The 144,179-nt window shown below is 42.5% G+C and overlaps 2 protein-coding genes and 1 pseudogene across 4 annotated transcripts in view; all 3 read left to right on the top strand.

Annotated features, from left to right (window-relative positions):
• Positions 1-16,167, top strand: part of LOC120058368 (interleukin-1 receptor type 1-like) — a 36,104-nt gene extending 19,937 nt beyond the window's left edge. For 2 of the 3 annotated variants that reach the window (XM_039006984.1, XM_039006983.1), the window contains exons 4-11: positions 1,384-1,567; positions 2,809-2,992; positions 3,248-3,310; positions 4,079-4,211; positions 6,412-6,563; positions 7,934-8,077; positions 14,959-15,126; positions 15,370-16,167. In XM_039006984.1, coding sequence (XP_038862912.1) covers positions 1,384-1,567; positions 2,809-2,992; positions 3,248-3,310; positions 4,079-4,211; positions 6,412-6,563; positions 7,934-8,077; positions 14,959-15,126; positions 15,370-15,866 — 1,525 coding nt within the window. In that variant the 3' untranslated portion in view covers positions 15,867-16,167. The remainder of the gene's footprint in view (positions 1-1,383; positions 1,568-2,808; positions 2,993-3,247; positions 3,311-4,078; positions 4,212-6,411; positions 6,564-7,933; positions 8,078-14,958; positions 15,127-15,369) is intronic. The other variant, XM_039006985.1, reaches the window with a different exon arrangement.
• A 4,126-nt stretch (positions 16,168-20,293) lies between these two features.
• LOC120057936 (interleukin-1 receptor type 1-like) lies at positions 20,294-71,729 on the top strand. Its single transcript, XM_039006413.1, has 10 exons — positions 20,294-20,549; positions 59,198-59,417; positions 59,685-59,853; positions 66,952-67,129; positions 67,378-67,440; positions 67,535-67,670; positions 67,836-67,975; positions 68,177-68,320; positions 70,282-70,440; positions 70,530-71,729. Exons 1-10 carry the CDS (start codon positions 20,483-20,485, stop codon positions 70,967-70,969), a joined length of 1,716 nt encoding a protein of 571 aa, XP_038862341.1. The 5' UTR covers positions 20,294-20,482; the 3' UTR covers positions 70,970-71,729.
• A 21,391-nt stretch (positions 71,730-93,120) lies between these two features.
• Positions 93,121-138,839, top strand: LOC120058054 (annotated as a pseudogene).
• The last annotated feature ends 5,340 nt before the right edge of the window (positions 138,840-144,179 follow it).

Below are 144,179 nucleotides of genomic sequence, written 5' to 3'. Positions count from 1 at the left end.
CGATGGGGTTGAGGTCAGGGCACTGTGCAGGCCAGTCAAGTTCTTCCACACCGATCTCGACAAACCATTTCTGTATGGACCTTGCTTTGTGCACGGGGGCATTGTCATGCTGAAACAGAAAAGGGCCTTCCTAAAACTGTTGCCACAAAGTTGGAAGCACAGAATCATCTAGAATGTCATTGTATCCTGTAGCGTTAAGAACTCCCTTCACTGGAACTAAGGGGCCTAGCCCGAACCATGAAAAACAGCCCCAGACCATTATTTCTCCTCCACCAAACTTTACCGTTGGCACTACATTGGGGCATGTAGCGTTATCCTGGCATCTGCCAAACCCAGATTCGTCCGTCTGACTGCCAGATGGTGAAGAGTGATTCATCACTTCAGAGAATGCGTTTCCACTGCTCCAGAGTCCGATGGCGGCAAGTTTTACACCACTCCAGCGACGCTTGGCATTGCATATAGTGAATTTAGGCTGCATTTCATGAAGCTCCCGACTATCACGACTCAGGATATGACCCAGAGGCAGACACAGGAGGCAGATTGTTATAATAAATATTCTGAGAACCAAACTAAGGGGCAGGCAAAGGGCAGGCAGAGGTTCGTAATCCAAGGCAGAGTCAATCAAGGACAAAACGGCAGGCAGGCTCAGGACAGGCAGAAAAGTCAGAACCGGGAAGACTAGAAAACAAGAACTTGAGAAACGGAAAACACGCTGCTAAGACCTGACAAAACAACACGAACAGACAAACAGAAACCACATGTATAAATACACAGGGGATAATGGGGAAGAATAGGAGACTCCTGGTGCGGCGTGGAGACAGGCACAAGACAGGTGAAACAGATCAGGGTGTGACACCGACAAACAGTTATTGTGCTGACATTGCTTCCAGAGGCAGTTTGGAAATCGGTAGTGAGTGTTGCAACCGAAGACAGACGATTTACGAGCTTCAGCACTCCGCGGTACCGTTCTGTGAGCTTGTCTGGCCGACTAATTCGCGGCTGAGCCGTTGTTGCTCCTAGACATTTCCACAAACTGACTTGTTGGAATCTTATGATGGTGCCACATTGAAAGTCACTGAGCTCTTTAGTAAGGCTATTTTACTGCCAATGTTTGTCTGTGGAAATTGCATGGCTGTGTGCTCGATTTTATACACCTGTCAACAATGGGTGTGGCGGAAATAGCCGAATCCACTAATTTGAAGGGGTGTCCACATACTTTTGTGTGTGTGTGTGTGTGTGTGTGTGTGTGTGTGTGTGTGTGTGTGTGTGTGTGTGTGTGTGTGTGTGTGTGTGTGTGTGTGTGTGTGTGTGTGTGTGTGTGTGTGTGGTACAGTACCCAGTAGTACAGTGCTGTAAATATTGCCTGCTATCTTGGATGAACAGAACTCCCTCCCAGTGCTACAAGCAGGCTACCTTACTGATTGTGAACCAGAACAACCCAGAAGAATGCGGTCGACCACAGAATGAGGTTGAACAGGTCCTGACCAATACAGCCAGCGCTTTCCTGTCCTGCCCATTGAGTGACCAGATCAGGAAAGTGGACAATTACTCCATCCAGTGGTACAAGGTGAGTCCTATATGGTAAACAGATGGGAGGGAGAATGTTGAGGGGAACCAGGAGGCCTGACAGTGATGGAAAGTTTGTCTCTTTGTATTCTTCATTTATCTTTAAAGCTATAGGAATGTAGGGTGACTACATGTGAGAGAATGTTCCATCAAATATACACTTTTTACATTGTTCTAACGCATTTACATCAAATTATTCTCATAGAAGGCTTACTGTAGGTCTTCTTGGGTAAGACATTATCTTAACTGTAATATTGTATATTTAGTATTACTAGGGTAATTCTTGAATTTTGACCAAAAAATTCTAAAGTTCAAAAAATGTTAAATGTTTAAATGTATTTTGGTACATCTTCCCATTCTAAATCAACTAATATGGCAGCGTGATGACTTAAAATGTTTTATCATTATGATAACTTTGTGCCACCAGTAGGACTAGTAACACCAATGATAGTAAAACCAATTACAAATGTTTGGTTATTGAGGATTTTCTGAAATGGAGGCCACAGATGCTCAAATCTAAGGTCATTAACCCTTTAAAAAAATAATTTCAAATTTGATATGATTAATAATTTTGCTCACAATTAAATTTCCCTTCATTGAAGTTGAGTAACAACAATTACACATTGTATTTAGACACAGTTTTCCTATGCAATCCTCAAATGTATCACATACTAAAAGGGTGTGATTAGCTAATAATTTTCTTTAATATAGACCCTTCCCCAAATAACAGCCACTGGAGGGAATGCTCAAGGTCCTTTATGTACTGTATATCATTGTAATGAGTGATTTTCAAGGCGTTAACTCCAATGACATAAAACTTAGGGACACACATTATACTATATAAAAAAGGCGTTTTAATATACTTTTATTGATCTATACAATATATGAAAAACCTTTATTCACTTTCTAGAATTCAAAATAATAGATATCTCTAAATCCCCAAAATATATCACTAGAAACCACTACTGGGACGAGACAATTTGCTTACCCTAAGTACTTTAAACAATGCATAAACAACGTTTTTGCAGTATAAATGACTTGCATTATGGTTTATTATTGATGAACAGTTCAATAAACAAAAACATGTATGATGTGGTGTAACTAACTATTTGTCATTTTAAAGTGTTTTTCATGGTTGCAAATGCAAGGGATGCAAATGCCACCGTATTTTCAAGAAAGACCCATGAGCCGTATTCCATTTCCATTACCTTTCAGTGTGCATTTCTACTTGAAATCTTTCAGGGATGCGAACGCATTGTGGAAGATGACCCATTGTGGGACAGGTTTACCTATGTCAGTGATGGCCAGAGACTCTTAGTAGCTCAAGTTAGCCCTGAAGACCATGGGTTCTACACTTGCACCATGACCTTTGACCTGGAAGGGCTCAGCGGCAGGATTTCAGAGACCTTTGTGGGTACGGTGAAAAGTGAGTACTGTTGGCACAGCTCATAGAAGTTGCACCTAACCACAGATCTGGGATCAGATTATTACCATATACCCACAATCCTTAACCTAGCCATTACATAGATATCTGACCCTGTATACGGGGTTATGGGCAACTTCATGATTTCATACAGGCTGCTTTGCTCAGAGCTTAGAAGTGGTTGTTTTCTATAGGGTCAGGTGACTGCATATTTTTGTGTCTGTTTATAATGTTTATGAATCATTGTCATAATTTCAGAGGACTATTGCCTTGTCCCCAAAGTGGTTGAACCTGCTAATAAGATAATCAAAGCAGATTTGGGTAAGACACTATGGAACATGTACTGTGTGTGTGTGTGTGTGTGTGTGTGTGTGTGTGTGTGTGTGTGTGTGTGTGTGTGTGTGTGCATGTGCATGTGCATGCTCCTACTATATCTGTATGACTTCTATATCAGAATCACCTTTATTTGACAAGTACATTAACATATACTCCGAATTTTACTTGATGATGCGGTGCTGCTAGTGATAGACAACATTTAGAGACAGAATACAGACAAGAGTTTACACAAAGAGTTGCAATTGAGTTGCACCTCCAACATTTTGCCCTCAGAACAGCCTCAATTCGTAGGGGCATGGACTCTAAAAGTTGTCGCAAGTGTTCCACAGGGATGCTGGCCCATGTTAACTCCAATGATTCGCACAGTTGTGTCAAGTTGGTTGGATGTCCTTTGGGTGGTGGACCATTCTTGATACACACGATCCCCCTGATCAAAGGCACTTAAATCTTTTGTCTTGCCCATTCACCCTCTGAATGGCACACATACACAATCAATGTCTCAATTGTCTCAGGGCTTGAAAATAGTTATTTAACCTGTCTCCTCCCCTTCATCTACACTGATTGAAGTGGATTTAACAGGAGATATCAATAAGGATCATAGCTTTCACTTGGATTCACCTGGTCAGGCTATGTCATGGAAGGAGCAGGTGTTCTTAATATTTTGTACACTCAGTCTATATACAACTAGTTGGGTCCTTTGTACACATTATTTAATGTATGAACTTTACAAAGAATTCAATGTTTGCCCCCTAGGCTCTTCCTTCAGTAAGATGTGTCGGGTGTTTGTGCTGAGTGTGGGGGGACAATGCGCGGATTTGATTTGGACAGCTAGAGATGACTTTATTCCCGAAAATGTCTCAGAGCGCGTCTTTCAGGAATCACAAAGGTAGGTTGAGACAGCAGCATCACAACACATACTGTAATACTTCTATATACCTGTATTCTGTGTCATCCAGATGGATGTTCTACTGTATAGTATAAAAACTGTTGGTATCGTATCAAGGATATACCATTAAGATCAAGATGGGATCCATATCCCTGAATACAAACAGTCTAAAGCTAGATTTCCATTCAATTAGTGACATATAATCATGCAAATATAAAAAAATCTGCATAAAAACAATATGCACAGAAAAAACACTTTTGCGGTTAAGTTCCCATGTACCAAATAAAAAAAATATATGAAATGGGTTTCCATCGCATTTTCAACTCTACCGATGGTTTTATCAAAAAAACTGTTGCGATATATAGCTAACTTTTCCAATCTGGTTTTGGCACATACTCTCTAGACAACAGTTTGCTGATAAAGTAGACAGGTTATATGATGAGATATAAATAATAGCAAAATCATTTTATTTGATAATTGGCAGCCAAGCAAATTATGATAATGCCCCTTTAGTGTAAGAGCTGTTTGAAAAGACCACCTGAAATTTCAGCCTGTTTTGGTGGTATGGAGTTTTCGCCTGCCTGGTGACAACACCAGGCGGTAAATTAGTTAATAGACCAATAAGAGAGTGAGTTCTCGGCTACCAAGTGGCACAGCGGTCTAAGGCACTGCATCGCAGTGCTTGAGGCGTCACTACAGACCCGGGTTAGATCCCAGGCTGTGTCGCAGCCGGCCATGACCGGGAGACCCATGAGGCGGCGCACAATTGGCCCAGCGTCGCCTGGGTTTGGCAGGCTGGGATGTCCTTGACCCATCGCACTCTAGCGACTACTTGTAGCGGGCCGGGCGCATGCGCTATGATTTGCTCAGCTGAACTCGGATTGCTAATTATTTTATTTATTTTACCAAGGGAGGCCAAATGCATCAATCAATCGAATGCTACGGCGGCAACATGTTATACTCTTTTGGTCCAGACAGCATCAGATACATGGGCTACACATACTGAGACAGAGGAGCGCGTTTCCCTCGCTTGGATGATTTATCCGGTGAGATTCAGCCACTTGCAAATTTAACAGAAAATTATAAAAACACAGACGAAGACGAATAATTGATAATTCGATTTTTTTTATTGGTCAAATATTTGGGGAAACATGGTTTTCCTTGGCATCCATGAATACACACCACTGCTTTCCATGTTTTTATCAGGATAAGGTAAGACCTAGATGCAGACCGTGTCGAAGTAACAATGTTTATTACAGCAACAGAGGCAAAGGTACAGGGGGGCAGGCAGGCTCAGTGTCAGGGGCAGGGAGAGAGTTGTCAGGCGGGCGGGTTCAGGGTCAGGACAGGCAAGGGTCAAAAACTATGAGGGCGAGAAAAAGAGAGGCTGGGGAAAAAACAGGAGCTGACAGGACAAACGCTGGTAAGCTTGACAAACAAGACGAACTGGCAACAGACAGAGAATACAGGTATAAATACACAGGGGATAATGGGGAAGATGTGCGACACCTGGAGGGGGGTGGAGACAATTACAAAGACAGGTGAAACAGATCAGGGTGTGACAGCTTTTCCACATTGTGGTGGTAGGCCTACAACATAACATATACTCGTGTGATTCCAAGTTTACTTCCATATGATTGTTATTATATAAATATTAGCGCATAATCTGTTTCCACCGGCCTTTCTTGCATAATTAATTTGACAGACAAAACGATCCCACCATGTCAAACGAACCAATTGTCTGTCAACATTTATGAAATTGAGCCGACTTTGATTTCTTGTTTCCATCAGCCCTGTTGTAAACTTTTTTTATGCGTCATGAAATGGTTGGATGGAAACCGGGTTTATATTTTTTACATTTTAGTCATTTAGCAGACGCTCTTATCCAGAGCGACTTACAGTAGAGTGCATACATTTACATACTGAGACAAGGATATCCCTACCGGCCAAACCCTCCCTAACCCGGACGACGCTATGCCAATTGTGCGTCGCCCCACGGACCTCCCGGTTGCGGCCGGCTGCGACAGAGCCTGGGCGTGAACCCAGAGACTCTGGTGGCGCAGCTAGCACTGCGATGCAGTGCCCTAGACCACTGCGCCACCCGGGTGGTTTATGTCAATTCAATTGCGGACATGGATGGATTATTTGTTCACGGGTGGAAACGTTTTACATCTTCTCTCCCTCTCTCCCCCCCAACCAGCGAGTGGAGAGAAGAAGAGAAGAAGGGTGTGTGGATTGAGCGTCAGTTGAATTTCTTGGAGGTGGAAGAGGAAGACTTTTACATTGACTACACGTGTCAGACCTGGAGCGACAGAGGCTTTTATTCAGCCTCCTTCACACTCCAGCCAACAGGTTAGACCAGTGATCACCAGCCTTTTGTGTCAAGATCACTTTCTGAGTCAAAATGCAATCTAAGATCTACCGCTCAGATTTTTTTGGAACATGACGTAAAAAAACTTAAGCGTATGCAACATTAACCTATTAAAAACAGTGCTGTAGCAATGAGGTTTGTGCAGTAGGCTATAGGCCCAATACATTATCTCTGCATATTGGCTTTGCTTGAATTGCCTGCCAATGTATTGTTTTAAAATTAGATTTCAAATTTTAGGTAGGCTATATGATCACACAGGTAATAGATTAGTTGTTATATTATTTGAGGCACAGCTGAATGAGCATACATTTAAATCATTTACTTTTTATTTTACTAGGCTGATGGTGCTTGCATCTGATGGTCAGTCTCAGTGGAGGGAGAACAGCAGACTCCGCCACTGACACTGACTAAAAGGGGACACCGTCTTCCAGCAGATAGTGACATTCGAATCTCACCGCATTATTTCTGCCTCATACACAAATTCATGTTGTTCCTATGAACAGAGAAAGTGAAATATTCCTCTATTAAAAAATACCCTAATAATAACAACGCAAGCCTATCTATATACTTTCCTACTCATTCATTACAGCTGCAGTGCTGGTTGTAGCACTAGTGGAAGTAGGAAGAACGCTCATTTTATGGCTTATGAAAGTGTTGACCAGTGGAGGCTTCTGAGGGGAGGACGGCTTATAATAATGGCTACAACGGTGTAAATGGAAAGGCATCAAACACATGGAAACCATGTGTTTGGTGTATTTGATACCGTTCCACTAATTCCGCCCCCCCTATACCACGAGCCTGTCCTCCCCAAGTAAGGTGCCACAAACCTCCTGTGGTGTTGACAGTGCTGATTATGAACTTAAACATAAACTCACTCATAAAACTTATGAACGAGCGCCGAATGTCCACTTAAAAATCATTCCTTCCAGTGTTTGGAATGCAGCCAGAGTTTTTCTGGGTACATGAAATGGGAATACTTTGCTCACCCGGTGTGCAGGGCCGCTGAATCGTGTGCACCTACGGCCAACAGCGCAAGACCAATAAATACAAACAGGAACGGAAGGCTTTTCGTTGTTTTATTTTTATAAAAATGTTTGGCGATTGACTAGGAATGCCTAGGAGATGGTTGGTGACCACTGACAATACTGCCTGGAAGACAACATAAAGGTGTTCAAAAAGAGAAGAGTCACATATTCTCCTGTCCCTTTACCCTTGTTTTGATAGTGTAATATATTACATAACTTTGCAACCTCACCACACAAAAAAAAATGTTTTAGAATTAAAACCAGTCAGCTTGACTTTGGTTTTATAATAAATAATAAATGCTATCTTCTTGACTTTTTCTGCACAGATCCAAACTACCTGCTCCCTATTGGGGTACTACTGACGAGTCTGGTATTGATGTTTACTGTTAGTGTTGTTATTTACCATCGCTTCAAGATTGACATAGTGCTGTCGTTCAGGAGGATGTTCCCGTTTCTCTACACAAACACAGGTATGTAATGAGAGACGCTTTACCGCACATACAGTACCAGTCAAAAGTTTGGACACACCTACTCATTCAAGGGTTTTCTTTATTTTCACAATTTTATACATTGTAGAATAATAGTGAAGACATCAAATGTATGAAATAACACATATGGAATCATGAAATAACCAAAAAAGTGTTAAACAAATTCTTCAAAGTAGCCACCCTTTGCCTTGATGACAGCTTTGCACACTCTTGGCATTCTCTCAACCAGCATCACCTGGAATGCTTTTCTTAGTCTTGAAGGAGTTCACACATATGCTGAGCACTTGTAGGCTGCTTTTCCTTGACTCTGCGGTTCAACTCATCCCAAACCATCTCAATTGGGTTGCGGTCGGAGGATTGTTATCACGTTTATTCCCGCTCACCCTCTCCGGCGCTCGATGTCTCCAGTTGTCTCATTATGCAAACCTGCCAACATAGTTATGCGCACCTGCGCCTCATGACACTCACCTGGACTCCATTACCTTCCTGATTACCTTCCCTATATCTGTCACTCCCCTTGGTTCTTTCTTCAGGTGTTATTGGTTATGTTCCTGTGTTATGTCTGTACGCTACTCGTGTTAATTGTTTTGTTCCATGTTTCATTTATTATATTCACTCCCTGTACTTGCTTCCCGACTCCTAGCGTACTCGTTACAATTGTGGAGGCCAGGTCATATGATGCAGCACTCCGTCACTTTCCTCCTTGATCAAATAGCCCTTACATAGCCTGGAGGTGTGTTGGGTCATTGTCCTGTTGAAAAACAAATTATAGTCCCACTAAGTGCAAACCAGATGGGATGGCGTATCATTGCAGAATGCTGTGGTAGACATGCTGGTTAAGTGTGCCTTGGATTTGAAATAAATCACAGACAGTGTCACCAGCAAAGCACCATCACACCTCCTCCTCCATGCTTCACAGTGGGAACCACACATGCGGAGATCATCCGTTCACCTACTCTGCGTCTCAGAAAGACACAGCGGTTGGAACCAAAAATCTCAAATTTGGACCCATCAGACCAAAATACAGATTTCCACCAGTCTAATGTCCATTGCTTGTGTTTCTTGGCCCAAGCAAGTGTCTTCTTATTATTGGTGTCCTATAGTAGTGGTTTCTTTGCCGCAATTCGACCATGAAGGCCTCATTCATGCAGGCTCCTCTGAACAGTTGATGTTGAGATGTGTCTGTTACTTGAACTCTGTGACGCATTTATTTGGGCTGCAATTTCTGAGGCTGGTAACTCTAATGAACTTATCCTCTGCAGCAGATGGGTCTTCCTTTCCTGTGGCGGTCCTCATGAGAGCCAGTTTCATCACAGTGCTTGATGGTTTTGCGAATGACCTTGAAGAAACTTCAAAAGTTCTTGAAATGTTCTGAATTGACTGACCTTCATGTCTTAAAGTAATGATGGACTGTCGTTTCTCTTTGATTATTTGAGCTGTTCTTGCCGTAATATGGACTTAGCCCTATTTGCTAAAATACCATCTTCTGTATACCACCCCTACCTTGTCACAACACAACTGATTAGCTCAAATGCATTAAGAAGGAAAGAAATTTGACAAATGAACTTTGAACAAGGCACACCTGTTAATTGAAATGCATTCCAGGTGACTACCTCATGAAGCTGGTTGAGAGAATGCAAAGAGTGTGCAAAGCTGTCATCAAGGCAAAGGGTGGCTACTCTGAAGAATCTCAAATATATTTTGATTTGTTTAACACTTTTTTGTTTGTTGGTTACTACATGATTCCATATGTGTTATTTCATAGTTTTGATGGCTTCACTATTATTCTACAATGTAGAAAATAGTAAAAATAAAGAAACCCTTGATTGAGTAGGTGTGTCCAAATTTTTGACTGGTACTGTATATTGCAAACGCCCACTCATGGAAACATTCACAAAAACATGCCTGAGTGCACTCACGCAGGCATAAATGCACACACACACACACACACATCTGCAGACTGATTGCGTACTGCAGTGGTTACCAAGTCACTGCCCTAGCAATAGTTGATTTAAGTTTCAACACATCTTTTATTCCTTTGTTCTCCTTTAGAATCAGGGTTCCGTAGTTTGCCACGCGTCTTCATTCATAACTAAATTAAACTTTCAAGAACAATGCAATGCCTTTTGTACCTCAGTGTGTTATGTGTAAAGTATAATATGAAATGTTGTTAGTGGTGTAGCCTCCAACCAGTGCTAGGACCCCCCCCCCCCCCCCCTAGCTTCCCAAACTACCTCCCCATATTGACATTTGCTCCGCAGTAGAGTGGGCATGTTCAAGCTGTCAATCATGGCTCAGGTAACCATAATATGGGAAGCTCATCTAAATAATAATGCATATCCTTCTAATTAATCATAAATTCGAATTATTTTTTAAAGGGCCTTGTGGCTCCTACATTACCGGATCCTAATTGTGGCTGCCATTAACAAAACAATTTTAATTTAACTGAAATCTTCAAGGAGCCATAACTTATCTTCATATTCAAAACTGAATTTCTTCCTAATTTCATACGGTACACTTCAAAATGTATTTAATACATCATTCTGTATGAGGGTGTACTTTTCTGTATATTTAATTATCTGCTGCTTCCTGAAGCAGACCTAGTTTGGTGATGGGTCGTTCCAAGACAGATGTTTTGGACCAAAAAGGACTACGCTCTGAATATGACCTTTTGAGTCTTGAATAGGTTTAATGACTCTTCCCATCATCCAAGTGTTCCTGGGTGTTGTGCTGTCCACGATAAGCACGAAATCATCTGTTCTGAGAATCCTTTTCTTGAGGTTCCACTTTTACCCCTCTTGCGTCAAAGGAAGGTACTCTTTTATCCATCTAATCCAGAACAGATCTGTCTCCATCTCCGTCTGGAATATGTGTCCTCCTCCCTGAATAGTCCAGGACGCATGATGGTTTTACTTTAAACTGCAGTAAGTGATTAGGTGTGAGAGCTTCAAGGTCATTGGGATTGTCAAATACAGCAGTGATTGGGCGATTTGGGCAAGATGGCTTCCACTTCACATAAAGCTGTTTGCAAGCCGCCTTCATCCAATGGCTGCTGTCTCAGGGCCAATGTTAGTATAGACCTCACCTGATGGATCAGTCGCTCCCACACACCTCCGTGGTTGGATCCAGGGGGTGAAATTAATACCCGCTTTATTCCATCAGGCAGCAAGTTATTTTGAATCTTTCCACGATTCAATCACTTCAGAGCCCACACCATTTTTTGCTCAGAGCCAATATAATTTGCGCCATTATCTGACCTAATTTCCTTCACTTGACACCTCCTGCAGATAAATCTGCAAATGGCTCTAATACATTAAAATCTCTTAAATGTAATGGTAAAATGTAGATTTCTGCCTAAATAGACATACCCAAAAGTAACTGCTATTCATGTGTAATTACATGGTTCTGACATGCAAAAACATGGTATATTTGGAAAGAAGACATCTGGGAGATTATGAGGAAATGATCAGAAGATAGATAGCAGTCACATAGTTCAGAATACACAAGATCAAGCACACACAAAATAACTTTTTTTTAAAAGTAATTTTTCATTTACAAGCTATAAGTGAATTATTGATGACCAGAGCTGAAAACACATCAGATGGCTTCCACAACATGTGAACAATATCAGAATAAAAATGGGATTGATAAACCTAACAAGTAGAAATGGGAAGATGTTTTAGTAAGTTGTGTCAGGTGTGGTCACGGGAGGTTTCCAAGTGTCCCCAAGTGTCACTTCTAGGTGGATGGTGCGGCTGGTTAGACGTGAATATAACACCATATATTTTGATGTTGGAGCGGCCACGCTTCACCTCTATCGGTTCAAAGTAGTCAGTGCCTACATATGTAATTGGTGGCAGGTCAGGTGATACACGGCTCTTGGGGAGGTCAGCCGTCTTCTGTTCTCCCACTCTGGCTGTCTGTCGTCGAAAGAAGATGCATGCTTTTAAGATCTTCCCTATAGCAGAGTTAGCATGCACTATCCAATACCTCTGTCTTATCTTGGAGAGCATATGATTCCGTCCACTTTGTCCGATCTGCTTGTATATGTTTCTCAAGATGAGTGTGGAGAGGTGGCTGCATTTACCATCAAATGACTGGTTGTTTGAAATCCTCTGGCATTGCCATCCTTCCTCACCCTTCCTCCAACTCTCAGTAGTTCCATCCTGCAGAATAGGATCCAGTCTGAAGATGGTGCTATTTCTTTTGACATGCCCATCTTCCTCCAGATCAGCAATCTCCTGAGGGAAAGATTGCCACTGGCTGCATCTTACAATGGATTTCTCAGCCTGTGCCATGTCCTCAACAGACAAGCTTTGAGCACCCAAGAAAGCTCTGAACTTCTTCATATGCTTTTCTACAGCCTTTTAATCTTTACTTTCTGTCAGTTATTTTTCTGTTCTGACACAGTTGCTGCAGAACAGGTCTTACTTTCAGTAGCCATGTTACAGCTCTTTTTAAACATCTCCACTCTGAGAAGTGTTATAGCAGTTGGATCCTGGAGTTCCTTGGCTGTTACATGATTCACAGTGATCTTCTTGACCTCTGGGTCATCTAATGACGTCTCTTTGATTTCCCCTTGCAGTTTTGTCTCCAACTTGATTTCAAGCTCATCTCTCAGCATTGAATCCATTCTCACAGCCAGAACAGCAGCCTCCAACTCCAACCTGGGGATGGTGTCACGATCGTCTTTAGGTGAAAGAGAGGACCAAGGCGCAGCGTGATATAAATACATCTTCTATTTATTTGAAGATGAAACGAACACGAACACTAATACAAACTAGACAAAACAACAAACGACCGTGAAGCTAACAAACGAAAGTGCAGACACATGGCTATGGCTCTGGCTGCTCCTGACTGACGGACGGCTCTAGCGGCTCCTGACTGACGGACGGCTCTGAAGGCTCAGGACAGACGGGCGGCTTTGAAGGCTCAGGACAGACGGGCGGCTTTGAAGGCTCAGGACAGACGGGCAGCTCAGACGGTGCTGGGCAGACGGGCAGCGCAGGCGGCGCTGGGCAGACGGACAGCTCAGACGGCGTTGGGCAGACGGGCAGTGCAGGCGACGCTGGGCAGACGGACAGCGCAGACGGCGCTGGGCAGACTCTGGCCGGCTGAGGCGCACAGTAGGCCTGGTGCGTGGTGCCGGAACTGGTGGTACCGGGCTAAGGACACGCACCTCAAGGCTAGAGCGGGGAGCAGCAACAGGACGCACAGGGCTCTAGAGACGCACAGGAGGCTTGGTGCGTGGTGCCGGAACTGGTGGTACCGGGCTGGAGACACGCACCATAGTGCGCCGTCTGCGCTTGAAGTTGTGGATGAAGCCTTTGAGAATCTTCTAGAGTTTTTTGACACACTGTCATAGGCATCTATTTCAGGGGGATGTTCAGTGACCAGAGAATTTGCATCACCAACCCATTTATCCATAAATTCATCAAACCTTATCATTTTGGGTCGAACCAATCCATTTGATCCCCACCTTTTTCATCATCGTATAATAGAGCTTGAATAGATTTATGAAGATGTATGAATTCATTCAGAAACCCATCAGCAAAAAAAGTCACTTGGTCAACATTTTCTTTATTAACCATGAGCGCATTTATTTAATTCCGTTAATATTCTAAGCTTTGCCCTACAATAGCCAATAAGCTTAGTCAGTTTTTGCTCAGCAGCCATGGGCTCTGACATTTTTATCCATGTCGTCTTCGGTTGTCATCCATCATTTACGCAAAAACCCATTTCAATCACGATAATTTCCAATCCAAACTTTCCATTCCATGAGTGCGTATTGAGCAGACTTACGACAAACACGTTTCAACGATTTTCCTAATATTTACAATCCCCACCATTAGCAACAATCAACAGCAATTGTAAACATTCCTTTATTCCATGTAGTTATTGTATCCTTACACGCACAATTAATCTATTTATCGATAGCTTTTACTCTGTTCATTCATAAATCCCGCATCTGCATTTCATTATTTAATGCGCTCCATGTGCTTTGTTTCCCAATAGTCAGTCACTGGCATTTGAAATCCATAGAGATACAGTTTCCAACTTGTAGTAGCTTCCAAGTCTAAATTTGCCACTTCCCTAGCAATAGTTGATTTAAGTTTACACATCTTTTATTCCTTTGTTCTCCTTTAGAATCAGGGTTCCGTAGTTTGCCACGCGTCTTCATTCATAACTAAATTAAACTTTCAAGAACAATGCAATGCCTTTTGTACCTCAGTGTGTTATGTGTAAAGTATAATATGAAATGTTGTTAGTGGTGTAGCCTCCAACCAGTGCTAGGACCCCCCCCCTAGCTTCCCAAACTACCTCCCCATATTGACTTTTGCTTCCCAGTAGAATGGGCGGGTTCAAGCTGTCATTCATGGCTCAGGTAAATAAGTAACCATCTAAAAAATAATGCATATCCTTCAAATGAATCATAAATTATAATTCTTCTGTAAAGGGCCTTTTGGCTCCGACATATACTGTGCATTCACACAATGGAAACAACTTGCACTAACATAAACGTACATTCCGACACCAGATTACATAAAGTATATCTCACCACAACCTCCCAGGCCCACACACACGCACGTTGCATTGCTTGTTTCACACTCCCCACCTGACCACAAGTCAAATCAGCAGCAAGTGTAGCGAGGTACTGTAGCACATCCCACAGCGATGCCAGCACATCATTTCCATGACTCAGAGGAAAGAGAGATGCAGTTTTCTACGAGGCAATGAATAGGCCATGTAACTATGGTGTCAGACATAACCAAGCCTCCTCCGTTTGGCAGTTCTGTGGAGGCTTTTGTTCTAACCCAGCACTAACACACCTGTTGTTTTTGACCCTCTTCTGCATGCGGCAGAGTCTGATGGAAAGCTGTATGATGCATATGTGGCGTATCCCCATCTGTCTGGGAGCGTGGCCAGTGGGGAGGTGGAAATGTTTGCCCTCCACACGTTGCCCCAGGTTCTCGAGGGGAGGTGTGGCTACAGGCTCTTTATTCTGGGCAGGGATAGCCTACCAGGGGAAGGTAAGACATCTGCATATGTGATTGACTGGGTTCGAACCTGGGGCTCCTGGGCCTAACAGGACTGTGTTAGTCCGCTGAGCTAAAGCCTTGGCGTTAGTACACATGTAGTATGATGATTAAATATGTGGAACCTTTCTGAAATCATAAAGAACTTCTGAAACCATCTTAATCATAAAACAGTGTTTTAATACCCATTGTCCCTCTTGCCCCTCCCTCTTCTCCTCCCTCGCCCACACCCTCTAGCCGTAGTAGATGCTGTGGAGGAGAGCATGTGGGCCAGCCGGCGTCTCCTCCTGGTCTACACTGGCTCTACGTTCTGCAGTGGAGGTCAGAGTGACAGCAGCAGCAGCGATGTCCTGGAGGCCTGGAAGAGCTTTGAGAGGCAGATGGCTATGCACCGTGCACTGCTGGAGGGTTCCCTTAAGGTGGTTCTGGTGGAGCTGGAAGAGATCACCCCCACACAGCTCGCTTTCTTCCCCGAGTCGGTGCGCCACCTCCGGGAGAGACAGGGCGCTGTCTGCTGGTGGAAGAGTAGCAGGACTAGGAGGACCAGAGGGTTGAGATGTGGGAGGTGGGGGGAAGAGGAGGTGAAGGAGAAGAGAGGGGAGCTGGCTTCGCCCTCTTTCTCCTCACCCTCTCTCTCCTCATCCTCACACTTCTGGAAGGAACTGAGGTATTATATGCCTGTGAGGGGCAAGAGGACAAAGTGTCCAGAGAAGAACAGTCTGTTGAACATCTGATGGGATAGATGGGCTGTTGGGAGAGGACAGTGTTGTCATGTTATGGATGGATGTTCAAATGACCAACGTGAGGAGGAAATCTGTTGAATGAAAGATCTTCTGATACCATGGAGAGTATAAAATAACACTTGGTAGTGACCATGTTGGCAGAGCCAGTCACACACGCATGCACGTATGCTCACGCACACACGCGCACCCGGACACACATTATGGAACACTGCTACCATGTTGTACATACACATCAAATCTGTGTGAGAGCTTTAATAAAGATTTCACACTACATTCTATATTATTTATTTGATGGCTTTGTTTCTATTTTAAAAATCCTCCCACCAAAATGTTCCTTTATTTATTAAGGATTGTTGAAAGAATGGTTTCTCAGATTGATGTTAATCATCCATTGAGCTATAAGTGTAATATTTATGAATGCAGTTAATAATGCATAAGTAGGCCTAAGTATTTATGAATAACTTACTGACATTTACTATTATAGCATTAATGTTTTATAAATGGTGTGCCGACTATTAACAAATACTTTATTAAAGCAAATTATTGTAGCGTTCCCTGTAAATTACCAGAAAACTTTACAGAAAGGGTGTGGCGTTTGCAGAAGCTGGTTGTAATCTGTGACTGCTAACCTGCTTTACTGTAATCCAATGTGATCATAAAATAGGCTAGATCATTTTTAAAAAAAATATCTAAAAGACTTAAACATCTAATATATATATAATTTTAAGTAGCCTATTTTAATTAATGTCAAGTGGAGTTAAAGTGAATATTAAAAATAATCAAATGGTTAATTATAGTAGTTCAATTAAACAATGTTAATAAGTTGAGACATCTTGTCTTCAAAGATCATGATCAGTGAAAATATTGCTCACATTTAGTCCTATATTGCTTAAAAATTAATTATTAGTGTGATATGTACTGTAGGAGTAGTAGTAGGCGAATAGGCCTACCAAAACTTTGACAAGTGTTTTCACAAGTAGACTTATGGGAAGTAACATTTAGCCACTTTAGATGGGAATGGCTTTTCTTCAATAGGTCTACATACACGTCACCTTCCAATTTCTTTCTAGGCCAAGTTTAGCAGCCTTGTCTGATGTACTTTTTACTATGTTATCTATAGTCTATCTGGGGCACCCAAATTAGTATGATATGTTACGTTTGGTATAGTTACATGAGACCAAACTTAAGGCAAAAATGCGTATCACGAGAATGTCTAGTTGCATGTTCGGATCTCATCACGGACAATTTTTGCTAATAACAACTTTGCAACTAATTTCTACTTTGCAACTATTTAGCATGTTAGCTAACCTTTCCCCTAACTCTAAGCCTAATCTGAACCCTTTTAGCTAACCCAGAGTTTTCCAAACTCGGCCCTCAAGACCCCAAGGGGTGCACGTTTGGTTTATACCCTAGCACTACACAGCTGATAAAAATAATCAACTAATCATAAAGCTTTGATTATTTGAATCAGCTGTGTAGTGCTAGGGGAATAAAATAAACATGCACCCCTTGGGGTCCCCAGGACCGAGTTTGGGAAAAGCTGAGCTAACTCTAACCCTAACCCCTAGCCTAGCTAATGTTAGCATTAGCCACCTAGCTAACATTAGCAACAACAAATTGGAATTCGTGACATGTTTTACAATTCGTAAAATATTGTACGTTTTGCAAAATTGTAACATATCGAAGTATTGCAATTTGTAACATATCATGCAAAATGGATGATGGACATCTTCAAAGTAATACATACAGTAACATATGAAATATAACATATACTAAATGGAGCATCTCGGATTTACGATTGAAGTCGGAAGTTTACATACACTTAGGTTGGAGTCATTCAAATTCGTTTTTCAACCACTCCACACATTTCTTGTTAACAAACTATAGTTTTAGCAAGTCGGTTAGGACATCTACTTTGTGCATGACAAGTCATTTTTCCAACAATTGTTTACAGACACATTATTTCTCTTATAATTCACTGTATCACAATTCCAGTGGGTCAGAAGTTTACATACACTAAGTTGACTGTGCCTTGAAACAGCTTGGAAAATTTCAGAAAATAATCTCATGGCTTTAGAAGCTTCTGATAGACTAATTGACATAATTTGAGTCAATTGGAGGTGTACCTGTGGATGTATTTCAAGGCCTACTGTAACGGCAGCCTTCCTCCTCTTCGTCTGAAGACTGAAGACTGTGAACACTTACAACGATACAAAATAACAAATGTGGCAAACCGATACAGCCCTATCTGGTGCAGAGAAAACACAGAGACAGGAAACAACCACCCACAAACCCCCACACAAAAAAAGCCACCTATATATGATTCCCAATCAGAGACAACACAAAACATCTGCCTCTGATTGAGAACCATATTAGGCCAAACATAGAAACAGACAAACTAGACACACAACATAGAATGCCCACCCAGCTCACGTCCTGACCAACACTAAAACAAGCAAAACACACAAGAACTATGGTCAGAACGTGACACCTACCTTCAAACTCAGTGGCTCTTTGCTTGACATCATGGGAAAATCAAAAGAAATCAGCCAAGACCCCAGAATTTTTTTTGTAGACTTCCACAAGTCTTGTTCATCCTTGAGAGCAATTTCCAATCGCCTGAAGGTACCACGTTCAACTGTACAAACAATAGTACGCAAGTATAAACACCATGGGACCATGCAGCCGTCATACAGCTCAGGAAGGAGACGCGTTCTGTCTCCTAGAGATGAATGTACTTTGGTGCGAAAAGTGCAAATCAATCCCAGAACAACAGCAAAGGACCTTGTGAAGATGCTGGAGGAAACAGGTACAAAAGTATCTATATCCACAGTAAAACGAGTCCTATATCGACATAACCTGAAAGGCCGCTCAGCGAGGAAGAAGCCACTGCTCCAAAACCGCCATAAAAAAGCCAGACTATGGTTTGCAACTGCACATGGGGACAAAGATCGTAATTTTTGGAGAAATGTCCTCTGGTCTGATGAAACAAAAATAGAACTGTTTGGCCATAATGACCATCGTTATGTTTAGAGGAAAAACGGTGAGGCTTGCAAGCCGAAGAACCCCATCCCAACCATGAAGCACAGGGTGGCAGCATCATGTTGTGGGGGTGCTTTGCTGTAGGAGGGACTGATGCACGTCACAAAATAAATTACATCATGAGGAAGAAAAATTATGTGGATATATTGAAGCAACATCTCAAGACATCAGTCAGGAAGTTAAAGCTTGGTCGCCATTGGGTCTTCCAAATGGACAATGACCCCAAGCATACTTCCAAAGTTGTGGCAAAATGGCTTAAGGACAACAATGTCAAGGTATTGGAGTGGCCATCACAAAGCCCTGACCTCAATCCTATAGAAAATTTGTAGGCAGAACTGAAAAAGCGTGTGTGAGCAAGGAGGCCTACAAACCTGACTCAGTTACACCAGCTCTGTCAGGAGGAATGGGCCACAATTCACCCAACTTATTGTGGGAAGCTTGTGGAAGGCTACCCGAAATGTTTGACCCAAATTAAACAATTTAAAGGCAGTGCTACCAAATACTAATTGAGTGTATGTAAACTTCTGACCCACTGGGAATGTGATGAAAGAAATAAAATCTGAAATAAATCATTTTCTCTACTATTATTCTGACATTTCACATTCTTAAAATGAAGTGTAACTGACCTAAGACAGGGAATTTTTACTTGGATTAAATGTCAGGATTTGTGAAAAACTGAGTTTAAATGTATTTGGCTAAGGTGTATGTAAACTTCCGACTTCAACTGTAAGTACAGAATAATACGAAATAATGTGACACCAGGTTGAGTTTAGATAGGCCTACAATACTAACCTGACAAAATGAGTGGTGGAAGTAGAAAGTAGAATAGTCTACCTGCATCTAGCTGAGTCGGCGGCTTGTAGTGGAACCAGGCATACGACGCGCGCCCCGAGACGTAAAGTAGGCTAACGTTAGTCATATAGGTTAAAAGTTTCGGGAAGGGGATTTCCGCCAAACCATTACTCTTATAGACCAAATGAGGAGACGGTGTTTATTCCACTGACGCCAAATAAAGCACAAAGCATCAAACTACATTGCTAAGGTAAGTTTGACTGCCAAATGTACAAACAATTATTATTTAATATAGAATGTATTAACTTAATTATGGTGTCTAAATAACAACATAGATAAATGTGTGGTTAGTTATAAAGACTCACTGACATACAGAGGCGCACTGAGAGAGTAGCGCTCTAATGGAACAATGCGTATAGCCTAATGAAAGCATTTTTTTTTGCAAGTTAACAGTAGGCTTACAATTCCCCCTAACTGAAGTGTGGGTTCAGTTCAGTGCTGACTGGGGCTGTATATTCCTTGGGTTTTCATTGGCGTGTTTTTAAACGCAATTTGTCTTGCGGCGCCATAATCTGTTTCATTTCCCTATACAGCTGGGAAGTCATCGAGGAGTTGGTTTAAAAGACAGGATATTTCTCAAGAGCCAGCGGTGTTTTCGCTTTGTGTTTGCGAACGACTGCTAATAGGCTATTTCATAGAGTTTAAGAGATTCATTTTAAAGTCGTGTTAAATGTGATGCGAGGTCTATTTCTCTGTCTCAGATTCGGAATATCATGATGGGGGAGTTCTACATTTGCTTTCTCAATATGACTCTGTTGCTCCACCTCTCCCATTGCCAAGGTAAGTCAGGATGAAAGCGGGTACAGGGAAATAGAATAGGCTAAAATTCGTAGAACTGAACAGCAGCGCTCAGCAGCCACTCAACAGAATTACGTGAGGTGTGTCATTTGTGTTATTCAGTTGGAATAACAGGTTGGTTTGAGTGAGGGTGCATTCACATGAAACAAAAAAACAGCAAAACAGCTGTTTTGAATAACAATCCCCTATAAAAAAAAATACTACAGTTTACTATAGGATACTATAGAATTCTGTAGTAATCTAAAGTAAACTGTAGTGCAGTGTAGAAACCTATACACACTAGTATCTCTCGACCGTGTAGTGCTTACTATAGACTTGTGGTATACTGTAGAATACTATACTACACACTATACTATCCCTCGGTAATGTGTAGTACTTAATTTTTTATTTTGTTGTATACTGTACGATACTATACTCCACACTGTAGTATCCCTCAATTGTGTAGTGCCTACTATAGAATGTTGTCATATACTGGAGAATACTATACTACTCACTAGTATCCCCCTTCGATCGTGTAGTGCTTACTATAATATTTTTTAGTATACTGTAGAATACTATACTACCCACTGTAGTATCCCTTGATCATGTAGTGCTTACTTTAGAATGTTGTAGTATACTGTTTAGAATACTGTACTGCACGCTGTAGTATCCCTCGATCACATAGTGCTTACTTTATAATTTTTTACTGTAGCTTCTAGCTTTGTCGATGCCGTTTTGATTTGAACGTGCTGTCCCTGGGGAGCTCATGCTGGGATTTCTTCAGAGGTTCCCCTTCGATCAATTTTGTAGATTACTGTAGAATACTATACTCCACACTGTAGTATCCCTTGATTTATTTATTTTATTTTACTATTTAAAAACACCATACAACCACATACAGTATTTGGAAACAATTCATTTATACATTTGTCGAGAATAATACAAAAAAGTTTATAATGTATTTCCAATGTGTTGCTAGTTCAAACATTACACATTTACAGCTAACCCTCATGAAAAAATACTATACTATGGTACTATGGTCTTAAATACTGTAGTATTACCATATTAATATACTGTAGTGTTTACTGTAGTATTTTTGCGACCATGCCTGTAGTATACTTTAGTATCAATGTAGTGTTTTTGCAGACATTACTGTAGTATACAATAGTATTCACTGTAGTGTTTACTATAGTGTTTTGTGGACTTGACTATAGTATACTGCATTATTTACTGTAGATGACTGTAGTATACTGTAGTATTTACTGTAGTATTTTTGCGGACATGACTAGTATATTGTAGTAACAACTGCCGACTAGGTTTTTTTCTCTTTTGGGGGGTGGATTAGCTTTAATATTGCAGATGGATTGTGGCTTCCATCTGTAACGGCGTTCCTCCTCCTCTTCATCCGAAGAGGAGGAGCAGGGATTAAACCAAAATGCAGCGTCTTGATATGACATGATTTATTTAAGTAAAGACGAAAACACGAACTTCACTTGAAACTAAACAAAACAACAAACGGAGTAGACGAACCTGAACATAAGAACTTACATAACACGAAGAACTCACGAACAGGAAAATGACTACACAAAACGACGAACGAACGAAACAGTCCCGTATGGTGCAAACAAACACAGACACAGGAGACAACCAACCACAACCAACAAAGTGAAAACACCTACCTTAATATGATTCTCAATCAGAGGAGATGAAAACCACCTGCCTCTAATTGAGAACCATATCAGGTACCCAAAACCAACATAGAAACAGAAAACATAGACTGCCCACCCAAATTCACGTCCTGACCAACTAACACATACAAAAACTAACAGAAAACAGGTCAGGAACGTGACATAACCCCCCCCTTAAGGTGCGAACTCCGGGCGCACCAGCACAAAGTTTAGGGGAGGGTCTGGGTGGGCATCTGACCACGGTGGTGGCTCAGGCTCTGGGCGAGGTCCCCACCCCACCATAGTCAATCCCAGCTTACGTTTCCCCCTACGACTGACCACCCTCCTATTCCACCCACTTAATTTTTTGGGTAACATCGAGACAAGGGACAGCACCGGGATAGAGAGATAGCTCAAAACAAAGAGGTAGGTCAGGATAGAGAGGTAGCTCAGGATAGAGGGGCAACTCCGGACTGAAGGGCAGCTCCGGACAGAGAGACAGCTCTGGACTGAGGGGCAGTTCTGGATTACTGGCAGCTCTGGGCTGGCTGACGGCTCTGGACGCTCATGGCTGGCTGACGGCTCTCGACGCTCATGGCTGGCTGACGGCTCTGGACGCTCATGGCTAGCTGGCGGCTCTGGCAGATCCTGTCTGGTTGGCGGCTCTGGCAGATCCTGTCTGGTTGGCGGCTCTGGCAGATCCTGTCTGGTTGGCGGCTCTGGCAGATCCTGTCTGGTTGGCGGCTCTGGCAGATCCTGTCTGGTTGGCGGCTCTGGCAGAACCTGTCTGGTGAATGGCTCTAGCGGCTCCTGACTGACTAACGGCTCTGACGACTCGGGACAGACGGGCGGCTGTAATGGCTCGGGACAGACGGATGGCTCAGACGGCACTGGGCAGACGGATGGCTCAGATAGCGCTGGGGAGACGGATGGCTCAGATGGCGCTGGGGAGACGGATGGCTCAGATGGCGCTGGGGAGACGGATGGCTCAGATGGCGCTGGGGAGACGGATGGCTCAGATGGCGCTGAGGAGACGGATGGCTCTGGCCGGATGAGGCGCACTGTAGGCCTGGTGCGTGGTGCCGGAACTGGAGGCACTGGGCTGGAGACACGCACCATAGGGAGAGTGCGTGGAGGAGGAACAGGGCTCTGGAAACGCACTGGAAGCCTGGTGCGTGGAGTAGGCACTGGTGGTACTGGGCTGGGGCGGGGAGGTGGCGCCGGAAATACCGGACCGTGCAGGCGTACTGGCTCCCTTGAGCACTGAGCCTGTCCAACCTTACCTGGTTGAATGCTCCCCGTCGCCCGACCAGTGCGGGGAGGTGGAATAACCCGCACCGGGCTATGTAGACGAACCGGGGACTACATGCGTAAGGCTGGTACCATGTAAGCCGGCCCGAGGAGACATACTGGAGGCCAGATATGTAGGGCCGGCTTCATGACATCCGGCTCAACGCTCAATCTAGCCCTACCAGTGCGGGGAGGTGGAATAACCCGCACCGGGCTATGCACACGTACAGGAGACACCGTGCGCTCTACTGCGTAACACGGTGTCTGCCCGTACTCCCGCTCTCCACGGTTAGCCTGGGAAGTGGGCGCAGGTCTCCTACCTGCCCTTAGCCCACTACCTCTTAGCCCCCCCCCAAGACATTTTTGGGGTTTCTTCTCGGGCTTCCTTGCTAGCCGCGTACCTTCATATCTCCGGTCTTGAGCTTGATTCTCCGGCTTCCAGCCTTGCTTCCTTGCTGCCTCCTCATATCGCCGCCTCTCTGCTTTCGCTGCCTCCAGCTCAGCTTTGGGGCGGCGATATTCTCCTGGTTGAGCCCAAGGTCCTTTTCCATCCAGCTCGTCCTCCCAAGTCCAGTAGTCCTGTGTATTCCACTGCTCGAACATCTGCTGCTTGGTTCTGATTTGGTGGGTGGTTCTGTAACGGCGTTCCTCCTCCTCTTCATCCGAAGAGGAGGAGCAGGGATTAAACCAAAATGCAGCGTCTTGATATGACATGATTTATTTAAGTAAAGACGAAAACACGAACTTCACTTGAAACTAAACAAAACAACAAACGGAGTAGACGAACCTGAACATAAGAACTTACATAACACGAAGAACTCACGAACAGGAAAATGACTACACAAAACGACGAACGAACGAAACAGTCCCGTATGGTGCAAACAAACACAGACACAGGAGACAACCAACCACAACCAACAAAGTGAAAACACCTACCTTAATATGATTCTCAATCAGAGGAGATGAAAACCACCTGCCTCTAATTGAGAACCATATCAGGTACCCAAAACCAACATAGAAACAGAAAACATAGACTGCCCACCCAAACTCACGTCCTGACCAACTAACACATACAAAAACTAACAGAAAACAGGTCAGGAACGTGACACCATCAATGTAATTGTCTGCATCATTTGTAAATCCTGTAACTGTAACGGCTTTCTTCCTGGGATGAATGAGAGGACCAAAATGCAGCGCAGTTAGTGTTCAACATGTTTAATTAGCAGATAAACGGTGAACATTAACCAATAGCAAAATAACAAAACGTGAAAGCCGAAACAGACCTATCTGGTGCAGAACACAAACACAGAGACAGGAAACAATCACCCACAAACAAACAGTGAGAACAACCTACCTTAATATGGCTCTCAATCAGAGGAAACGACACACACCTGCCTCTAATTGAGAACCATACCAGGCAAACCATTAACCCAACATAGAAAACACATAACATAGACTACCCACCCCAACTCACGCCCTGACCAATTAAACACATACAAAACAACAGAAAACAGGTCAGGAACGTGACAGTAACAATCTTCTTCATCTGAGGAACAGGAAAGATCGGACCAAAACCCAGCATGGTAAGTGTCCATGTTAATTTATTATAACTGAACACGAAAATACAAAATAACAAAGTGAATGTAAGAAACGAAAATCGAAACAGTCCTGAAAGGTGCAAACACAAAACAGGAAACAACTACCCACAAACACCAGGTGAAAAAAAAGCTACCTAAGTATGGTTCTCAATCAGAGACAACGATAGACAGCTGCCTCTGATTGGGAACCATACCAGGCCAAACACATGGAAAAGAAAACATTGGAAAAAAACATAGAATGCCCATCCCAACTCACGCCCTGACCAAACCAAAATAGAGACATAAAAAAGGAACTAAGGTCAGGGCGTGACAAATCCTGCATATATATATATATATTTTTTTTTTACCAGTTAAAAGTTTGGACAAACCTATTCAAGGGTTTGCCAAGAGTGTGCAAAGCTGTCATCAAGGCAAAGGGTGGCTACTTTGAAGAATCTCAAATATAACATGTATTTTGATTTGTTTAACATTTTTGTTGGTTACTATGTGATTCCATACGTGTTATTTCATAGTTTTGATGTCTTCACTATTATTCTACAATGTAGAAAATGGTAAAAATAAAGAAAAACCCTTGAATGAGTAGGTGTGTCAACTTTTGACTGGTACTGTATATAATATATATATATATTTTCCTTTATTATTTTCCCCTAAACCTACCACCCCTACCCTAATTGGAGTAAACTACAACACTTAGGGTTCTACTTCCAGTTTATACATACTATATACATTTTACAGACACAATATATTTTACAATTGTTATCTTCTTCTTTTTTTGGCCCCATCCTTCAGCTACCCTCATTGCCATCTATCTCTGAAAACCATATAGTTTTGATTTATTTTTTACATATATTTTTCAACTGTGCTGTTTCACAAAAGTTCTGAATCTATATACATTTTACGGACGCAGTATATTTTACATGAGTTATCTTGTTATTTTTAGTCCCTCCCATCTATCTCTGAACACCATCCCGTTCTATTTGCCATATATTTTTCAACTGTGCTGTGATGTTTCACAAAAGTTCAGAACCTTTCTATTCTCATAGTTTCTACAGATTGTAAATTAAAGAAACATTTTTGCTAAGAGTATCATTATATTATTGATGGATTGACTATGACTTTTGTTGCCCTCCCAATTCACATTCATTATATAAATATGCCCTGTTAATTTTCTCTGACTTGGCGTTCCAAATAAAATTGAATATTCTTTGCTCATATAATTTAAAAAACAAGTCGCAAATAAGTCTACTGGGATATGAGTAAAGCGTTAATCAGGGGGATTTTTCCTTTCCATGATAGTAAGATCTTATCTATTTTTGCTAACCTTCTATTAAAACGTATTTTAGTGAGATCATTTATTTATTTCGGGATATGAATACTGAGTATGTCCACTTCACCGTCAGACCATTTTATTGTTGAACTACACGGTAATGTAAAAGGTGTATTTTTTTAGTGATCCAATACGTAATATTGTACACTTTGGTTGTAATCCAGAGAGGTTAGAAAAAGTATTTACATCCTCTATGAGGCTGTGGAGGGATCCAAATTGTGGATTTAAAAGAAAACATGAATCAGCATACAATGACACCTTTGTTTTTAAGACCTGGATTTCTAGCTCCTAGATATTATTGTTGGACCTGATTTGAATAGCTAACATTTCGAATTTGGTTAGCTAAAATGGCACAACTACCACTAACTAACTGACTACGCCAGTTACTGTTTAATGAGGGGAACACCTCAACCAGAACGAGACACACGGGTTTGTGACAGGCAGCATATTGAGTTGGGTCAACAGTCCGAAGCAATGCAACGGACCATCAACACCTTAGCAAAAATGTAAACGATAGCTTCTCGACCCATTAAAGTGAAACGGTACAGAGGCAGATATAAAGAACAAGCTAAATTTAAACCTTGGAGGATTATGTTTCCATGTTTATTTAATAACATACATTAACCAGAGTACACCAGAAGTTCTTTTTAGATCGGTTACGTCCACTAGATAGCTTTCTGAAATAGCTCTTTCACTGAGATGTTTTATTTAACCTTTATTTAACTAGGCAAGTCTGTTAGAACAAATTCTTATTTACAATGACGGCCTACCAAAAGGCAAAGGGCCTCCTGCGGGGACGGGGGCTGGGATAAATACAATATATATAGGACAAAACACACATCACGACAAGCGAGACAACACAACATAAAGAGAGACCTAAGACGACAACATAGCATAGCAGAAAAACATGACAACACAGCATTGGTAGCAACACCACATGACAACAACATGCGAGCAACACAACATGGCAGCAGCACAAAATGGTAGCAGCGCAAAACATGGTATAAACATTATTGGGTACAGACAACAGCACAAAGGCAAGAAGGTAGTAAACATGATTGGGTACAGACAACAGCACAAAGGCAAGAAGGTAGAGACAACAATACATCATGCGAAGCAGACACAACTGTCAGTAAGTGTCCATGATTGAGTCTTTCAATGAAGCGATGGAGATAAAACTGTCCAGTTTGAGTGGTTTTTTGCAGCTCGTTCCAGTCACTACCCGCAGCGAACTAGGGATGTGTGTGCTTTGGGGACCTTGAACAGAATGTGACTGGCAGAACGAGTGTTGTATGTGGAGGATGAGGGCTGCAGTAGATATCTCAGATAGGGGGAAGTGAGGCTTAAGAGGGTTTTATAAAGAAGCATCAACCAGTGGGTCTTGCGACGGGTATACAGAGATGACCAGTTTACAGAGGAGTATAGAATCCAGTGATGTGTCCAATAAGGAGCATTGGAGGCAAATCTGATGGCCGAATGGTAAAGAACATCTAGCCGCTGGAGAGCACCCTCACCTGCCAATCTATAATTTACATCTTCGTAATCTAGCATGGGTAGGATAGTTATCTGAACCAGGCTTAGTTTGGCAGCTGGGGTGAAAGTGGAGCTATTACGATAGAGGAAACCAAGGCTGTGTTCGAATACCCGTACTAACATACTGTACACTACATACTTACTGAGTATATACTACATACTATATACTATTAGTTCATTTTAGTATACTGTAAACGAACGGTATTGTTTCAGTTGAGTGTACTGGAGCTTTGCCTATCGGAAGTTGATGCTGTTGCTATGCAACCTCTTGCTAGCTTGTTAGCATAACAAATTACTAGCTAAACATTTAATGATTTCGGGTGTGTGCGTAAATTCAATCTGGAGTGCCAGAGTGCGTTGTGCGCCCAGAGCGTTGTCAGATTGTCCATTTGTAAATTCGGAGCGTTTTCCTCTCGGAGTGCTCAGAGCGCACACTGGACGCTCTGGCCGAGGAGTAGGGTTGATCCGAGCGTTTGACGGCAGTCAAGCACCCAAGCTAAATGGCTAACGTTGGCTAGCTACTTCCAGACAAAAATGAGAGAACACCTCACTCTGACCATTTTACTCTCCCGAGCAGAGCTGGTTAGGTTGTTTTCATGTTATCCAGAGTGTTGGTGACTGTAACTGTGCTGCTGGCAACAATTTAATTACACTTTTTTTTTGCAGATGTTTACTGAGACTGGCCATGAGCGTTAGTAAATTCTTCAGTTATCCTGTGCGAGAGTGCTCTGAATTCGGAATGATAGCCATTGATTCGCACGACTATACCACTTAGCTAAGAATTATGTAAATAATCAAGTCAATAAACGTTGGGTAGTTAGTTAGATAGCAGATAGTTAATATTCTGCCTGGCAAGTTCGATGTATTAGTAGCCAACTAACGTTAGATAACTAGCTAACATACTGGTACATACTGCTGTAATGCTATGCGGTTCGTAAGGATAGCGTAGCTACTGTAACAAATTGTCAGCCAACATAACGTGTAACTTATTTGAAAAGGCATTACATTTTTTTGCATTTGTCATAATTAGTTAAAGCAATGAATTTGTATCCACTCTCGTCGGACTTCGGCTGCCATTTACTTAAAAACTGAAAAATAATGAAGCCACGCCCATTTTCTGAAGTATTGCATTATGGGCCCTAAAAGCACAGAAATAGTGTCCACTGCATGTATACTTCGCATTTTGGCGAATTTAGTTCATCATCCAGGAACTTTTGACATACTAATTATATCCATACTATGACCAATAAGCATACTATATACTCAATTCACGTCACAAATAGTATGGTTAGTGCTGTTAGTATGGGTATTTGAAACACAGCTCAATTCTAGATTTAAACTTAGCCTGTAGCTTTGATATGTGCTGAGAGAAGGACAGTGTACCATCTAGCCATACTCTCAAGTACTTGTATGAGGTGACTACCTCAAGCTCCAAACCCTCAGAGGTAGTAATCACATCGGTGGGGTTAACATGGTTGAGTTGACAAAAACAGATAAGATATAGGTCAACGTCATTGACTGTGGTCTACCATACGGGTGTCATCCTCAAGTGGGTGTCATGGATAATATACAGTTGGCTGGGCTTTCCGTCCATCGGAAAGACAGAACAGCTGCCTCCGGTAAGACGAGGGGTGGTTGTCTGTGTCTATTTGTCAATAACAGCTGGTGCGCGAAATCTAATATTAAGGAAGTCTCAAGGTTTTGCTCGCCTGAGGTAGAGTATCTCATGTAGACCACACCATTTACCAAGAGATTTTTCATCTATATTTTTCGTAGCTGTCTATTTACCACCACATACCAATGCTGGCACTAAGACCACACTCAACAAGCTGTATACGGCCATAAGCAAACAAGAAAATGCTAATTCAGAGGCGGCGCTCCTAGTGGCCGGGAACTTTAATGCAATCAAACTTAAATCCGTTTTACCTCATTTCTACCAGCATGTCACATGTGCATCCAGAAGATAAAAACTCTAGACCACCTTTACTCCACACACAGAGACACGTACAAAGCTCTCCCTCACCCTACATTTAGCAAATCTGACTATAATTCTATCCTCCTGATTTCTGCATACAAGCAAAAACTAAAGCAGGATGTACCAGTGACTCGCCCAATACAGAAGTGGTCCGATGCCGCAGATGGTAAGCTACAGGACCTTTTTGCGAGCACAGACTGGAATATGTTTTGAGATTAATCTGATGGCATTGAGGAGTACACCACATCAGTCACCGGCTTCATCAATAAGTGCATCGATGACGTCCCCCACCACAGTGACTGTACGTACATACCCAACCAGAAGCCATGGATTACAAGCAACATACGCACGGAGCTAAAGGGTAGAGCTGCCTCTTTCAAGAAGCGGGACTCTAACTCGGGCGCTTATAAGAAATCCCGCTATGCCCTCCAACGAAATAAAACAGGCAAAGCGTCAATACAGGACTAAGATTGAACCCTACTACACCAGCTCCGACGCTCGTCAGATGTGGCAGGGCTTGCAAACTATTACAGACTACAAAGGGAAGCCCATCCGCAAGCTGCCCAGTGACACGAGCTTACCAGACAAGCTAAATTACTTCTATGCACGCTTCGAGGCATGCAACACTGAAGCACGCATGAGAGCACCACCTGTTCCGGACGACTGTGTGATCACGCTCTCTGTAGCCGAAGTGAGCCAATATTCCCAAGGCCGCAGAGCCAGACAGATTCCAGGATGTGTACTCTGAGCATGCACTGACCAACTGGCAAGTGTCTTCACTGATTGTAATACCTACATGTTTCAAGCAGACCACTATAGTCCCTGTGCCCAAGAACACCAAGGTAACCTGCCTAAATTACTACCGACCCGTAGAAATCACATCTGTAGCCATGAAGTGCTTTGAAAGGCTGGTCATAGCTCACATCAACACCATCATCCCAGAAACCATAGACCCATTCCAATTTGCATACCGCACCAACAGATCCACAGATGACGCAATCTCTATTGCACTCCACACTAGGGGTACTTAATTTTGAGTATTGTGTACTTAAAGTATGTTACCCATCCTGACAATCTAATCCTTAGCTTCTGAAAGTGCAATTCAAGTGAGAAAATAAACACAGTAATACATCACAGAGTACATATCTGTAATATCTGCATAAGTACAAGGTCGTCGATAGTTGTAACACAGGATTTGGCTATATAAAGTTAAGTAACTTCAAAGTTACCGATGAGCAATTTCTATATAATTACTTACTACTCATTACCAAGTGAAAATACCTAAAAACAAAGATGAGCTTCTCCTTCAGTCAACTTTATTGCAACATGTAAAAAGACCTTACATTTCTTACAAAATTACAAGGATTTCTGTTAGATTAATAATTTGATTCATTAGATGAAACGAAGATATAGGCCTACTCAATAACATAAAAAATAACTATTCTAGTGGTTGTGTGTAGTAGTCTAGTTAGCTAATTTAGAAAAACAGGATTGTCTTTTTCTTCCCTATTTAACATTACAAGTAACAATGGAAATCGACAACTCTAGGTCTTCATCTGTTTCTTTGTTGTAAGCATTTACCCATCCTGGACTCTGAGACCTTGTGGGAATCTGTGGTAGAGAAGAAGAAGAAGAAGAATGTAGCTATGACAAACAGAGGGGTTGGGAAACACTGTGGCACTGTTCAACTGACATGGCCAATGAGGAAGGAACTTACCCAACCACTTTGAGGCACAGTCAGCCTAGATATTGTATGGAAAAAAACAATACTATATGGTGCAATAAAACATTAGCAAATCAGTTTAGCTGTAGCAGCTAATGACATTGACACAGTCATGATACTGGTGGTAGAGTTGATAGCAGAGCTGTATGTCTCATCCACCCCCTTCAGGATGTCTTTCTCCATGTGGTGCTTGGCCAGGAGCCCATCAACGGCAGCTTTCATGGTGGGCATTGTCTATTGGTGGTCAGCATGGGGAGATGATGTCAGAGGCAGAGGTGTGCTTGGCAGATCTGAAAGAGAGGCACAAAGTTATTTAAATTAGAGTTTATTTCACTTGACAATTCAATATAATTCAAACTTCATGCTGATGATCTGTACAACATGAGACACATAGCAATACAGTATAAATATATTAAAACATATGGAATATAATATAGATACAGATAATGCGCATGTGGTGGTTTAAAATAATATTTTTACTACTACTAGCTAGCGTGCTCTATTCCTGCATTTCCTGAAACTGTCTGATAAAACTTGCTAGTTGTTATTGTTCTATAGGCTTTCCTCCTCCTCGCTGGTCTGCAGATGCTTGACTACTTGATTATTTTGTTGTGGCTTTAACATTTCATGGACATTGCGTTAGAACAGTGGTTCCCAAACTTTTTATAGTCCTGTACCCCTTCCAACATTCAACCTCCAGCTGCGTACCCCCTCTAGCACCAGGGTCAGTGCACTCTCAAATGTTGTTTTTTGCCATCATTGTAAGCCTGCCACACACACACACTACACGATACATTTATTAAACATAAGAATGAGTGTGAGTTTGTCACTTCCCATGTGCCGGGTTGTGACAAAGAGCTCTTATAGGACCAGGGCACAAATAATAATCCATAATTTTGCTCTTTATTTAGTCTTCTTACATATAAAACTTCATTTGTTCATCATAAATTGTGAATAACTCACCACAGGTTAATGAGAAGAGTGTGCTTGAAAGGATGCACATAACTCTGCAATGTTGGGTTGTATTGGAGAGAGTCTCAGTCTTAAATAATTTTCCACACAGTGTCTGTGCCTGTATTTAGTTTTTATGCTAGTGAGGGCCGAGAATCGTCTCTCACATAGGTACGTGGTTGCAAAGGGCATCAGTGTTTTTGCAACCACGTAAACGTCCAAGTCAGGATACTCTGAGCGCAGCCCAATCCAGAAATCTGGCAGTGGCTTCCGATTTCGATGAGGCTCTCTTGTTTAGATATCGGTAAGTGGACTGGAGGCAGGGCATGAAAGGGATAACAAATCCATTAGTTTGTGTCATCCGTTTCGGGAAAGTACCTGCTTAATTGCGCACCCAACTCACTCAGGTGCTTCACTATATCACATTTGACATTGTCCGTAAGCTTGAGTTAATTTGCACACAAAAATCATACAATGATGAAAAGACCTGTGTGTTGTCCTTGTTAATGCAGACAGAGAAGAGCTCCAACTTCTTAATCATAGCGTCAATTTTGTCCCGCACATTGAATATAGTTGTGGAGAGTCCCTGTAATCCTAGATTCAGATCATTCAGGCGAGAAAAACATCACCCAGATAGGCCAGTCGTGTGAGAAAGTCATCATCATGCAAGCGGTCAGACAAGTGAAAATTATGGTCAGTAAAGAATACTTTAAGCTCATCTCTCAATTTAAAAAGAAATTGTCAATACTTTGCCCCTTGATAACCAGCACCAACTGTATGTTGTAAAAGTGTAACATGGTCGCTGCCCATATCATTGCATAGTGCAGAAAATACATGAAAGTTCAGGGCTCTTGCTTTAACAAAGTTAACCATTTTCGCTGTAGTGTCCAAAACGTATTTCAAGCTGTCAGGCATTCCTTTGGCAGCAAGAGCCTCTTGGTGGATGCTGCAGTGCACCCAAGTGGCGTCGGGAGCAACTGCTTGCACTCGCGTTACCATTCCACTATGTCTCCCTGTCATGGCTTTTGTGCCATCAGTACAGATACCAACACATCTTGACCCCCAAAGTCCATTTGATGTCACAAAGCTGTCCAGTACTTTAAAAATACCCTCTCCTGTTTCAGAAGAGGATGTCTTCCTCAATTGACCCCCCATAAACGTAATGGACATATACCAGGAGCTTTGCCAGGACCGCCACGTCTATTGACTCATCCAGCTATAACGCATAGAATTCACTGGCTTGTATGCAAAGCAGTAATTGTTTCAAAACATCTCCTGGCATGTCACTGATGCGTTTTGAAACAGTGTTGTTTGATGAAGGCATTGTCTGTATAGTTTTTTGGGCCTTTTCCCCCAGTATTGTCCCAGCCATATCCGCGGCAGCAGGAAGAATTCAGTCCTCCACAAAAGTATGGGGCTTGCCTGTCCTAGCCACTTGGTAGCTCTCCATATAAGACTATTCTAGCCCCTTCTTATTAATGGTATCTGTTTCTTTTATACATGTCTTACTACTCAAAAGTTGTCTTAAATCTCATTCAAAAACCTCCTGTGGCTTATTTTTCAAATTGGCATGTTTTGTTTCTAAATGTCTGCGCAAGAGTGAATGTTTCATCGAGTTGTTAGATGGTACTTTTGCACATATAATGCACTGTGGCTGAGGAAAGGCACTCTTCCCAATATAAGTGAACCCAAAATCAATGTAGTTCTCATCATATTTGCGCCTCTTCGATGATCCAACGTCCTTGTCTGTTGTTCGGTGCTTTCCCGGGTAAGGGGGCAGTAGCTCTTCTGCTGCATCAGATTCACAACTGTCAGTGTCCATGCTAGCTGGACTAACAACAAATGTAGAATTACTGATGCTAGCATTGGTTGTGCTCGTGGAAGCAGAACAACTTGTGTCGTCGACTGGTGCAGGTGTAGTACTTCTGGTAGTAGCAGTACTACCAGTAGAGCTGGTATGTATCTCTATGGATGCAGGCCTTACTTTTTTTGACCAATTATCAATTTTCGAGCAAACAGAAAGAGCAGAAGCTACGTTTGGCTACATATGGACCGTTAGTGGAATTCCCGCGAGAGAGTAACGGTTAATGTGATTGGATGTTAATTATTTGACTAGGCTACCTGTATTTGACATTGTGTTGTTATTTCGCTGAACACTGGATGGTTTAATTTTATTTTTGTCAGTGAAACGAGGCTACTCAGGCGAGAAAAAAACCTTTGAAAATGTGGAAAAAAAAGGTGAATCACATATTTATTTGGTGTACCCCCGACGGCATTGCGAGTGCACCCCAGTTTGGGAATACCTGCAATAAAACAACAACAACTAGCTAGCTTTATCATATACACATTTTGAGAAAAATAAGCTAATTTAGCAAGCCAATACATTGTTTATCTTTACATTAGTTCAACATTGAAATCTAGCTGAGAAAACTGACCTCTTTATCTCTGAAGCAGTTTGTGCTCACCTTGTCAGGGCACTGCAACAGCAAGATAGAAGCAGCTGCAAATCTGATCTTCTTCCCTGCAGTCTTGTCTAAATTCTACAGGGAGCTAGCCTGTTATACTCAATACATTAGCTAGCCAACTTGAACAAAGAGATCTCAGCTCGCTAACTAGCAAAGACAACCAACTACACAACAAATATACACAGCACAAACAATTATTTTCTAAACTAATGTTAGTCTCAACCAAATGACAAGTACATAGACTTATTGCTCTGTTACACAGGCTAATGGTAGCTAGTTAACCAGCTTAGTAGTGGTAAAACAAGTGTTTTCACAGCATTTTTATCAAATCTTCTCACCAACGCCTTGCTGTAACAAATTTAAACCATATTTAGCGACATCTCCTCCCTCCCCAGAGTTAGCGAAGCATCGAGGCGGGCCGGAAGTCAAACGGAAATGAAACCCCTGGTAGGAAGTGGAATGGAATGTGGGAGGTGCTAGAATGCATTAACTCTATGTAAAGTATTTGTTTTTTAATGTGAGCTAGTTTTTGCCATTTGGCGTGGGTAATCAGACTACAGAGCCCTTTATTTCAGAGGTGTGTCAAAGAGGTGGTCGGTTTTAAATTGGCTAACACTTATCACATGGTTTGAGCAGGCTAAAATATGCAGGCTGAAAAATTGTGCCCCAAACTGCATGATAACAGTGCCTAAAAGTAGTTGATTCATCACTACAGTCATTTTATCTGGAGTATTTGGCTGCTCTAACAAGGCAAGAAAGACAACGGGAAAAATATGTTTACAGATTCCCCACAATCATGAAACACCATTGGTAATACCAATGAGATAAGACTCAACAACTGTCAGAAAAGCAAAGAAACCTTTTTTGCCTGTCAAGACCAGAACCCAGACTGCTGTCAGTACAGGGTGTGCTACGATAATTTTATCACTGGTAAGTCAAGTCTGATCGATTTCGAGTTTAGTTTAGCAGTTATGCTAACCAGGTGTTAACAACAACACTACAGTAATTTAGCCAGCTAGATGGCTTGTAAGTCTAGTTATTAGCATGTTGTGTAAATTTCAAGTTTTGGGGGAGCTATTTATAACAAAGGATTGCATGCCTATCATCGCATTCACAGACTAATGTAAGCATACTTTTCCTAATGTGATCAGTAGATTGGATAGTGAAAATTTTGGCTATTCATAAGCCCGTAGTGGCATAGCTTTTGTCAAATTAATGTCAAAAGTTTTTAAAAAAAATGCATTTTAGCTAACCCTAACTCTTTTCCTAACCTTAACCTAATTCTCCTGACCTTCTACGTAAATGATCCTAATCTGCTATGAATTGTTACATATTAAGTTCATTTGACAAAAGCTGGATCCCTTCTAGACATGACAATGAAAAGGGGAGACACAAATTGTACGATATGCCGTCCATATAGCCTGGAGGACATTGTTGTCCAAAAAACTTGCGGTTATCATATATTCATATAACAACCCAAACTTTATTCTTAAGAGGGAGAATGTATGGACATCGGACAAAGGCCTCTGTCAGAGTCGTGTGTATAGGTGGCAGGGAAGTCAGGCGCAGGAGAGTCAAATGGAGTGTAATGGAGTCTTTTTAATAGAAGTCCACTAAACATACTCCAAACACTAAATGTACTTAAAAAACAAAAGTGGGTACGAGGACCCGTCGCTCACCAATACAGACATATATACAACATTGACATAAAAACAATCTCTGACAAAGACATGAGGGGAAACAGAGGGTTAAATACACAACAGGTAATGAATGGGATTGAAACCAGGTGTGTAGGAAGACAAGACAAAACCAATGGAAAATGAAAAATGGATCAATGATGGCTAGAAGACCGGTGACGTCGACCGCCGAACACCGCCCGAACAAGGAGAGGCAACAACTTCGGCAGAAGTCGTGACAGCCTCAATGGGATAGGACAACCTGCTGTGTTGACTATTGGTTGTTCCAGCCCTTCAATATATTTAATCTTTATGATACTGAAACACCTGAATAAATTAAACACAGCCAAACACTTAAGTGCCCTGGTGGTATAGGTGACCTGAAGAAGTGAGATTCTAACATCAGGAGTGCTTTTCATTTGTTGTACTACTGTAGGGTCACCAGCTGACCTCTATCAAGACACCCATGTTGACTGGATTCGCACTGTGAAGATGAGCAATGCGCAGCAGTATCAGTTTCTACTTCTACTACTTTGTCCTTTTCCAAATATGAAAGGAGACATCCCTCAGTTAGACAAGACAGTTGTCATATAAAAAGGTAAAAATCTGTCGTTCTTCCCCTGAACAAGGCAGTTAACCTGTCTGGCTCTGGGGTTCCGCTAGCGGAACTCCTCCCACATTCCACTGAAAAGGCAGAGCGCGAAATTCAAAATATATATTTTTGAGAAATATTTAACTTTCACACATTAACAAGTCCAGTACAGCAAATGAAAGATACACATCTTGTGAATCCAGTCAACATGTCCGATTTTTAAAATGTTTTACAGCGAAAACACCACATATATTTATGTTAGCTCACCACCAAATACAAAAAAGGACAGACATTTTTCACAGCACAGGTAGCATGCACAAAGCCAACCTAACTAACCAAGAACCAACCAAACTAACCAAGAAACAACTTCATCAGATGACAGTCTTATAACATGTTATACAATAAATCTATGTTTTGTTCGACAAATGTGCATATTTGAGGTATAAATCAGTTTTACATTGCAGCTACCATCACAGCTACCGTCAGAAATAGAACCGAAGCAGCCAGAGTAATTACAGACACCAACGTCAAATACCTAAATACTCATCATAAAACATTTCTGAAAAATCGATGGTGTACAGCAAATTAAAGACAAACATCTTGTGAATCCAGCCAATATTTCCGATTTTTAAGTGTTTTACAGCGAAAACACAATATAGCATTATATTAGCTTACTACAATAGCCTACCACACTACCGCATTCATTCATCAAGGCACGTTAGCGATAGCAATAGGCACGTTAGCGATAGGGAATAAACCAGCAAAAGATATTAATTTTCACTAACCTTCATAAACCTTCATCAGATGACAGTCCTATAACATCAGGTTATACATACACTTATGTTTTGTTCGAAAATGTGCATATTTAGAGCTGAAATCAGTGGTTATACATTGTGCTAACGTAGCATCTTTTTCCCAGAATGTGCGGATATTTTTATGACACTCCAACTATTCTGACCAAATAACTATTCATAAACGTTACTAGAAAATACATGTTGTATAGGAAATGATAGATACACTAGTTCTTAATGCAATCGCCGTGTTAGAATTCTAAAAATAACTTCATTACGACATCCAGCTTAGGTATAGCGAGAGAGTACCCAAAATCTGGGCGCAAACGACTAGTACAACATGTTCGACAGATATATGAAATAGCATCATAAAATGGGTCCTACTTTTGATGATCTTTCATCAGAATGTTGTACAAGGGGTCCTTTGTCGGGAACAATCGTTGTTTGGATTTAGAATGTCCTCTTCTCCAGTCAATTAGCATGGAAAGCTAGCAAAGTAGCGCGAAGTTCTCCTTCCTGAACAAAGGCACACAACGCAACACGCCTAACGTCCCGAATAAATTTCAATAATCTAATAAAACTATATTGAAAAAACATACTTTACGATGATATTGTCACATGTATAAAATCAAAGCCGGAGATATTAAAAAACCAGATCCCTTCCCGCGCTCTCCAGAAAACAGGAAACTGGTGACACGTCATGCCGAGAGCTTTTATTCGACCCCAGATCAAGTTATACACTTCATTTCTTCTCTCACTGCCTGTCGACATCTAGTGGAAGACGTATGAAGTGCATCTATACTAATAAATATCAAGGACATTAATAGGCAGGCCCTAGAACAGAGCATCGATTTCAGATTTTCCACTTCCTGTCAGGAAGTTTGCTGCAAAATGAGTTCTGTTTTACTCACAGATATAATTCAAACGGTTTTAGAAACTAGAGAGTGTTTTCTATCCAATAGTAATAATAATATGCATATTGTACGAGCAAGAATTGAGTACGAGGCCGTTTAAATTTTAAAAACATTACAATACATTCACAGATTTCAAAACAGACTGTGTGCCTCCAGGCCCCTACTCTACCACTACCACATATCTACAGTACTAAATCCATATATATGTGCGTGCGTGCGTGCGAGCGTGCGTGCATGTGTCTGTGCCAATGTTTGTGTTGCTTCACAGTCCCCGCTGTTCCATAAGGTGTTTTATTTATCTGTTTTTAAATCTAATTTTACTGCTTGCGTCAGTTACTTGATGTGGAATAGAGTTATATGTAGCCATGGCTCTATGTAGTACTGTGTGCCTCCCATAGTCTGTTCTGGACTTGGGGACTGTGAAGAGACCTCTTGTGGCATGTCTTGTGGGGTATGTATGGGTGTCCGAGCTGTGTGCCAGTATGCATGGTTATTCGAGTTGTGTGCCAGTAGTTTAGACAGACAGCTCGGTGTATTCAACATGTCAATACCTCTCATAAATAAAAGTAGTGATGAAGCCAATCTCTCCTCCACTTTCAGCCAGGAAAGATTGACATGCATATTATTAATATTAGCTATCTGTGTACATCCAAGGGCCAGCCGTGCTGCCCTGTTCTGAGCCAATTGCAATTTGCCCAAGTCCTTTTTTGTGGCACCTTACCACACGACTGAACTGTAGTCAAGGTGCGACAAAACTAGGGCCTGTAGGACCTGCCTTGTTGAGAGCATCGCTTTATTATATTTATTATACAGACTTCTCCCCATCTTAGCTACCACTGCATCAATATGTTTTGACCAAGACAGTTTACAATCTCCAAGCAGTTTAGTCATCTCAACTTTATCAATTTCCACATTATTTATTACAAGATTTAGTTGAGGTTTAGGGTTTAGTGAGTGTTTTGTTCCAAATACAATGCTTTTAGTTTTAGAAATATTTAGGGCTAACTTATTCCTTGCCACCCACTCTGACACTAACTGCAGCTGTTTGTTGAGTGTTGGAGTCATTTCAGTCGCTGTAGTAGCTGACGTGTATAGTGTTGAGTCATCCGCATACATAGACACTCTGGCTTTACTCAAAGTCAGTGGCATGTCGTTTGTAAAAATTCAAAAAAGCAAGGGGCCTAAACAGCTACCCTGGGGAATTCTTAATTCTAACTGTATTATATTTGAGAGGCTTCCATTAAAGAACACCCTCTGTGTTCTGTTAGACAAGTAACTCTTTATCCACATTATAGCAGGGGGCGTAAAGCCATAGCACATACGTTTTTCCAGCGGCAGACTATGATCGATAATGTCAAAAGCTGTACTCAAGTCTAACAAGACAGCCCCCACAATCATTTTATCATAAATTTCTCTCAGCCCAATCATCAGTCATTTGTGTAAGTGCTGTGCTTGTTGAATGTCCTTCCCTATAAGCATGCTGAAATTCTGTTGTCAATTTGTTTACTGTGAAATAGCATTGTATGTTGTCAAACACCATTTTTTCCAGAAGTTTACTAAGGGTAGGTAACAGGCTGATTGGTGAGCTACTTGAGCCAGTAAAGGGGGCTTTACTATTCTTGTGTAGCGGAATGACTTTAGCTTCCCTCCAGGCCTGAGGGCACACGCTCTCTAGTAGGCTTCAATTGCAGATGTGGCAAATAGGAGTGGCAATATTGTCTGCTATTATCCTCAGTAGTTTTCCATCCAGATTGTCAGACCCTGGTGGCTTGTCATTGTTGATAGACAACAACAAAACATTTAACCTCTTCCACACTGACTTTACAGAATTCAAAAGTACAATTCTTGTCTTTGATAGTTTGGTCTGATATACTTGGATGTGTAGTGTCAGCATTTGTTGCTGGCATGTCATCCCTAAGTTTGCTTATCTTTGAAAAAGTAATTAAAGTAGTTTGCAATATCCGTGGGCTTTGTGATGAATGAGCCATCTGATTCAATGAATGAAGGAGCAAAGTTGTTTCCCAAAAATGTCATTTAAGGTGCCCCTGTAATGCGATGCTACTGGCGGCAGAGAAGTCAGGCGCAGGAGAACGGAAACTGATTTACAACGGTTGTGTTTAATAACCATAAACCACCGTCAACAGAATAATACAATAAATGGGTCAAACAAAACCCGGTTCATTGGAAATGCAGATTTCTGATCGACTTTCTTGCAGTTCCTATCGCTTCCACTGGATGTCAACAGTCTTTAGAAATTGGTTGAGGTTTTTCCTTTGAGAAATGAAGAAGTAGCACTGTTCAGAACGAGGCTAGAGGTAAGTGTAATCTTTGTTAGAGGCTCGTTACACAGAGGCTCGCTACACATTGTTTTCCTCCGGTATTGAACACAGTATATCCGTCTTAAATTTGATTGATGATTTACGTAAAAAAATACCTATAGTTGTATTAGGAAGTAGTTTGAAATGTTTGGACAAAGGTTACAGGTAACTTTTGTTGTCATGTTGCGCGAGTTGGAACCAGTGTTTTTCTGGATCAAACGCGCCAAATAAATGGACATTTTGGATATATATCAACGAAATGAATTGAACAAAAGGACCATTTGTGATGTTTATGGGACATATTGGAGTGCCAACAGAAGAAGCTCGTCAAAGGTAAGGCATGAATTATATCTGTATTTCTGCGTTTTGTGTCGCGGCTGGAGGGTTGAAATATGATGATCTGTGTTTGTTTGCTGGGGTACTGTTCTCAGATAATAGCATCGTTTGCTTTCGCCGTAAAGCCTTTTTGAAATCTGACACGTTGGATGGATTCACAACAAGTGTAGCTTTAATTTGGTGTATTGCATGTGTGATTTCATGAAAGTTGAATTTTTATAGTAATTTATTTGAATTTGGCGCTCTGCATTTTCACTGGATGTTGGCCAGTTGGGACGATAGCGTCCCACATATCCCAGAGAGGTTAACAGTTTTTACAGTCATTTTCTTAATGGGTGCATGCTTATTAGTAACTAGAATAAGTGGTTTCATAAATGCGTCAAGTGCAGTGTCTGGTTGCTCCTCATTACACACCACAGACCAACAAATATTATTTACATCATCACCATATGAATCACTAGAAAACTTATTGTATGACCGCTTATACACTATATTAGGCCCAGCCTCTGGATCTTTGGTTTTCCTAGATATGGCTATTATATTGTGATCACTACATGCTATGGATTTGGATACTGCTTTAAAGCAAATTTCTGCAGCGTTAGTAAAGATGTGATCAATACACGTTGATGATTTAATTCCTGTGCTGTTTGTAACTACCCTGGTAGGTTGACTGACAACCTGATCCAGGTTGCAGGCACTGGTTACAGTTTGAAGTTTTTTCTTGAGTAGGCAGCTTGATGATAGCCAGTCAATATTTAAATCACCCAGAAAATGTACTTCTCTGTTGATATCACATACATTATCAAGCATGTCTGGAATACACTGCCATCAGACACACATAACTGCACCACATATCACACTTTCACAAAATGCTTGAAGACATGGCTAAAGGTCAATCAGATTTGTGAACATGGTCCGTAGCTGTGTGTTGCCGCTTTCCATGTCTGTTGTCTGTAAATTGTGAGGTGTGGAAACACTTTGTTGCTTTTATGAATTTTGTCTTGCTGCTTTTTGTTCTATGTTGCTCTGTCTGTATGCTACGTCTTGCTTGTCCTATGTTGCTATATCTGTATGCTATGTCTTGTTCTATGTTGCTATTGTCTATATTGTAATTGTTTTTAATAACCTACCCAGGGACTGCGGTTGAAAATTAGCCGGCTGGCTAAAACCGGCACTTTTACTGAAACGTTGATTAATGTGCACTGTCCCTGTAAAAATAAACTCAAACTCAAACTCAAACTCATTTCACACATATTATCCAGATACTGACTGTTGGCACTTGGTGGCCTATAGCAGCTTCTCACAAGAATTGGCTTAGGTGAGGCAGATGAACCTGTAGCCATATTACTTCAACAGTATTTAACATTAGATCGTCTCTAAGCTTTACAGGAATGTAGTTCTGAATATAGACCGCAAAACCGCCTCCGTTAGCATTTCTGTCTTTTCAGTAGATGTTATAACCATGTATTGCTACCAATGTATCATCAAAGGTATTATCTAAGTCAGTTTCAGAGATTATCATGACACAAGGCGAGACCCATATGCAGACACAGGAGGCATATGGTTGGAGTTTAAGATGTTTAATAATCCAAAAAGGAGTAGGCAAGAGAATGGTTGTGGACAGGCAAAAGGTCAAAACCAGTTCAGAGTCCAGGAGGTACAGAGTGGCAGCCAGGCTTGAGGTCAAGGCAGGCAGAATGGTCAGGCAGGCGGGTACAGAGTCCAGAACAGGCAAGGGTCAAAAACGGGAGGACTAGGGAAAGGAGAATAGCAATGGCAGGATTACGGGAAAAAACACTGGTTGACTTGGACATACAAGACGAACTGGCACAGAGAGACAGGAAACACAGGGATAAATACACTGTCACAGAGAGACAGGAAACACAGGGATAAATACACTGGGGAAAACAAGTGACACCTGGAGGGGGTGGAGACAATAACAAGGACAGGTGAAACAGATCAGGGTGTGATAGAGATAGTCAGAATATGAATGTCATCTGTTACAAGCAAGTTATTGACTTCATGGACCTTGTTTCTTAGGCTACATATGTTAATATGGGCTATTTTTAGCACTTTTCTGGGTTGCTTGATTGTTTTTAATGCTTTACTGGGAAGCTTATCAAAGGTAGACTTACACTGGAGCTGGTAGTGCAGGGTGAGCTGCATAAAGTGGTCTTCCTACTATTGCACACCGCCTCAGTGCTAACAGTGTAACTCTGGTTTATAGGCTCATGATTACTGCTTACAATAGCTGTAGAATAAACATATGTATTCGATGCAATTAGGGGTACATACATGAAGTTACTTACATTGTGTTTGCCAATGCCCCTAAGATCATGTACATTTGATGCAGCATTATGACGACTCATTGTCACAATGGTAGGGATTAACTGAGCTGGTCTTGGATCATTTACCAGTCATTATTTCAACGCGGCCTTGAAATGCGTGGACAGAGTCCATCCAAATCATCCATGGTATACAAGGATGTACCCATATTCTCTTGGGACATTCATTGGGACCTCTTCATCTGCAGACAGGGTTTTACGGCTCTCTCTGAGGACAGAAAACATCACAAAAGAAACAGGCTGCATTATACTCAAATTAGAAAGCACTGAATATTATGTTGCTACACCTCTCTGTCCTCAGTTTTTCTTGCTAGGGACTGGAACTGAATAATATTTTCATAATGTCCTCCCACAAAGGACCTGCCCTATCCAGAGTAGCCTACTCTCCCTTCTCTGACAGCTGGAACTGCTAGATAACCATTTCACCCTCTTCCATAGCTGATACCTAACTACAAATGCATTGAGTTACAACAAATACCTCAGGATAGCTACAGTGCATTCGGAAAGTATTCAGAACCCTTGACTTTTTCCACATTTTGTTACGTTACAGCCTTATTCTAAAATTGATTAAATTGTTGGTTTTTCTCATTAATCTACACACAATACCCCATAATGACAATGCAAAAACAGGTTTAGAAATGTTTGCACATAAAAAACGTAAATATCACATTTACATAAGTATTCAGATCCTTTACTCTGTACTTTGTTGAAGCACCTTTGGCAGCAATTACAGCCACGAGTCTTCTTGGGTATGATACTACAAGCTTGGCACACCTGTATTCAGGGAGTTTCTCGCATTCTTCTCTGCAGATCCTCTCAAGCTCTATCAGGTTGGATGGGGAGCGTAGCTGCGCAGTGATTTTCAGGTCTCTCCAGAGACGTTCGATCGGGCTAAGGTCTAGGATCTGGCTGGGCCAGTCACGAACATTCAGAAACTTGTCAGAAAGCCACTCCTGCGTTGTCTTGTGTGTGTGCTTAGGGTCGTTGTCCTGTTGGAAGGTGAACCATCGCCCCAGTCTGAGGTCCTGAGCGCTCTGGAGTAGGTTTTCATCAAGGATCTCTCTGCACTTTGCTCCATTCATCATTCCCTCAATCCTGATTTATCTCCCAGTCCCTGCCGCTGAAAAACATCCCCCCAGCATGATGCTGCCACTCCATGCTTTACCGTAGGGATGGTGCCAGGTTTCCACCAGACGTGGCGCTTGGCATTCAGGCCAAAGAGTTCAATCTTGGTTTCATCAGACCAGAGAAAGTGGACTCCTGCCTTTTGGCTGACCCATATGAGGTATGGCTGGGTGAAAAAGGAGTTGTTTACTGTTGAATCGGTGAAGGTAACCCGAAGTGGACTTGTGATTATTTTTTGTGCTTCTTCCACCCAGAAGGAGCGGGTGTTCCACGCCATAAGATTGGGGAAAATACCTGTTACTTGCTTTGCTCTCAGGAACAGGGTGCCATTGAAAGGATATATTTCTTTATTATATTTGTGTATTGCCTAAAAACCTAAATACAATAATACAAAAAAGAAAGGAGTGATTACTGGAGTGGTGGTGAGGGTGGATCAACTGATAAATGGAGATAAAAATGGAGATGGGGTGTCAAAGTAGATTGATGTCAAGTGCAAACAGAGTGAGCCAAGCGCCAGACTGAGTTCTAGAGGTGAAATGGAAGTGAATGAGGGCGAGTTAAGTGAGGTTTAAGTTGTGGTGAAGATCTTGGAACCCGAGCCTAGTATCAATGGAAATGATAAAGAAGAATTTGGTCCAGTAGGAGTGACATTTTTTGGAGGATGTGGATCTTTGCCTTTCGGTGGATCCATTTGTGGTTTCAAGGTGGGTGGAAAAGGAGTTGGGTGCAAGTGAATCAGTGAAGGTAACCTATACTGGACTTGAGGACGCGGGCGCTCCGTTTCACGCAACTTGAGTCAAGATCTATTTCTTGTTTTGCTCTTAGGAACAGGGCGCCATTAAAATGAGTCATTTCTGGGGTATCGTTAAGTGTGGAGGTGGAGCAATTGAAGTTGAAGATTCCAGGTGTTTGTGAGTCTTTACCCGACAAAGTCATGTTAGGATATATCAGTTATCCTTTTAGAGCTTTTGGGACGAATCCACTGCACTGTTTCCGGTGCAACGTTTATGGTCATGTCGCAGCAGTTTGTAGGAGGGAGATTCCAAGATGGGAAGTGTGGGAAGTGTGCAGGAGGGTATGAGATAGAGGATTGTGTAGTTTCGGTGGATAAAATTGTGTGTCAACTGTAAGGGTGCCCATGTTGCTGTGGATTGGAAGTGTCAGGTGTGAGAGTGGTTGGCTGAGGAGGCTAGAGTCGGAGTAGTGCAGGAGGTGTCGTATGCTGAGGCAGTGAAGAAAGTAGAGGAGGATGGGTCAAAGGTGAGGAATCCTGAGAGGATCCCTGTGAGTAGTAGATCTGTGCCAGCACTGAGGGATAAGCAAATGAGTGATATATGCGTTTTAGCATTTTTAGTAATGGTTATCTACTGTACCGCAGAAATGGAATGTAAATCTCAGAAAATAGATGTTTTGGTGGCAGCTGCAGGGAAGTATTTGGGTATACAAGATTTGACTTCAGAAGAGTTAGTTTGTGTTGTGTGGTGGTGGCCTGTCCTCCCAGGTTGTTGGCATGGTGCAGGAGCAGATCGGGTCAAAGTAGTTTTGTTAGCTTTATATTGTTTGTTTGCTTGCCATGTTATGCTATGTAGCCATTGATACATTAGCCTGCTGTAGCTTCGACCTACCATGCCGCATGCTATTGCACCCCCTTTCTGGCCATTTATTGTTAACTCCTGCTATATTTATGCATAGCTTTACCTTTACCCATTTATATGCATTGATTATTGTCATTAACAGACAATTTAATTATGTATGTTCATTGCTGTTATTGACAGTTATTATTTGCACCTCTCTATCTCCTTTTTAGATAATCCATACTCCATACAAAGCCAACGAATTCTCAATAAGTCTAACATCAACAACTTTCAATCATTCTCTGCCATGTATCATCTCCATTATCTGAATCTGTAAAGGCTCTTAAACTTAACTGCATCTCTGCCACCGCCTGCACTCTAACTGGAGTCCCACAGTAGATGGGCATCACCACAATCTTGTATCTGAGCAATATTGTGTGACAGGCTAGGAACCAAATTTTAGGGGAGAACATGCAGGAAATGTATACAATGGAAAGGGGGATACCTAATCAGTTGTACAACTGAATGCCTTCAACTGAAATGTGTCTTCCGCATTTAACCCAACCCCTCTGAGTCAGAGAGGTGCAGGGGGCTGCCTTAATCAACATCCACACGACCCAGTGAACATTTGGTTAACTGCTTTGCTCAGTGGCAGAACAACAGATTTTTACCTGGTCAGCACAGGGATTCGATCCATCAACCTTTCAGTTACTGGCCCAATGCTCTAACCACTAGTCTACCTGCCGGACATGTAGAGTGTCTGCAGGCGAAGGAATCCGAGATGTGGAAATGAAGGTCATGGTAAATGTTTATGAAGACTGTGAAGTGTTGCAACTGTGGTGGAAGGCATGAAGCTACATCTTTGGAGTGCCCGACAATTGTGAAAGAGAATGAGGTTGCCAAAGTCAGGGCTGTCCAGAACATTTCATATGCAGAGGGTGACAAAAGGGTGGAAGAAACGAAAGGTATTCTTGAGGACTCCATGGTATTGAAAAGGCCTTCAATACAGCCTGCAGAGTTGGCTTCTTTCCAGCAGGATCCAGGGATGTTAAGTGTAAAGATTGTGATTTTTATGGCAATGGTGATCAATGTCACAGATAAAGTGGAGGGAAATTCTAGGAAGAAGAACATTATTGTGGATTCGGCAGAGCGGTTACTGGGACTAAAATATTTGTGTGTGTGTGTGTGTGTGTGTGTGTGTGTGTGTGTGTGTGTGTGTGTGTGTGTGTGTGTGTGTGTGTGTGTGTGTGTGTGTGTGTGTGTGTGTGTGTGTAGACTGTATGGCGTCGTTGCTGTTTTATTTCTGTGAGCAACCATTTTGTGACCATGCTGTCTTGAAGAAATGTTTGAGGTGTGGTCGATTGTTCATAATGGTATGTGCTGTTTGACCATCAGTGAGTTTATTCATGTCACAATATTCGAGATGTTCATTATGTAAAGCCACTGCAATAATGTCCTTTTGGTTTCATTCAGTTGGTTTGTTTGGAGAGGCTTTTTGCTGGTTTGAGGTCCAGGCATTTTATTGGCAGCGCCCTCCAGTACCTGCCTCTACAGTTTCCCTTTAATGGGCCTTGAACCTGTCTTACGTTTAGATGTTACAGTTGTAATCAAATGTTTATATTTTTGCTAAGGTGTTGTCTGGTCCGTCCTATTGCTCAGAACTGTTGACCCAACTTAATAGGCAGCCTGTCACACACCTGTGTTAGCAGGTGTTACTACAGTCATATCCGCAAAAACACTTCAGCAAATACTACAGTCATGTCTGCAAAAAACACTACAGTTATTACTACGGTAAAGTCTGCAAAAACACAACACTTTACTTTGGAATTGAGCTCACTAATTCAACCATTTTGAATAGAGAAAAGGAATCATTCTCCTGTTTTGTGTTACTGTGTGTATCGCAATGAGCATGGAAAAAAGAAAGAAAACCAGAGAATTATCTGAGGAGGTCCGACACAAGGTTGTAGCCAAGCGTGGACAATCTCAAGTCTACAGAGACCTTGCTGTTCCTGTTTCCACTGTATGTAATGTTGGCCCATGCCACTGTAACCAACCTCCCTGGATGTGGCAGCAAGAGAACTTGATGGAAGATTGCAGCAAAGGATTGTTTGGATGGCGGAGAAGCATCTCGGTCAACTGACACCCAGATTCAAGCTGACCTTCAGACACAATGTACAACAGTTTCAACTCGCACCATCCGTCACCAACTCAATGAAAGGGAGTTATATGGTAGGAGACCCAGGAGGTCCCCACTGCTGAGAGAAAGACATAAGAAAGCCCAACTGCAATTTGCCAAAACACCTGAACATGCCAAAATCCTTCTGGGAGAATGTCCTGTGGACTGAGACCAAATTAGAGCTTTATAGTAAAGCACACCATCTCTATGTTTACAAAAAACAATATTAATCCTTCAAAGAAAATACCACCTTCCCTATAGTCAAACATGCAGGAGGTTTAGTGATGTTTTGAAATTGCTTTGCTGGCATCATGAAATCAGGAGAATACCAAGGCATTTTGGAGGCATTGTGGAGCGCAATGTCAGACCAAGTGTCAGAAAGCTGGGTCTCCATCAAATGTCATGGGTCTTCCAGCATGACAATGAGCCCAAACACACCCAGCAAAGGTTCAAGACAAAATACTGGACTGTTCTGAAGTGGCCAGCAATGAGTCCAGATCTAAACCCCATTGAAAACCTGTGGAAAAGGCACTCTTCAAATCTGGGAGAACTGCAGCAGTTTGCACAAGAGAAGTGGGCCAAACTACCAGTACAGAGGTGCAGGAAACTCATCAATGGCTATAGGAAGCGCTGGATTGCAGTTATCTTGACCAAAGACTGTGCTACCAAATATTAAGTCTAGGGTGTCAATTTTGTCAATGCCATTTGTTAATTTTCTGATTTAAATGGATATATTAAGTTCTGAATCAAAAACAAAGGTTCTGTAATATTAATAGTGAAATAAACAGTTGTGGAGACCAAATACTTAGTTCAATTTTAACTTTTTTAGGGAACATTGTGAGTAACTTGAAAAAAGTAAAGTCAGCAAAAACACTACAATGAATAATATAGTAAACTGCAATCATGTCTTCAAAAATGTTAGTGAATACTATAATACAGTGGGGCAAAAAAGTATTTAGTCAGCCACCAATTGTGCAAGTGTGCACTCCCACTTAAAAAGATGAGAGAGGCCTGTAATTTTCATCATAGGTACACTTCAACTATGACAGACAAAATGAGAAAAAAAATCCAGAAAATCACATTGTAGGATTTTTAATGAATTTATTTGCAAATTATGGTGGAAAATAAGTATTTGGTCACCTACAAACAAGCAAGATTTCTGGCTCTCACAGACCTGTAACTTCTTCTTTAAGAGGCTCCTCTGTCCTCCACTCGTTACCTGTATTAATGGCACCTGTTTGAACTTGTTATCAGTATAAAAGACACCTGTCCACAACCTCAAACAGTCACACTCCAAACTCCACTATGGCCAAGACCAAAGAGCTGTCAAAGGACACCAGAAACAAAATTGTAGACCTGCACCAGGCTGGGAAGACTGAATCTGCAATAGGTAAGCAGCTTGGTTTGAAGAAATCAACTGTGGGAGCAATTATTAGGAAATGGAAGACATACAAGACCACTGATAATCTCCCTCGGTCTGGGGCTCCACGCAAGATCTCACCCCGTGGGGTCAAAATGATCACAAGAACGGTGAGCAAAAATCCCAGAACCACACAGGGGGACCTAGTGAATGACCTGCAGAGAGCTGGGACCAAAGTAACAAAGCCTACCATCAGTAACACACTACGCCGCCAGGGACTCAAATCCTGCAGTGCCAGACGTGTCCCCCTGCTTAAGCCAGTACATGTCCAGGTCCGTCTGAAGTTTGCTAGAGAGCATTTGGATGATCCAGAAGAAGATTGGGAGAATGTCATATGGTCAGATGAAACCAAAATAGAACTTTTTGGTAAAAACTCAACTCGTCGTGTTTGGAAACATCATGCTTTGGGGCTGTTTTTCTGCAAAGGGACCGGGACGACTGATCCGTCTAAAGGAAAGAATGAATGGGGCCATGTATCGTGAGATTTTGAGTGAAAACCTCCTTCCATCAGCAAGGGCATTGAAGATGAAACGTGGCTGGGTCTTTCAGCATGACAATGATCCCAAACACACTGCCCGGGCAACGAAGGAGTGGCTTCGTAAGAAGCATTTCAAGGTCCTGGAGTGGACTAGCCAGTCTCCAGATCTCAACCTCATAGACAATCTTTGGAGGGAGTTGAAAGTCCGTGTTGCCCAGCAACAGCCCCAAAACATCACTGCTCTAGAGGAGATCTGCATGGAGGAATGGGCCAAAATACCAGCAACAGTGTGTGAAAACCTTGTGAAGACTTACAGAAAACGTTTGACCTCTGTCATTGCCAACAAAGGGTATATAACTGTTAGGAATTTTGTTAATAATAACTAAAACAACTTCTAGATTTAGATAAAACTATAACTAATTGAACTCTGCACGCCTAGTGAAAAGAGATTTGTGCTGTGGGTTATAAAGTAAGCAAAAAGGGTCGTTAACCTCTTGAGCCTATGGGGGGTGCTATTTCGATCTTGGAAAAATTGGTCTCCAAATTAAACTGCCTCGTACTCAATTCTTGCTCGTACAATATGCATATTATTATTACTATTGGATAGAAAACAATCTCTAGTTTCTAAAACCGTTTGAATTATGTCTGTGGGTGAACCAGAACTCTTTCTGCAGCGAAATCCATGACAGGAACTGCGAAGGTCTGAAAATTAGGCTCTGTTCTCAGATCAGTTTAAAGCTCTGTATGTATCCTATGGGTCGACATGAACTGCACCCGCCTTCCCCTGGATGTCAGTAACCAATGAGAAGTGGAATGGAGTGTCTACGTAATTCTCAGAGTTTATAAAAGGCCAAGGAACGAGGGGACCTCTCTTTTCGACGTTCGTCATTGCGCAAAGCAGGACCTCAGAATGGCATTTTGAAACGCTCAGTTATCGACCTTAGATATATCCGTCTAATTTAAATCGATATAGGTGTTAGAAACATCATAACGAAGTTATTTTAAACCGAGTTATATCAGTTTATGCGAGTATATTGCTATTTTCGGAATTTCCTTAGTATTGCGTTTTGAGGATTTGGGCATGCTGTGGCCACATAGCTATTGTTAGCTGCTAATTCCGAAGTTGAAGACTACGTTTTACAACCAAGCAACGATTCTTTTGGACAACGGACCACTTGCCCAAGATTCTGATGGAAGCTCGTCCAAAAGTAAGAGCTATTTATGATGTTATTCCGTATTTATGTGGAAAAATGTAAACGGATTTGTCCGCCATTATTGCGGCACTAGTCTGGCTGTAACGCACACTGTATGTCTAGTAACGTTAATTTTAAAAATCTAACTCAGCGGTTGCATTAATAACTAATGCATCTTTCATTTGATGTCCAACCTGTATTTTTTAGTCAAGTTTACGATTATTTATTGATTAGATTAGGTGCCTTTCCAAGATGGCGCCGGCCAGAATGCATGACCTGTTGCCACTGATCACATTGTATAACCACGATTTGTGCTGCTAAATATTCACATTTTCGAACAAAACCTATATGGATTGTGTAATATGATGTTACAGGACTGTCATCTGAAGAATTCTGAGAAGGTTAGTGAAAAATTAATTTATTTTGGTGGTGAATACGTTATCGCTGTGTTTGGCTGGAATCAATGCTGTTGTCTGGTTTGCTATTGTGGTAAGCTAATATAACGATATATTGTGTTTTCGCTGTAAAACACTTAGAAAATCTGAAATATTGTCTTGATTCACAAGATCTGTGTCTTTCAATTGCTGTACGCTGTGTATTTTTAAGAAATGTTTTATGATGAGTAATTAGCTAATACACGATGGTCTCTGTAGTTATTCTAGTCATTTTAGTGAGAGTTGTGATGGGGGCTGCAATTGTAAACTATGATTTATACCTGAAATATGCACATTTTTCTAACAAAACATATGCTATACAATAAATATGTTATCAGACTGTCATCTGATGAAGTTTTTTCTTGGTTAGTGGCTATTTATATCTTTATTTGGTCGAATTGGTGATAGCTACTGGTGGAGTGAAAAAATAGTGGAGTAAGAAAAATGGTGTCTTTTGCTAACGTGGTTAGCTAATAGATTTACATATTGTGTCTTCCCTGTAAAACATTTTAAAAATCAGAAATGGTGGCTAGATTCACAAGAAGTGTATCTTTCATCTGGTGTCTTGGACTTGTGATTTAATGATATTTAGATGCTAGTATTTACTTGTGACGCTATGCTAGGCTATGCTAGTCAGCTTTTTTACTGGTGGGGGTGCTCCCGGATCCGGGTTTGGGAGGAACTAGAAGTTAAACTATGGTTGAACTGACCCAAGTTAGCCCTGAGATGTTTAGATAAGGCAGTGAGTAACTTTTTAGGTCTTCCATTATCTTGGGTTGTCTGCTAAAGTGGTAATAAATTATAGTGAGCCTTCAGGAGAATAGATTACATTGTGTGTCATGTGTGTGCGCTGGGAAGTTGGAATGAACTTTTGAACCTGTTTTATATTGGTCAGGAGGAGGAGATTTATTCTGTAACCTATGATGTCATATCTTGTATATAAACTGTTGTTTATGGTCAAATGGTAGCATGCTCCAAGAATAAATACTATTATCTAATTTTAATAAGACTGTATCCTGTCTATTTTATGTTAATAAGTATCTTACAAATTCTTATAAATAGACAGATTGATTTTAATTAATGAGTACATTAGAGGAATTATTTAATTCCCTCAACAATAACAAAGTATTGAGATAAACTTTTGTTATTGACCAAATACTTATTTTCCACCATAATTTGCAAATAAATTCATTAAAAATCCTACAATGTGATTTTCTGGATTTTTTTTTCTAATTTTGTCTGTCATAGTTGAAGTGTACTGTCGTGTCTTTGGCTATGCCGGATTAATTGCTATGACATGCTATTCTATAAAATACTTTCTCCGTAATTAATATCACCTGATTGAGCTAATCGGGTAAATGTAATTAACTAGAGAGTCAGGCACCACAAAATAATATTTATAGAGCTGTTATCTTCCGAATAAACTCTTAAAGATTTAGCAATATTTTACATCAATAGCAGTCAACATCAATCGTCATCTTACTTCAGTCTCATATTCTGAAAGTTGTAAATTCTTGGTTATCTGCAAGAATCCTGGCTAACAAGTTGAATCAGCAATACAAAATTGGGTTTAATTATTTATTTACTAAATACCTAACTGATCACACAGAATCACACATACACAATTAAATCATAACTTGATTACAAATTGCCATCATAAAGGAAAACGTCCCTAGCGGGCGGAACAGATATGACAGCTTGTTACACAAAGGAAAGGGGGCTGGGTTTTAGTGAAAGAGCGGGAGACTGGAACAGAGCTGTGCTATCGTAAATACAGTATCTTATGCATTCTAAATTACCGCCCATTTGGAAAAGGAAAATGCAATAAATATTTACTCTGAGCTGCGCTTCAGTAGGTTGGTGGTAGATGGAAGACCGTGTTGCCAAACCGAGTCCTCTGACCTTTGAAGAATGTCTCTGGTGGTCACTGGATACGTTGTAGTAACATCGTTGTGTAGTAGACGGGATACTCTGACTGTCCTTCCTAACCTGCGTTTGTAGCAGCTGTTGCTAACTCAACGGCTAGGAGGTATCACTTCTGTAGTGAATACGAGTTCAAAGTTCATACCATTCACAACCAAAGCTCATGCTGATGTTGGCTTAGTTCTGTAGTTATTACCTGAACCATTCTGACATGGGATCGTCACCCTCATATCCTCGGAACAGTTATTACCTGAACCATTCTGACATGGGATCGTCACCCTCATATCCTCGGAACAGGAAGTTATATTTTTGTCAATGGCTTTATATAGTGGAGGGAGAGGGGTGTGTCTGAAAAGTTTGTAACCCATGTCTCTTCACAGGGGCGGGCCACTGGTTGAGCAGAGGCCCAAACTTATGAAAACCCAAATCTCTCATTTGGAAGCTAAAATTACATTTAATCTCTTCACAAATAATTTCATATTCAAACATTTGAATTAAACAACAATTCCATGTGAATCCGATACCTCTGTTTAGACTTTCCACAGTAGAGTTTATGTCATCCTATCATTGATGAGAATGTCTCAGATGACAACCGAACTGACATAATATACCTTAACTTCTTATGGCTGCAAGCCTGACGTCGGTACACTTATGACAACAGCCAGCTCAAGTGCAGGGCGCGAAATTCAAAATATATATTTTTTAAATATTTAACTTTCACACATTAACAAGTCCAATACAGCATATGAAAGGTACACATCTTGTGAATCCAGCCAACATGTCCGATTTTTAAAATGTTTTACAGCGAAAACACCACGTATATTTATGTTAGCTCACCACCAAATACAAAAAAGGACAGACATTTTTCACAGCACAGGTAGCATGCACAAAGCCAACCTAACTAACCAAGAACCAACCAAACTAACCAACAAACAACTTCATCAGATGACAGTCTTATAACATGTTATTCAATAAATCTATGTTTTGTTCGAAAAATGTGCATATTTCAGGTATAAATCATAGTTTACATTGCAGCTACAATCAGAAATTGCACCGAAAGCAGACAGAATAATTACAGACACCAACGCCAAATAACTAAATACTCATCATAAAACATTTCTGAAAAATACATAGTGTACAGCAATTGAAAGACAGGCATCTTGTGATTCCAGCCAATATTTCCGATTTATCAAGTGTTTTACAGCGAAAACACAATATAGCGTTATATTAGCTTACCACAATAGCCAAAAACACAAGCAATTTCCCAGTAGCAAAAGTAAGCGATCGTAACAAACAAGCAAAAGATATATAATTTTTGACTAACCTTGATTTTCTTCCTCAGATGACAGTCCTATAACATCAGGTTATACATACACTTGTTTTGTTCGAAAATGTGCATATTTAGAGCTGAAATCAATGGTTACACATTGTGCTAACTTAGCTACTTTTTCCCACTACGTCCGGATTTTTCCTGACACTTTTTCTGACACACATATTCTGACCAAATAGCTATTCATAAACATAACTAAAAAATACATGTTGTATAGGAAATGATAGATCCATTAGTTCTTAATGAAATCGCAGTGTTAGAATTCTAAAAATAACTTCATTACGATATGCAGCTTCGGTATAGCTAGAGTACCCAAACGTTGGGCGCCCACGACTAGTTCACATGTACGACAGATATATGAAATAGCATCATAAAATGTTTCTTACTTTTGCTGATCTTCCATCAGAATGTTGGACAAGGTGTCCTTTGTCCAGAACAATCGTTGTTTGGATTTAGAACGGCAACTTTCCCTCTTCAATTAGCACGCGCACTAGCCAAGTGGCACGGATCTCTCCATCGTCAACAAAGTCAGAGAACGGAACACGGCAAAACTCCCGAAAAAAATTCAATAATCTGATTAAACTATATTGAAAAAACATACTTTACGATGATATGGTCACATGTATCAAATAAAATCAAAGCCGGAGATATTGGTCGTCCATAACGGCAGCTAAACAGAAGGCAATCCCACTGTCCACCTCGCGCTCCCAAGAGTACCGGAAATGAGGGACACGTCATACAAAGAGCTTGTATTCAACTTCAGACCAAGATAAACACTAAATTTCTTCTCTCACAGCCTCTTGACATCCAGGGGAAGGTCTATGAAGTGCACGTAGACTCTTACGTATCATGCCCATGTATAGGCAGGAAGTAGAACAGAGCATCGATTTCAGACTTTCCACTTCCTGGTCAGGAAGTTTGTGCCAAATGAGTTCTGTTTGACTCACAGATATAATTCAAACGGTTTTAGAAACTAGAGAGTGTTTTCTATCCAATAGTAATAATAATATGCATATTGTACGAGCAAGAATTGAGTACGAGGCCGTTTGAAATGGGCACCTTTAATCAGAGCTACTCAATACTGCCCCTGCAGCCATAAAAAGTTAAGTACCACCGCATATGTTCAGTTGGTCGGATTACCAGAATATAGTTCATTTCCCCCCAACTTCTGATGTTCCCAGAATCTCTATGTTAACCAAAGGGTTTTCTTATGTCACATCAGTATAGTAGGGAGAGGGAAAAAGGGGGAAAGAGGTATTTATGACTGTCATAAACCTACCCCCAGGCCAACGTCATGACAGTACCTATGATGAAAATTACAGGCCTCTCTCATCTTTTTAAGTGGGAGAACTTGCACAATTGGTGGCTGACTAAATACTTTTTTGCCCCACTGTATACTACAGTCATGTTCGCAAAAACACTACAGCAATTACTACAGTACAGTGGTTCCCAACCCTTTTCAGTTATTGTACCACCAACTGAATGTTGCTCTGTCCGGAGTACCCCTGAAGTACCCCCTTGTGCATTGTAGCAGTAGGCCTATGGTCTCATGTGTCTTCTCAAGTACCCCCTGTGGATAGGCCAAGCACCATCCTAGTACCCCTGGTTGGGGACCACTACTATATTATACTACAGTCATGTCCTCAAAAACACTACAGTGAATACTACAGTAAAGTCCGCAAAAACACCACAGTGAACACTAATATTCTACAGTCATGTCCGCAAAAACACTTCAGTAAATACTACAGTATACTACAGTTATGTTCGCAAAAACACTACGGTGAATACTATAGTATGCTATAGACATGTCCACAAAAACATTACAGTAAAGTGCACAAAATCACTGCAGTGAAAGTATAGTATAAAAATATAGTAATACTACAGTATTTAGACCTATAGTATTTTTTTCATGTATGATCATTCTAATGGTTTATCCTAAACCAACTGTTGCTTGCTATGATCTGTATTATGCTTTGTAAAAGCCCTAGCATCCAAAATAAGGTATGGCTATATAGTGTTCCCTATGTTCACTTATTAAGCAGTAGTGGAAAAAGTACCCAATTGTCATACTTGCGTAAAACTATAGATACCTTAGTAGAAAATGACTCAAGTAAAAGTGAAAGTCACCCAGTAAAATACTAGGCTTACTTGAGAAAGTCTAAAAGTATTTGGTTTTAAATACACTTAAGTATCAAAAGTAAAAGTAAATGCTATAAATCCTTTCAAATTCCTTATATTACGCAAACCAGATTTAATTTCCTATTTTATTTATGGATAGCCAGTGGCATACTCAGACATTTACAAACGAAGCATGTGTTTACTGATCAAATCAAAGGCAGAAGTGATGACCTCGGTGTACGTTCTCTTGATAAGTGTGTGAATTGGAAAGTGAGTGAATCCTGTCTTGCTAAGAATTTGAAATGTAACGAGTACTTTTGGGTGTCAGGGAAAAGATATGTGAGTAAAAAGTACATATTATCTTTAGGAATGTAGTGGAGTAAAATTAAAGGTTGCCCAAAAGAAGTACAGATACCCATAAAACGACTTAAGTTGTACCTCAAAGTATTTTTACCCAGTTACATTACACCACTGTTATTAAGCACTCTAAGGCACTGCATCTCAGTGCAAGAAGCGTCACTGCAGTCCCTGGTTCAAATCCAAGCTGCATCACATCTGGCTGTGATTGGGAGTCCCATAGGGTGGTGCACAAATGGCTGGGTTAGGCCATCATTGTAAATAAGGATTTTTTCTTAAATGACTTGCCTAGTTAAATAAAGGTAATAAAAAGCTCTTATCAGTAACTTGTACATAAATTATTAAATTTTTCAAGGCTTTATTAAAATTTTCAAAGGTGGGGCTTTAATTTAGGTGTGTAAAATGGTGTAATATGTTTGATTTGACTGTTTCTGTCATGGGAGACAGGTGGTATTATGCTGTCTTTCTTTCTCTCTCTACCCCCTTCTCCTCTTCCCCCCTCACTGTTGAGTTTTGAAAGGCTCTCTTAAATGTTTGTCTTCTTCTACACATCCTGTCTCCCTAAATGGGGTCAAAATCTGAAATGTGCGTCAGAAGAAAGGCTGATTGGTTTGCCCTTCTTTTTATGCATGTAGACGGATATTGCAAACAATAAGGTCAAGCAACCTCTTAAAGTGTAACAGCAGCAGTTTCATTTCCTGCTTGGGGTGCCTTGAAAAGTGCTCTACATTGGTATTTTACTGTAAATGCTCAATATAGATTTGCTCTAGCACAGATAGCCACTGATGAAGAGTAGTAGCTAACGGGGATTTGGTCAGGACCCACTGGAGGGTCACAGCTGATGGTTTGTGGGTTGCAGCTGACTGGCCATCGGGTTCCAGTTTTCTCAGCTAGTCATATAGTGCTAAACCTCAAGCCTATACTGTTTTAAGTACTCCTGTCCTCCTCCTTCTAAATTGCCCCTGAGGGAATTGATGGTCGTATTGAGTTGACAACAACAACCTCTTCATTGTGTCATCCAGAACACCAGGGGGCCGTAGAGGTCCACCACATCAGTGCAGGTCACTTCTTCCAGCTGAAGTGTAGTGATGACGATGACACTGAGGACCGAACCACTGTGACCTGGAGTAGAGGGGGGAACCAGACCCTTAACATGACCTCTGGGGTGGAGGTCAGAGGGGAGGTTCTGTGGTTTCTACCAACCGACACCTCCCATAACGGACACTACACTTGTGAGAGCAAGTAAGAAACCTCTCTAGGTTACTGTATGTAGTTGAGAAAATGCCTTTGTTAAAGCATATCAGATATTTTAGTTCCTAAAGTGATTTCAAGAATGTTTGGAGATAATTCCAATATGGCACACAGATTGAATCAGGATGATTGGTATGAATCAATCTTCACTTTCCAGATCCTAAATGTATTAATGTCTCACATGAATAATTCTCAACATTTTTGTTTCAATAGTAAATGGAGAGCGCTGGTCATATGTTCATGTGTGTTATGACACAGGTACCCCACTGGATCGTGGGAGATGAAGTTTGTGTTGTCTGTGGACCCTGGGCCCTGTCCTGTCCCAGCTGAGAACAGGGCTGTATCCCAGGGGATGAGTGAAGTGGTGTTCTGCAGACAGCAGGATGTCCTCGGTCTAGACCCCACAGCACACATCCGATGGTTCAAGGTAAGAGTAGACGCCCATCTAGACATACCCGTGCCATAAGGCCTGCATTACAATGTCATAGTAATGACATAACAGATGTCATGAACAATCATAAGAGCTGACATCAGCTTATGACAACGGGCATGATACCTTGTGTCATTGCTGTCAAGTACTCAAAATTGGTAATAGAAAAGAACATTGAAGACATTTGGGATAATTAGATACGATTGCGTGAGCTAACTTTGACATACTATTCCAAGATGGCATAGCAGTCAGACGTCCTTTGTCCTCATCTTGTCGTGTCCCGTGTAACGTTATATATATATTTACATCTTTCTTCGCATATCTTTTACAAATTTTATTTTCCAAAAACTCAACTTCAAAACACTCTCCTGCAACCCGCCTCACCAATAAAAAAAAGGTATTATTTACCTCAAATCTGAACTCCACAATAGAAGCTAACCAGAAGCTAGCCAGAAGCTAGCCAGTTTACTGGCTAACGTTAGTATTCAGCTAATCACGGTTTGTGGTCATCAGCTATCCTTTAGCTCGAAAAGCTATCGCCAGTTTTGTACAACGCGACTCAGACCAGAACATACCGGACCTATTTTTCTCTCCATATCCCCGGATTTCAACCGCAAGCTCTGGACATTTACAACTGGATCTCGCAGCTAGCTAGCTGCTATCCGTGTGATTATTGGCTTATGTCGATCCCGGAGCAAACATAAATTATTCCGGAGCTAGCCAGCTGAAGAGTACCATCAGCCACTCCTGGGCTACAATCACCTATCCGGACCCGTTTTACTGCCGATGCGGAGCCCCACCGGGCCTTCACGACTGGACTACCGACGTTATCTGCCCGAGGGAGTTATCCAACTGGCCACTCCATCGCGACATTACCTGAACGCCCATCTGCGGCCCGCTAATCGTTAGCTGTCTTATCTGCTGCTATCTGAATAGGTCTATCGGACCATTTTTATTGGGTCACTATAACTATATCTATTTTGCCAACTGGATTGATCCCCTCTACCACACGGAACCCCACTAATCTACCGTCGGAAACGCACGAGGTGGCTAAAAACAGACCTCCATCCTATGCTAGCTTGCTACCGATGGCCCGGCTAGCTGTCTGAATCGCCGTTACCCCAACCAACCTCACTACTCACTGGACCCTTATGATCACTCGACTAAGCATGCCTGTCCTTAAAACTTCTTGATGCACGGATCCCTTTAGCGGGATCATTTTCATCAACAGCCGCTGAATTGCAGAGCGCCAAATTCAAAAACATTTGCTAAAAATATTTATATTCATGAAATCACAAGTGCAATATAGCAAAGCACAGCTTAGCTTGTTGTTAATCCACCTGTCGTGTCAGATTTTGAAAATATGCTTTACAGCGAAAGCAATCTAAGCGTTTGTGTGAGTTTATCGATCACTAGACAAAACAGTAAGAACACCTAGCAGCAATGTAGATTGGTCACGAAAGTCAGAAAAGCAATAAAATTAATCGCTTACCTTTGATGATCTTCGGATGTTTGCACTCACGAGACTCCCAGTTACACAATAAATGTTCCTTTTGTTCGATAAAGATTATTTTTACATCAAAAAACCTCAATTTGTTTGGCGCGTTGTTCAGTATTCCACAGCCTTAGGCAGGTCATCAAGGGTTGACGAACATTCCAAATAGTATCCGTAAAGTTCGTAGAAACATGTCAAACGTTTTTAATAATCAATCCTCAGGTTGTTTTTAACATAAATTATCAATAATATTTCAACCGGACTGTAAACTATTCAATACAAGAGAAAGAAAATGTCTAGCTACCAGTGTCGCGCGCATGAACTAATGGAAGGACATTCAGCTATCCACTTTTTCAGAATAAAAGCTTGAAACTATGTCTAAAGACTGTTCACACCCTGAGGAAGCCATAGGAAAAGGAATCTGGTTGATATCCCTTTAAATGGACGAAAGGCAGGCAATGGAACAGTGATTTTTCAAAATAAGAGGCACTTCCGGGTTGGATTTCCTTAGGTTTTCGCTCTGTTATACTCACAGACAATATTTTGACAATTTTGGAAACTTTAGAGTGTTTTCTATCCTACTCTGTCAATTATGTGCATATTCTAGCATCTGGACCTGAGAAATAGGCAGCTTACATTGGGAACGTTATTTTTCCAAACATAAAAAGCCCCCTAGCTTCAAGATTATTCATGTCAATATGCCTTGTCCATTTCTGTGTTGGTTAGTGTTTATTGGCTTATTTCACTGTAGAGCCTCTAGCCCTGCTCATTATACCTTATCCAACCTTTCAGTTCCACCACCCACACATGCGATGACATCACCTGGTTTCAATGATGTTTCTAGAGACAATATCTCTCTCATCATCACTCAATTACCTAGGTTTACCTCCACTGTATTCACATCCTACCATACCTTTGTCTGTACATTATACCTTGAAGCTATTTTATAGCCCCCAGAAACCTCCTTTTACTCTCTGTTCCAGACGTTCTAGACGACCAATTCTCATAGCTTTTAGCCGTACCCTTATCCTACTCCTCCTCTGTTCCTCTGGTAATGTAGAGGTGAATCCAGGCCCTGCAGTGCCTAGCTCCACTCCTATTCCCCAGGCGCTCTCTTTTGATGACTTCTGTAAACGTAATAGCCTTGTTTTCATGCATGTTAACATTAGAAGCCTCCTCCCTAAGTTTGTTTTATTCACTGCTTTAGCACACTCTGCTAACGCGGATGTTCTAGCCGTGTCTGAATCCTGGCTTAGGAAGATCACCAAAAATTCTGAAATCTCGATTCCTAATTACAACATTTTCAGACAAGATAGAACGGCCAAAGGGGGCGGTGTTGCAATCTACTGCAAAGATAGCCTGCAGAGTTCTGTCCTACTATCCAGGTCTGTACCCAAGCAATTTGAACTTCTACTTTTAAAAATCCACCTCTCTAAAAACAAGTCTCTCACCGTTGCCCCCTGCTATAGACCACCCTCTGCCCCCAGCTGTGCTCTGGACAACATATGTGAACTGATTGCCCCCCATCTATCTTCAGAGCTCGTGCAGCTAGGCGACCTAAACTGGAACATGCTTAACACCCCAGCCATCCTACAATCTAAGCTTGATGCCCTCAATCTCACACAAATTATCAATGAACCTACCAGGTACCACCCCAAAGCCGTAAACACGGGCACCCTCATAGATATCATCCTAACCAACTTGCCCTCTAAATACACCTCTGCTGTTTTCAACCAAGATCTCAGCGATCACTGCCTCATTGCCTGCATCCGTAATGGGTCCGCGGTCAAACGACCTCCACTCATCACTGTCAAACGCTCCCTGAAACACTTCAGCGAGCAGGCCTTTCTAATCGACCTGGCCGGGTTATCCTGGAAGGATATTGATCTCATCCCGTCAGTAGAGGATGCCTGGTTATTCTTTTTAAATGCCTTCCTCACCATCTTAAATAAGCATGCCCCATTCAATACATTTAGAACCAGGAACAGATATAGCCCTTGGTTCTCTCCAGACCTGACTGCCCTTAACCAACAGAAAAACATCCTATGGCGTTCTGCATTAGCATCGAACAGCCCCCGTGATATGCAACTTTTCAGGGAAGCTAGAAACCAATATACACAGGCAGTTAGAAAAGCCAAGGCTAGCTTTTTCAAGCAGGAATTTGCTTCCTGCAACACAAACTCAAAAAAGTTCTGGGACACTGTAAAGTCCATGGAGAATAAGAACACCTCCTCCCAGCTGCCCACTGCGCTGAGGACAGGAAACACTGTCACCACCGATAAATCCACTGTAATTGAGAATCTCAATAAGCATTTTTCTACGGCTGGCCGTGCTTTCCACCTGGCTACCCCTACCCTGGTCAACAGCACTGCACCCCCCACAGCAACTCGCCCAAGCTTTTCCCATTTCTTCTTCTCCCAAATCCAGTCAGCTGATGTTCTGAAAGAGCTGCAAAATCTGGACCCCTACAAATCAGCCGGGCTAGACAATCTGGACCCTTTCTTTCTAAAATTATCTGCCGAAATGGTTGCAACCCCTATTACTAGCCTGTTCAAACTCTCTTTCGTGTCGTCTGAGATTCCCAAAGATTGGAAAGCAGCTGCGGTCATCCCCCTCTTCAAAGGGGGGGACACTCTTGATCCAAACTGCTACAGACCTATATCTATCCTACCCTGCCTTTCTAAGTTCTTCGAAAACCAAGTCAACAAACAGATTACCGACCATTTCAAATCCCACCATACCTTCTCTGCTATGCAATCTGGTTTCAGAGCTGGTCATGGGTGCACCTCAGCCACGCTCAAGGTCCTAAACGATATCCTAACCACCATCGATAAGAAACAATACTGTGCAGCCGTATTCATTGATCTGGCCAAGGCTTTCGACTCTGTCAATCACCACATCCTCATCGGCAGACTCGACAGCCTTGGTTTCTCAAATGATTGCCTCGCCTGGTTCACACACTACTTCTCTGATAGAGTTCAGTGTGTCAAATCGGAGGGCCTGTTGTCCGGGCCTCTGGCAGTCTCTATGGGGGTGCCACAGGGTTCAATTCTTGGACCGACTCTCTTCTCTGTATACATCAATGATGTCGCCCTTGCTGCTGGTGAGTCTCTGATCCACCTCTACGCAGACGACACCATTCTGTATACTTATGGCCCTTCTTTGGACACTGTGTTAACAACCCTCCAGATGAGCTTCAATGCCATACAACTCTCCTTCCGTGGCCTCCAATTGCTCTTAAATACAAGTAAAACTAAATGCATGCTCTTCAACCGATCGCTGCCTGCACCTGCCCGCCCGTCCAACATCACTACTCTGGACGGTTCTGACTTAGAATATGTGGACAACTACAAATACCTAGGTGTCTGGTTAGACTGTAAACTCTCCTTCCAGACTCACATGAAACATCTCCAATACAAAGTTAAATCTAGAATTGGCTTCCTATTTCGCAACAAAGCATCCTTCACTCATGCTGCCAAACATACCCTTGTAAAACTGACCATCCTACCGATCCTCAACTTCGGCGATGTCATTTACAAAATAGCCTCCAATACCCTACTCAATAAATTAGATGCAGTCTATCACAGTGCCATCCGTTTTGTCACCAAAGCCCCATATGCTACCCACCACTGCGACCTGTACGCTCTCGTTGGCTGGCCCTCGCTTCATACTCGTCGCCAAACCCACTGGCTCCAGGTCATCTACAAGACCCTGCTAGGTAAAGTCCCCCCTTCTCAGCTCGCTGGTCACCATAGCAGCACCCACCTGTAGCACGCGCTCCAGCAGGTATATCTCTCTGGTCACCCCCAAAACCAATTCTTCCTTTGGCCGCCTCTCCTTCCAGTTCTCTGCTGCCAATGACTGGAATGAACTACAAAAATCTCTGAAACTGGAAACACTTATCTCCCTCACTAGCTTTAACTTCTTGTGGCTGCAGGGGCAGTATTGAGTAGCTTGGATGAAAGGTGCACAGAGGTGCCCAGAGTAAACGGCCTGCTCCTCAGTCATAGTTGCTAATATATGCATATTATTATTAGTATCCAATTAGTATTGGATAGAAAACACTCTGAAGTTTCTAAAACTGTTTGAATTATGTCTGTGAGTATAACAGAACTCATATGGCAGGCAAAAACCTGAGAAAAAATCCAAACAGGAAGTGGAAATTCTGAGGCTGTTCGATTTTCAACCAAGATCCCATTGAAATCACAGCGTGATATGAATGAGTTTTCACTTCCTACGGCTTCCACTATATGTCAACAGTCTGTAGAACTTTGTCTGATGCCTCTACTGTGAAGGGGGGCCGAATGAGAGGGAAATTAGTCAGGTCTGCCATGACCTGACCATTCTTTGACCATGCGCGTTCACATAAGAGGGAGCTCTGTTCCATCGCTCATCTGAAGTCAATGTAATTCTCCGGTTGGAACGTTATTCAAGATTTATGTTAACAACATTCTAAAGATTGATTCAATACATCATTTTACATGTTTCTACTGACTGTTACTGAACTTTTGGACATTTCGTCAGCTTTTAGGGAACGCGCTTCGTGACTTTGGAATTGTTTACCAAACGCGCTAACAAAAGTAGCTAATTGGACATAAATAACGGACATTATCGAACAAATCAAGCATTTATTGTGGACCTGGGATTCTTGGGAGTGCATTCTGATGAAGATCATCAAAGGTAAGGGAATATTTATCATGTAATTTCTGGTTTCTGTTGACTCCAACATGGCGGCTAATTTGACTATTGTTCTGAGCGCTGTCTCAGATTATTGCATGGTTTGCTTTATCCGTAAAGTTTTTTTGAAATCTGACACAGCGTTTGCATTAAGGAGAGGTATATCTATAATTCCATGTGTATAACTTGTATTATCATCTACATTTATGATGAGTATTTCTGTTGAATCGATGTGGCTATGCAAAATCACTGGATGTTTTTGGAACTAGTGAACGTAACACGCCAATATGAACTTTATCAAACAAAACATACATGTATTGTGTAACATGAAGTCCTATGAGTGTCATCTGATGAAGATCATCAAAGGTTAGTGATTCATTTTATCTCTATTTGTGCTTTTTGTGACTCCTCTCTGGCTGGAAAAATGGCAGAATCTTTCTGTGAGTTGGTGGTGACCTAACATAATTGTTTGTGGTGCTTTCGCTGAAAAGCCTATTTGAAATCGGACACTTTGGTGAGATTAACAACAAGATTACCTTTAAAATGGTATAAGACACATGTATGTTTGAGGAATTTTAATTATGAGATTTCTGTTGTTTGAATTTGGCACCCTGCACTTTCACTGGCTGTTGTCATATCGATCCCGTTACCGGGATTGCAGCCCTAAGAAGTTTTAAGCACCAGCTGTCAGAGAAGCTCACAGATTACTGCACCTGTACATACATTTTTCTACTGTATTATTGACTGTATGTTTGTTTTACTCCATGTGTAACTCTGTGTTGTTGTATGTGTCGAACTGCTTTGCTTTATCTTGGCCAGGTCGCAATTGTAAATGAGAACTTGTTCTCAACTTGCCTACCTGGTTAAATAAAGGTGACATAAAATAAATAAATAAAATACAGCATCTCTGATGGGATGTGCAGGACTGTAGTCCTGTCGACAAGCATGGAGAGACGATCATTGAAGAAGATTGTCCGAAGAGGCTCCGGTTGGTCAATGCTACTGAGAGCCATGCTGGAGTTTATACCTGCCTGGTAGAGTTCTCTCTGCAGGGGAGAAACTACACCGCCACCCACAGCACTCAGCTCAAAGTCAACAAAGGTAAAGCTAAACCTCCTTTTCACTTCTATGCCGTGAGCATATATTTCTTCTCACCACACTTTCTGTGGCTGCAACCGAGAGTGAAATTGTAAATTGTTTATATTTTCCATTTATTTGTTATTCTCTGTTTGTTACAATTAGGTAATTTGTAACTTTGTAAGGATTGGAGCATTTCTGTTTACCTGTACGTTATCGATACGGCTTTGTTTGACTATCTTGCCATACCTGTGTGGTCTTTGTATTGTCAGAAAAAGTCCTGTTGAAACCCCAAATAACCTATCCCAGAAAAGAAACCGTTACGGTTGAAACAGGTGAGAAATGATGACATCATGCTTTTTCGTAGACAATACTAAAAAGGGCCATGACATAGCCACTGACTCAAGAGTGTTTTCTGTTTGACGGCAGGCTCAAGAGTAGAGCTGGTGTGTTCAGCGTTTCTGGGGGTCGGTGAAGGTACAGAGTCAGAGAGCTCTATGTTCTGGACGGTAGATGGAATACATACTGACCACATAGAACAGCTCAACGTGACAAAGACAACAATGTGAGTACTCTTTTAAAACTGTAGTATACACTCTGTATCTCAGTCTGTGTGTTTGTGTGCGTGCTTGCGTGTGTGGGTACACATGCGTGTGCATGAGTATGTGTGTAGAGCTCTGTCCTACACTGTGACTGTGATCATCTCACTCTCTCACCACCTGAACCTCAGCCTTCATAGGAGTAGTGGGGTCTATGGCCGGTCCACTCTGTCTATCTATGAGGTCCGTCCTGAGTTCCTCAACGTGACCATCAGCTGCATCGCCAGGAACGCCTTGGGTCGGGACATAGGGTTTCTGTGGCTCCAACCAGGTAGGATCCCAAACACAGTCCTAAGTAACATGGAGGACTTCAAATCACCCATAAGAGTCTGTGTTTGAACAGGACGTTGGCCATGTCTTTTGTGAGAGACTTGATTTAAGGTGCTGATATTGTTACAGTAACTTAGACTAGCTACTGTCAGTCAGCATATAATGTGATAACCTCTTCATAGCTCACTTCCTTCCTTTCTAGCCAATCACAGTGGTTTCTACACATGCCTGTGTCTCTGCCTGGCCTTTTCTATGGTCGTTCTTGGAGTAGCGATGTGCTGCCTCTTTAAAGTGGACCTGGTGCTGGCCTATAGGAGACTGTGCCCCCTAGTGTCCAAAAAGAGAGGTGCGTAAACAGATCTTCCACGATCACAAAAGATTCCTGGCCTTAACTGGACCACCCATCCCGGATCCGGGATAACTGTCATCAGAAACGCTGACTAGCATAGCCTAGCCTAGCGCCACAGGGATATAATATAATATAATTTCATGAAATCACAAGTCCAATACAGCAAATGAAAGATAAACATCTTGTGAATCCAGCCAACATGTCCAATTCTTAAAATGTTTTACAGCGAAAACACAACATATATTTATGTTAGCTCACCACCATATCCCAAAAAACACAGCCATTTTTTCACAGCAAAGATAGCTTTCACAAAACCCACAAATAGAGATACAATTAATCACTAACCTTTGAACAACTTCATCAGGTGACAGTCATATGACATCATGTTATACAATACATTTATGTTTTGTTCGATTATGTGCATATTTATAGACACAAATCGTGGTTTTACATTGGCGCCATGTTCAGAAATGGCTCCAAAATAGCCCGAATAATTACAGAGAGCAACGTGAAATACAGAAATACTAATCATAAAACTTTGATGAAAAATACATGTTGTACATATAATTAAAGATAAACATCTTGTGAATCCAGCCAACATGTCCGATTTTTAAAATGTTTTACAGCGAAAACACAACATATATTTATGTTAGCTCACCACCATATCCCAAAAAACACAGCCATTTTTTCACAGCAAAGATAGCTTTCACAAAACCCACAAATAGAGATAAAATTAATCACTAACCTTTGAACAACTTCATCAGATGACAGTCATATGACATCATGTTATACAATACACATCATGTTATACAATACATTTATGTTTTGTTCGATTATGTGCATATTTATAGCCACAAATCGTGGTTTTACATTGGCGCCATGTTCAGAAATGGCTCCAAAATAGCGAAAGTAATTACAGATAGCCACGTGAAATACAGAAATACTCATCATATACTTTGATGAAAGATACGTTTAACATATAATTAAAGATACACTGGTTCTTAATGCAACCGCTGTGTTAGATTTAAAAAATAACTTTAGTAAAAAGCACAGCATGCAATAATCTGAGACAGCGCTCAGCCATTCTCCGCCATGTTGGAGTCAACAGAAATACGAAATTACATCATAAATATTCCCTTACCTTTGATGATCTTTCATCAGAATGCAGTGCCAGGAATCCTAGTTCCACAATAAATCGTTTTTTTGTTTTATAATGTCCATTACTTCTGTCGAATTAGCAACTTTGGCTAGCATGTGTAGTTCACGTGTCCATAGAACTTTACGCTAATGAACAAAAACTTCAAAAAGTGATATTACAAATCGAATAAACTGGTCAAACTCAGTTGAGAATCAATCTTCAGGATGTTTTTCTCATATATATCCAATAACGTCCCAGACGGAGCATTTCTTCATGTCTATCTAACGCATTGCAGACAAGGACATGACATTCCCAATGTGCATGGCCAAAAACTGGCAATATGCCTGACCTGTCACTCCAAAGGCTCTCATTCGGTCCCACATCAGGCTAGACGCTTCATTCCACGTTCTACTGCCTGTTGACATCTAGTGGAAGGCGTATGAAGTGCATACAGATCCATAAATATAAGGCAATTGAATAGGCGATGCCTTTCACAGCGACCCATTTCAGAATTTTCACTTCCTGTTTGGAAGTTTGCCTGCCATATGAGTTCTGTTTTACTCACAGATATAATTCAAACAGTTTTAGAAACTTCAGAGTGTTTTCTATCCAATAATAATAATAATATGTATATCATATGATCTAGGACAGAGTACGAGGCCGTTTAATTTGGGCACCAATTCATCCAAAAGTGAAAATGTCGTCCCCTAGTCTTAAGAAGTTTTAAAGGTCTCTGGCCATTTTCTAAATATATATATTTATAATGGATAAAATGTTTATCTTCTCTTCTCCGCTCCTCTTCTCCTCTTTACTTTTCCAGCACCAGATGGAAAGCTGTATGATGCCTATGTCAGTTATGTCCATGGTGATGGGTTGTCCAGGGCAGAGATGTTTGCTCTGCAGGTTCTACCTGAGGTGTTGGAGAGACGATACGGATACACACTTTTTGTCAGTGGCCGGGATGACCTCCCTGGGGAAGGTACACACACACACACACTTTAATTGATGTGAATGTTGATCTAGTGCATTGTCCCTGTTCACAAAATAAAGTCCTATGTTTCCCTGTAGCGATCCATGATGTCACCTCAGAGACAATGAGGAGAAGCAGACGACTCATCATCATCCTGTCAGCCCAGAGTGCATCCCCTCTACACCCCAAAATGGATCCTGAGGACCAGTTACCACTGCACCAGAGCCCGCAGGACCACCCTTGCTACGACCAGCAGATTGGCCTGTACGACGCTTTGATCCAAAATGGCCTCCGGGTTGTCCTGGTGGAGATAGATGGCAAGGTGGACTACACTTCCCTGCCCAAGTCACTGCACTACATCAGGAGGAAGCAGGGAGCTCTGAGGTGGAGGAGGCCCAGCTCTGGAAAGAGCAGCTCTACTGCGTCCCCTAATGGCCACTTCTGGAAGTGTCTGAGATACCACATGCCCTTCAAGCCCAAAGGGGCTCTGAAACCGCAGCCAACACCTGGGATAAACTGTAGTATAGAACTGTATTAGTCATGTCTCTATTAGACATTATCTGACAATGTGTATATTGATGTATTCACATAGCTATTATGCCTATGGCTGGTGAGGCCAACCCTGATCCTGGAACCCTTGAATTATTGAAATATAGATTTTTTTTATATGTTTGAGATACCAATGTGATCGATTGTCCTAAGAATTGTGCAAGAGCACTTGTGCAAATTGAGAGGCTTTTTCTTGTAGCAATCCGGCCTACAAGAAACAGTTACAATCCTCCTGAATAGAGTTTTGCTAATTTTGCTCATACTTTGCTCATTCTAGTTCCAGTGTAATCGAGTGTCCTCTAAGAATTGTGCAAGAGCACTTGAGAGGCTTTTTCTAGCAATAACAGTTATTTGTGTAATGAGTCAGTGCAGTGGTACTGGTACAGCTGGCCTGGCGCTATGCTGTCTCAGTATAAACAGCATGGTCTCAACCAAGGTTTCCACTGATTTAGTAAGTATATTTTCAATTAAAGAAGTAATCTCTAAATGGTACAGTAACTACATCTGTTTTGTCTTGTTTTTATTGTATAACTACTGTACTTTATTAGTTCACTTTACACTGTACATTTGATAAATGATGAAATGTGATGAACTGGACTATTTTCCTCCAATAGTTCCATCAATAGTTGCTGAATATAATGATAGATATTTTTGAGGCCTTTAAGTTAATGAAGTTTAATTAATGTTTGCCTCTGTGTGCATGTTTGAGGAAGAGTGTATGCTCTTGTGAATGCTGCATGTCAATTAAAAGTGTGTGTTTGATGGGTTAGATGAGTGATTCATTTATGAGAAATCATGAAACCATAATCTCTAACCAATACACCTCCCTAGAACTAAGAAGGTGTCATGAGGTTGTAGGATTAGATCACTGATGACTGTATGTAATTATTATCACCAGTAGTTTACACAGGAACAGCATGTATGTATTTGTATGTTGTATTTGTATTTATAATGGATCTGCCCAGGCAGCAGCTACTCTTCCTGGGGACTAGCAAAATTAAGGCAGTTATACAATTTTAAAAACATTACAACACATTCATAACAGATTTCACAACACACTGTGTGCCCTCAGACCCCTACTCCACTACCACATATCTACAACACAAAATTCATGTGTACGTGTGTGTATAGGTCGTATGTTATCATGTGTGTGTATGCATGTGTCTGTGCCTATGTTTGTGTTGCTTCACAGTCCCCGCTGTTCCATAAGGTGTATTTTTATCTGTTTTTTAAATCTGATTCTACTGCTTGCATCAGTTACCTGATCTGGATTAAAGTTCCATGTAATCATGGCTCTATGTAGTACTGGTCCGACAAAATGAGAGCCTGTAGGACCTGCCTTGTTTAATAGTTCTGTTAAGAAGGCAGAGCAGCGCTTTATTATGGACCGACTTCTCCCCATCTTAGCTACTGTTTTGCTAGCACAGACTGGAATAGGGTTCTGGGATTCTTCCGATGGCATTGAGGAGTATACGACATCAGTCACTGGCTTTATCAATAAATGCATCGAGGACGTCGTCCCCACAGTGACTGTACGTATATACCCCAACCAGAAGCCATGGATTACAGGCAACATTCGCACTGAGCTAAAGGGTAGAGCTACCGCTTTCAAGGAGCGGGACTCCAACCCGAAGCTTATAAAAAATCCCGCTATGCCCTCTGACGAGCCATCAAACAGGCAAAGCATCAATACAGGACTAAGATTGAATCGTACTACACCGGCTCCGACACTCGTCGGATGTGGCAGGGCTTGCAAACTATTACAGACTACAAAGGGAAGCCCAGCCGAGAGCTGCCCAGTGACACGAGCCTACCAGACGAGCTAAATAACTTCTATGCTCTCTTTGAGGCAAGTAACACTGAAACATGCATGAGAGCATCAGCTGTTCCGGACGACTATGTGATCACGCTCTCCGTAGCCGATGTGAGTAAGACCTTTAAACAGGTCAACATTCACAAGGCCGCAGGGCCAGACGGATTACCAGGACGTGTACTCCGAGCATGCGCTGACCAACTGGCAAGTGTCTTCACTGACATTCTCAACCTCTCCCTGTCTGAGTCTGTAATACCAACATGTTTCAAGCAGACCACCATAGTCCCTGTGCACAAGAACATTAAGGTAACCTGCCTAAATGACTACCGACCCGTAGCACTCATGTCTGTAGCCATGAAATGCTTTGATAGGCTGGTCATGGCTCACATCAACACCATTATCCCAGAAACCCTAGACCCACTAAATTTGCATACCGCACCAACAGATCCACAGATGATGCAATCTCTATTGCACTCCACACTGCCCTTTCACACCTGGACAAAAGGAACACCTATGTGAGAATGCTATTCATTGACTACAGCTCAGCGTTCAACACCATAGTGCCCTCAAAGCTCATCACTAAGCTAAGGACCCTAGGACTAAACACCTCCCTCTGCAATTGGATCTGGACTTCCTGACGGGCCGCCCCCAGGTGGCAAGGGTAGGTAACAACACATCCGCCAGGCTGATCCTCAACACGGGGGCCCCTCAGGGGTGCGTGCTCAGTCACCTCCTGTACTCCCTGTCCACTCATGACTGCATGGCCAGGCACGACTCCAACACCATCATTAAGTTTGCTGATGACACAACAGCGGTAGTCCTGATCACCGACAACGATGAGACAGCCTATAGGGAGGTCATAATCTTGACCGTGTGGTGCAAGGACAACAACCTCTCCCTCAACGTGATCAAGACAAAGGAGATGATTTGAAGTTGAAGTTGAGAGCGTCAAGTTCCTTGGCGTCCACATCACCAACAAACTAACATGGACCAAGCACACCAAGACAGTCGTGAAGAGGGCATGACAAAACCTATTTCCCCTCAGGAGACTGAGAAGATTTGGCATGGGTCCTCAGATCCTTAAAAGGTTTAACAGCTGCACCATCGAGAGCATCCTGACTGGTTGCATCACTGCCTGGTATGGCAACTGCTCGGCCTCCGACCACAAGGCACTACAGAGGGTAGTGCATATGGTTCAGTACATCACTGGGTCCAAGCTTCCTGCAATCCAGGAACTCTATAAAAATATATACAAATTGTCAAAGACTCCAGCCACCCTAGTCATAGACTGTTCTCTCTGCTACTGCACGGCAAGCAGTACCGGAGCGCCAAGTCTAGGTCCAAGAGGCTTCTAAACAGCTTCTACCCCCAAGCCATAAGGCTCCTGAACAGCTAATCAAATGGCAACCCAGACTATTTTCATTGCCCCCCCACCCCACCCTCTTCTACGCTGCTGCTACTCTCTGTTATTATCTATGCATAGTCATTTTAATAACTCTACCTACATGTACACATTACCTCAATTATCTCGATACCGGTGCCCCGGCACATTGACTCTGTTCCGGTACCCCCTGTATATAGCCCCGCTATTGTTATTTACTGCTGCTCTTTAATTATTTGTTATTCTTGTCTCTTACTTTTTTTTTGGGGGGGGGGGGGGGGGTATTTTCTTAAAACTGCATTGTTGGTTAAGGGCTTGTAAATAAGCATTTGACTGTTGTATTCGGCGCATGTGACAAATAAAATTTGATCTGATTTGTTGTATCAATATGTTTTGACCATGACCGTTTACAATCCAGGGATACTCCAGGCAATTTAGTCCCCTCAACTTTCTCAATTTCCACATTATTTATTACAAGATTTAGTTGAGGTTTAGGGTTTAGTGAGTGTTTTGTTCCAAATACAATGCTTTTAGTTTTTGAAATATTTAGGACTAACTTATTCCTTGCCACCCATTCTGAAACTAACTTCAGCTCTTTGTTAACCTGTTGAGGACAGAGGGCGCCGTTTTCACTTTGGGGGAAAATCGTGCCCAATTTAAACGGCCTCGTACTCAATTCTTGCTCGTACAATATGCATATTATTATTACTATTGGATAGAAAACACTCTCTAGTTTCTAAAACCGTTTGAATTATATCTGTGAGTAAAACAGAACTCATTTTGCAGCAAACTTCCTGACAGGAAGTGGAAAATCTGAAATCGATGCTCTGTTCTAGGGCCTGCCTATAAATGGCCTTCATATATATCAGTATACATGCACTTCATACACCTTCCACTAGATGTCGACAGGCAGTGAGAGAAGAAATGGAGTGTATAACTTGATCTGGGGTCGAATAAAAGCTCTTGGCATGACGTGTCACCAGTTTCCTGTTTTCTGGAGCGCGCGAGAAGGGACCTGGTATTGCCTTCTGAAAAGCTGTCGTTATAGACGACTAATATCTCCGGCTTTGATTTTATTTGATAAATGTGACAATATCATTGTAAAGTATGTTTTTTCAATATAGTTTTATTAGATTATTGAAATTTATTCGGGACGTTAGGCGTGTTGCGTTGTGTGCCTTTGTTCAGGAAGGAGAGCTTCGCGCTACTTTGCTAGCTTTCAGTGCTAATTGACTGGAGAAGAGGACATTCTAAAACCAAACAACGATTGTTCTGGACAAAGGACCCCTTGTACAACATTCTGATGGAAGATCATCAAAAGTAGGACCCATTTTATGATGCTATTTCATATATCTGTCGAACATGTGAAATAGTAGTTTGCGCCCAGATTTTGGGCACGCTCTCGCTATAACTAAGCTGGATGTCGTAATGAAGTTATTTTTAGAATTCTAACACGGCGATTGCATTAAGAACTAGTGTATCTATCATTTCCTATACAACATGTATTTTCTAGTAACGTTTATGAATAGTTATTTGGTCAGAATAGTTGAGTGTCATAAAAATATCCGCACATTCTGGGAAAAAGATGCTACGTTAGCACAATGTATAACCACTGATTTCAGCTCTAAATATGCACATTTTCGAACAAAACATAAGTGTATGTATAACCTGATGTTATAGGACTGTCATCTGATGAAGGTTTATGAAGGTTAGTGAAAATTAATATCTTTTGCTGGTTTATTCGCTATCGCTAACGTGCCTATTGCTATCGCTAACGTGCCTTGATGAATGAATGCAGTAGTGTGGTAGGCTATTGTAGTAAGCTAATATAATGCTATATTGTGTTTTCGCTGTAAAACACTTAAAAAATCGGAAATATTGGCTGGATTCACAAGATGTTTGTCTTTAATTTGCTGTACACCATCGATTTTTCAGAAATGTTTTATGATGAGTATTTAGGTATTTGACGTTGGTGTCTGTAATTACTCTGGCTGCTTCGGTGCTATTTCTGACGGTAGCTGTGATGGTAGCTGCAATGTAAAACTGATTTATACCTCAAATATGCACATTTTTCGAACAAACATAGATTTATTGTATAACATGTTATAAGACTGTCATCTGATGAAGTTGTTTCTTGGTTAGTTTGGTTGGTTCTTGGTTAGTCAGGTTGGCTTTGTGCATGCTACCTGTGCTGTGAAAAATGTCTGTTCTTTTTTGTATTTGGTGGTGAGCTAACATAAATATATGTGGTGTTTTCGCTGTAAAACATTTAAAAAATCGGACATGTTGACTGGATTCACAAGATGTGTATCTTTCATTTGCTGTATTGGACTTGTTAATGTGTGAAAGTTAAATATTTCTCAAAAATATTTTTTAAATTTTGCGCTCTGCCTTTTCAGTGGAATGTGGGAGGAGTTCCGCTAGCGGAACCCCAGTCCTAGACAGGTTAAGTGTTGCAGTCATTTCAGTTGCTTTAGTAGCTGACATGTATAGTGTTGAGTCATCTGCATACATCGACACACTTTACTTTACTACACGCTTTACTCAAAGCCAGTTGCATGTCGTTAGTAAAGATTTTAAAAATGAAAGGGGTCTAGACAGCTGCCCAGGGGAATGCCTGATTCTACCTGGATTATGTTGGAGAGGCTTCCATCAAAGAACACCCTCTGTGTTCTATTAGACAGGTAACTCTTTATCCACAATATAGCAGGGGTTGTAAAGCCATAACACATTAGTTTTTCCAGCAGCAGACTATGATCAATAATGTCAAAAGACGCACTGAAGTCTAACAAAACGGTCCCCACAATCTTTTTGTTATCAATTTCTCTCAGCCAATCATCAGCCATTTGTGTAAGTGCTGTGCTTGTTGAATGTCCTTCCCTATAAGTGTGCTGAAAGTCTCTTGTCAATTTGTTTACTGTAAAATAGCATTGTAAGTTTTTTCCAGAACTTTACTAAGGGTTGCTAACAGGATAATTGGTTGGCTATTTGAGCCAGTAAAGGGGGCTTTACTATTCTTAGGGGATCATTGATAAGTCAATCTCTCAATGCAGCCTTATAATGCTGTGAAAGGATCCAGGAACCCAAATGATTTGGGTGGATCCAATCCTCCTTATAAAACGTGTTTTGTTTCCAAAAGGTATCGAAATTGTCAACAAAAGTTACACCCATTGAGCTGCAATAATCACGTAGCCAGTTGTGAAGAGAAAGAATCCTGCTAAAGCGTTCAATACCACGATTCAGAGAGGGCTCAGGGCCATATATGATGCGCATTTTATTAGTGTCTAGCAGAGAGTCAATCAGCTCTTATAAAAATCCAGTTTCAACTTGTCAGAGCGATAGAATCGATAGAATCGATGTCAATGTCCTAGCGTAATACATTCAGGAGCAGCTTAGTAATGTAATTTTCGTGTGCTCTGGGATAGGACATCGTTTTTGCACCAGGAACAGTTACATTTCTTACCATGGAGCTGCCCAAAATCACGGCTGGTGAGAAGGATGAGGAAATCCGCCCACTCCCACGCGTCACAGGATGGTGCAGGTCTCCATCAGATGGAAGGTTGCCGATGTCGACTTCTAAATTGTAGGTGAAGTAGTAGGAGTAGGCCCAGCGGCCGCAGACACAGGTACCCCCAGCGACGAAGGTGCAGGAAGATCAGGCTCCAGGGCGGCAAAAAAATTTTTGTATCCGTTTTTTGTATCCGCTCCGGGCCTCTTGTTGGGGGTGTAGACTGCTTTGCGGGAAGCTGCTGTCTTCGACTTCCACGGCTCGTGACATGCTACCATCGTTGATTGCCATGCTCCTCTTGCTGTTTTTCTTCGACTCTGCTATTAGATGTGGGAGGAGAGGCAGGAGATGGCTCCCCTGGCACATGAACTCCGGGCAACACTGGCCAGTTGGATAAAGACAAACAACAAGATGGACATGCATCCAACCCATCTAGCCACCGCCGTAGAAAAGGTAAACATTCCACTCTGCAGTTTCTTATGTAGGCTGGCGACCTGCGTGATCAAGGAAGCCACCTCAAGCCTATAATCCTCTCAAGGAAACAATTGCTGCATTGGAACTCTGAGTGATCCAGTTTGTCCAGAAACAAAGCGTAGTAGATATAGCTCCTACAGTGCTGGAACCGTTCATTTACTTCTCCAGACAAAGAGGGCTCCATTGGAAAACTCATATGGGACTAACTTCGTTAGCTTGATAGCTAACGTAGGCTGACTAACTGCTCCTCCCTATTTAGATCCCCTCCCTCTTATGCAGTACTGATGTTATCAAGGCAATCAATGTAAAAGCGATGGCTATGTGTTGAGATTTACGCCTAGATTGAATCAGATCAAGTATTAACCGGCGATAGCAGACACCTGCATAGTGGATGTTTTGGCGGTGTCGGAGGTGAAACTGAGTTGGATCCTTCAAATCGGTGAGCAGCTGCTCTTGCGATCATTAGCACGAAGCCACACCCACCCCACTCGCATTAGAACACGTGTCAAACTCATTCCACAGAGGACCGAGTGTCTGCAGGTTTTCGCTCCTCCCTTGGTTGATGAATTAAAGTCACTGATTAGTAAGGAACTCCCCTCACCTGATTGTCTAGTGACACTGGGCTCTCCGTGGAATGAGGTTGACACTTGGTGTAGGGCCTTATTAAGCAATAAGGCCTGAGGAGGTGTGGTTGCGGAGTGCCTGGATATAGCCATTAGCAGTGATGTATTGGCCATACTATATACCACAAACACCCAAGGTGCCTTATTGCTATTATAAAATAGCTACCAACATAATTAGAACAGTAAAACATTGTTTTGTTTTTTGTCATACCAGTGGTATACAGTCTGATATACCACTACTTTCAGCCAATCAGTATTCAGGGCTCAAACCACCCTGTTTAAAACATAAATAATCAGTGGCGTAGTGGAGGGTATATGCAGGTCTGTCACGACTTAAGTCGGTCCCTCTCCTTGTTCGGGCGGTGTTCGGCGGTCGACGTCACCGGCCTTCTAGCTATCACTGATCCACTTTTCATTTTCCATTTGTTTTGGCTTTGATTTCTACACACCTGGTTTCAATTCCCCTCATTACATGTTCATTATTTAACCCTCTGGTTTCCCCCATGTTTGTGTGCATGTTTGTTTTATTGTCAGGCTACGATTCTGACGGCTGGTATTATTGTTGCCGGGTTTTGTTGTTACGCCCGTTTATTCGTGGTTCCGGTATTTTTCCTGCACCATTGTATTGTGTTTGTTCTGGTGTTTACTTTATTAAATACCTTGTCCACGCATCTCAGCTCTCTTGTGCCTGACTCCTTTTCACCAGTTACCCACAGCCTTGACAAGGTCACTTATTTTTCAGTGGGCATTGCTTATACTCACAATGCATATCAAAGTAGTGTAGTGGTCTAGTGGAGGTATATTAGTATCAATTAATAAGGTTCATGGAAGAGATCAGAATATTTAGCCTAAAATGATGGTGAACTATGATTTATTTATATTTTAGGTGCAGCAATCTGCACGGCAGTAGGCCTACCCGCTAATGTTCCAAAATGCAATTTGCAAGAAAACACCCTTCTAAAATGTTCACCTCACATGGGAGCGGTTTCATCGACAGAGATAGAAATATCCATTAGAAATTTAGAAAGATGGGAGATCTAAAGATGCAACAACTGTCATGGGTTGCTAATATGACTAGGATAATGCCTTTGCCTGCTAGACAATGAAATAAAGTTTAAAGAAAACCAATAGAACAGGAGAACGCATAGTCTTTATAAAATAATTGCCTCCGCGTTTTATGGTGGGATTTTGGCTAAAAACTACTATTTTTTTTATTTTACCTTTATTTAACGAGGCAAGTCAGATCCCGGATCCGGGAGCATCCTCATCAAAAAAGCTGACTAACATAGCCTAGCCTAACGGGACAGGGATATCATATAATATAATTTTCATGAAATCACAAGTCCAATACAGCAAATGAAAGATAAACATCTTGTGAATCCAGCCATCATTTCCGATTTTTAAAATGTTTTACAGCGAAAACACAATATGTATTTATATTAGCTAACCACAATAGCCAAACACACAACGCCATGTTTTCACCATGTTTCCACCGCATAGGTAGCTTTCACAAAACCCAGAAATAGAGATAAAATGAATCACTAACCTTGAACAACTTCATCAGATGACAGTCTTATAACATCATGTTATACAATACATTTATGTTTTGTTCGAAAATGTGCATATTTGAGGTATAAATCGTAGTTTTACATTGCAGCCACCATCACAAATAGCACCAAAGCAGCCAGAATAATTACAGAGAGCAACGTGAAATACATAAATACTCATCATAAAACATTTATGAAAAATACATGGTGTACAGCAAATGAAAGATAAACATCTTGTGAATCCAGCCAATATTTCCGATTTTTTAAGTGTTTTACAGCGAAAACACAATATATATTTCTATTAGCTCACCACAATAGCCAAACACACAACGCCATTTATTCACCGCCAAAATAGCTTTCACAAAAACCAGCAATAGAGATAAAATTAATCACTAACCTTTGGACAACTTCATCAGATGACAGTCTTATAACATCATGTTATACAATACATTTATGTTTTGTTCGAAAATGTGCATATTTAGAGCTGAAAATCGTGGTTATACATTGTGAATACGTAGCAACAATTCACCAAAATGTCCGGAGATATTTTGGACAGTCACCTAATCTAACCAAAGAACTCATCATAAACTTTACTAAAAAATATATGTTGTACAGCAAATGAAAGATACACTGGTTCTTAATGCAACCGCTGTGTTAGATTTTTAAAAATAACTTTACTACAACATACAGCATGAGACAGCGCTCACCTATTCTCCGCCGTGTTGGAGCCAACATATTACACAAAAATACGAAATAACATCATAAATATTTTCTTACTTTTGTTGATCTTCCATCAGAATGTTGTGCAAGGAGTCCTAGGTCCAGAATAAATCGTTGTTTGGTTTTAGAATGTCCATTTCTTCTGTCGAATTAGCAACTTTGGCTAGCATTGTGGCGCAAACATGCCCATCAACTCTTGGCGCCTGGAACGAAAAATTCCAAAATTCCCAATAAACGTCGAATAAACTGGTCAAACTCGGTTGAAAATCCTACTTTATGATGTTCTTCTCATATGTATCCAATAAAATCAGAGCCGGAGCAATTCGTCGTGTATACCGAACGCTTTTCAGAAGACAATGTGAGGTTCCCCGGCGCGCAGTTGAAAACTGACAAAAGAGCGGACCTGTCACTCCAAAAGCTCTTATTCGGCCCCACATCAAGCTAGACACCCCATTCAACCTTCTACTGCCTGTTGACATCTAGTGGAAGGCGTATGAAGTGCATACAGATCCATAAATAAAAGCCAGTTGAATAGGCAGGCCCTGACACAGAGCCTCATTTTCCAAATTTTTACTTCCTATATGGAAGTTTGCTGCCAAATGAGTTCTGTTTTACTCACAGATATAATTCAAACAGTTTTAGAAACTTCAGAGTGTTTTCTATCCAATAGTAATAATAATATGCATATTGTATGATCTATAACAGAGTACGAGGCCGTTTAATTTGGGCACGATTTTTTCCAAAGTGAAAACAGCGCCCCCCTATTAAGAAGAAGTTTAATAAAAAGTGCAATAATTTATGTCTTTAGCTAGCAACGCACTACTACCAAAGTTCCCTCTAAACGCACGTGCGTGTGCCTGCAGTAGACTGGAGACTGCCACGCAGCTCCCCATGACTGCTGCACAGAAATATCAGCCCACAGAGAGAAGCACAAGATTGCACTTCACTCAACTTTCTAGAGCAGTGGTCACCAACCGGTTGATTGCGATTGACTGGTCGATATCCAAGGCATTCATAGTCGATTGCCAAACATTTCTGTAGAAAACCCAACCATAAAGCCTTGTGCTCTTAATTTTGGGCTGTTGTCGGTCGGTGTACCCAATTCAGCTGCTGCGCGCCGGGTAGGCGAACTGTTGCCATTTTGAACCATTGCATGTGTCTGAAGGTACAAACTCTAATCTTCCCAACGGGTCCAGAGAGCAAAGTAAGTGCTGTTTTTATGTATAAGCTCATGTTTAAATTCTTACTCAGCAGTGTCAACACTTTGTATTCAACACTTTTATAAATCATAAAATGTGGGTTCTTCCTACTTCCACTCAGAGCTACAACAAGCACTGCAGCAGTAATGAATGAGTAGGAAAGTGTATCTACAGGCTTGCGTTATTGTTATTATTAGCATCTTGGGTCGTTTTTAATATCGAGAAATATTTAACTCTCTCTGTTCATTGGAGTAACAACATGAATTTGTGCATGAGGCAGAAATCATGCTGTGCTACTCGAGTTTCGCCAGTTTCACCCTTATGAAAAAATATTGCAGTCAGAAGTGCAGTATAACGTCCAAAATAACAGTTTTTTTACTGCAGAAACTTTGCAGTGTAACTGCAGTTAGAGTGCAGTATAACTGCAGTTCAACTACTGCGTCCAAAATACCACAGTCGACTGCAGTTAATGCACTTTTACTGCAGTTTCAAAACGGCAATCTTTTTTTGTAAGGGCAGTGGAGTAAAGGGAGAGCGGAGGGATGTTGAGAAGCAAACCCTCAGTCTGCTGCTCTTTCCCATCGCTGAGACTGACCATCATATGCAGGCACCATCAGCCCAGTAAAATAAAATAAAAAGCAAATAATATAAATGTGTGGCCAGTAACCGAAAAGTTGCTGGATCGAATCCCCGAGCTGACAAGGTAAAATCTGTCGTTCTGCCCACTGTTCCCCGGGCGCCGAAGACGTGGATGTCGATTAAGGCAGCCTCTCTGATTTAGAGGGGTTGGGTTAAATGCGGAAGACACATTTCAGTTGAAGACATTCAGTTGTACAACTGACTAGGTATCCCACTTTCCTTTTCAGTACTGTTTTAAATTGGTTAATGTTGCATAGGCTTACGTTTTTTAAGTCATGTTTTTTTAAAAAGTGGTAGATCTGAGTGGTAGATCTCGGCTTGCATTTTGACTCAAAGTGATCTTGAGGTTGGTGTAACGGCCGTCGTATGAAGAAGGTGTGGACCAAAGCGCAGCGTGGGAAGTGTTCATGACATTTATTTAAAAAACTGAACACTGAGACAAAATAACAAAATGTAACAACACAAAACAGTTCTGTCTGGTGAAGACACAAAAACAGAAAAACAACTAACCACAAAAACCATGTGGGAAAAAGCTACCTAAGTATGGTTCTCAATCAGAGACAACGATAGACAGCTGCCTCTGATTGAGAACCACACCCGGCCAAACAACAAAGAAATACAAAACATAGAAAATGAACATAGAATGCCCACCCAAATCACACCCTGACCAAACCAAAATAGAGACATAAAAAGATCTCTACGGTCAGGGCATGACAGTTGGTGACCGCAGTTCTAGAGTTTTCCATTTTAACTATCAACGTTTCCCTTTACTGTGGGGCAATTGTGATTGAATCAACACAATATTATCCACTTTCAGCATACTGAAACAAAACAAACTATGCAAGAGATTTTGTTGTAGGCAGAAGGCTTCGGAGTAGGATTCTATTGCATTGACATGCACTATTCAGCCCGTACTCTACACAGACTGGTGCGACATAAACAATCAGAGCTGCAGTAGGCCTATATGCAAATAGACCATTGCATATAGGTCTACTGCATTGTCTATATTATATGGATCTGCATTGTCTATGTTATATGGATCTGTGCCATTTACTTTGAACTGGACTGTGCTTACAACATGGACTGTGTTTACAGCAGGAGCGGTTGTGAGTAGATGCGCTTGTTTTGCAATCAAAGGGAGAGCTGCATGTAGCCACGTGTGCACACTTTGTTCATGTCATTTGCTAGTCAGTTAGTTATTAGCCCAGTTATAGATCATTTGTAGACAGCAATAGGGGAGTGATTTCTTCCTGCAAGAGCACAAAACGTATACATTTCTAGACATCTTTGAAAAGCGAGTCAGGTAAAGAGCTTTTTTTTGTCTTCAAGGGGCAGTGTTGTATTTTGAGAGAGGCTTGAATAAGCTAAGTAGCCAATAGGCAGAGGGTAGCATAATTTGTCTGATTCTCTGTAATAATGGTATGGGAATAACAATGCATTTTATTTTGTAAAGTGGTTTCTTGCATCAAACAACACAACAACATTTTCAGTCACCTCCTTGTCTGAAGGACAAGTGGATAAACAGGTTAATGTCAAGCCATGCATGTTTCATGGAATGTAGGCCTACATTGAACACCACACATTGGCTGCAACTGTAGGCTGAATGATAGAACAGCTATTTCCATGTTAAAACGTTATGGGATGCATTCATTCCATTGTTTTTGATGGTAGGCCACTCTGGTAGGCCTACATTATGATCAAATAGCGACAGTAGCCTACATGGCCACTGTTAAAACTGTAACTTAAAGCGGGTAAAGCCTCAATGTTCACAGTAAACGCTTGTTGGAAGTTGCACAGAATTTTCACAATGTTCAAGTTTGCGCTCAGCAGACCTGAAATTTGCTCTGTGCCAAACATTTTGAGGGAACATTGACTACTACTACTTTTACAGATCCACTGCCCAACCATGCAATTTATAAACTTGATCTCCACGGTAAAAAGCATATAGACATTATCTCCAAAATGTGTAAGATTGTTGCAATATTGAAATGAGATTTCCACTGTGTCCAATAGCAATGAATGTGTCAGGAGGAGACAGACAGGCAGCTTTTATCAGTCAGCTGTAACGTTAGTTCTCCTTCTCGTCTGAGGAGGAGCAAGGATCGGACCAATATGCAGCGAGGTATGAAGACATAATAATTTATTTAAAGAAAGACGAACACGAAAAAACTCTTAACAAACTACAAAACAATAAACGACGTAAACAGACCTGAACATGAGAACTTACAGACAACGAAGAACGCACGAACAGGAACAAACTCACAAACGAAACAGTCCCGTGTGGCATAAACACTAACACAGGAACAATCACCCACAAACAAACAGTGTGAACAGCCTACCTTCATATGGTTCTCAATCAGAGGAAACGTAAAACACCTGCCCCTGATTGAGAACCATATCAGGCTAATTGAAAAGAACCCAACATAGAAACACATAACATAGAATGCCCACCCAGCTCACGTCCTGACCATACTAAACAAAGACAAAATAAAGGAAATAAGGTCAGGAACGTGACAGTACCCCCCCCCCCCCAAGGTGCGGACTCCGGCCGCAAAACCTGAACCTATAGAGGAGGGTCTGGGCGGGCATCTGTCCACGGTGGCGGCTCTGGCACTGGACGTGGTCCCCACCCCACCATAGTAAATCCCCGCTTCCGTGGCCTCCTCCTAACGGCCACCCTCCATATAAACCCCACTGGATTAAGGGGCAGCACCGGACTGAGGGGCAACACCGGACTGAGGGGCAGCACCGGACTGAGGGGCAGCACCGGACTGAGGGGCAGCTCCGGACTGAGGGGCAGCTCCAGACTGAGGGGCAGCTCCGGACTGAGGGGCAGCTCCCGACTGAGTGACGGCTCTGGCAGGTCATGGCTGGCTGACGTCTCTGGCAGGTCATGGCTGGCTGACGGCACTGGCAGGTCATGGCTGGCTGACGGCACTGGCAGGTCATGGCTGGCTGACGGCACAGGCAGGTCATGGCTGGCTGACGGCTCTGGCAGGTCATGGCTGGCTGACGGCACTGGCAGGTCATGGCTGGCTGACGGCACTGGCAGGTCATGGCTGGCTGACGGCACTGGCAGGTCATGGCTGGCTGACGGCTCTGGCAGGTCATGGCTGGCTGAAGGCACTGGCAGGTCATGGCTGGCTGACGGCTCTGGCAGGTCATAGCTGGCGGGCGGCTCTGGCTGCTCCTGTCTGGCGGGCGGCTCTGGCTGCTCCTGTCTGGCGCGCGGCTCTGGCTGCTCCTGTCTGGCGGGCGGCTCTGGCTGCTCCTGTCTGACGGGCGGCTCTGGCTGCTCCTGTCTGACGGGCGGCTCTGGCTGCTCCTGTCTGACGGGCGGCTCTGGCTGCTCCTGTCTGACGGGCGGCTCTGGCTGCTCCTGTCTGACGGGCGGCTCTAGCGGCTCCTGTCTGACGGATGGCTCTAGCGGCTCCTGTCTGGCGGACGGCTCTAGCGGCTCCTGTCTGGCGGACGGCTCTAGCGGCTCCTGTCTGACGGACGGCTCTAGCGGCTCAGGACAGACGGGCGGCTTTGAAGGCTCAGGACAGACGGGCGGCTTTGAAGGCTCAGGACAGACGGGCAGTTCAGACGGCGCTGGGCAGACGGATAGCGCAGGCGGCACTGGGCAGACGGATAGTGCAGGCGGCTCTGGGCAGACGGATAGTGCAGGCGGCACTGGGCAGACGGCAGACTCTGGCCGGCTGAGGCGCACAGTAGGCCTAGTGCGTGGTGCCGGAACTGGTGGTACCGGGCTAAGGACACACACCTTAAGGCTAGTGCGGGGAGCAGCAACAGGGCGCACAGGGCTCTGGAGACGCACAGGAGGCTTGGTGCGTGGTGTAGGCACTGGTGGTAATGGGCTGGAGACACGCACCACAGGGCTACTGCGTGGAGTAGGAACAGGGCTCTGGAGACGCACAGGAAGCCTGGTGCGTGGTGTTGGCACTGGTGGTACTGGGCTGGGGCGGGGAGGTGGCGCCGGATATACCGGACCGTGCAGGCGTACTGGCTCCCTTGAGCACCGAGCCTGCCCAACCTTACCTGGTTGAATGCTCCCCGTAGCCCGACCAGTGTGGGGAGGTGGAATAACCCGCACTGGGCTGTGTTGGCGAACCGGGGACACCATGCGTAAGGCTGGTGCCATGTATGCCAGCCCGAGGAGACGCACTGGAGACCAGACGCGTTGAGCCGGCTTCATGGCAACTGGCTCAATGCTCAATCTAGCCCGGCCAGTGCGGGGAAATGGAATAACCCGCACCGGGCTAAGCACACGTACAGGAGACACTGTGCGCTTTACCGCACAACACGGTGTCTGCCCGTACTTTCGCTCTCCACGGTAAGCTCTGGGAGTTGGCATAAACACTAACACAGGAACAATCACCCACAAACAAACAGTGTGAACAGCCTACCTTCATATGGTTCTCAATCAGAGGAAATGTAAAACACCTGCCCCTGATTGAGAACCATATCAGGCTAATTGAAAAGAACCCAACATAGAAACACATAACATAGAATGCCCACCCAGCTCACGTCCTGACCATACTAAACAAAGACAAAATAAAGGAAATAAGGTCAGGAACGTGACACCAGCTGAAATCATAAATCAGCATAATTTTTATGGATATACAAAGAAATGCCAATAGAAAAACAGGTAAAATGAAATGCAGCTAGTTTGCTGTCTTTCCATCTTCAGTCTGAAGTGATTGTGTTGTAGTTGGATAGCTAGCATGGGGGGAAGAGCCTACATAGCAAGCATTTTTGTTTGCCATAACAAACTGCAAAGTTCTCGAACTATCAACCAGCGTTTGGTTAGTTTTGCTTTACATGGCAGTCTATATGAATAGAACTAATGACCAGAGAACGCCTGAAATTCCAATGTTCGTGAATGTAGCATCACATTTTGTTAAATTGAGGGTTCAGGAAAGAATCTTACTTTTTAATGCTGGTAACCCATTGTATAAAATAAATAATATACTCCAGTCCATGTGTTATGGCATTTTTATCATGGCTTTGCCTCATGGCTATGACCACATCACAGCCATGATAAAAATGTCATAACACATGGGCTGTTATGTATTATTACTTAAATAGCCTACACTTTCCTCATTCTGAACTTCTAACGCGAGTAGGACGGGTGTGGCTTCCTGAAAATGACCCAGAGCAGCAGCTCACAGATTTGACAGCTCAAACCGCCAAACACCAGCTACTGTATGTAGAGCCTATGTAACGCCGTTTGGGTCTTTGCGTGTCAAAAAAGATACACGTCAAATAACACTATTTGACCGTTAAATAAACTTTTAATTTGACACGTCAAATAACACAGTTATATTATAGAATGATGTGTGTATGGAAGGCCAAAAGGTTCAAATCGTGTTACCCGGAACACGTCTTAACACTTGTAATTATAATTTTTCACTTGCTTTTTTCAAGTGTCAAATGTCATTTTTTGTACACGTGTTCTTTACACCTGTCCATTGTGCATTTACAGGTGATTAGAAAGCTTGTTATGGTAATTTTTACACACGTTCATTACATCTGTTCAGTGTGCATTTACAGGTGATTAGAACGCTTGTTATGGACATTTTTACACGCGTTCATTACACCTGTGCAGTGTGTATAACATGCGTTCATTACACCTGTTCACTGTGCATTACATGCGTTCATTAAACCTATTCAGTGTGCATTTACAGGTGATTATAACGCTTGTCTGTCTAGAGTCTCGCTCCAGAGACTGGGGGGTCCGACCCCCGCCCGTAGCCACTTCATCCAGCCAGCTCCCTGTCCCAAGGAGAAGGGGGGAGAGGACCCAGTGAGGGCCACCAGGGGACGCCACTACATTCAGCCAGCTCCCTGCATGGGCTGGGGCAACCCAGGGGGCGCTACTTCATCCAGCCAGCTCCCTGTTCCAGCTATAGAGAGAAATAGTATGGCGTATTTTTGTAGGTATTAACTCCGCCATGGTTCGTTCAACAGCCTATAGGGTAATAAATGGGGGTTTTGTAGTTTTTCTGTATTATTGCCGAAAACGACTTATTTGGCAAATGCAGGCTTATTAAATGTTATATGTTTTGTTCTATGAGATAATCTTCGTCAGCTAACATCACATTTTGTGATTTCTTTTTAAGCATTTATGCACATAAAGCACAAAGGCTTCATAATTGATAAAGGTCATGTTAAATGACTGATATTATCTCCTAGAAGAAAACTTATAAGATCTTCTAAGCCCTTCTTATCCTGACCTTATTTTCGGCATTTTGTCATATTTCTTCCATTATTACATTTACATTTGAGTAATTTAGCAGATGCTCTGGTAATATTTTACTAAATACATATACAGGGATATCTTTTAGCATTTTCCTCACAGTAACACTTTGTCTTTATTAGTCCTATTACACCAATTATTTATATATCGGTGGGTCCCAAGCGGGATGGTTGAGCTAACGTGGGCTAATGTGATTAGCCTGTCTAGGACAGGGGTTCCGCTAGCGGAATGAAATAGCAGCCAATGAAATAGCAGGGCGCCAAATACAAATCAACAGAAATCTCATAAATCAAATTTCTCAAACATACAAGTATTAGGCACCATTTTAAAGATAAAATTCTCGTTAATCCAGCCACAGTGTCTGATTTCAAAAATGCTTTACAGCGAAAGCTCCACAAACGATTATGTTAGGTCACCACCAAGTCACAGAAAAACCCTGCCATTTTTCCCGCCAAAGAGAGAAGTCACACAAAGCACAAATAGAGATAAAATTAATCACTAACCTTTGATGATCTTCATCAGATGACACTCATAGGACTTCATGTTACACAATACATGTATGTTTTGTTCGGTAAAGTTCATATTTATATCCAAAAATCGTATTTTACATTGGCGTGTTACGTTCAGTAGTTCCAAAACATGCAGTGATATTGCAGAAAGCCACATGAATTCCCAGAAATACTCATAATAAATGTTGATGAAAATACAACTATTATACATGGAACTTTAGATACACTTCTCCTTAACTTCTTTATGATAGGGGGCAGCATTTTCACTTTTGGATGAATTGCGTGCCCAGAGTGAACTGCCTCCTACTCAGTCCCAGATGCTAATATGCATATATGCATATTATTAGTATTGGATAGAAAACACTCTGAAGTTTCTAAAACTGTTTGAATGATGTCTGTGAGTATAACAGAACTCATATGGCAGGCAAAAACCTGAGAAAAATCCAAACAGGAAGTGGGAAATCAGAGGTTTGTAGTTTTTGAACTCACCCCTATCGAATACACAGTAGGATATGGGTTAATTTGCACTTCCTACGGCTTCCACTAGATGTCAACCGTCTTTAGAACGTTGTTTCAGGCTGCTCATGTGAAGGGGGGCCGGATGGGAGCTGTTTGACTAAGGGGTCTGCCTACAGCCTCGTTCTCAGTCACACGCTTTCACTTGAGAGGTAGCTCTCGTTCAATTGCTTTTCTACAGACAATGGAATTCTCCGGTTGGAACATTATTGAACTTTTATGATAAAAATATCCTAAAGATTGATTCTATACTTAGTTTGACAAGTTTCTTCGACCTGTAATATAACTTTTTGAACGTTTCGTCCAAATGGACCAGATCGCGCTTTTGGATTTGTTTACCAAACGCCCTAACAAAAGAAGCTATTGGACATCAATGGACATAAATGATGGACATTATCGAACAAAACAAGCATTTATTGTGGAACTGCGATTCCTGGGAGTGCATTCTGATGAAGATCATCAAAGGTAAGTGAATATTTATAATGCTATTTATGAATAATGTTGACTACCCAACATGGCGGATATTTCTCTGGCTGGTTTGGGCTCTGAGCGCCGTTCTCAGATTATGCTTTTTCCGTAAAGTTTTTTTGAAATCTGACACAGCGGTTGCATTAGCATGAGGTTGTAAGTAACAAGAAAATTTCCCAGGACATAGACATATCTGATATGGGCAGAAAGCTTAAATTCTTGTTAATGTAACAGCACTGTCCAATTTACAGTAGCTATTACAGTGGAAGAATACCATGATATTGTTTGAGGAGAGTGCATAGTTATGAACTTGAACATGTATTAATAAACCAATTAGGCACATTTCACCAGTCTTGATACAACATTTTGAACAGAAATGTAATGGTTAATTGAATTAGTCTAAAACTTTGCACATTCACTGCTGCCATCTAGTGGCCAAAATATATATTGCACTTAGACTCCTAAGTGACATAATGGCCTTTCTATTGCATTTAAAAGATGATGGAACAAAAGAAAATCATGTTTTTTCTTTGCATTATCTTTTACCAGATCTAATGTGTTATATTCTCCTACATTAATTTCACATTTCCACAAACTTCAAAGTGTTTCCTTTCAAATGGTATCAAGAATATGCATATCCTTGCATCAGGTCCTGAGCTACAGGCAGTTAGATTTGGGTATGTCATTTTAGGTGAACATTTTAAAAAGGGGTTCTTAAGAGGTTATTAATTTATGCTCTGAAAAATCTATTCAGTTCCTCCACATTTAAATAAATGGCGGCCAACTTGAAAACAGGCTGTTGTGACTGATTTTACATTAAATCTATGATGACTCTATGAAACTTTTCCAATGGGGCTCCTTGTTCTGTGGGAAGTTTGGTGTAGTTATCATCTATGGTACGATGTGATAATAAAGCACATCCCAGAGCTGCCCAATCTGTCTCATCAATATACCCTAAAAATGCATACAGTATGACCTTAGACCCTCCCAAAGTGGACCCATGGAGATGGCATTAACATTCCAATTCTTTTATACATTATTTCATACCTCAAGTTAATAACATATCAAGTACCTTATTTTGCAAATATTGTTCCCGGATAATACAAAATTACATTGCATATCCTCAATCCTGTTGTTCCAAATAACCAATGCCATTTAGCTACCTCCTATAAGTGGTTATCATACCAAAACATAACCCACAGACATGGACCTTAATGAAAATTGTCATTAGACTTTGCCACAACAAAGTAGGAAAATGTGTGAAATTTGGCCCTCTGGGCCATGTACTTATCTTACCTACGTTGAAATGCTTTTAATGTTCTTCTTGTGAAACGCATAAAAAAATGCCCACGTTAATTTCTACTCCCGTCTCATGTCCTGTCCTTATATTAGTTGTATAAGTAATACAGTGTGCTATACAACAAAACTGGCGACGAGGAAGAAACGTTCTCACGTTTGTGCTCATCATCTTTGGCAGAAAGTCTGAGTTAAAGTAGTTTTTATTTCTTCGCCGTAGAAAGACGCAAACAAAACGTGGAGCTAGCCAGTCGAGTGATGCTAGCTAGCTTTTGATGTCACGGCAACGAGAGCCTCGAGGGATAGGAAGAGTTTCGTTGCAGGAGAAAGTGAAGTCAGCGTGAGTTAAAAGAAAGAAAGAAAAGGGTCTGGGAGTAAGGGACCGTCTGAAAAGTGTGAGAAAGAAATAAACCGAAAATGTCTATATTGATTGGAAATATAGGATCATTTGATGAATCCTCTGAACAATGGAGTTATTACACAGAACGTTTTGAGTGCTTTGTGTTGGCAAATGGAATTAAAGCAGAAGTCGTTGTGCCAACATTTTTGACTGTTATGGGAGGAAAAACATTCAATCTACTGCGCAGCCTAGTAACGCCTGAAAAACCAGGTGATAAATCATAAAATGACATTGTGGCTACCTTAAAAGGACATTATTCTCCCAAACCACTGATAATCGCAGAGAGATTCCGGTTTCATAAGAGAAATCAAGATGAAGGGGAATCAATCTCACAGTTTGTGGCTGTATTGAAACAGTTATCTGAACACTGTGAATTTGTGAGATCAATGAGTGACACTATACGTGATAGGTTAGTGTGTGGCATGCACAGCGACGCAATTCAGAAACGCCTTTTGACTGAGAGTAACTTAACATTGCAGAGAGCAATAGAAGTGAGTACGTCAATGGAAATGGCAAATAAAGACGCACAACAGCTAAGTGCATCGACCAAAGTGCATAAGGTGTCTACGTGGTTAAAAAACAAGGCAGGAGGTGGCAAGCCATGCTATCGCTGTGGGAAACCAGGTCACCAAGCAGAGGAGTGTTGGTGCAAAGACTTAGACTGCAGAAGTTGTGGGGAAAAGGGTCACATCGAACGTGCATGTAAAAACAAAAAGACACAATCAAACAAAAGTACTGAACAAAGGAAAAGCGACTTCAGGAAGTACAAAAAGAAAGTGCATAAAATGGAGCACACAGAGGATGAACAAAGTGATACCCTGTCTGAAGGGGAAGAATCTTTGCATGTTATGTCCATTTCAGACAATGGATACGGCTACTGGGTGACACCGCTACTGGATGGAAACGCTGTACGGATGCAAGTGGACACTGGAGCAGCCATATCTTTACTGTCTGAGGCTGTATACAAGGATAAACTACATCACCTCACACTACAGCCCACAAAGATGACGCTGAAAACATACACCGGTGAGTTTGTTCCAGTGAGAGGAAGCGTGATTGTTACGGTGGAGCTCAACAAACAGAAGGTAAAGCTACCACTCTATATTGTGAAAGGCAACCATCCAGCATTGCTAGGACGCACATGGCTGGAAAAGATCAAACTAAACTGGCAGGAAATTCACATGGTTGCAAAAGAGGACACAAACCTACAAGGGATATTGAGGAAACACGCGGATGTGTTCAAAAGGAGAACTTGACAGTATGAAGGACATAACAGTTAAACTGACCGTGAAACCAGACAGCAAGCCAAAATGCTTCAAAGCTAGACCTGTCCCATACGCCATAAAACCAAAAGTTGAAATTGAGCTACACAGACTAGTCGAGAGTGGAGTATTGGATCCAGTGAATGTTAGTGAATGTTAGTACACCCATTGTTCCAGTCATAAAAAAAGATGGATCACTCAGACTCTGTGGTGATTTCAAAGTCACCATTAACCCAGTCTTGACTGCTGAAAAATATCCACTACCCCTCATTGACGACCTCTTTTCTGGTTTAGCTGGAGGACAAAAATTCAGTAAGATAGACTTATGTCAGGCCTATCTACAGATGCATGTGGACCAAGAGTCACAAGAACTGTTGACCATACTGACTCACAAAGAACTGTACAGGTACCGGAGGCTTCCTTTTGGAATCACCTCAGCTCCGGCCTTGTTTCAGAGAGCTATGGACCAGATACTGAGCGGGCTCACTAGGGTCCAATGTTACCTCGATGATCTACTCATCACCGGCAAAGACGAGCAGGAGCACCTGAGAAACCTGAACGCTACACTACAGAGATTGGAGGAGTACGGTCTAAGGGTCCGGAAGGACAAATGCAAGTTTTTCTGGCCCTCTTGAGTACCTGGGCCACGTCATCGACAGTTTGGGGCTCCACAAGGTGCCATCGAAGGTGAAGGTCCTTGTGGAAGCTCCATCCCCACAGAACGTGAGTCAGCTGAGATCATTCTTAGGACTACTGACATACTACGCAAAGTTTGTGCCAAACCTAGCTAACATGTTAAAGCCACTGCATGAACTTTTGAACAAAACCAAACAGTGGAAGTGGACAGACAGATGTGAGGCCTTCAAGAAAGTGAAAACAGCCTTAGCTCAGTCAGAGGCCCTAACCCACTTCAACCCCAACTTGCCATTACAGTTGGCATGTGATGCATCGCCTTATGGCGTTGGTGCAGTTGTCTCACACATCATGCCATCAGGTGAAGAAAGGCCAATTGCTTTCGCATCACGGACCTTAAGTAAAGCCGAGAGCAATTATGCACAGATAGAGCGTGAAGCACTCGCCATTGTGTTTGGAGTTAAGAAATTTCATCAGTTTCTGTTTGGCCGACGATTCACACTGCTGACGGACCATAGACCCCTCACCTCCATCTTTGGTCCCCACACCGGCATTCCGTCGCTTGCAGCCAGCCGCATGCAGCGATGGGCGTTATTGTTATCTGTTCACCAGTACGATATCAAGTACAGAAGGTCTGAGCAGCACTGCAATGCAGACGGCCTCTCAAGGCTTCCCTTACCTGTCACACACACTGAGCAATCCCAGGCTGAAATCTTCTACTTCAAGGAAGTGGCGAACGCCCCAGTTACATCTGTCCAAGTGAAAAAGTTCACCCACACTGATCCATTGATGTCTGAGGTCGTGGACATTGTCACTCGTGGAAAAGAAGTAGAGATGTCGGACAGCCTACAACCTTACCTAGTGAGGAGAAACGAGCTCACAGTTCAGTTTGGATGCTTGCTATGGGGTTTTCGAGTAATCATACCGCCGCCACTGAGAAGGCAGGTGCTTGAAGAACTCCATTCAGGGCACTGTGGCATGGTGCGAATGAAGGAGATTGCACGCAGCTACTTTTGGTGGCCAGGTCTGCACGCAGCTATCGAAGACACGGTCAAGTCAGGTTCTGCATGTCAAAAGATGAGGAACATACCTCAGCTAGCGCCACTACACCCATGGGACTTCCCAGAAGAGCCTTGGCAGCGAGTCCACATAGACTATGCAGGCCCACTGGAGGATTGTATGTTCTTAGTCGTAGTTGACGCACACAGTAAATGGCCTGAGGTCACAGTGATGAAGAGCACCTCAGCGGAGAGAACCATCGAAGAGCTACGGTCAATCTTCAGTCGCTTCGGCTTGCCAACGCAACTCGTTAGTGATAATGGCCCCCAACTGGTGTCTGAAGAGTTCCGGTCATTCATGGAAGCAAATGGAATTCAACACATCAAGTCAGCGCCGTATCACCCTGCAACGAACGGCCTCGCTGAAAGGTTTGTCCAAACAATGAAGCAAGCTTTTCATCACAAGGGAACGGCTCCCTTAATAGGCATCTAAACACCTTCCTGTTAACATACAGAAACACTCCCCACGCTACAACCAAAGTGGCACCCGCGTCAGCCATGATGAAAAGACAGCTTCGCACGCGACTCGACCTCCTGAGACCTCCAAAGACAAAACAGGTTGTACAGACACAACAGCGAGCACAGGTGGAGAGACGGAGCAAAGCAAAAGACAGAAGCTTCATGGCTGGAGAGAGTTCTTGCTCGGAACTACCGCAAAGGTCCAAAGTGGATACCAGCCACAGTGTCCTACACAGTTCACACACCGGAAAACATAATCTGGAGGAGACACGTGGATCAACTGTTGCCAGGAACCAACCTCAGAGATGACTCATGTCAAGTGACAAACCAAGATCAGCTACTGGAGACCTACCATGACTACGAGCCATCACCTGAACATCCACTGCAGCAACCTACAAATGTGGAAAGTGCTCCAGACTCACCTGAACCAGCCAGAGTGCCTACGCAGGGTACTGTTGCACCCCAGTCTGGGCATACACCATCACCACTCAGACTCAGAGATAATGTGACTGTAGACTCACCTGTACGTCGTCATTACCCTGCAAGAGAAAGACGACCCCCTGACAGGTTGACTATTTAGTTCAGACTAACCTCCGACATTGGGGCAGAATACACCCCAGGGTTAAGTCTGGGAACTGAGGCAGTCTACCCTCTTTCCCTAGTTTAGAAAAGGTTATTCTGAAAAGTTCATTTATTTACATTAAGAGAACTTATGTTAAAAAGAAAACAGTAGGCAAAACAGTGAATATTTACTTTTTCCTTATGAGTCATCAATGGTAAAGGGGGAGGATTATGTTGTGTATTGATATTCTAGTTTTGTCCCTTTAGGGCACCTGTAACCCCCTCCTTGCTTACCTACGTTGAAATGCGTTTAATGTTCTTCCTGTGAAACGCATGAAACAATGCCCACGTTAATTTCTACTCATGTCCTGTCCTTATATTAGTTGTATAAGTAATACAGTGTGCTATACAACAATTATTTTATAAAACAATGTTCCTCCAGCCTTCATCTTGAATGGTGATTTCCTACAAATTCTAATGACACTCTAAAACAAACTGAATCCACTAGATGGTGGTGTTTTGACTAAAGTACCTACTTTCCAAAACTCCATCTGATTGTTAGATTAATGTATTAATAGTCACTACCCTTTCCAAGACACAAAGCCTGGATGGAAATATTATTTTTACAAAGGAATTAATAAACTTTTGAGGAAGCTGCAGTGGAGGAAGAACCTAGGTCATTCCAAAGCCCATTTATTCTGTAACAGAGTAATAAATCAAATCAGGATTTATTTATATAGCACATTTCAGACATGAATGTAACACAATGCACTTCACAGAAAAAATAAAAACAGAAATATTTACTACAGAAGAAACATAAGAGGATAAAAAACTAAAGAACAACAATTTAAAACTAAGGACTTAGCACCCTAAGGTAAATGCACCCCTGTCCAGTATATTTACAGCCGATTAGAACACTTGTTATGGGCATTTTTACATGCGTTCATTACACCTGTTCAGTGTTCATTTACATGTGATTAGAACGTGTGTTATGGTCATTTTTACACATGATCATTATCATCACCTGTTCAGCCTATTGGGTAAGGAATGGACTTTGAGTTGTTTTTGGATAATTGCCAAAAACAACTTATTTTGTAGCTAATGTCACATTTTATGATTTGAAAAAAATATTTACATATTGAAAAAAAGCACATAAAGACTTCATAATTCCTAAAGGTATTTTCTTTAATTAGCCATCTATAATTTTTCCTTGTCTGAAGTATCAAGCTCGAAGTTCATGCGGAAAAAAATGGACACTTTGCATCCACCAGATATTGTTTTGAGAAAAGTACCTACTTTTCCAAAACCCTATTTGTTTGATAAATAAATTAAAGCAATAATAGTCACTATACTTTCCAAACCACTAAGGCTGAATTAAAATGTTTTCTAAAAAGGAATTTATAAACTGTTAAGGAGGCAGCGGTGGAAGGACCAGGGTGCCACATTTAAGAGAAATAAGCTTTTTTTGTGTCTGACATCTTTTATTTCAGCTCATGAAACATGAGATCAACACTTTACATGCAAACTGAGACGTCACCGCTCAAATTGGTAATCCAATGTTTTGAGAATAGCTGGCAAGCCGTGTGTTCAGTACATAACATGCAAATATCTCAAATCAAGTTTATTTTATATAGCCCTTCGTACATCAGCTAATATCTCGAAGTGCTGTACAGAAACCCAGCCTAAAACCCCAAACAGCAAGCAATGCAGGTGTAGAAGCACGGTGGCTGGGAAAAACTCCCTAGAAAGGGAGAAATATCATTAGAAATATCTAATGTCATCTTAAGGCTACCTCTGCACTGTTTCTTTTGTCATTGATAGGCTGTACATTAACCTACTTATTCCCTGACATTGTCCAAGTTCTGATTTCTCATTAATTCTCCCTTCCTCCTCCAATGTATTCCATATCGCCCACTTCCTCACTAGACAGTAGCAACAAACTATTTTAAAAAACGGTGCTGATTTCATTCATCAGCATTTTAAAAAAGGTAGACATTTACAGTTGACCTTTCCTCCATCAGTCTAGCTCAAAGCTATGGAGACTGTTTCACTGTGTCAAAAGTAACAGCACAAAACACACATTATTTTCGCAAACATAAAATAATAATTGAGTTTTGACTGAATAGTTATTTATTAATTGTTTCAAAACAATACATTATACTATAGACCTGCTAAATTACTCACATCCAGCATAAAAAACATTAGAAACAGAATAAACTAAAATAATTCTGTATTTATTTCTGATGTAACAATTATTCATGAAGTAAACATTGTATGACTTGGTGAAGGTATGGTAGAAAGAAGCTGTCCGTTTTCTTCCCCCTCCTTCATCCATGGTGCTCGTTCAACATAGCATTTGGAGATTCCTGTGAACATCAACAGTCATAAACATGTCATTCTGAACAGCAACATCTTCCGAATAAGAATTTAGACCAGTTGACAATTCAACAGAATTCAGTCTTGTTCATGTTGATGATCGGTACAACATGAGAGAGATAGCAAGCCATGGTATATCAGACCCTATACCACGGGTATGAGTCAATATTACTTGTTCACTGTTGTAATAGCAATAGTAATTGTTTTTAATAGCAATAAGGCACCTTGGGGGTTTGTGGTATATCGCCAATATACCACGGCTAAGGGCTGTATCCAGGCACTCCACGCTGTGTCGGCCTAGGAACAGCCCTTAGCCGTGGTATATTATTCATACACAACAAACCCCTGAGGTGCCTTATTGCTTAAACACAACACAGATACAGATTATGAGCATGTGAGGTTTCAAATAATAATGTTACTACTACTAGCTTGCCCTCTCCCTGCTTTTCCTGAACATGTTTATCTGATATCGCTAGTTGTTGTTCTAGCTTGCTCTTCCAAAGCAGGCTTCTCTCCTCCTCGCTCGTCTTCATATGCTTGACTACATGATCATCATGTTGTGGCTGTAACATGGACATTGTGTAACAGTATAACTTTAGTACGTCCCCTCGCCCCAACCCGGGCGCGAACCAGGGACCCTCTGCACACATCAACAACAGTCACCCACGAAGCGTCGTTACCCATCGCTCCACAAAAGCCGCGGCCCTTGCAGAGCAAGGGGAACCACTACTTCAAGGTCTGAAAGCGAGTGACGTAACCGATTGAAACGCTATTAGCGCGCTCCACCGCTAACTAGCTAGCCATTTCACATCCGTTACAATTGCATTAGAACAACAACTAGATGCACTCTTAGAAAAAAGGGTTCCAAAAGGGTTCTTCAGCTGTCCCCATAGTATAACCCTTTTTGGTTCAAGGTAGAACCCTTTTGGGTTGGTTCTACTTGGAACCAACAAGGGTTCTTCAAAAAGTTATCCTATGGGGACAGCCGAATATCTTTTTAAGTTCTAGATAGCAACTTGTTTTTCTAAGAGTAACTTTATCAGATAGACATTGTCAGGAAAAGCAGCTCATTTAGCAAGCCAATAAAATGTCTATCTTATATAACTAACATTCTTGTTCAATAGGCTTTCCTCCCAATCTCATCACTGGTCTGCAGATGCTTGAGTACTTGACATTTCCTGGACATTGCATAAGAACAACAATAACTAGAACTAACAACTTTATCAGATAGACATTTTCAGGAAAAGCAGCTCATTTAGCAAGCCAATAAAATACATATTGCATTGGTTCAACCTTGAAATATAGCTACTCAAGATAGAATCTTACCTTTTTATCGCTGTAGCAGTTTGCTCTCACCTCGTCTGGGCACTGCAACAGCCAGATCTTATTCTCCATTCTCTATTGTCTAGATTCTGCAGGGAGCTAGCCTGTTCTCCTAAAACATTAGCTAAGTTGACCAACTTCAGCACATAAATCTCAGCTTGCTAACTAGCAAAGCCAACCAATTACACAACAAATATACACAAAGTAAACATTATTTTCATGTTCTAAACTAATATTAGTTTCAACCAAATGACAAGTACAAAGAACTGTTGCTCTGTTCCACAACGTAACAACCATTAGTTACAGGTTAGAAAGAAGACTATTGCTAGCTAACTAGCCATGCTATTTCAATGAAAATAAGCTAGCTAACCAGCGTCAGCTTTGTAGTTGTAATGCTATGTGGAAAAAGTAGTTTTAATTTCTTCCTTTATTTTTCTCAACAATGCCTTGCTGTAGCGTTTACGTTCTGTAAATGTAATTGACTACTTGTAACAATTTGATCCACATTTAGAAACATCTGAGTAAGCGATTCATCGCAACAGGCCAGAAGTCAAACAAAGTCAAACTCACGGAAATTGAGGTGGGAGGGGCTACAATGTGGTACTTTCAGAAGCATGAAATGTACCCGTTACTACACAGGCGTTCAGAATATGTGCAGTGGCACAATTTCATGCGGCTGAAAGCACAATATTCAAAACATTCCAATCACCTGTAAATACACACTGAACAGGTGTAATGGACGTGTGTAAAAATGCACATAACAAGTGTTCAAATCAAGACGATTTGAACCTTTTGGCCTTCCATATGTGTGCTCTGCATTCGCACGTGCAAGCCAAGCGCCACCACTATCAGTAGCACTGTCAAAGCTGTACACAAAAGTAAGCAAACACCGGCCACGAACGATGTGTTTACAATACCGCGTTGGTAATAATGCATTATTTGTTCGACCGCAACTTCTGGGGTACCTAGCTAGCAACAATTCAACCAGCCTGAAAACAATGACCAGTAGAAACTGCAGTCATTTTCATTATTCTTAGCAATGATTTAGGAATCATTGTGGTGAATATTAGCTGGGTAGCCACTTGTTGTTCGCCTATTGAAATTGAACTAGCTAGTCAGCTACTTAACCCTGTTGCCCAAAGCTAACGTTAAGCAGCCAGTTTGCGTCATCTGGCTAGTGAGGCTCCACCGGAACTGGTTATGTGTTGTGAAGCTAGCCACAATAAAAGTTAGGCACAATAGTGGAATTTGCGGTTTGCCTTCAAAGTAAAAGTACCTCCTTGAAAGTGATGCAGAAGATTTACAATTGATGGAATTGTGACTCGTTCTACCAGCCACATTCTGTTAAAGGTCCCCAAAGCACACACATCCATGGGTCGCTCGTCTTTTCAATTCGCTGCAGCTAGCGACTGGAAAGAGCTGCAACAAACACTCAAACTGGACAGTTTTTTCTCAATCTCTTCATTCAAAGACTCAATCATGGACACTTACTGACAGTCGTGGCTGCTTTGCATGATGTATTGTTGTCTCTACCTTCTTGCCCTTTGTACTGTTGTCTGTGCCCAATAATGTTTGTACCATGTTTTGTACTGCTACCATGCTGTGTTGTCATGTTTTGCTGCCTTGCTATGTTGTTGTCTCAGGCCTCTCTTTATGTAGTGTTGTCTCTCTTGTCGTGATGTGTGTTTTGTCCTATATTTATATATTATTATTTATATATTTTTTAAATCCCAGCCCCGTCCCCGCAGGCCTTTTGCCTTTTGGTAGGCCGTCATTGTAAATAAGAATGTGTTCTTAACCGACTTGTCTAGTTAAATAAACGTTAAATAAAGTTAAAATAAATTTAATCTGTGTCTTTGGAACCTTAACGTATTTTTTAAAAACGTAAACCAGGCCCATCTTTTCAAATAAACACTATTTCAATCTCTAGTTGAGTAAAATAAATATTTTGTTCTGATCACAAGATAATCCAGAAAATGGAGGTAAACAGCGGCAAAACGGAATATTCTATTCTCAGCCAGGCCCATTTGTTTTCAAAAAAGCAACATTTAATTATATCTCCATTTCAGCAAAATAAGTAGTTTTGTTGTGATGACAATAAATCATAATAATTCAGGCAAAGAGCCCCACAGTCAGGCTGACAAATCTTAATGTTGTATCATAAAGTGAGAACAATTAGCTTCCCTTGCTGATATTGCTTCTACTTAGAAATACTGTAAGAGTAAATTAATAGATGACATTCACTGCTATAAACCTGTCTCCAATAAAATCGCATCATTTACACAGACCCAACGCGGACCTTCGTGTGAAAAGGCGTTTTATGGTCTGTTTCGTCAACGAGCTCAATGTATTCCAAATACTTGTGGTAACCAGATGATCCCAATAATTTAGGTAGCCTAGTAAACGATGCCCCCTCTCGTATGTTCTATTTTGCGAACTGTCTGGGACTCGTTGTTTCGCTGTTTACTACTCAAATATATTTTACTTGTTAATTCAAAGAAGAAATTAACTGCAATACACTGGTCTCAAATATATTAGCACAACTAGGCTACACAGAACCATCGCGGACCCACTGTAAAATGAGAGGCTTTTTAGCGTATTAAAACCAGTCCAACACTGGGGCGTAGTTTACGGAGCGCTCTATGAAATAAGTGTCGTATTCCACCAGGTCGAGTTATCTCATTACACCGGACCCAAACCCGGATAAAAAGTGTGCCAACAAGTCAATCTGTCAAGGTAACGTTCATTTGCAAGATTTCAGAGTATATGCATTTAACGGCTTTTTGTTTTTGTGTAGATATCTGATCCAAATGATGAAGTAGCTAGCGACATAACATTAACATACTTGAGATCTAACTTGCTAGCCCTGATCATTACTCTCTGTCCCATTAGTTACATTACATTGCACATAAATCATTGGACGAGGATTTTACAGGGGGTACCGAGTCAATGTGCGGGGCGAGGGTACAGGGGGTACCGAGTCAATGTGCGGGGCGAGGGTACAGGTTAGTCAATGTAAATTGTACAGGTTAGTCAATGTAAATTGTACATGTAGGTAGGGGTAAAGTGAGTTTGCATATATATTAAATAGCGAGTAGCAGCAGTCTTTTATAGCTTGGGGGTAGAAATTGTTAAGGAGCCTTTTGGACCTAAACTAGGCGCTCCGGTACCGCTTGACGTGCGGTAGCAGAGCGAACAGTCACGCTTAGATGGAGTATTTAGCTGTTTTGGCTGCCAGAACCAGTCTACCTCTGAAAATAACATACGGTACTTGGACCTAAAGGAGAAGCGCTCGTCTCGTTAAGAGTCCACCTTGGGCTACTAAGTTAACTAACTAGCCTGGGGTCTGTACACTGATATAGCTAGCTAGCCTTGTAGCTTGTGAAGAAGTCATTGATGCAAGATCCTTGCCAAATTATGATCGTATGATCTTGCATCTCTGGAAAGAAACACTGATCTGAATTGCATGTAAGTGTTACAGCTGTGTTCAAAGCTAGCTTCATTTGCCTTACCTTGCTAACTTGGCCAATTATGTCACCATTCAATCATGTCTCTAGTAGACGTCACGTTCTGAAAAATCACGTTGTAATTATTTCGATCTTTCTTTCCACAGACAGACGTCAGAACATTCTAGGGTTGCTTCTCCTACCTAGGATGAGGTGTGTGTGTGACACTAACAACTTAAGAGATCCAGCACTGAAACTTGTTGCACTGTGTGTTTACTGAGGAGACCTGTGGCAATGGAATCTCTACCACCAGAAAAATCAAAACTAGCCTGTCAAGTTCAGAATCCAGGGCAGATGCTTTGGAGCAGAATTTTGCTGGGATCCCTGCTTGTCTACAGTTGCCTGGGAGCTTCTGTGTCATCTGAGGATTACTATAAATTACTGAAGGTGTCCAGAGAAGCCACAACCAGAGAAATACGACAAGCCTTCAAAAAGCTGGCTCTGACCATGCATCCAGATAAAAACCCAGTGAGTAGCCTGCCCTATATCATATTGTAACGACCCTGGGTTTATAAGCGCAGATTTTGACTCTGCCTTCAAGCTTTTGCGGCACAGTCGATAGCGTGCTGGACTTCGGGCTAGAAGGTCAAGGGTTCGAGGCCTGCTCCCTGCTTGTTTCATTACATTGGTGTCAGAAGTGACGACAGTGCGTGTGCTTGGTCGGTGAGCGCCTTCCTATAAGATGTTGAGTCGCAAGCTAGCGCAAGGACGCGCTCTTTGAGAGTGTAATGACCCTGAGTTTATAAGTGAGGATATCGACTCTGCCACTCGATTATGCTTTTGCTGCACAGTCGATAGCGCGCTGGACTTCGGGCTAGAAGGTGGAGGGTTCGAAACCTGCTCCCTGCCTGTTTTATTACAATATATTAGATTATCAAAGTTTATTGGTCACGTACACAGATTTGCAAATGTGCATTCAAAAAGTATTCAGACCTTCACCTTTTCCACGTTTTGTACCTTATTCTACAATTAATACTCTTTTTTTTCTAACGGGTGTACCGTTAAGAGTCGATGTGCGGGTGCACAGGTTAGTCGAGGTAATATGTACATGAAGGTAGAGTTATTAAAGTGACTATGCATAGATAATAACCAGAGTAGCAGCAGCGTAAAGTTGGGAGGGGACGGTGGGACGATGACGACAATGCAAATAGTCTGGGTAGCCATTTGATTAGCTGTTCAGGAGTCTTATGGCTTGGGGGCAGAAGCTGTTAATAAGAAGCCTTTTGGACCTAGACTTGGCGCTCTGCTACCGTGCTGCTACCGCTTGCTTTGCGGGGCCTTTCTCTGACACCGCTTGGTATAGAGGTCTTGGATGGCAGGAAGCTTGGCCCCAGTGATGTACTGGGCCGTACCCACTACCCTCTGTAGTGCCTTGCGGTCGGAGGCCGAGCAGTTGCCATACCAGGCAGTGATACAACAAGTCAGGATGCTCTCGACGGTGCAGCTGTAGAACATTTTGAGCATCTGAGGACCCATGCCAAATCTTTTCAGTCTCCTGAGGGGGAATAGGCTTTGTCATTCCCTCTTCACGACTGTCTTGGTGTGTTTGGATCATGGTAGTTTGATGTGGACACCAATGAACTTGACTCAACCTGTTCCACTCTAGTCCCGTCGATGAGAATGGGGGCGTGCTCGGTCCTCCTTTTCCTGTAGTCCACAATACTTAAATAAGTATTCAATACCCCATAATGACAAAGGGAAAACATGTTTTTAGATTTTTTTTCAATTGTATTAAAAATGTAAAACTGAAATGACACTTACATAAGTATTCAGACCCTTTACTCAATACTTTGTTGAAGCACCTTTGGCAGCGATTATAGCCTCGCGTCTTCTTGGTTATGACGCTACAAACTTGGTACGCCTGTATTTGGGGAGTTTGTCCTATTCTTCTCTGCAGATCCCTTCAAGCTCTGTCAGGTTGGATGGGGAGCGTCGCTGTAGTTATTTTCAGGTCTCTTCAGAGATGTTCGATCAGGTTCAAGTCCGGGCATTGGCTGGTTCACTCAAGGACATTCAGAGACTTGTCCCGAAGCCACTCCTGCGCTGTCTTGGCTGTGTGCTTAGGGTCGTTGTCCTGTTGGAAGGTTAACCTTCACACCGGTCTGAGGTCCTGCGTGCTCTGGAGCAGGTTTTCATCAAGGATCTCTCTGTACTTTGATCAGTTCATCTTTGCCTCAATCCTGAATAGTCTCCCAGTCACTGCACTGAAAAACTGTTTTTAATATTGGTTTCATCAGACCAGAGAATCTTGTTTCTCATGGTCTGGGAGTCTTTAGGTGCCTTTTGGCAAACTCCAAGCGCTCTGTCATGTGCCTTTTACTGAGGAGTGGCTTCCGTCTGGCCACTCTACCATAAAGGCCTGATTGGTGGAGTGCTGCAGAGATGGTTGTTCTTTTGGAGACTCTGCAGAGAAGAATGGGAGAAACTCCCCAAATACAGGGTTACCAAGCTTGTAGCATCATACCCAAGAAGACTGAAGGCTGTAATCGCTGCAAAAGGAGCTTCAACAGTATTGAGTAAAGGGTCTGAATACATAAGTAAATGTGATATTTCTATATATAAATTAATTAGCAAACTTTAAAAAAATATATATATATTTTTTTACTTTGTCATTATGGAGTATTGTGTGTAGATTAAGGGGGGGAAAAACAATTTTAGAATAAGGCTGTAACCTAACTGTGGAAAAAGTCAAGGGGTCTGAATACTTTCCGACCGCACTGTTTATCATAAAATACTGGTGATTTCCTAGCCTGGTCCCATATGTTTGTGCTGTCTTTCCAACTCCTATGATCATTGTCACACCAAAACAGCACAAACGCATCTCGGACCAGGCTAGTGATTTTTCCACAAAGTCCAGAATGTGATTTATGTTCTCCTTTCCAGCATGATGAAACTGCCCATGACAAGTTCCTGAAAGTAACCCGGGCATATGAAGTTCTGAAGGATGACGATCTGAGAAAGAAGTATGACAAGTATGGCGAGAAGGGTCTGCAGGACGAGCAGCAGGGAGGTGGACAATATGAGAGCTGGAACTACTATAGAAATGAATTTGGTAAATGGTGTTTAAAGTAGTCTAAGAATGTAAACATTGACAAGACTTATGAAGAAAAGGCTACAGCTAACAACATGCAACATTTTCAGTCATTTCCATCGGGAAAAGGTGTAGCTTCTCATGTTACGGTCTTTTTTTCCCCTGCAGGTATCTACGATGACGACCTAGAGATTGTCACTTTAGATAGGGGAGACTTCGGTAAGTGTGTCACACTATTCCAAACCTTCAGAGCCAACTTCCCTTATTGTGGTATGTTTTGTTGCTGTGGTATTGACTGTATAGTTACTATCATAGATGCAGCAGTGAACTCTGGGGAACTCTGGTTTGTCAACTTCTACTTCCCTCGTTGTCATCACTGGTTTAACCAGGCTACATATCACCGATCATGGTGTTAGGAACAACACTCTAAAACTGACCACTTTCTGTCTTCTAATAGAATCCAGAGAAATACTTTGGAGATGGGTCCAAGGAGAGTTTGAATAAGTTTGGCATGCAGTTTGTGAAGAGCAGAGTTACAGAGCTGTGGCAAGGCAATGTCTTCACTGAGATTGAGGCAGCGCTTTCATCGGGAGTTGGATGGCTGATCATCTTCTGTTCTGACTCAGGAGGTAAGCCACAGGCTGTTAAAGGGAAACTTTGGGATTTTGGCAATGAAGCGCTTTATCTACTTCCCCAGAGTCAGATTAACTCGATACAAATTTTATATCTCTACGTGCCGTTTGAAGGAAGTTGCTAACTAGCAGTAGCGCAATTGCTAACTCGTGTTAGTGCAATCACTGGAAGTGTATGGGAACAGCTAGCATAGCTGTTCCTGTAGACTTCCAGTCATTGCACTAAAGCTAGTTATCATTGGCTCGCAAAACTGCCTCTAACTTTCTTCAAACTGGATGCAGAGACAAATTGTATCCATGAGTTAATTTGACTCTGAAGTAGATAAATGGCCTCTTTAATCCCTCTAAGGGTTATGTTGAAATGCTTTGTCATGTTTACAAATAAAGAGTCGGAATTGGTGAAACCAATATCTCACAAATGAACTTGGTATGACTGCTTTCCTATATAGTTAAAATACTGTCTGTTTGCTATCTGTTCATAGACTGTCTAGAGTCACAGACGAGGCAAAAATTAGCAGGAATGTTGGTAAGTCCTCATTGAACCCATGCCGTATGTTTACCTTCCCATGAACATACTTTGTTATTTTGACTTATGTCTCTTCTCTTGTGTCCTGATCAGGAGGGTTTAGTGAATGTGGGCTAGATGGAGTGCTCTACACAACCTGAGTTGTGTGACAGCTTTGAGGTGACCACCAGCACAACAGCCTTCTTCCCCCCCGGCAGTTCATTGAAGAGCAAGGGCAGCATGCTGGTAAGAGAGGCCCATGTTTTTGTTTTTACTGTGCGCAAACAAAACTAGGTACACTATGAAATGTATTTGTAAGTGAGCTGTAGAATCCTTTTATGAAGTTTATAGGTTTATGAAGAATCCTCACCATCGCTAAGATAATTTATGAAAATATTCTATCCAGATGCTATGATTGAATCGTAACTGTTGTGAAAGCACAGTTTTATAACAAACATTGGTTTCATCACAACAGTTTCTGCAGAGTTTGGACACCAGAGAGATCTATGGAGAGGTGATGCAGCGTCTGCCTGACCTGGTGGCTCTTACTAAGGACACCTTTTAAGGTGCAGTAATAATAAATCTAATGTACAGTAGAAATTGTCATGGGGGGGTGGGGGGGGGTTGTTAGGTCTTAGTGCTGTGGCTGTGAAGTCCAATCTGTGAGTGGCAGACTCGGCCACAGTTGTCACATTTGTAGGCTGGCTCAGATATTTGAGTGGTGCCCTGTTCTTTTTTTGTAATAATAAGCCTACATACTAATTAGTTGCCGATATTTGATATGAAATAATCTATTCTCTGACATGATTTCAGTTGGGAACATGCCTGTAGTGGTGAAGCTGAAATATTTAGGAAGAATAGTTATTCTATTGTGTTCTACATGTGTCTCCAGAGTAAACTGTCCCATCGGTGGCTGGTCAGTTTTTCCTTTGGACAGAAGACCATGGCGTCTCATGAGTATAAGAAGCTTAAGGCTCTTCTGAAGGGGGCCCACATACATGTAAGGTGTAGCTTGGAATCTACACTGAATATCGCTCTATCGTTTCACTATTGATTCACGTCACTGTTTCAGTCTTTGTGCTTTTTCTCAGGTGGGAAAGGTGGACTGCCTTACTGAGTCAGAACTGTGTGGCTCCCTCTACATTCAAAAGTCCTGTATCGCGGTCTTTAAAGGCCTTGGGATTCATGACTTTGAGATACACCATGGTAAGTCCATGTTTTATTCAAATACATGAAGTTTGTATTTTTTTAATTCACTTGGCATACCTTTTCACCCGTTGTACAGTATACACCTATGTACATTTTATTTATTGTGGTTTTTATCAAGTGCTTGCTGAGTAATATTTCCAATGTATTCATTATAAATGGCAAATAAACTTGAAACACTGTTTCTGCTCTTCCAGGAAAGGATGTGCTGTATAACATTGTAGCATTTGCTAAGGAGAGTGTCAGCGCCCATGTCACCACTCTCAGACCAGAGAACTTCCCCAGTGATGGAAAGGAGCCCTGGATGGTTGACTTCTTTGCTCCTGTAAGTATCAGCCTAATGTTAGTGACTAATACAATACTTGCTTATCAATGTTCACAGTTAACTACATGTTTGAAAAGATAGGTGTGGCTATACTAAAATAATAATCTGTTGGTGACTAACATTAATCCCTGAAAGTAAACAGACATTGTGTAAATTGGACTAGAGCCAGTTGATTTGGCAGATACATTGGGTTTGGTCCATTACTAACACTGTTTCCTTGTAGTGGTGTCCGCCCTGTCGTGCTCTCCTCCCTGAGCTGAGGAAAGCCTCGATCCAGCTGTTTGGTCAGATGAAGTTTGGAACACTGGACTGTACTGTGCACGAGGGCCTTTGCAGCATGATGAGTGTCTGGAGAACATACCAAACGTGAACCCAAAACCAAGAGATGTGGTATTCTTCTGTATATTTCACGATATAGGCCTAGATGTATCAAATCAAATTTATTGGTCACATACACATGGTTAGCAGATGTTAATGCGAGTGTAGCAAAATGCTTGTGCTTCTAGTTCCGACAGTGCAGTAATATCTAAACACTACCTAATACACACATCTAAAGGGATGGAATAAGAATATGTACATATAAATATATGGATGAGCGATGGCCGAGCAGCATAGGCAAGGTGCAATATATGATATAAGGTACAGTATATACATATGAGATGAGTAATGTAAGATTTGTTAACATTATTAAAGTGGCATTGGTTAAAGTGACTAGTGATCCATTTATTAAAGTGGCCAGTGATTTGAGTCTTATGTAGGCAGCAGGCTCTCTGTGTTAGTGATAGCTGTTTAACAGTCTGATGGCCTTGAGATAGAAGCTGTTTTTCAGTCTCTCGGTCCCAGCTTTGATGCACCTGTACTGACCTCACCTTCTGGATGATAGCGGGGTGAACAGGCTGTTGCTCGGGTGGTTGTTCTTGATGATCTTTTTGGCCTTCCTGTGACATCGGGTGGTGTAGGTGTCTTGGAGGGCAGGTAGTTTGCCCCCGGTGATGCGTTGTGCAGACCGCACCACCCTCTGGAGAGCCTTGCGGTTGAGGGCGGTGCAGTTGCCGTACCAGGCGGCGATACAGCCCAACAGGATGCTCTCAATTGTGCATCTGTAAAGGTTTGTCAGGGTTTTCGGTGACAAGCCAAATTTCTTCAGCCTCCTGAGGTTAAAGAGGCGCTGTTGCGACTTCAGCACACTATCTATCTGAAATGGTCCACCCACACAGTTTGTCAGTGATGTGTACGCCGAGGAACTTAACTTTCTACCTTCTCCACTGCTGTACCGTCGATGTGGATGGGGGGTGGTCCCTCTGCTGTTTCCTGAAGTCCTCAATCATCTCCTTTGTTTTGTTGCCGTTGAGTGATGTTGTTTTCCTGACACCACATACACAGAGTGCCCTCACCTACTCCCTGTAGGCTGTCTCGTCGTTGTTGATAATCAAGCCAACTACTGTTGTCTGCAAACTTGATGATTGAGTTTGACACGTGCATGGCCACGCAGTCATGGGTGAACAGGGAATACAGGAGGGGGCTGAGCACGCACCTTTGTGGGGCGCCAGTGTTGAGGGTCAGAAAGTGGAGATGTTGTTTCAACACCTGGGGGTGGCCCATCAAAGTCCAGGACCCAATTGCACAGGGCTAGGTTGAGACCCAGGGCCTCCAGCTTAATGATGAGCTTGAGGGTACTATGGTGTTGAATGCTGAGTTGTAGTCAATGAACAGCGTTTTTACATAGGTATTCCTCTTGTCCAGATGGGATAGGGCAGTGTGATGGCGATTGCATCGTCTGTGGACCTGTTCAGTATGCAAACTGAAGTGGGTCTAGGGTGGCAGGTAAGGTGACGGTGATATGATCCTTGACTTGTCTCTCAAAGCACTTCATGATGACAGAAGTAAGTGCTATGGGGCAGTAGTCATTTCGTTCAGTTCTTTGCATTCTTGGGTACAGGAACAATGGTGGCCATCTTGAAGCATGTGGGGACAGCAGACTGGGATAGGGAGAGATTGAATATGTCCGTAAACACACCAGCCAGCTGGTCTGCGCATTCTCTGAGGACGCGGCTAGGGATGCCGTCTCGGGGTTAACACGTTTAAATGTCTTACTCACGTCGGCCACGGAGAAGGAGGAGGCGGCGCTGTCCTTGTTAGCGGGCCGCGTGGGTGGCACTGTATTATCCTCAAAGCGGTCAAAGAAGGTTTTTAATTTGTCTGGAGCAAGACGATGTCTGTGACGTGGCTGGTTTTCTTTTTGTAGTCCGTGATTGCCTGTAGACCCTGCCACAAGTCTCGTAAAGGTTACTTTTCAACTTTGCCTACTCCTGAGCATTCCTACTAACATGAACTCACCCCATTCCGTACAAATGTGCATAACCACGACATTCAAATGAGGCTACAAAGAAAACTAATGGGACTGTAGCGACTGTGTTGACTTCAAAATCGGGGGTGGGAACTAGGTTTCTATTCAAGCGTTGATCGACATGGTAATGGCTCTATAGTATTGGAGAAAAGTTGAAAAAACTGACCCTCGTTTACATCTTGACGTGTCATGTCGTAACGTACAGCACGCATAAAGCAACTATTTCTGTCTTACAATCTCTCTCCACCAGGTGTAGCACTTCTCTCATTGTTTAAAAACAAGAAATGGACAGTGACGGGGTAAGGGGGGGATACCTAGTCATTTTTTTCGTCATCATTGCATGCGATCATCATTCTCAAAGCCGCTGTTTACTTCTAAGATCACTTTAGCACCGCCCTAAAAACGCGATTCAAATTCGACACAAACCTTCAAATAGGTATGTAATGACACATTATATAAACTCTTTATAGTGTTTTATTTACATTTTAGAGGCGATAAGGTGATAAGTTGGACAGATCGAGTGAAAAAAAGCTATTTTCCCACACGACATCTGTCCTTCTCACTATAACGCATTAGTTTCGCTTCCCCACCCGCCATTTTTAAAAAGACCCGAAGGGGCTCATTGCCTGCTTGAATTATGCAGAAACGGGCTGCGTTTAGGTCATGTAATTTATTCTGTTGGAAAGGGGAGAAATTGTGCTTTACAATGGTATTGACATTACAGTTGATCTGGAAGTATTAAGTTTTGGGGCGCTAAAATAAGGGCAATTGTACGGACCAAGGCGATGTACGAGTTTACGTTACTTAGAAAAACGTAATGTTTTTAATGTGGGGCTATGACAGTCCATTGCAAATTAGTCTGACGTAATCGCTCTTATCTCACCACCACTAATGAGATGGGTGTGCATGTTGCGTCGGAGCTTCTCAAAGTCAGGGGGCTTGGTCGACAGTGTGCACCTCTGCTGTCACATCCAACCTGGATCAATATTTGGTTTTAATGCAGATGAGGGTACTGAATCCAGCTTCACACAGATATGAGCTGGCGAAGGGTAGCCTACCATGAGTTTATGGTGCTTTTAAAACCACTGGGAACCCAGAAACATTTGAGGTCAAATCATGACGTCAGTGATCTTTTGGTCGGAGTTCTAGAAAGAGGCCTGAGTTCCTGAATTGGAATTCCGAGTTGGAGGATCGTTCAAATTAGAGGTCGACCGATTTAAGATTTTTCAACGGTGATACCGATTTATTGGAGTACCAAAAAAAGCCAATACCGATTAATCGGCTTTTATATCTCAGCAAAAAAAGAAACGTCCTCAATGTCAACTGCGTTTATTTTCAGCAAACTTAACATGTGTATATATTTGTATGAACATAACAAGATTCAACAACTGAGACATAAACTGAACAAGTTCCACAGACATGTGACTAACAGAAATGGAATAATGTGTCCCTGAACAAAGGGGGGTCAAATCTAAATTAACAGTCAGTATCTGGTGTGGCCAGCAGCTGCATGAAGTACTGCAGTGCATCATCTCCTCATGGACTGCACCAGATTTGCCAGTTCTTGCTGTGAGATGTTACCCCGCTCTTCCACCAAGGCACCTGCAAGTTCCCAGACATTTCTGGGGGGAATGGCCCTAGCCTTCCACCCTCCGATCCAACAGGTCCCAGATGTGCTCAATGGGATTGAGATCCGGGTTCTTCGCTGGCCATGGCAGAATACTGACATTCCGGTCTTGCAGGAATTCACGCACAGAACGAGCAGTATGGCTGGTGGCATTGTCATGTCAGGATGAGCCTGCAGGAAGGGTAGCACATGAGGGAGGAGGATGTCTGCCCTGTAACGCACAGCATTGAGATTGCCTGCAATGACAACAAGCTCAGTCCGATGATGCTGTGACACACTGCCCCAGACCATGATGGACTCTCCACCTCCAAATCGATCCCGCTCCAGAGTATAGGCCTCTGTATAACGCTCATTCCTTTGATGATAAACGCGAATCCGACCATCACCCCTGGTGAGACAAAACCGCGACTCGTCAGTGAAGAGCACTTTTTGCCAGTCCTGTCTGGTCCAGCGACGGTGGGTTTGTGCCCATAGGCGACGTGGTTGCTGGTGATGTCTGGTGAGGACCTGCCTTACAACAGTCCTACAAGCCCTCAGTCCAGCCTCTCTCAGCCTATTGCGGACTGTCTGAGCACTGATGGAGGGATTGTGCGTTCCTGGTGTAACTCGGGCAGTTGTTTGCATCCTGTACCTGTCCAGCAGGTGTGATGTTCGGATGTACCGATCCTGTGCAGGTATTACACGTGGTATGCCACTGCGAGGACGATCAGCTGTCCGTCCTGTCTCCCTGTAGCGCTGTCTTAGGCTTCTCACAGTACGGACATTGTGATTTATTGCCCTGGCCACATCTGCAGTCCTCATGCCTCCTTGCAGCATGCCTAAGGCACGTTCACGCAGATGAGCAGGGACCATGGGCATCTATCTTTTGGTGTTTTTCTGAGTCAGTAGAAATGCCTCTTTAGTGTCCTAAGTTTTCATAACAGTGACCTTAATTGCCTACTGTCTGTAAGTTGTTAGTGTCTTAACGACCGTTCCACAGGTGCATGTTCATTAATTGTTCATGGTTCATTGAATAAGCATGGGAAACAATGTTTAAACCCTTTACAATGAAAATGCGTCAAATTCCAAATAATGTCACAGATCATCTTTGCGAGGGTGCTGAAAAAGGGCCATTTCTTTTTTTGCTGTGTGTGTGTGTGTGTGTAATAATGACAATTACAACAATACTGAATGAACAATTAACACTTATTTTAACTTAATATAATACAATCTGTTTAGTCTCAAATAAATAATGAAACATGCTGAATTTGGTTTAAATAATGCAAAAACAGTGTTGTATAAGAAAGTTAAAGTGCAATATGTGCCATGTAAAAAAAGCTAATTTTTAAGTTCCTTGCTCAGAACATGAGAACATATGAAAGCTGGTGGTTCAATATTCCCAGTTAAGAAGTTTTAGGTTGTAGTTTATTATAGGAATTATGACGCGTCGACTTTTTCTCTCTATACCATTTGTATTTCATATACCTTTGACTGTTGGATGTTCTAATAGGCACTTTAGTATTGCCAGCCTAATCTCAGGAGTTGATAGGCTTGAAGTCATAAACAGCGCTGTGAAGCAAGCATTGCTAAGAGCTGCTGGCAAACACAGTAAAGTTTGAGTGAATGCTTACGAGCCTGCTGCCTCCTACCACCGCTCAGTCAGACTGCTCTATCAAATCAGACGTAATTATAATATAATAAACACAGTTTCCAGATTTGACCATATTAATGACCAACAGCTCGTATTTCTATAATTTCGAAAACAAATCGTTTATTCTTTCCGGGAAATACGGAACCGTTCCATATTTTATTGAATGGGCGGCAACCCTAAGTCTAAATATTGCTGTTACATTGCACAACCTTCAATGTTATGTCATAATAATGGCAAATTTAGTTCGCAACGAGCCAGGCGGCCCAAACTGTTGCATATACCCATAACGCGAGAAGTGACACAATTGCCCTAGTTAATATTGCCTGCTAACATGAATTTCTTTTAACTAAATATGCAGGTTTTAAAAAATATATACGTCTGTATCTAACATGCATGAAACCAAGGCTTTTACGGTTATAGAAGTCAACAAATGAGAGCACCTTGGGAATAGGTGTGGTGCTGGGGGCAACAGGGCCTGGGTTAACCTCTACATCACCGGGGGAGTAGGATAAGGGTACGGCTAAAGGTTATAAGAACTGGTCGTCTAGTGCATTGGGGACAGAGAATAAAAGGAGCAGATCTCTGGGCGTGGTAGAATAGATTCAGGGCATAATGTACAGACAAGGGTATGGTAGGGTGTGAGTACAGTGGAGGTAAACCTAGGGATTGAGTGACGATGAGAGCGGTTGTGTCTCTGGAGGCACCAGTTAAGCCAGGTGAGGTCTCCGCATGCATGGAGGGTGCGACGAAAGAGCTATCGAAGGCATTTAGGGCGGGGCTGGGGGCTCTATAGTGAAATAAAACAATAACTTACTTAAACAGCAGTAGACAAGGCATATTGACGTTAGGGAGAGGCATGAGTAGCCGAGTGATCATAGGGTCCAATGAGCAGCAGTAGGTGAGCCAGGGGGCCGGTCAGTAGTCGCTACTACGCTAGGTGAGCTGGAGACACGGCGATTCAGAAAGCTAGCGGGCAGTGACCAGCAGATGGCGCTTCGGCAACGTCGCAACGGAAAAGCCTGTTGAAACCTCCTTGGACGACTACGTCGGTGGATTGGTGGGGCTCCGTGTCGGCAATAAAGGGTCCATGCCAATTGGCAAAAGAGGTATTGTAGCTCAAGAATTAGCTGGTGGACCTCTTTGGCTAGCTGGGAGATGGGCCTAGCTCGAGGCTAACTGGTGCTTGCTTCGGGACAGATGCGTTAGCCAGGAGTAGCCATTCGGATTGCAGCTAGCTAGCTGCGATGATCCGGTGTAATGGTCCAGAGCTTGCGGTAGGAATCCGGAGATGTGGTAGAGAAAAAGCAGTCCGATATGCTCTGGCTTGATATCGCACTGTGTAGACTGGCAGGTATTGACCGAGCTGAGGCTGGCATCCGAGTTAACGGTGAAGCCACTGCTAGCGGTCTAACTGACTACTAGCTAGTAGATAGTTAGCTGGCTAGCTCTGATGGGGGTTCCGGTTCTAAAGTATAAAAATAGCAGATCTGTACCACATTGGGCGAGGCAGGTTGAAGGAGAGTATATTCAGTCCGTAGATGGAAAGTGAGATTAAAATATATATACGAAAAAAAACGAGAAACTATTATTTACACGGGACAAGACATCCAACTGCTACACCATCTTGGATTCAAGGATTCAATAATATAGATTCAGTAATATAGAGTTGGTTGGCTTCTCCGTGCATTGGCCGGACAGAGCAGCTACAGTACCAGTCAAAGTCTGGACATGTACTCATTCAAGGGTTTTTCTTTAGTTTTACTAAAATAAAATTCATAAATTCATAAAATTATGAAATAAAACATATGGAATCATGTAGTATCCAAAAAAGTGTGTAACAAATCAAAATTATATGAGATTCTTCAAAGTAGCCACCTTTTGCATTGATGACAGCTTTGCACACTCTTGGCATTCTCTCAACCAGCTTCACCTGGAATGCTTTTCCAACAGTCTTGAAGGAGTTCCCACACATGACGAGCACTTGTTGCGTGCTTTTCCTTCACTCTGTGGTCCAACTAATCCAAACTATCTCAATTGGGTTGAGGTTGGGTGATTGTGGAGGCCAGGTAATCTGATGCAGCACTCAGTCACTCTCCTTCTTGGTCAAATGTCCCTTACACGGCCTGGAGGTGTGTGGATAATTGTCCTGTTGAAAAACAAATGATAGTCCAACTAAGCGCAAACCAGATGGGATGGCGTATTGCTGCAGAATGCTGTGGTAGCCATGCTGGTTAAGTGTGCCTTGAATTCTAAATAAAGCACCATCACACCTCCTCCATGCTTCATAGTGGGAACCACACATGCAGAGATCATCTGTTCACCTACTCTGCGTCTCACAAAGACGGCGGATGGAACCAAAAATCTCCAATTTGGACTCGTCAAACCAAAGGACAGATTTCCACCGGTCTAATGTCCATTGCTCGTGTTTCTTGGCCCAAATAAGTATTTTCTTCTATTTGGTGTCCTTTTAATAGTGTTTTCTTTGCAGCAATTTGAACATGAAGGCCTGATTCACGCAGTCTCCTCTGAACACTTGACGTTGATGTCTGTTACTTGAACTCTGAAGCATTTATTTGGGCTGCAATTTGAGGTGCAGTTAACTCTAATGCACTTATCCTCTGCAGCAAAAGTTAACTCTGGGTCTTCCTTTCATGTGGCGGTCCTCATAAGAGCCAGTTTCATCATAGGGCTTGATGATTTTTACGACTGCACTTGAAGAACTTACAAAGTTCTTGAAATGTTCCGTATTGACTGACCTTCATGTGTTAAAGTAATGATGGACTGTCGTTTCTCTTTTACATATTTGAGTTGTTCAAGTCCATATTATGGCAAGGTCTTTTACCAAATAGGGCCATCTTCTGTATACCACACCAACCTTATCACTACACAACTGATTGGCTCAAACCCATTAAGGAAAGAAATTCCACAAAATAACTTTTAACAAGGCACACCTGTTAATTGAAATGTATTCCAGTGGACTACCTCATGAAGCTGGTTTAGAGAATGCCAAGTGTGCAAAGCTGTCAAGGCAAAGGGTGGCTACTATGAAGAATCTCAAATATATTTTTATTTGTTTTAACACTTTTTGGGGTTACTACATGATTCCATGTGTGTTATTTCATAGTTTTGTTGTCTACAATGTAGACAATAGTAAAAATAAACACCAGTAGGTGTCAACTTTTGACTGGTACTGTACGTTTGTTAAGATGAGGTGGTGGGTGTGTCTATTTGTCAATAATGTTGTCTAATATTAAAGTAGTCTCGCGGTATTGCTCGCATGAGGTAGAATACCTCATGATAAACTCTTGGTAGATGGTGTGGTCTACAGCTTATCTATATTATTCATAGCCGTCTATTTACCACCACAAACCGATGCCGGCACTAAGACTGCGCTCAACGAGCTGTATAAGGCCATAAGCAAACAAGAAAATGCTCATCCAGATGCAGCGCTCCTAGTGGCTAGGCATTTTAATGCAGGGAAACTCATCTGTTTTACCTCATTTCTACCAGCATGTCTCCTGTGGAACTAGAGGCTAACTCGAGATCACAGTTACTCCACACACTCATACAAAACTCTCCCTTGCCCTCCATTTGGAAAATCTGACCATAATTCCCGTTTACAAGCAAAAACTCAAACACAAAGTTCCAGTGATGCGCTCAATACGTAAGTGGTCCGATTTAAAGCAGACGCTAAGCTACTGGACTGTTTTGCTAGCACAGATTGGAATACACTATGTATACAAAAGTATATGGACACCCTTTCAAATTAGTGGATTCGGTTATTTCAGCCACATGCGTTGCATGGCTGGGTCCCCATTTTTATGCAATCTCCATAGACAAACATTGGCAGTAAAATGGCCATACTGAAGAGCTCAGTGACTTTCAACGTGGCACCGTCATAGGATGCACACCTTTCCAACAAGTCAGTTTGTCAAATTTCTGCCTTCCTAGAGCTGCCCCGGTCAACTGTAAGTGCTGTTATTGTGAAGTGGCAATGTCTAGGAGCAACAACGACTCAGCTGCGACGTGGTAGGCAACACAAGCTCACAAAACAGGACTGCCGAGTGATGTAGCGCTTAAAAATCATCTGTCCTCGGTTGCAACACTCACTACTGAGTTCCAAACTGCCTCTGGAAGCAACGTCAGCACAATAACTGTTTGTCAGGAGCTTCATGAAATGGGTTTCCATGGCCGAGTAGTCGCACACAAGCCGAAGATCACCACACGCAATGCCAAGCGTCGGCTGGAGCGGTGTAAAGCTATTGGACTTTGGAGCAGTGGAAACATGTTCTCTGGAGTGAGGAATCACGCTTCACCATCTGGCAGTCTGACGGATGAATCTGGGTTTGGCAGATGCCAGGAGAATGCTACCTGCCCGACTGCATAGTGGAGGAATAATGGTCTAGGGATGTTTTTCATGGCTAGGCCCCTTTGTGGCAACAGTTTGGGGAAGGCCCTTTCCTGCTTCAGCATGACCCCGTGCACAAAGCGAGGTCCATACAGAAATGGTTTGTTGAGATCGGTGTGGAAGAACTTGACTAGCATACACAGAGCCTTGATCTCAACCCCATCGAACACCTTTGGGATGAATTGGAATGATGACTGCGAGCCAGGCCTAAACACCCAACGTCAGTGCCCGACCTCACTAATGCTCTTGTTACTGAATGGAAGCCAGTCCCCTCAGCAGTGTTCCAACATCTAGTGGAAAGCCTTCCCAGAAGAGTGGAGGGACGCTTATAAAAAATCCCACTGCGTCTTCCAACGAACCATCAAATGGGCAAAGTGACAATGCAGGACTAAGCTCGAATCCTACCACACTGCCTCTGACGCTCGTCAGAGGGGCAAACCCAACCACGTGCTGCCTAGTGACGCAAGCCTACCCGACGAGCTAAATACCTTCTATGCTTCAAGGCAAGCAACACAACCATGCATGAGAGCACCAGCTGTTCCAGACGACTGTGGGATCACACACTCTGTAGCCGATGTGAGTAAAACTGTTTTAAAAAGGGCTAACATTCACAAGGCCGCAGGGCCAGACGGATTAACAAGAAACGTACTCGGAGCATGCGCTGACCAACTAGCAAGTGTCTTCACTCACATTTTCAACGTCTCCCTGACCCAGTCTGTAATACCCACATGTTCCAAGCAAACCACCATAGTCCCTGTGCCCAAGAACACGAAGGTAACCTGTCTAAAGGAGTATTGCCCTGTATCACTCACATTTGTAGCCATGAAATGCTTTGAAAGGCTGCTCATGTTTCCCATCAACACACACCATTATTCCAGACACCCTTGCATACCGCCCTGAGAATGCTGTTCATTGACTACGGATCAGCGTTCAACGCCAAGCTCATCACTAAGAACCCTGGGATTAAACACATCCCTCGGCAATTGGATACTGACCTTAATGACGGGCTGCCCTCCGGTGGTTTGGGTAGGTAACACATCTACCACGCTGACCCTCAACACAGGGGCCCCGCAGGGGTGCGTGCTTAGCCCCCTTCTGTACTCCCTGTTCACCTACGTCTGTGGCCCGACTCCAACACATAAAGTTTGCTGATTGTGGTAGGCTTGATCACAGACGATGATGCAGCCTACAGGGAGGAGGTCAGAGACCTGGCAGTGTCATTTCAGGACAACAACCTCACCCTCAACAAGACAAAGCAGCTGATCGTGGACTACAGGAAACGGAGGGCCCAGCACGCCTCCATTCACATCAACGGGGCTGTAGTGGAGACGGTCGAGAACTTCCAAGTTCCTCGGCATCCACATCACTAAGGACCTGTCATGGTCCAAACACACTAACAGTCATGAAGAGGGCATGACAACCCCCCCCCCCCTTTAAAACGTTCTACAGCCACAAGCAAGGCACTGGAGAGAGTAGTGCGATCAACCCAGTACATCACTGGGGCCGAGCTCCCTGCCATCCAGGACCTCTCTACCAGGCGGTGTCAGAGGAAGGCCCTAAAAATTGTCAGACTCCAGCCACCCAAGTCAGTCTGTTCTCTCTGCTACCGCACGGCAAGTGATACAGGAGCGCCAAGTTGGGTACCAAAAGGCTCCTGAACAGCTTCTACCGTTAATTAAGCAGCAACCCAGACTGTATGCCTTTCACCCCCTACCTACACCTACATATTACCCGACTCAATCACCCCAACAACCTCGTACCCCAATACATTCACCCGGTAACGGTACTCCTTGTATATGGCCTTATTATTATTACTATTTTCTTTTATCTAGTTACTTTTTAACTGCATTGTTGGGAAAGGGCTCATAAGTAATCATTTCACAGTGAAGTCTACACTTGTTGTATTCAGCACATGTGACATTTTATTTTATGATTGAACTAAATAATATTTGTTTCATTCAAGGAACTTAGTATGACTTACACATATCGGCAAAGCCTTTGTCTTACTGATTTCCACTGGGCTGTATGGCATACAGGCGTAGTAGGGCTATCATTCCTCTGGCTGTGTCGTAGTAAGGCGTAGGGCTATCATTCCTCTGGCTGTGTCGTAGTAAGGCGTAGGGCTATCATTCCTCTGGCTGTGTCGTAGTAAGGCGTAGGGCTATCATTCCTCTGGCTGTGTCGTAGTAAGGCGTAGGGCTATCATTCCTCTGGCTGTGTCGTAGTAAGGCGTAGGGCTATCATTCCTCTCTAGCTGTGTGGCGTATAGCTGTGCTAGGGCCATGACTCCAGCCCTGTCGTGTGTGTGTGTGTGTGGTGAGACACTGCAGGGTCTGTATCATGTCCTATCTAGTGATTTAAAAATATATATATTTTCGATCCTGGTTACTGACATTAATCCTTAGTCCTGTCTCTCCGCTGCAGCCCTTCAGCCTCTAAGTGATAACGTACAGATGGCAGTCAGTGTTTTTACATTTTAGTCATTTAGCAGATGCTCTTATCCAGAGTGACTTACAGGAACAATTAGGGTTAAGTGCCTTACTCGAGGGCACATCGACAGATTTTTCACCTAGTTGACTCAGTGTATCCAACCAGAGACCTTTCGGTTACTTGCCCAACGCTCATAAACACCGCCCCTATTAATGTGAAGGACTGTGGGAACCCACTGCAGCGGAACCTGGTTAGGATAATTGAACAGTAAACGAGTGCGAGACGGCCGGGACTACTACCCCTGGATGGGACTACTACCCATCCAGGCAATATCTGCTATCTGCCTGACATGGATGTAATATTGAATCATTGATCTAAATCAGTAGCAGCAATGCCAATTCAGTATCCACTGGGATGTGACTTCTCCTGATTTTTAATCTGACATCCTCCATTCATATTTTGAAACTGGCCTTTCCCCTAGCCAAACTCAAGATGTTCTGATTATTTTTTTAATACCTTTTTTATTTAACTAGGCAAGTCGGATCATATCCCTGTGTATCAGCCAAATGTAAATGTGTTTCTGGTTATGCTGGATAACTAAAAGTAGCAGTAGCTACTACAGTAATGTAACGTATGTCCTATGTTCCTGTTTTCAGTATAATATCCATGCCTACCCGACCACGGTCATCTTTAACAAGTCCTCCATCCATGAGTACGAGGGACATCACTCTGCTGATGGAATCCTGGAGTTCATACAGGTGAGAAGTTACAATTAGCCTAGTTTGCAGTATGGTGCAGTCTCCTTGCGAGCCAGTGCTTATAGCATCAGAGAGGTTTAAAACTAAGACTCAGCATATGGTTACTGTACCACTCAATGAATTTTTTATTTAACCTTTAACTAGGCAAGTCCGTTAAGAACAAATTCTTATTTACAATGATGGCCAAACCCGGACGATGCTGGGCCAACTGTGCGCCGCCCATTAGGACTCCCAATCACGGCCGGTTGTAATACAGCCTGGATTTGAACCAGGGTGTCTGTAGTGACTCCTCAAGCACTGGGATGCCTTGCCTTAGACCGCTGTGCCACTCGGGAGCCCAATTGACAATGGTTCTGAATTTTCAGGCACTTTATACAATAGAGCCCTACTTTAGTGACACCTGATTCTCCCCACTTTTCCAGGACTTGGTCAACCCCACGGTGGTGACCATGGACCAAGACAGCTTTGCTGAGCTGGTAAAGAGGAGGAAACACAGTGAGACCTGGATGGTGGACTTCTATGCCCCATGGTGTGGGCCCTGTCAGGCCTTGCTGCCTGAGTGGAGGAGGATGGCACGGGTAGGTACTGGTTCTATAGGGCAGGAGGCCCTGGGCAGTAGGATGGTGGATTTCTATTGTTACAACCTGGCTCAAGATTGTAACAATGGGAAACCACACACTGAGTAAAGGAATAACAAAATGAATTTATTACATAGATAAAGTAAACACACACAACAATAATCAGATGCGGCATGACGGTCAGTAAATTAGGTGTAAACTGCCAAAGCCACAATGAAACAACCAAAGGTATGCATGGAGAGAGGAATCTCTTGCTGAATGAGGAAACAGTGGCTTTATGCTACAGCTGAGCTTTCACAGGTGTGCCCCATCGGCACTGATGACCCTCCCAGCTCCGCCCACCTCTCCTACTCCACCCACCAAACTCCTGCAGGAAGTAAGCACAGCAAAACACAGTAGATGCTCCATGGTGTGGGCCCTGCCAGGCCCTGCTGCCTGAGTGGAGAAGGGTAGCTTGGATAGCTGGTAAGTAGGAGGCAGTAGGTTGTAGACCGGCTGGAGAGAGTAGGCTGTTGGCAGGAGGGAGTAGAGAGTAGGTACTTAGGTAGAAGGATGGTAGACGTCTATGCTCCCTGGTGTGGCTGGGTAGAGGAGGGCACAGGTGGGTTGTAGGGTGGGTAAGGGTGGCACGTGTAGATATTTGGTAGTAGAGATTGGGGCTAGGCATTGGCCACTGGGCAGCAATCAGTAGGATGGTGGACTTTCTATGCCCCCTGGTATGGTCCCTGTCATGCTGCCTGAGTGCCTGAGGAGAATGGCACGGATAGGTAGTGGACTGTAGTGCAGTAGGCTGTAGCGAGAACTGGTATATCTACCCTGCTGCCAGAGTGGCGAATGGCACGGGTAGGTACAGTAGGCCCAGCAACCGAGCTTCCACTGATGTGTTCTCTGGATATCGGGTGCCTTAAATCTAGCAAAGATGTGTAGAGATATATGGTATGAGCATTATCACATTTCATTCTACGGTGGATAGGTGTCATCAACAAATCCAACTAAATGCATTTGTCTTCCAAGATTTTCTAAATTGTCGTCCACTATAGTGAAATAATTTGTATTCTGTCTGCTGATGTCTCCTCAGGCGCTCAATGGTATGATAAAGGTGGGGACGGTGGACTGTCAGAAACACCACTCCTTCTGCCAGGGAGAGGGGGTCAGAGGCTACCCTGAGATACGCCTCTACCCACAGAACGCCAACCGACGAGACGTATACCAGTATGTACCTTACTGTCCTTTCACAAGCGTTTCAGAGATGCTTGATTCAGACCTTAGTCTTACAGTTCCTGATCAAATGTTATTGGTCGCTTACACCTGGTTAGCAGATGTTAATGCGAGTGTAGCGAAATGCTTATGCTTCTAGTTCCGACCGTGCAGTAATATCTAACAAGTAATCTAACAATTTCACAACAACTACCTTATACACACAAGTGTAAAGGAATGAATAAAAATATGTACATATAAATATATGGATGAGCGATGGCTGTGCGGCATAGGCAAGATGCAGTAGATGGTACAGTATATACAGTTGAAGTCGGAAGTTTACATACACTTAGGTTCAAGTCATTAAAACTCGTTTTTCAATGACTCCACAAATTTCTCGTTAACAAACTATAGTTTTGGCAAGTCGGTTAGGACATCTACTTTGTGCATGACACAAGTCATTTTTCCAACAATTGTTTACAGACAGATTATTTCACTTATAACTCACTGTATCACAATTCCAGTGGGTCAGAAGATTACATACACTAAGTTGACTGTGCCTTTTAAACAGCTTGGAAAATTCCAGAAAATTATGTCATGGCTTTAGAAGCTTCTGATAAATGATGTCAAATTAGCCTGAGTCAATTGGAGGTGTACCTGTGGATGTATTTCAAGGACTACCTTCAAACTCAGTGCCTCTTTGCTTGATATCATAGGAAAATCAAAAGAAATCAGCCAAGACCTCAGAAAAAAAATGGTGGACCTCCACAAGTCTGGTTCATCCTTGGGAGCAATTTCCAAATGCCTGAAGGTACCACGTTCATCTGTACAAACAATAGTACGCAAGTATAAACACAATGGGACCACGCAGCTGTCATACCGCTCAGGAAGTAGACGCATTCTGTCTCCTAGAGATTAACTTACTTTGCGGCGAAAAGTGCAAATCAATCCCAGAACAGCAGCAAAGGACCTTGTGAAGATGCTGGAGGAAACGGGTACAAATGTATCTACACTGCTCAAAAAAATAAAGGGAACACTAAAATAACACATCCTAGATCTGAATGAATGAAATATTCTTATTAAATACTTTTTTCTTTACATAGTTGAATGTGCTGACAACAAAATCACACAAAAATTATCAATGGAAATCAAATTTATCAACCCATGGAGGTCTGGATTTGGAGTCACACTCAAAATTAAAGTGGAAAACCGCACTACAGGCTGATCCAACTTTGATGTAATGTCCTTAAAACAAGTCAAAATGAGGCTCAGTAGTGTGTGTGGCCTCCACGTGCCTGTATGACCTCCCTACAACGCCTGGGCATGCTCCTGATGAGGTGGCGGATGGTCTCCTGAGGAATCTCCTCCTAGACCTGGACTAAAGCATCCGCCAACTCCTGGACAGTCTGGTGCAACGTGGCGTTGGTGGATGGAGCGAGACATGTCCCAGATGTGCTCAATTGGATTCAGCTCTGGGGAACGGGCGGGCCAGTCCATAGCATCAATGCCTTCCTCTTGCATGAACTGCTGACACACTCCAGCCACATGAGGTCTAGCATTGTCTTGCATTAGGAGGAACCCAGGGCCAACCGCACCAGCATATGGTCTCACAAGGGGTCTGAAGATCTCATCTCGGTACCTAATGGCAGTCAGGCTACCTCTGGCGAGCCCATGTAGGGCTGTGCGGCCCCCCAAAGAAATGCCACCCCACACCATGACTGACCCACCGCCAAACCGGTCATGCTGGAGGATGTTGCAGGCAGCAGAACGTTCTCCACGGCGTCTCCAGACTGTCACGTCTGTCACATGTGCTCAGTGTGAACCTGCTTTCATCTGTGAAGAGCACAGGGCGCCAGTGGCAAATTTGCCAATCTTGGTGTTCTCTGGCAAATGCCAAACTTCCTGCACGGTGTTGGGCTGTAAGCACAAACCCCACCTGTGGATGTCGGGCTCTCATACCACCCTCATTGAGTCTGTTTCTGACCGTATGAGCAGACACATGCACATTTGTGGCCTGCTGGAGGTCATTTTGCAGGGCTCTGGCAGTGCCCCTCCTTGCACAAAGGCGGAGGTAGCGGTCCTGCTGCTGGGTTGTTGCCCTCCTACGGCCTCCTCCACGTCTCCTGATGTACTGGCCTGTATCCTGGTAGCGCCTCCATGCTCTGGACACTACGCTGACAGACACAGCAAACCTTCTTGCCACAGCTCGCATTGATGTGCCATCCTGGATGAGCTGCACTACTTGAGCCATTTGTGTGGGTTGTAGACTCCGTCTCATGCTACCACTAGAGTGAAAGCACCGCCAGCATTCAAAAGTGACCAAAACATCAGCCAGGAAGCATAGGAACTGAGAAGTGGTCTGTGGTCACCACCTGCAGAACCACTCCTTTATTGGGGGTGTCTTGCTAATTGCCTATAAATTCCACCTTTTGTCTATTCTATTTGCACAACAGCATGTGAAATTTATTGTCAATCAGTGTTGCTTCCTAAGTGGACAGTTTGATTTCACAGAAGTGTGATTGACTTGGAGTTACATTGTGTTGTTTAAGTGTTCCCTTTATTTTTTTGAGCAGTGTATATCCACAGTAAAACGAGTCCTATATTGACATAACCTGAAAGGCCGCTCAGCAAGGAAGAAGCCACTGCTCCAAAACCGCCACAAAAAAGCCAGACTACGGTTTGCAACTGCATGTGGGGACAAAGATCGTACGTTTTGGAGAAATGTCCTCTGGTCTGATGAATATATTGGATATATTGAAGCAACATCTCAAGACATCAGTCAGGAAGTTAAAGCTTGGTCGCAAATGGGTCTTCCAAATGGACAATGACCCCAAGTATACTTCCAAAGTTGTGGCAAAATGGCTTAAGGATAACAAAGTCAAGGTATTGGAGTGGCCATCACAAAGCCCTGACCTCAAGCCCATGAATTTGTGGGCAGAACTGAAAAAGTGTGTGCGAGCAAGGAGGCCTACAAACCTGACTCAGTTACACCAGCTCTGTCAGGAGGAATGGGCCAAAATTCACCCAACTTATTGTGGGAAGCTTGTGGAAGGCTACCTGAAATGTTTGACCCAAGTTAAACAATTTAAAGGCAATGCTAGCAAATACTAATTGAGTGTATGTAAACTTCTGACCCACTGGGAATGTGATGAAAGAAATAAAAGCTGAAATAAATCATTCTCTCTACTATTATTCTGACATTTCACATTCTTAAAATAAAGTGGTGATCCTAACTGACCTAAGACAGGGACTTTTTACTAGTATTAAATGTCAGGAATTGTGAAACTGAGTTTAAATGTATTTGGCTAAGGAGTATGTAAACTTACGACTTTAACTGGACATATGAGATGTTTACATACCCTACATTACTCATTATATGAAGTGTCACTATTTAAAGTGACTAGTGATACATTTATTACATCCAATTTTTAATTTTTAAAGTGGCTAGAGATTTCAGTCAGTATGATGTTAGTGATGGCTGTTTAACAGTCTGATGGCCTTGAGATAAACAGCTTCTTTCAGTCTCTTGGTCCCAGCTTTGATGCACCTGTACTGACCTCGCCTTCTGGATGATAGCGGGGTGAACAGGCCGTAGCTCGGGTGGTTGTTTTTCGTTGATTTATCTTTTTGGCCTTCCTGTGACATTGGGTGATGTAGGTGTCCTGGAGGGCAGGTAGTTTGCCCCCGGTGATGCGTTTTGCAGACCTCACTACCCTCTGGAGAGCCTTGTGGTTGTGGGCGGAGCAGTTGCCGTACCAGGCGGTGATACAACCCGACAGAATGCTGTCAATTGTTCATCTGTAAAAGTTTGAGTGTTTTTGGTGACAAGCCAAATTTCTTAAGCCTCCAGAGGTTTTAGAGGCGCTGTTGCACCTTCTTCACCACGCTGTCTGTGTGGGTGGACCATTTCCGTTTGTCCGTGATGTGTACGCCGAGGAACTTAACTTTCCACCTTCTCCACTACTGGCCCGTCGATGTGGATTGGGGGCTGCTCCCTCTGCTGTTTCCTGAAGTCCACAATCATCTCCTTTGTTTTGTTGACGTTGAGTGCGAGGTTATTTTCCTGACACCACACTCCGAGGGCCCTCACCTCCTCCCTGTAGGCCGTCTCGTCGTTGTTGGTGATCAGGCCTACCACTGTAGGCTTTACATGTTGTACAGGTCACATTCTGTATACTTTATATTAAGTGTTCATGTTTTAAAGTTTACATGTTGCTTACATATTGTAAAGTTTACCTTAAGTTATGTTGTAAATATGAGTGCTGTTTTTATTTCTCTCACCAGGAGTTACAACGGCTGGCATCGAGATGCTCACTCTCTCAAAGTCTGGGCTAGGGGGTATGTTCTCTCCAGTGTGTTTCTGATGTTAGCCTGTCCTAGCCTTTTAACAATCATTATTAGAGGAATATTTGTGTCTGATTTGTATTTAACAAAGGAATTTATGCAGTCTGTTTGTCTTAGCACTCTTCCAAGAGCGTCAGTGGATCTGACTCCAGATGACTTCAGGAACAAGGTGATGGGAGGGAAGGATCACTGGGTGGTGGACTTATATACTCCGTGGTGTGGACCATGCCAGCACTTTGCCCCAGAGTTCGAGGTCCTCGCTCGGGTAAGATATCCTCTCCACTCCCACCATCTCTCAAACACTTTTTTTTCTGGGCCCATTTTCATAAAGCGTCCGAGTAGGGAGTGGTGATTTAGGATCAGGTCCCCCTTGTCCATGTAGGCTAATTATGATATAAATGGATAAACTGATCTACTCTGAGACACTTCATGAATACAGCCCCTATTCGTGTTTGTGAAGCGGCTGTATTTTCCATGCTAGAGCGAAATTATTGTTTCTGCCTCTACTCATACTGTGCTTCCAGCGCTAGGCTGGTAACAGCTTAACAGTAACAGTGGAGTTTGTGCCTTGTGTGGCTCTGCTCTGAATAATGTAATGGTTCTGAAGTGTCTGAGTCACTAGGTGGCAATGTTTTTGTTTGTGCACAAATGGCACATTATTTACTATTTGTTTGGATGCTTATTGTTTGATAGCCGTTAGTTTAAACAATAATCCACTTTTTTTGTATTTTTTTAGGTTCCCCATTAGCTGTTGCAAAAACAGCAGCTGCTCTTCCTGTGGTCTACATGAAACATGACATTATACAGTAAATTAATAGACAAGAACAGCTCAAGGACAGAACTACATGCAGTGTCTTTGGAAAGTATTCAGACCCCTTGACTTTTTACACATTTTGTTGCGTTAGTCTTATTATAAAATGGATTAAATTGTTTGTCCCTCATCAATTTGCACACAATACCCCATAATGAAAAAGCAAAAACAGTTTTTTATACATTTTTGCAAATTTATTACAAAAAAATGATATCACTAAGTATTCGGACCCCTTACTCAGTCCTTTTGAGGCACCTTTGGCAGTGATTACAGCATTGAGTCTTCATGGGTATGACGCTACAAGCTTGGCACACCTGTATTTGGGGAGATTCTCCCATTCTTCTCGGCAGATCCTCTCAAGCTCTGTCAGGTTGGATGGGGAGCATTGCTGCACAGCTATTTTCAGGTCTCTTCAGAGATGTTCGATCCGGTTCAAGTCCGGGCTCTGGCTGGGCCACTTAAGGACATTCAGAGACTTGTCCCGAAGCCACTCCTGCGTCGTCTTGGCTGTGTGCTTAGGGTCGTTGTCCTATTGGAAGGTGAACCTTCGCCCCCAGTCTGAGGTCCTGAGTGCTCTGGAGCAGGTTTTCATCAATAATCTCTCTTTGCACTTTGATCTGTTCATCTTTGCCTCGATCCTGACTAGTCTCCCAGTCTCTGCCGCTGAAAAACATCCCCACAGCATGATGCTGCCACCACCATGCTTCATGTTTTGGCGGATGCATTGTCAGGGATGGTGCCAGGTTTCCTCCTTACATGATGCTTGGCATTCAGGCCAAAGAGGTCAATCTTGGTTTCATCAGACCAGATCATCTTGTTTCTCATGGTCTGAGAGTCTTAAGGTGCCTTTTGGCAAGGTCTAAGCGGGCTTCCATCTGGCCATGGTACCATAAAGGACTAATTGGTGGAGTGCTGCAGAGATTGTTGTCCTTCTGAAAGTTTCTCCACAGAGGAACTCTAGAGCTCTGTCAGAGTGACCATCGGGTGCTTGGTCACCTCCCTGATTGCGCCGTTTGGCCGGGCAGCCAGCTCTAGGAAGAGTTTTGGTGGTTTTTAAGAATGATTGAGGCCACTGTGTTCTTGGACCTTTAATGCTGCAGAAATGTTTTGGTACCCCTCCCTAGATCTGTGCCTAAGACGCAATCCTGTCTCGGAGCGCTACGGACAATTCCTTCGACCACATGGCTTGGTTTTTGCTAGATGGTGTGTGTATTTATTGATAAGTAGGCTACATTTGCTTTTTTTTAAATGCACAGTGCCTTTGGAAAGTATTCAGACCCCTTTACTTTTTCTGCATTTTGTTATATTACAGCCTTATTCTAATGCACTGTCAACTGTGGGACCTTATATCGACAGGTGTGTGTGTGCCTTTCCAAATCATGTTCAATCAATTGAATTTACCACAGGTGGACTCCAATCAAGTTGTAGAAACATCTCAAGGATGATCAATGGAAACAGGATGACCTGAGCTCAATTACGAGTCTCAGCAAGGGGTCTAAATACTTATGTAAATAAGGTATTTCTGTTTTTATTTTTAATACATTTGCACAAAAAAATCTAAACTTTGCTTTGTCAAAATGAGGTATTGCGTGTTTTAGAATAAGGCTGTAATATAACAAAATGCAGAAAAAGTAAAGGGGTCTGAATACTTTCCAAAGGCACTGTTTTTTTTTTTATCCAGGTTTGCTGTTTATTTGAGCAGTATGAGATGGAACAAAGTTCCATGCAATAATGTCTCTGTATAATACTGTACACTTTCTTGAATTTGTTCTGGATTTGGGGACTGTGGAAAGACCCCTGGTGGCATGTCTGGTAGGGTAAGTGTGTGTCAGCTGTGTAAGTTGACTATGCAAACAATTTGGGATTTTCAACACATTTGTGTTTATAATAAAAAGTGATGCGGTCAGTTTCTCCTCAACTCTTAGCCAAGAGAGACTGGCATGCATAGTATTTATATCAGCCCTCTGACCACAATGAAGAGCAAGACGTGGCGCTCTGTTCTGGGCCAGCTGCAGTTTAACTAGGTCTTTCCTTGCAGCACTCGACCACACGACTGGACAATAATCAAGATTATACAAAACTAGAGCCTGCACAACTATCTTCTGAGCTCGTGCTGCTAGGTGACCTAAACTGGGACATGCTTAACACCGCGGCCATCCTACAATCCAAGCTTGATGCCCTCAATCTCACACAAATTATCAATGAACCTACCAGGTACAACTCCAAATCCGTAAACACGGGCACTCTCATAGATGTCATCCTAACTCGCCCTCCAAATACACCTCTGCTGTTTTCAATCAAGATCTCAGCGATCACTGCCTCATTGCCTGCATCCGTAATGGGTCTGCGACCAAACGACCACCCCTCATCACTGTCAAACGCTCCCTAAAACAGTTCTGCGAGCAGGCCTTTCTAATTGACCTGGCCGGGGTATCCTGGAATGACACTGACCTCATCCCGTCAGTAGATGATGCCTGGCTATTCTTTTTAAAAGTGCCTTCCTCACCATCTTAAATAAGCATGCCCCATTCAAAAAATGTAGAACTAGGGATAGATATAGTCCTTGGTTCACTCCAGACCTGTCTGCCCTTGACCAGCACAAAAACATCCTGTGGCGTTCTGCATTAGCATCAAATAGCCCCCGTGATATGCAACTTTTCAGGGAAGTTAGGAACAAATATACACAGGCAGTTAGGAAAGCTAAGGCTAGCTTTTTCAAACAGAAATTTGCATCCTGTACTACTAACTCAAAAAAGTTCTGGGACACTGTAAAGTACATGGAGAATAAGAGCACCTCCTCCCAGCTGCCCACTGCTCTGAGGCTAGGAAACACTGTCACCACCGATAAATCCACTATAATTGAGAATTTCAATAAGCATTTCTCTACGGCTGGCCATGCTTTCCACCTGGCTACCCCTACCCCGGTCAACTGCCCGGCACCCTCCACAGCAACCCGCCAAAGCCCCCACCATTTCTCCTTTACCCAAATCCAGATAGCTGATGTTCTGAAAGAGCTGCAAAATCTGGACCCATACAAATCAGCCGGGCTAGACAATCTGGACCCTCTCTTTCTAAAATGATCTGCCAAAATTGTTGCAACCCCTATTACTAGCCTGTTCAACCTCTCTTTTGTATCGTCTGAGATTCACAAAGATTGGAAAGCTGCCACGGTCATCCCCCTCTTCAAAGGGGGTGACACTCTAGACCCAAACTGCTACAGACCTATATCTATCCTACCCTGTTTTTCTAAGGTCTTCGAAAGCCAAGTCAACAAACAGATTACCGACCATTTCAAATCCCACCGTACCTTCTCCGCTATGCAATCTGGTTTCAGAGCTGGTCATGGGTGCACCTTAGCCACGCTCAAGGTCCTAAACGACATCATAACTGCCATCGATAAGAGACATTACTGTGCAGCCGTATTCATCGACCTGGCCAAGGCTTTCGACTCTGTCAATCACCACATTCTTATTGGCAGACTCGACAGCCTTGGTTTCTCAAATGATTGCCTCGCCTGGATTACCAACTACTTGTCTGATAGAGTTCAGTGTGTCAAATCGGAGGGCCTGTTGTCCGGACCTCTGGCAGTCTCTATGGGGGTGCCACAGGGTTCAATCCTCGGGCTGACTCTCTTCTCTGTATACATCAATGATGTTGCTCTTGCTGCTGGTGATTCTCTGGTACACCTCTACGCAGACGACACCATTCTGTATACTTATGGCCCCTCTTTGGACACTGTGTTAACTAACCTCCAGACGAGCTTCAATGCCATACAACTCTCCTTCTGTGGCCTCCAACTGCTCTTAAACGCAAGTAAAACTAAATGCATGCTATTCAACCGATCACTGCTCGCCCGTCCAGCATCACTACTCTGGACGGCTCTGACTTAGAATACGTGGACAACTACAAATACCTAGGTGTCTGGTTAGACTGTAAACTCACATTAAGCATCTCCAATCCAAAATTAAATCTAGAATTGGCTTCCTATATCGCAACAAAGCATCCTACACTCGTGCTGCCAAACATACTCTCGTAAAACTGACCATCCTACCGATCCTCGACTTCGGTGATGTCATCTATAAAATAGCCTCCAACACTCTACAAACTGGATGCAGTCTATCACAGTGCCATCTGTTTTGTCACCAAAGCCCCATACACTACCCACCATTGCGACCTGTACGCTCTCGTTGGTTGGCCCTCGCTTCATACTCATCGCCAAACCCACTGGCTACAGGTTATCTACAAGTCTCTGTTAGGTAAAGCCCCGCCTTATCTCAGCTCACTGGTCACCATAGCAGCACCCACTCGTAGCACGCGCTCCAGCAGGTATATCTCACTGGTCACCCCCAAAGCCAATTCTTCCTGTGGTTGTCTTTCCTTCCAGTTCTCTGCTGCCAATGACTGGAACAAACTGCAAAAATCTCTGAAGCTGGAGACTCATATCTCCCTCACTAGCTTTAAGCACCAGCTGTCAGAGAAGCTCACAGATCACTGCACCTGTACATAGCCCATCTGTAAACAGCCCATCTATCTACCTACCTCATCCCCATACAGTATTTATTTATTTATCTTGCTTCTTTGCACCCCAGTATCTCTACTTGCACATTCATCTTCTGCACATCTACCATTCCAGTGTTTAATTGCTATATTGTAATTACTTTGCCACCGTGGCCTATTTATTGCATTAACTCCCGTATCTTACCTCATTTGCACTCACTGTATATAGATGTTTTGTTTTCTTTTGTTTTACTGTATTATTGACTATGTTTTGTTTATCCCATGTGTAACTCTGTGTTGTATGTGTCGAATTGCTATGCTTTATCTTGGCCAGGTCGCAGTTGCAAATGAGAACTTGTTCTCAACTAGCCTACCTGGTTAAATAAAGGTGAAAATAAATAAAAAACAACTTGCTTTTTGGAGTGGTGTCAAAAAAGCAGAGCATCTCTTCATTACAGACATACCTATCCCCACCTATACAACCATTGTCATGGTCAAAACAGATTAAATCGAATGTAACGCCAAGTAATTTAGTCACCTCAACTTGTTCAACAGCCACACCCTTCATTACCAGCTTCAACTGAGGTCTAGAACTTAGGGAATGATTTGTACCAAATAGAATGATTTTTCTGGACCAGTTTATTACTGACCCCCCATTCCAAAACAGACTGCAACTCTTTGTTAAGGGTTTCAGTGACTTCATTAGCTGTGGTTGCTGATGCGTATATAGTTGAATCATCAGCATACCTGGACACATGCTTTGTTTAATGCCAATGGCAGGTCACTGGTAAACATAGAAAAGAGTAGAGGCCCTAGAGAGCTGCCCTGCAATACACCACACTTTACATGTTTGACTTTAGAGAAGCTTCCATTAAAGAAAGCTCTGAATCCATGATAAGTTTTTTTTTTTTTTCCAGCAATTGGTTGCGATCAATAATTTCAAAGGCTGCACTGAAATCTAACAGTACAGCTCCCACAATATTCTTATCAATTTCTTTCAACCAATCATCAGTCATTTGTGTCAATGCAGTACATGTTGAGTGCCCTTCTATATAAGCATGCTCAAAGTCTGTTAATTCGTTTACAAATTTAATTCTCTTTGGTCAAACACATTTATTTTTTCTCCAACAGTTTGCTAAGAGCTGGCAGCAAGCTTATAGGTCTGCTGTTAGAACCAGTAAAGGCCACCTGACCACTCTTGGGTAGCAGAATTACTTTGGCTTCCCTCCAGGCCTGAGGCCAGACTTTCCTCTAGGCTCAGATTAAAGATATGCCAGATAGGAGTGGCTATAGTCAGCTACCATCTTCAGTAGCTTTCCATATAAGTTGTCAATGCCAGGATGTTTGTCATTATTGATCGATAACAATAATATTTCCACCTCTCCCACACTTTTACAAAATTCAAACTTGCAATGCTTTTTCCCCCCTTTTTTTTTTGAATGCATGAATACGATAGCTCACTGTTCGTTCTTGGCATTTCCTGCCTAAGTTAGCTCATCTTTGCCAATGAAGAAATAATTTAAATAATTGGCAACTTAAAATGGTTTTGTGATGAATAAGCCATCTGATTCGATGAAAGATTGAGTTGAATTTGTCTTTCTGTCCATAATGTCATTTAAAGTGCTCTTGTTTTTCCCATAATTCTTTGTCATTGATCTTGGCTACATAATACAGTTTCTTCTTTTTGTTGAATTTAGTCACATTTCTCAATTTGCAGTAAGTCAGCCAGACAGATGTGCAGCCAAACTTATTAGCCACTCCTTTTGCCCAATCGCTTTCAACCATATAGTTCTTCAATTCCTCATCAATCTATGGAGCCTTAACAGTTCTAACAGTCAGTTTCTTAACAGGTGCATGTTTATCAATAATTGGAAGAAGCAATTTCATAAATTCCTCAAGTGCAGCGTCTGGATGCTCCTTATTAATCACATCAGTTATGCCTGTTAACAATGTCATTTGAATTGTCACTGCACAACCACTGTCCCACAGCCCAGCCAGGCAGGCAATTCATACACTTTATATCCACTGGGGAAAAAACATCTGGACATTATTTGTTGAGGTTTGAGTTATCGGATGGAAATGGTTTTGGCTGCGTCTCCCTATGGGCCCTGGTCGAAAGTAGAGCACTACAGGGAATAGGGTAATGTTTTCTAATGCAGACTTTGTCTTTGTCAAGATGGTGACGGGAAGCTTGAGGGCAGGGAAAGTAGACTGTCAGGCCCACTATCAAACCTGTCAGTCAGCTGGAATCACAGCCTATCCCAGCGTCCGATTCTACCCACACCTGGGCACCAAGAAGGTAAGAGACTCCTGATTTTATTTGTATTTATTTTTTATGTGTTAGCTATTTATCCAGGTAAGTTATTGAAAAGTGAACACACTGTGCAATGATAGTTTGTTTTCATCATACCAGCGTATTGTTCTCTTACATCTTCCTGTTCTTGTTAGACTGGAAATCAAGCTACAAGTTAAAGACATTTGATTACTATGTATCAGAAGTTCCAGTAGAAGGATATTCTTGTTTTATCTCGTATTTTGTTCGAGGACCTCTTTCCTAAAGTTGTTTACCATTTAATATTTTTGGAGAGGCCCAGTCAGTCCCCCAGAGTAGAGGTCTTCATGGATCCAATCGGTACCCTAATACCCGAGACCCAATCTGGGACCCGCGCAGGTCCGGCTCAGGAATTCTAAATAATGCCACGGTTATGTGTTGGATCTGATATGATTGTCTCGATATTTGTAATTTTAACTGACTTGTCCGGATGGGCCCGTACATATCCGAACGAGACTTCTGCAGTAGAGTGAAATTGTATCATTTATACTGCTCTTGCTTGCACTAGAGTGGAGCGTGGCGCATGTAGCTGCTTGTTGGCCAATCATAAGTCATCAATACGGCAATAGGCTATAGTCACAGAGCCTCCATGTGTGGCAAAAGTTAGGAGCTATCTAATCAATGGAAGATGGAATTAAAAGTTAAAGGAGAAGGATAGGCTACAATGACCAAGAGACCAGCGGAGGCTGCTGAGGGGAGGACGACTCATAAAAATGGCTGGAATGGAGTCAATGGAGTGGTATCAACCACATGGAAACCACGTCTTTGTTTAATACCATTCCATTGACTCCATTCCAGCCATTATGAGCTGTCCTCCACCCCAGCAGCCTCCACTGCAAGAGACAACAGGTTGGCTGCAACTTAATATTCTGAATGGAGTTATTTGTAACTGTAGGATGAGAAAGCGCATGCACTGCAGCTTCACTTAGCTTAACTAGCTTCTCCCGGTATGATGCAGACAAACGGTACTACTTAATCCTGTTTGATAATACATTTCCTAGCTATGGCAGCTATTAGTTTACTTTAGCACGAGTCGTCTTGATTGGTTGCTTGTCTCCATCACTGCTCAGTTTGGCCCCTCCACTGCCTGCTAGAGCAGCACCTCTCTCGCGTGACCAGCTCCAGTTAGTAAAGTAGCTTCAATTAATTTTCTGCTGCTTGTCTCACTCTGATCGGACCGGGTCTCAATCCCAGGTCTATCCTGAACGGGTCTAGTTGTCCTCTGGTCTGTTTGGAACTGGTCTCCTATATTTACATTTTTTTATTTATGCATATTGGGTCCAAGTGGGAAAGCCCCAGGTACATTTCGGAATGGGTCCAACTGTTTGGACCAGTGAAGACCTATACCTCAGAGCACTGTACCCTAACTTCTCTGTCTCCATCCCTCCCTCATCCTTTCATCTATCCCTCTATCCACCCGTCCCTCTATCATCCCTCCCTCCGTCCTCCAGCATGACCAGGGAGGGGAGCACGTCAACACCCGGGATGCTACAAACATCACCAACCTCCTCCGTCAGAGGCTCCAGCAGCTATCTCCATGGTTACATGGCAAGGCCGCCAACTTCAAGGTAAGCTTCTTACGCGGTTCAGTAACTCTGCGATCACCATGTTGCTTTTTAATCTTAGTAGATACCTCTTGCCTTTTGCAGTCAAGCAGAGTGATATTATTCTCTGGCATAGACTTTTAAGTGATAGTTTGGCTTCTGGGCTCTGGACTTACTGGCTTAGCTAATTCAGCCAAGACAACTGCTAATAGTCTGATTGAAGTGACTGTGGATTGTGTTGGCTCAGTGTATCAAACTGCAATATGAGCATATATTCTCAACATGACTTTGTCGCAGTATATTCGTGAAGGTTCACCACCGCAAATGTAATCCAAATGGATCATGTTGTAATATTTGAATAGCATGTTAACTATGAACTTTTCTTTCTTTCTGCAGGATGAATTGTGAGTTCAAGAGGGTCTATTCGAGAGATTCACTGAGATGCTTTTCCTTAAGGGAAATGTGAACCAAGAACAGTCAAACCCACACACACTTAACAAACATACTCTGAGAACAGAGGTTTACTGCCAAAGAACATTTGCAAAGAAGACGTTATCTCAGTATTGTCGGTCTGTCAAAACAACATGTTTTTTATTTCTCTAAACTGACTCAATGATTAGGAAAGACTGACTCACTGTCCTGTCGGAAGTTTTAATAGTTATGGAGGTGGAATGTGTTTATACGGTAGGTGCTGACCTGCCTGGTATCTGAATGTACTGTCTGATGTAGGTTCGGGACAATATATTTTATTTATTATGACACAAAATGGCAGTTTCAGTTTATAATGGTCTTGCCAACTCGTGTCGATTAAACTTTAACCGTTTGAGTGTAGAGAACAGTGTTTTATTCATTCTGTGAAGTGACCACACTGTACTGCATGTGGTGTTGGTATGTTTGTCTGCTGAAAGTAACCTAATTGTTCAGTATGCAACCTCTAAACAGTTTAGAAAAAGGAACCCTGTACACTTAAAAACAATTAACATGAAATATGTTGCCAATACCCTCCACATCATTAATTTATCTGTTACGGTTTGCCATCCTTGAAGTGTGGATGGGAATCATTTGGTTAGTTGTGGGATGATGCAGTCTTGCAAAAGTTTATTTTCAACTCAAAATTAAAATACTATCCTTGGATGATGTTTGATAACTTATGTGAAACTTGTGATCTTAAATGCTAATAGTGTCCCCTTTAAGACACTCCAAAGAGGTATCCTTCTCTTTTCCTTTCAAGTTGTTTTGCACCGACCCTTGTATGGAATAAATGTCATATTTTTTTTGTTAAATGGCATTTTGACTATCAGTTCCAAAGTATCCACTAGATGGCAGCAGAACAGTGTTAGTATTAAGCTTAGCTCAGGTTTCAAGTTTTACAGTGAAAGATCTTTCTTTCAAGTACAGTGAAAGGCCTTTCTTGCTAGCTCTAACCCCAACAATTCAGTAATTACTAACAATGTAATACTAAAAATAAGAACTTTTAAAGGTGAGTAAGCATACTAAATACAGGGTCTGTTCCAGTACCATATTTACAATGTGCAGGGGGAGGTAGATATCAAATTGTATTTGTCACATGTGCCGAATACAACCGTAGGCCTCACTGTGAAACGCTTACTTGCAAGCCCTGAACCAACAATGCGGTTAAGAAAATATTTACTAAATAAAAATTAACAATACTGAGGCTATAGACGGGGTACCGGTACAGAGTCAATGTGTGGGGGGTACAGGTTAGTCAAGGTAGTTTGTACATGTATGTAGCGGTAAAGTGACTATGCATAGATAAAAAGCGAGTAGCAGCAGTGTAGAATCAAAGGGGGAGGGGTGTATGTAAATAGTTCGCTTGACCATTTGATTAATTGCTCAGCCGTCTTATGGTTTGGGGGTAGAACCTGTTAAGGGGCGTTTTGGACCTAGAATTGGCGTGCCGGTACCATTTGCTGTGCACGCGCAGAGAGAACAGTCTGACTTGGGTGACTGGAGTCTTTGACCATTTTTTTGGGCCTTCCTCTGACACCGCCTAGTATATAGGTCCTGGATGGCAGGAAGCTTGGCCGTATGCACTATCCTCCGTAGTGCCTTACGGTCGAATGCCGAGCAGTTGCCATATCAGGCGGCGATGTAACTCATTATGCTCTCGATAGTCCAGCTGAATAACATTTTGAGGATCTGGGGACCCATGCCAAGTCTTTTCAGTCCTGAGGGGACAAGGTGTTGTCGTGCCCTCTTCACAACTGTCTTGGTGTGTTTGGATCATGATAGTTTGTTGGTGATGTGGACACCAAAGAACTTGAAATTCTCGACCCGCTCCACTACAGCCCTGTCGATGTGAATGGGAACATGTTCGGTCCTCCTTTTACTGTAGTCCACGATCATCTCCTTTTGTCTTGCTGACATTGAGGGAGAGGTTGTTGTCCTGGCACCACAATGCCAGGTCTCTGACCACCTCCCTATAGGCTGTCGCATTGTTGTCGGTGATAAGGCTTGACCACTGTTGTGTCATCAGCAAATGTAATGATGGTGTTGGAGTCGTGCTTGGCCATGCAGTCGTGGGTGACCAGGGAGTACAGGAGGGGACTTATCACGCACTGTTGAGGGGCCCCCGTGTTGAGGATCAGCGGGGAAAATGTGTTGCTTACCCTTACCACCTGGGGGCGGCCCGTCAGGAAGTCCACAATCCAGTTACAGAGGGAGGTGTTTAGTCCCAGGGTCCTTAGCTTAGTGATGAGCTTTGTGGGCACTATGGTGTTGAATGCTGAGCTGTAGTCAAAGAACAGCATTCTCATATACAGTTGAAGTTGGAAGTTTACATACACTTAGGTTGGAGTCATTAAAACTCCTTTTTCAACCACTCCACAAATATTTTGTTAACAAACTATAGTTTTGGCAAGTCGGGTAGGACATCTACGTTGTGCATGACAAGTAATTTTTCAAACAATAGTTTACAGACATATTATTTCACTTATAATTCAATGTAATTCCAGTGGGTCAGAAGTTACCAGACACTAAGTTGACTGTGCATTTTAAACAGCTTGGAAAATTCCAGAAAATTATGTCATGGCTTTAGAAGCTTTTGATAGGCTAATTGACATCATTTGAGTCAATTGGAGGTGTACCTGTGGATGTATTTCAAGGCCTACCTTCAAACTCAGTGCCTCTTTACTTGACATCATGGGAAAATCAAAAGAAAACAGACAAAAATTGTAGACCTCCACAAGTCTGGTTCATCCTTAGGAGCAATTTCCAAACGCCTGAAGGCACCACTTTCATCTGTACAAACAATAGTACGCAAGTATAAACACCATGGGACCACACAGCCGTCATACAGCTCAGGAAGGAGACTGTCTGTCTCCTAGAGATGAATGTACTTTGGTGCGAAAAGTGCAAATCAATCCCAGAACAAGAGCAAAGGACCTTGTGAAGATGGTGGAGGAAACGGGTACAAAAGTATCTATATCCACAGTAAAACGAGTCCTATATCGACATAACCTGAAAGGCCGCTCAGCAAGGAAGAAGCCACTACTCCAAAAATGCCAGACTACGGTTTGCAACTGCATGTGGGGACAAAGATTGTACGTTTTGGAGAAATGTCCTCTGGTCTGATGAATATATTGGATATATTGAAGCAACATCTCAAGACATCAGTCAGGAAGTTAAAGCTTGGTCGCAAATGGGTCTTCCAAATGGACAATGACCCCAAGCATACTTCCAAAGTTGTGGCAAAATGACTTAAGGACAACAAAGTCAAGGTATTGGAGTGGCCATCACAAAGCCCTGACCTCAAGCCCATTAATTTGTGGGCAGAACTGAAAAAGTGTGTGCGAGCAAGGAGGCCTACAAACCTGACTCAGTTACACCAGCTCTGTCAGGAGGAATATGCCAAAATTCACCCAACTTATTGTGGGAAGCTTGTGGAAGGCTACCTGAAATGTTTGACCCAAGTTCAACAATTTAAAGGCAATGCTACCAAATATTAATTGAGTGTATGTAAACTTCTGACCCACTGGGAATGTGATGAAAGAAATAAAAGCTGAAATAAATCCTTCTCTCTACTATTATTCTGACATTTCACATTCTTAAAATAAAGTGGTGATCCTAACTGACCTAAGACAGGGAATATTTACTCAGATTAAATGTCAGGAATTGTGAAAAACTGAGTTTAAATGTATTTGGCTAAGGAGTATGTAAACTTCCGACTTCAACTGTAGGTGTTCCTTTTGTCCAGGTGGGAAAGGGCAGTGTAGAGCGCGATTGAGATTGCGTCATCTGTGGATTTGTTAGGGCGGTATGCGACTAGGAGTTGGTCTAGGGTTTCCGGGATGATGGTGATTGTGAGCCATGACCAGCCTTTCAAAGCATTTCGTGGCTACTGACGTGAGTGTTACGGGCGGTAGTCATTAAGGCAGGTTACCTTTGCTTTCTTGGGCACAGGGACTATGGTGGTCTGCTTGAAACATGTTGGTATTACAGACTCGGTCAGGGAGAGGTTGAAAATGTCAGTGAAGACACTTGTCAGTTGGTCCGCGCATGCTTTGAGTACATGTCCTGGTATTCAGGACTTGTGAATGTTGACCTGTTTAAAGGTTTTGCTCACGTCGGCTACGGAGAGTGTGATCACAGTCGACCGGAACAGCTGGTGCTCTCATGCATGCTTCAGTGTTGCTTGCCTCAAAGCAAGCATGAAAGGCATTTAGCTTGTCTGGTAGGCTCGTGTCACTGGGCAGCTCACGACTGGGTTTCCCTTTGTAGTCCGTAATAGTTTGCAAGCCCTGCTACGTCCACGGCCATCCTACAATCTAAGCTTGATGCCCTCAATCTCACACAAATTATCAATGAACCCACCAGGTACAACCCCAAATCCGTAAACACGGGCACCCTCATAGATATCATCCTAACCAACTTTCCCTCCAAATACACCTCTGCTGTTTTCAACCAAGATCTCAGTGATCACTGCCTCATTGCCTGCATCCGTAATGGGTCTGCGGTCAAACGACCACCCCTCATCACTGTTAAACGCTCCCTAAAACACTTCAGCGAGCAGGCCTTTCTAATCAGGTATCCTGGAAGGATATTGACCTCATCCCGTCAGTAGAGGATGCCTGGTTATTCTTTAAAAGTGCCTTCCTCACCATCTTAAATAAGCATGCCCCATTCAAAAAATGTAGAACCAGGGACAGATATAGCCCTTGGTTCTCTCCAGACTTGACTGCCCTTGACCAGCACAAAAACATCCTGTGGCGTTCTGCATTAGCATCGAACAGCCCCCATGATATGCAACTTTTCAGGGAAGTTAGGAACAGATATACACAGGCAGTTAGGAAAGCTAAGGCTAGCTTTTTCAAGCAGAAATTTGCATCCTGTAGCACAAACTCAAAAAAGTTCTGGGACACTGTAAAGTCCATGGAGAATAAGAACACCTCCTCCCAGCTGCCCACTGCACTGAGGCTAGGAAACACTGTTACCACCGATAAATCCACAATAATTGAGAATTTCAATAAGCATTTCTCTACGGCTGGCCATGCTTTCCACCTGGCTACCCCTACCCCAGTCAACAGCCCTGTGCTCCCCACAGCAACTTGCCCAAACCTCCCCCACTTCTCCTTCACCCAAATCCAGATAGCTGATGTTCTGAAAGAGCTGCAAAATCTGGTCCCCTACAAATCAGCCTGGCTAGACAATCTGGACCCTCTCTTTCTAAAATTATCTGTCAATGGTTGCAACCCCTATTACTAGCCTGTTCAACCTCTCTTTCATATCGTCTGAGATTCCCATAGATTGGAAAGCTGCCGCGGTCATCCCCCTCTTCACAGGGGGAGACACTCTAGACCCAAACTGCTACAGACCTATATCTATTCTACCCTGCCTTTTCTAAGGTCTTCGAAAGCCAAGTCAACAAACAGATTACCGACCATTTCGAATCCCACCGTACCTTCTCCGATATGCAATCTGGTTTCAGAGCTGGTCATGGGTGCACCTCAGCCACGCTCAAGGTTCTAAACGACATCATAACCGCCATCGATAAGAGACATTACTTTGCAGCCGTATTTATCGACCTGGCTAAGGCTTTCGACTCTGTCAATCACAACATTCACTTCTCGGGCCGACTCTCTTCTCTGTATACATCAATGATATACATCGCTCTTGCTGCTGGTGATTCTTTGATCCACCTCTACGCAGACGACACCATTCTGTATATCTCTGGCCCGTCTTTGGACACTGTTAACTAACCTCCAGATGAGCTTCAATGCCATACAACTCTCCTTCCGTGGCCTCTAACTGCTCTTAAATGCAAGTAAAACTAAATGCATGATTTTCAACCGATCGCTGCCCGCACCTGCCCGCCCATCCAGCATCACTTCTCTGGACGGATCTGATTTAGAATATGTGGACAAATACAAATACCTAGGTGTCTGGTTAGACTGTAAACTCTCCTTCCAAACTCACATTAAGCATCTCCAATCCAAAATTAAATC

Source organism: Salvelinus namaycush, chromosome 13, assembly GCF_016432855.1.
Source record: "Salvelinus namaycush isolate Seneca chromosome 13, SaNama_1.0, whole genome shotgun sequence".
In the NCBI taxonomy this organism is placed as follows: Eukaryota; Metazoa; Chordata; class Actinopteri; order Salmoniformes; family Salmonidae; genus Salvelinus; species Salvelinus namaycush.
The sequence above is the reverse complement of the archived record's forward strand: the minus strand, read 5'-3'. Positions and strand labels throughout refer to the sequence as shown.

What these genes read in the sequence shown, in the direction of transcription:
- LOC120057936 (XM_039006413.1), top strand. Translation starts at nt 20,483, where the DNA reads ATGATGGGGGAGTTCTACATTTGCTTTCTCAATATGACTCTGTTGCTC. An exon ending in CCACCTCTCCCATTGCCAAG is followed by an intron (nt 20,550 to 59,197) that starts GTAAGTCAGGAT and finishes TGTGTCATCCAG; the next exon opens with AACACCAGGGGGCCGTAGAG. An exon ending in CACACATCCGATGGTTCAAG is followed by an intron (nt 59,854 to 66,951) that starts GTAAGAGTAGAC and finishes TGGGATGTGCAG; the next exon opens with GACTGTAGTCCTGTCGACAA.